This window comes from Oryctolagus cuniculus, chromosome 3 (genome assembly GCF_051225735.1).
Source record: "Oryctolagus cuniculus isolate XC-2025 breed Fujian yellow rabbit chromosome 3, ASM5122573v1, whole genome shotgun sequence".
NCBI lineage: Eukaryota > Metazoa > Chordata > Mammalia > Lagomorpha > Leporidae > Oryctolagus > Oryctolagus cuniculus.
In genome coordinates this window covers 77,113,343-77,257,521 of record NC_142869.1, presented here as the reverse complement: position 1 = coordinate 77,257,521, position 144,179 = coordinate 77,113,343, and positions in this window count along the sequence as shown.

Genomic DNA, 144,179 nt, shown 5'->3' with positions numbered 1-144,179 from the left:
TCTGGGATATCTCCACACTGTCTTCTATAGTGGCTTTACCAGTTTACAATCCCATCAACAGTGGATTAGGGTACATTTTCCCCCACACTCTAATGAGCATTTGTTGTTTGTTGATTTCTGTATGAAATTAATTCTAATGGGAATGAGATTAAACCTTATTGTAGTTTTGATCTGCATATCTCTGAGGGCTAGTGATCCTGAGCATTTTTTCAAGTGTCTATTGGCCGTTTGGATTTTCTCTTTTGAAAAATGTATGATTAAGTTTTTTGCCCATTTCTTTTTTTAAACTTTTATTTAATGAATATAAATTTCCAAAGTACAGCTTATGGATTACAATGGCTTCCCCCCCATAACGTCCCTCCCACCCGCAACCCTCCCCTTTCCCACTCCCTCTCCCCTTCCATTCACATCAAGATTCATTTTCGATTCTCTTTATATACAGAAGATCAGTTTAGCATACATTAAGTAAAGATTTCAACAGTTTGCTCCCACACAGAAACATAAAGTGAAAAATACTGTTTGAGTACTAGTTATAGCATTAAATCACAATGTACAGCACACTAAGGACACAGATCCTACATGAGGAGTAAGTGCACAGTGACTCCGGTTGTTGACTTAACAAATTGACACTCTTGTTTATGGCCTCAGTAATCACCCTAGGCTCTTGTCATGAGCTGCCAAGGCTATGGAAGCCCCCTGAGTTCACCGACTCTGATCATATTTAGACAAGGCCATGGTCAAAGTGGAAGTTCTCTCCTCCCTTCAGAGAAAGGTACCTCCTTCTTTGATGACCCGTTCTTTCCACTGGGATCTCACTCGCGGAGAGCTTTCATTTAGGTTTTTTTTTTTTTTTTTTTTTTCCAGAGTGTCTTGGCTTTCCATGCCTGAAATACTCTCATGGACTTTTCAGCCAGATCCACATGCCTTAAGGGCTGATTCTGAGGCCAGAGTGCTGTTTAGGACATCTGCCATTCTGTGGGTCTGCTGTGTATCTCTCTTCCCATGTTGGATCGTTCTCTCCCTTTTTGATTCTATCAGCTAGTATTTGCAGACACTATTCTTGTTTATATGATCCCGTTGGTTCTTATTCCTATCATTATGATCAATTGTGAACAGAAATTGATCACTGGGACTAGTGAGATGGCATTGGTACATGCCACCTTGATGGGATTGAATTGGAATCCCCTGGTATGTTTCTAACTCTACTGTTTGAGGTAAGTCAGCTTGAGCATGTCCCAAATTGTACATCTCTTCCCTCTCTTATTCCCACTCTTATATTTATCAGCGATCACTTTTCAGTTAAGTTTCAGCACTTAAGAAGAATTGTGTATTGATGACAGTATTCAACCAAAAGTATTAAGTAGAACAAACAGAAAGAAAATACTAAGAGGGATAACATATTAAGTGGCTCATCAACAGTCAGGGTGAGGGCTGATCAAGTCACCATTTCTCATAGTGTTCACTTCACTTTAACAGGTTTCCTTTTTGTTGCTCAGTTAGTTGTCACCGATCAGGGAGAACATATGGTATTTGTCCCTTCGGGATTGGCTTATGAGAAACAGTGACTTGATCAGCTCTTGTCCTGACGGTTGATGTACAATGTAATACTTTATCCATTTTAGTATTTTTTGTTGTTGTTCTAGTACCATTGGTTGAACTCTGTAATTAACACACAATTATTCTTAGGTGTTTAAATTTTAACTGAAAAGTGATCCCTGTTAGGAATTTGGAAACATTATGCTGAGTGAAATAAGCCAATCTCAAAGGGACAAATACCATAAGTTCTTTGCCCATTTCTTACCAGGGTTGTTTGTTTTGTTGTTGTTGAGTTTCTTAATCTATTCACATATTTTGGTCATCAATTCTTATCAGTTGTCTACTTTGCTAATATTTTCTCCCATCCTATCATTTGTCTCTTCACCTGCTGAGTGTTTCTTTTGCAGTGCAGAAGCTTCTCAATTTGATGTAATCCGATTTCTAAATTTTGGCTTTGATTGCCCGTGTCTCTGGGATCTTTTCCAAGAACTCTTGGCCAAGCAAATGTCTTGCAGGGTTTCCCCAATGTTCTTTAATAATTTGATGGTGTCAGTTCATAGATTTAGATATTTAATCCATGTTGAGTGAATTTTTGTGTAAGCTATAAATTCGAGGTCTTGCTTCATACTTCTGCATGTAGAAATCTAGTTTTCCCAGCACCATTTGTTGAAGTAACTGTCCTTGCTCCAGAGATTGGTTTTAGCTCCTTGGTCACGTGTAAGTTGATTGTAAATATTTGGATTTATTTCTGCTGTTTCTATTCTGTTGTATTGGTTTATCCATCTATTTTTGTACCATACCAGGCTGTTTTGATTATAAACACCCTGTAGCATGTCTTGAAATCTGGTATTGTGATACCTGTAGCTTTGTTTTTGTTGAATAATATTTCTTTAGCTATTTGAGATCCTCTGTGTTTCCATAAGAATTTCAGCATCATTTTTTCTATATTTGAGAAGAATGTCCTTGGTATTTTCATTGGTGTGCATTGAATCTGCTTCTTTTTTATTTTAATTTTTTTTGACAGGCAGAGTGGACAGTGAGAGAGAGAGAGACAGAGAGAAAGGTCTTCCTTTGACGTTGGTTCACCCTCCAATGGCCGCCACGGCCAACGTGCTGTGGCTGGCGCACCGCGCTGATCCGAAGCCAGGAGCCAGGTGCTTCTCCTGGTCTCCCATGGGGTGCAGGGCCCAAGGACTTGGGCCATCCTCCACTGCACTCCCTGGCCACAGCAGAGATCTGGCCTGAAAGAGGGGCAACTGGGACAGAATCCGGAGCCCCAACCAGGACTAGAACCCGGTGTGCCGGCGCTGCAAGGCGGAGGATTAGCCTAGTGAGCCGTGGCGCTGGCCCCATTGAATCTGCTTTTGGTAGTATGGACATTTTGATGATATTGATTCTGTCAATCCATGAACATGGAAGATTTTTCCCTTTTTTGTATCTTCTATTTCTTTCTTTAATGTTTTGTAATTCTCATCGTAGAGATCTTTTACAGCCTTGGTTAAAGTTATTCCAAGGTATTTGATCTTTTGGTAGCTATTGTGAATGGGATTAATCTTAGAAAGTGTTTCTCAATGATGATGGTCCCCTCTGTTATGAGCCGCTATAGATCTATGGGTCACGGGCAGGTGTGCAGCGCCCCCACCTACTGGAGTCTGGCTCACTTCTCAATGCCGGTGGACAGGAAAGAGCTTCCCATAGGTAGGACTTTCCCTTGTTGGACAGCTTGTGTGGAGGGGGAAGTAATTCTGAATTCTTGTGGCCTTCACTGTTTGGGTTGGGGTTGGAGCAACACCTGCTATTGCTGGTAGCATGCATGGGAGGTGGGTGTGGCAGCCACCTGGCTGCATCAAAAGAAAAAAAAATGCAAGGGAGCAAAATGGTTTCTCCCATCTGGCTGCAGGTCTCTACAGGGTCAGGGGAGGGGGATGGAGAGAGGGAGGTGTGACAACTCCTTATTTGCTTATTTTTTTCCCTGCTTGAACTTCAAAAACTGTTCGCCAAGCTCTCCCTCGAGCTGCTATCTGCAGCTCCGTGGATCTGCGGATCCTCCACTCACCTGATCTGCCAGGGCTGGCATTTTAATCCCCTGGTCCAAGCCTCTGCTGGTTTTTTTTGTTTGTTTGATTGATTTTTTGTTTATGTTTTTTCTTATTTGCTCTTTCAGCGTGGGCCTGGACTGCCTCTGTTATTTTCACTGGGTTTCCCACTGCAACTTTCCCATAGCTTTATTTTAGGCATATATTTTTCCCCTTTTTAAATATTAATTTTGTCCCATGTGATTAGACCGTCCTGTTGTTATTCTCCTTCTTGGAACTCTTTTCTCCTCCACTTTCAATGCTGAATAAGTCACAGGTGTTCTCTGTGGAGGAGCAATAGGAGGGGAATGAGGTTTGGAGCCACAGGGTGGTGAGGCTCCAAGATTTCTGCCTTTTACTACACCCTCAACTACATGGAAGCTTTAATTTAAAATGAGCCTCAAAATATTTACTCTTAAAAGCCAAGAGCATTTAAATTTTTGAACTATATCTATATTTGTGATTTAAAATATTCATCATATGAAAATGATAGAAAAGTCATGCAATCTTGGACTGGCTTTATCCAGGATGAGTGAAAATCAAAGTAATTGAGAGGGTGTGAGCAAGCCATGAATGGGCCCAGATAGTAATGGGAGAAGAGAAAAAAATTGTTGCCTTGTCTCTCCTTGAGTCTTTCTTGCTCAGTTAACTGACTGCTGAATATGTTTGTCAGGATAGAACTCAGTGTTGTTTCAGGATGGTGTAGGTGTTTGAGGCTGCCCGTAGAGTGGAAGCAGCTCACAGAGGACAGCAGAGAACCTCAGTCTCCAGTCATTCCTGGTATTGTACTGTGCCATAACTTCCCCTGTAATATACTCAGACATTGAGTAACACTCTAGTCCTCCAGCAGTCTCATTTTTCTTAGCCAATTGGAAAATTATAGTGTGTAGTACTTACAGCTTTGAATGAGCATGAAGTGGGGTAAGCAATTAGCTACAGATGATGAGATGCAAGCAACATCTAGCATACAAAAAGAAATCCGAGCAAGAGGTGAATAGAAGAGTAAAGACTCAGAAAATTCCTGCTCTGTAAAATCATTTTACTAGTGGCAAGTAGTTGCCAGATTTCCACCATGCTTTGGGTGGGAAAGTATTAAACCAAAAATAAATAAAACTAGCCAAAGAGTGAACCCAGAGAACTGGGAAATTTAGGCATTTTCAAGTGATGGCCACCTCTCATAGAAAATAACTTAGGACAATTATTATCAAATAGATTAATAGGAACAGATTATAATAAATCACTTTCTAAACAAAATGTAGGTTAAGTAAAGTTTGATGCAGAGGCCCAACTGATACCTATGTTCCTTAACATGTACAAGGGTATTGCAAAAACTTCATGAGAAATTCAATTAGAAGATAAGGTTATTTTGGGGTAAAACTTTTGAAAACCTTGAACACGAGGAGTTTTCAAAAAGTTCATATAAATAAAATGATCATTTTGTTTTCTTTTCCATGAATTTTTTGAAATACCCTTGACTTCTGTCAGGCAGAAGAAAATGTAGGTGAAATCACTGAGTGTTGAGGTGATTGTTTATTTCTTCTAATGACTTCAGTGGTGTTTAGGCTGCTGTGTAATCTCCATGAGACTCGGGGATGCTAAGTGAAGCTAGTTTTCAAGTGTCACTCTTGGCAAGTGAGATATTCCTTTTATAAAAATATCTGCTGAGCTTTGACACTTAGACTGAAGTGTGTGTCCACATATCTGCTATAATGTGAATATGTCTTTGTTCATTCTGGCTCACAGATCCTTCAGTCAACAAAAGTGCTTTACAGATGAGCAATTCAAGACTGCAAAATCAAAGGTGATATGTAAAACTGTCTTTCTCCGAGGGCCACTGATCATCTTACCTTGAGGAACTGGTTAGCCAGATGTGGCTCTTTAGTTTTCAGATCTCCGTAGAACATTTCTGCATTGTCATCGTCATTTTCTGAGAACAACAGTATTTGTTTATCTCAGAACAGTCTGAGATAGCACCAAACTAGCATAGCATTTGCTACTGTGGTTGGTGATTTCTAGGCCAGCCATGGCTTTTCTCCATCTTGTGTCACTATGTATAAAGTAGGGCAGAGTGTAATTTCTTTTTGAGAATTTATGAAATTACACTGTGTGTGCAGATGTTGGCCATTATGATTTATTTATTTGCTTAAAGGCAGAGTTACAGAGAGACAGGAAGAGAGAGAGAGACAGAGACAGAGACAGAGACAGAAACAGAAACAGAAACAGAGACACAGAGAGGGAGAAACTTCCACATGTTGGTTCACTCCTCAACTGGCTGCAATGGCTGTGGCTGGTTCAAGCTGAAGCCAGAAGCCTGGAACTTCATCCAGGTCTCCCACGTGGGTGGCAATGGTCCAAGCACTTGGAGCATCTTCTACAACTTTCCCGTGCTTATTAGAAGGGAGCTGGATCATAAATGGAACAGCTGGGACCTGAAATGGTATGGGATGCCTAATAAAAATGCATGACAATGCCTACCCTATTAATATATTTTTAAACCATAACTTCCTCATTTATGTTCACATACTGTGCTGTCTTCTATTTCTCACAATAAAAGTATTTGCAAAGCTGATGTCTATTAAACATTCCAGTACTTTAGCATTTATGATTATGGCTAAAATAGTCACATGAAAGTAACACAGAATATGCTAAATTATTTTTCCCATACTTGATTAGGCCAAAATCATATTTGTGAACAGACATGCTTTCACATTTTTTCTGTGACATTTTTCTGGCAAGTTTCAAATCTTAAAGGAATTCAAAAGTTTGGAACATTTTAAAATAATGATGACTCTAGTTGGAAAGTAACTTCCTATATACACTGATTTGGCTTGGATATCTACTCCCTAAGCAACACAAGTCATCAAAGAAATAACTTACATTTTTGGACATAATTGTAAGGAAGAAGTTGTACCTCTGACTGGAGTACTCAATTTCTTGCACTGCATGTCAAAAGCTACCTCTCTTTAATTTAGAGGTGCCCTAGCCTAATCCAACAGGCCAAAAGCCCTAATTTATAATATGCTAGGAAATTTATCCTGTGTTACTCACACCCTCTCAAATCAGATCAAATGCTGTCACCAAATTGTGGTGGTGATTTTAGGCACAAGAAGCTGAAAGATCTTCATGCTTAATATTGAAAATGCAATTTTCCTTTGAAATATTAAGCTTATATTCTATTTTCTATTTACATATTTGAGTAAAAACTATGTACAAAGGAAAAGAAAGGTTCTAAAATGTCTTTCTTGAAACAATTAAATTAAAAGTTACTTAGGATTCAGTTGCAGATAAGACATCTTTGGAAGCACTTAGGAATTATGAGCAAATCTTTCCAGACAGGAAGATGTTCTGAAATATCAGAGTCTTTGCCTATATTTAAGAAATGGAGAATTCCTCTCTCTATCTGAGCTGCCTAAGGAGATGAAAGGAGGAGAGACAGGAATTATGTTCCAGCTGTTTGCCCAGTAGAAACCTCTAGAACTTAAGAACAGTACCTCTGGAGTCAGCATGGATTCATATCCCCACTCTACCATTTATTAGTTACTTAATTGTGATAAACTTCAACATCCTCACCAACATGGATCAGATAATATAATATGGTGAATTTATTGTAACCACCTTACAAATGTAGAGATTGAAAGATAACCAATTTTTTTTTTTTTTTTTTTTTGACAAGCAGAGTGGACAGTGAGAGAGAGAGAGAGACAGAGAGAAAGGTCTTCCTTTTGCCGTTGGTTCACCCTCCAATGGCTGCCGTGGCCGGCACCCCGCACTAATCTGAAGCCAGGAGCCAGGTACTTATCCTTGCACTAATCTGAAGCCAGGAGCCAGGTACTTATCCTGGTCTCCCATAGGGTGCAGGGCCCAAGGACTTGGGCCATCCTCCACTGCACTCCCTGGCCACAGCAGAGAGCTGGCCTGGAAGAGGGGCAACCGGGACAGAATCCGGTGCCCCGACCGGCACTAGGACCCGGTGTGCCGGCGCCGCAAGGCAGAGGATTAGCCTAGTGAGCCGTGGCGCCGGCAATAACCAAAATATTGATACCTTTATTATTAATCCCTACAAGAATATTTGCAGTAAACAAGGTGTCTTCTGTTACCCTACAACAAGCAAATGATGGCCATCTAGTAGAAACTGTGAAGGGCCATGTAGAAATTAAATAGTTTAATATATGAGCAAGCAAAATAGGTAAAGTTTCATAGAACTCCTAACAGTTAGAGATGTGTCCACAGCCAAGACTATTAGTTGGATACAGTAATAAGCAAAAAGAGCCAGACAGAAAGCTTAAAATTTCACTCATTTGCTGGATTTTCACTCATAATTATTGATCTCCTAATATAAAACCAAAATATTTAACTATAATGCTAGAAACTCATCAAGTTCTGGAAGTATAAATTAATCTCTGAATGCCATGTAGTACAGTAAAAAGACAATCACTGAAAGTAGATATGCATTCGGATTCCTCCTTTTTTCTATTCCTTTGCATGTGTTACTTAGTTTTTAAAGATTTATTTATTTTATTTGAAAGTCAGAGTAACACAGAGAGAGAAAGAGAGCCAGAGAGAGAGAGAAATAGAGGTCTTCCATCCGCTGGTTCAATCCCCAATAGGCCAGAACACCTGGAGCTGAGCCAATACAAAGTAGGAGCCAGGAGCATCTTCCAAGTCTTCCACGTGGGTGCAAGGGCCCAAGGACTTGAGCCATCTTCTACTGCTTTCCAAGTCTATAGCAGAGAGCCAGATCGGAAGCAGAGCAGCCAGAGATCAAACCAGCACCCAAATGAAATGCCACCACTGAAGGTGGCGGCTTTACCGGCTATTCCACAGCACCAGTCCTATATGTTGTTTGTGAGTATCAATTTTCTCATGTATCAAATAAAAAATTGAATATCCACATTGTTGAACTATTATAAAGATTGAATGAAATATTACATGAAAGCTCTGAACACAGTATGCAGTCATGGTAGAAGCTCAATAAATATTCCTCGTGGTTATTATGCATGATATTAATATTATTATGATTATATCATTGTTAAAAATTTAGACAAAAATCAACTCTACCACTATCAAGTATAAAATCTTAACAATTGAAACTACCAAATTCATTTCATTTTACTGACAGTACACCTGAGTGTATCCATTAGATGAATTTCTTGGAACACATACAATGTGCTTAGTAACTGATAGCAAATAAAATCAATTTGTCCCTGCTCTCATGTCACTTTGAATGTGGTGGGAAGATGAAAAATATGCAAAACACCAGGTACAATGGTGATGAGTGCTATTGTTGCAAATCTAGAGGTGAGATGCAGACACATAACTCAGACTTGCAAGGATAAGCTGAGTTGACTATTATAGTAAGAGTTACCCAAGCAAATGAAAGGGGTAGATAATTCTAGGAACAACGCTGAGAAGGCTTAGAAGCGACACAGATTATGATACATTGAACTAACAGAAAAAAGACAGCTGCATTAAGATTTACACAGTGTGGAAAAGTGAGTGAGAATAAACGAGGCTAGAGAGACATTTTATGCCTCATGATGCTAGGCTTTGCAATATTAAGGAGGTTGTACTCTACTTTCAGAGTAAGGCAAAAAGAATAGAACGAGTTTAATGTTCAGTTCTTTTTGTGGCAAAACTTGCTCAGAAGCACAATTCAAACATTCAGAGATGCTTACACAAAATTCAAAATTTGGTATCTCCTGCCATGTGATGGAGCAGCAACATGCATGCCAACAGAACTTGACATTTTGAGCCTTTCAGATCTATACAAGTCAATGTTTACTTAAAATTTTTCTTCTAACAATAAGCTGTGCCAGTGACTTTTCTAATAGGTTAATGGTACCTTCTGTCTCCTCAGTTGGAGTGTACCAGAAATAAGATGTTTTCTTTTGTGAGTTGGGCTATCAACTGAACAGGGATAGAATGTTCAATTGGAAACCACTCAGAATGGTGACATCAGGTTTGAGCCCAAACAAATGCTGACCCCTGCCTTGGTTCTAAAATGCTGCTTCCTTTCTCCACAGCCAATAAGGCCATATTTTTATTCTCTTCAGTAACCCGTGATAGATTTCAGTGCAGGAAAGTACTTCTGTGGCAAATTCTACAGGCAAGGAATTGAAGAAAATGGGAGGTCCTGTCCATTAACTCATTTTAAGCCTCGGATAAAATAAAACTATGGCTTTAGGCTGAAATAAAGAAATTGTACTAAAATCTTTCTGGATTTTTAACTTTTAAAAAGTCCCACTTTCTGCTGAGTCAGTTGAAAGGCTTTTTGCCCTTTGCTTTTTTTTGTTTGTTTGTTTTTGTATGTTTTTTTTCCTTATTATTCTAAAAAAAAAACCTGACCACTTCTATTTTAAGATAATCACTGGTTTTTACAGGGGGGATAACATCTATCTGACACATTTCTAACATCTTGACTAATTGATCAAAATATGGGACTTGAACTTCTGCTTTCTGAGATTTTAATCTTTTTAGGCCTTTTAAAGCATGTGTAACCATAAAATTTTCCAAGGGATACAATTCAAATCTTATAAAAATTTCTTTTTGTTTTGGTATTCACATTAATTAGCTTATATTTACTTGGCAAGCCTGTGGCTTTGGTGTCATGTTGTGATCATAAAGTGGTTACTTGGCACTTGGTTTTGTTTTTCAAATTCTCCTAAATTTACTTTTATACACATTAACCCTTTCATTTTTTAGAGAGATTTCCCATAACTTGTTCCAGTCAACCCATACTGGTAATTTGTTAAGAGTTACTTTCATTATTAATAATAAGAGATCCCTAAAGTGGCTTGCAATGTTACATTTAATTATCAATACCTGTAGTGTTTGAACTCTTCCCTTGCGGATGCAGGCTCCCTAACCAGAGATTTGCTCCTGGCACAGCAAAGGTGACTTTTTCTGTGATGCTTGGAGAAAGAAGGGTGGATGCTCTAGAACAACCTAGGGTTAGAAAAATAAGGGAGATGGTTTTTCTATTAATAATCCCTGCTTTGTGGTCCAGTGACCCTCAGCTGATACAAGTAGTCTTCGATTTCTTCAAGTCTATGTCTTCATAAGTGGCCTAGTTTTAAAGTTGGTGTCTTTATTTTCCTCCTGAATTTTTCTCTTTGAATTTATGCTATTAAAAATTGTTTTTTAACTTTTTAAAGTTGGACTTAATGAAAACAATAAATAGCGACTTCTCATCTGTTAAAACTTGATTGATTGAATACCATAAATAATGGTTTTACTTAGAAAGAGGAGAGGATAAACAAGAAACATAATTCTGACAGATAATACAAATTCAAGGGTATGCTGATAAAACGATAATGGCTAGATCTTTAACTTAGGGTAGTTGCCTCAGAGTTGCTCATAATCTTAGTATTTTTTCAATCAAGTTACAAAATCAATGTAGCACTTTCAAAAAATCACTTTCATTCTTCTTAATGAAAATCTGTGCTTTTTTTTTCCCCCTTGTTTCCTAAGAAATGCTGAAAACATGGAGTTGTTTCTTTCTAACTAACCTGGATGATTTTTAAATACATGAGGCATGTACTGACTTAGACACTCACAAAATAGAGTAAGAAATAAAAAAGATGAAAAGATGGGCGTTCCCTCACTCACAGCAAGGCAGGGAAAGAGAGACAGAGGAGAGTGCCCACACTGTTGCTATCAGCAACCACCATTCAGGAATAACCTTGAATGAAGTGTTTTACATATTACACTTCCAAATTGTCTTCTGAAATAGCTTACATGACAAGAAATAAAAAAGAAACTTAAAACTTGCTTATGTTTCATCTTCTTTTATCAGAAAGTGGAATTCACGTTGTTACCATAAGGTTCTTCATAGCTGTGTGAGCGTGTTCCTAAACTCATGTGTTCATTTGATGGGACTGTGTGTGTATATGTGGGAGGTAGCCTTTATGCCATCAAACCCACATTGTTGGAGGAGATGAATTGAAATTGTTTGCAAGTGAAGAAAAGGTGAATTTAGCGAAAATCAAGGAGAAAACAGATAGAACTTTTGATATTTGCTTTTGATCAAAGTGCCCTAAATTAGTAGTTATGAAACACATTTAGTTTACATTTTATAGTGTTGGTTTTTAGTTAAGAACAGCTGTTACTTCCTACACTTCATAATTTCTCTATATAAAATGAAATGGTTATGATTGTTTAAACTTTGAGAGTTACATAGTAGGAATATAAAACAGCTCCATGAGAAAAGACCACTAATGTCAAAAGCAGACTAGACTGGCCGACGCCATGGCTCAATAGGCTAATCCTCAGCCTGCAATGCCGGCACCCCGGGGTTCTAGTCCAGGTCGGGACACCGGATTCTGTCCGGGTTGCCCCTCTTCCATTCCAGCTCTCTGCTTTGGCCCGGGAGTGCAGCGGAGGATGGCCCTAGTCCTTGGGCCCTGCACCCGCAAGGGAGACCAGGAGAAACACCTGGCTCCTGGCTACGGATCACTGTGGTGTGCTGGCCACAGTGTGCCAGCCTCAGTGGCCATTGTGGGGTGAATCAACGGAAAAAGGAAGAACTTTCTCTCTGTCTCTCTCCCTCACTGTCCACTCTGCCTGTCAAAAAAAAAAAAAAAAAAAAAAAAAAAAAAAAAAAAAAAACCAGACTAGAACTTACAGTGAGGTCAGAGTATTCTGGAAACATGATTGTAAATAATCCCCTGAGGGCCTGATTATATGCTTTCTCTCGCATTACAAAGCTATGTTGTCAGATGTGTTTCTAAATCTAAAACACTTCTTCACCTTCTGATTCTCTCAGCTGGTCCTGGTGTTACCAATATTATTTTGATAAAATATTTCTGGTCTTCTTTTCTCTTCCAGGTCACTTAAGATAAGGCCATCTGCTACGTTCCTGTATTTGGGGTGACAAAGCCGTCCTCACCATTATCTATTGTCAAGGAGAGGAACCACCTGATTTTAATGTATTTCCCACTCTTGTTTTGAATTACCCAGGCTGGTTAGAGGGAAGGTTAGGAAGTACATTGTGAAATATTTAAAATTTAGAGAAGCCAATAGAACAGCTTAGAATGAAATTATTTATAGTCTCTTTTTTAGTCTCTTTTTTCATGTTTACAAACCAAATTCACAACCACTTTTCCAAAACCCTTGGAAACATATTTCAAAATGAAGATTTTGTTTCTTTCAATTTTTGAAATCAATATGGTATATTTACTATGTTAGGGAACACTCACAGTGGGTTCTGGGACAATACTCTCAAACAAATAATAGCTCAATAATCACATGAGACAGAATTAAGTCTGTAAGTGACCATACAATTGCTCTATTCAGGTTTTGTTGCCATGTAGCTTAGGAAAGCATTTTGGCCTTCAGTCCTAATTGAGTTCCAGATTGTGAATAATGGATGGTAGAATGACAACTGTTTTTTCTCTACATTTTTTTGAATACATGATTATTAAAAGTAAAGAAAACAAACAAACCAAAAACTTGGAGGCTTAATTCCTTAACATTTATTTGACTTGAGGTTATTTACTCAGAAAAAGCAAGTTTTTTTATGTCTTCAAATGGTTTCAACATTATGATGCAGGTGCTATAACACCTGTTTCTCACTTCTCTTAAATACAGGACTAATTGGAGAGACATAAACTTCAGGAGACAGGGCTGAAAAAACACTTAAACAATGCTACACCTTTTGAAATTGTAACACATTAGGGAAAAATGGGTGTAGAAACTCAGAAAGTAGCTCTTGCCACTGAAAGAGAAAAAGCCTGGACAGTTGTCTACATTGGTTATATTTGGTTTCTGCTCAAGACTGTAGGCCTCCTTGTATTGACAATCTGATGACTAACATTCTAAAGCCATATATCCTGTGATATGCTCATTGTTGTCCCTTCATTGCCTGTTTCCTTACATCTCTCATAGCCAGCACCCAAAATGGATCCACACGGTACTTTAGCACAAAATGGTAGCTGGGTAACATGTCGACTATTTTGCTTGCGAGTTTTTATATTTATTGACTTTACATGTGGTTAAAGTGTCTTATTTAAGAAAAATATATCGTTGACAATAACAGAGTAATTACACAGTCATTGCTTCAATCTGGCCATATAAATCATTGTGATTTAACCTACAGTAGTAATAAAAATAAATGATATTGTTTTTGGTTCATTACTGCTGATCTAATAAAATGTAATGAATTAAGAAATTTCCTGAGTGAAACAGTCTCATAAAAATAACAATTTACTAATGGTGCTGTAGCACTCTGTGTGAATGAATAAAGAAAAATTAGCATTTTAATAAAAATCTATCTTTAAGAAATGCTCTTCCCCACTTTTTTTACCCCCTTTCTTATAGTCCAAATGTAGGTTTTAATTGTTTCCATAGAGATTATTACCAGGAACTGTGATCTCAAAATGATTACTTGTTTATCTGAAAATTTTAGCAAAAATTCCAGGAACCCCTGAGTTTCTGGGTAGCTTATAAGAATTTAAGGAGAAAGACATATTCCACCTTCTGGGAATACGTATACCAAGAACTCAAGCTCTCTAATAAGGCAACACTTATTTAGAAGGGGAACAGCACTCCTCCCTTTGGGTATACTACGGAAGGGCCACTCCAGCTTTCTCTTATTGGGGGCTGATTATCAACCTTGCTCCTTTCCTCTCTCTCTCAGGCTCTCTCCTGGTTAAACTTCCCTCACCTTTTGCACGTGCACCCACAGTCACAGCAAGAACACATAGTCTGTTCCTTCTCACACCAGAAATGAAGAAACAGTTTAAAATGTGTATTTCTATATAGCTTTTATTTGAAAAATAATTATCTGAATTCCACTCAGTATAATGTTTCTAATCAAATTATTGTCTTCTTTTATAAAAGATTGATCTTTTTATATGACTATAAAAGTGATGCAGGTTAATAGAAGAAGAAAGGAAGCATCACTCAAAATCACACTACTTTGAAATAATTGCTCCTAATATTTGGAATATTTTACACTCTTTTATACCACATATGCAGATGTGCAGAAAATACTGCTTCTACTGCTTTCTTTTCCTTTCTTTTTTTCCCAGAAATTATTTATAATCATGCTTCCATTATGACTCTTGGTCATCATCATACAAGATTGACAGACAGAAAAACTTACCTTGGTTCTTTCTCAGTAGCCTTATTTCCCCTAGAGTTTTGTCATGATTCCTGAATCACAACCAGACTGAAGACAAGAATTCTTCTGGTTATTCAGTAATTGATTCATCCAGGATACTGCCAGAGGGTGTTCAGAGATGACTATTGGTGTGATCCATGAAAGTCATTAAAAGTGAGAGATAAAATGATAAATGCATTTAAAATCACTTATTTTGGGCCTGGTGTTGTGGCACAGCAGGTTAATTGCCGCCTATGACCCTATGACACTGATATCCCATATGAGCACTGGTTCAAATTCCACCTGCTCCACTTCCTAACCAGTTCCCTTCTAATGTGCCTGAGGAAGCAAAGGAAGATGGCCCACATATACCCAAATGGAGTTCCAAGCTCCTGTGTTTGGCCTGGTGGAACCATGGCCATAGCAGCCATTTGAGGAGGGAAACAGCAGATGGATGATCTCTTTCTCTTTCTGTATCTCTCTGTAAATTTGCCTTTCTTTTTTTTTGTTTTTTGAAAGTTTTTACATTTTTATTAATATAAAGAGAACAGATTTTATGCATTGGATAGGCACAGTTCCAAGAAGAAAACCACACTTCCTTCACTATCCTGCTCCCCACCAACACTTTCTCTCCTACCCGTTTCTTCACCAGTTTTTACAAAGCCATAATTTTAGACCACTCCATATCCACAGGCTTAAATGGCTATTAATCAAAATATTTAACAAGCAAAAAGTAGGAAGACCACAGTTCCACAGGAAAATAAACAAGGACTAAAATTTATAGCCATATCCTAAAATGACCATTTAATTCAGGAGAAAAAAATTTAAAACAGAGATAAATGTTCACCCAATTCTGGAAACTAATTTACCTAAACAGAAATGTAACATAACATAAGGAACTTTTATTTTATAAACCAAATAAGTTGAATCAATGTATTAAAATCAAAGCAAACAGACAGAAATTTCCACAAGCAAAATTAGAATCTCAAGAAATACAACATCCCAAACTTTTTTTTACATTTCTTAAAATTTTATTTAAGGTAAACAAATTTCACGCATTTTATATGTGTGTGTATATATATATATACACACACATTTAGGAATATAATGATATTTCCTGCCCTCCATTAACTCCCACCCATGCTCCTAACCTTCTACATCCTCCCTCTCATATTTCCACTATTAATTTTTACAAAGATCTATTTTAAGTTTACTTTATACCCAGAAGATTAATTCTACACTAAGGAAAGAGTTGAACAAATAGCATGAAGACAATAGCACTGCTGCTCAACAAGAGACAAGAACGGTAAACAAACATCAACTATCAAAATGTCAGTTTCTATCCAGTACATTACATTTTGGATACTCTATTACTTACCACAACTCAGGGAAAACATATGATATCTGTCTTTTGGGGACTGGCTTATTTCACTAACAATAATGGTTTCCAGTTGTATCCACTTTTTTGTAAAAGATAAGGTTTCATTTTTTTTTATCGCTGAGTAGTATTCCATAGTGTATACATACCATAATTTTTTTATCTAGTCATCAGTTGATGGACATAAGGCTTAATCCCATATATTAGCTATTGTGAATTGAGTTGCATTGAACATAGGAGTACAGATAGTTCTTTCATAAGCTGATTTCATTTTTCTTTGCATAAATTCCTGGGTCATATGGTAGATCTATTTTCAGCTTTCTAAGGTATTTCTATACTCTCTTCCAGTATGTCTTCTTTTTGTTGATTTCTGTCTGAGAGCCCTTCTAACTGGGGTGAGGTGAAACTTTATTGTGGTTTGGATTAGCATTTCCCTGATGGATAGTGATCCTGAGCATTTTTTCATATGTGTGTTGGCCATTTGAATTTCCTCTCTTGAAAAATGCCTGTTCAGGTCCTGTGCCAATTTCTTAACTGTATTGTTTGTTTGGTTGTTGTTGAGTTTCTTGAGCTCTTTATTGATTCTAGATATCAATCCTTTATCAGTTGCATAGTTTACAAATATTTGTTTCCTTAGCTTTGTTGTCTCTTCACTTTGCTAAATGTTTTCTTTGCAGTGCATAAGTTTCTGAGTTTGATGTTATCCCATTTGTTAATTTTTTTAACTTTTATTTTGTAAATATAAATTTCCAAGGTACAGTTTATGGATTACAACGTCTCCCCCCCCATAACTTCCCTTCCACTAGCACCCCTCCCATCTCCTGCTCCCTCTCCCATTCCATTCACATCAAGATTCATTTTCAATTATCTTTATATACAGAAGATCAATTTAGTATATATTAAGTAAAGATTTCATCAGTTTGCACCCACACAGAAACACAAAGTATAAAATACAGTTTCAGTACTAGTTATAGCATTACTTCACATTGGACAACACATTAAGGACAGATCCCACATGAGAAGTAAGTACACAGTGACTCCTTTTGTTGACTTAACAATTCCACACTCTTGTTTATGATGTCAGTAATCTCCCTAGGCTCTAGTCATGTGTTGCCAAGGCTATGGAAGCCTTTTGAGTTCACCGACTTTGATCTTATTCCGACAGGGTCATAGCCAAAGCAGAAGTTCTCTCCTCCCTTCAGAGAAAGGTACCTCCTTCTTTGATGGCCCTGTTTTTTCCACTGGGATCTCACTCGCAGAGATCTTCCATTTAGTTTTTTTTTTTTTTTTCCCAGAGTGTCTTGGCTTTCCATGCCTAAAATACTCTCATGGGCTCTTCAGCCAGATCCGAATGCCTTAAGGGCTGATTCTGAGGCCTGAGTGCCGTTTATAACATCTGCCATTCTATGAGTCTGCTGTGTATCCTGCTTCCCATGTTGGATCATTCTGTGCTTCTGAAGTCTTTTCCAAGAAGTCTTTACCTATGCCAAAGTCTTATAGAGTTTTCCCTAATGTTCTCTATTAATTTGATCATATTGGGTCATAGATTTAGGCCCTTGATTCATTTTGAGTGGATTTTTGATGAGGTGTAAGGTAGGGGTCTACTACATAAGTAGATCCAAATTTCCCAGCACCCTTTGTTGAAGCAACTGTGCTTTCTCCCAGGATTAATTTTAGCTCCTTTGTCAAAGATAAGTTGGTTGTAGATGTGTGGATTAATTTCTGGAGTGTCTATTCTGTTCCATTGATTTATATGTCTGTTTTATTTGCCAGTGCCAGGCTGTTTTGATTATAACTTCCTTGTTGTTTATCTTGAAATATGATGTTATGATACCTCCAGCTTTGTTTTTGTTGTATAAAATTGCTTTAGCTTTTCAGCATCTCTTGTGGTTCTAAATGAATTTTTTTCTAGATCTGAGAAAAATGTCATTGGTATAATGATTGGGATAACACTGAATCTGTAAATTGCTTTCTACAATATGGAAATTTTGATATTAATTCTCCCAATCCATGAACATGGAAGATTTTTCCACTTTTTATGTCTTCTTTCTATAATGTTTTGTAATTTTAACCTTAGAGATCTTTGGCATCCTTAGTTATATTTATTCAAATGTATTTAATTCTATTTGTAGCTATTGTGAATGGGATTGATTCTAGAATTTCTTTCTCAGCCATGGGTTGTCTGTGTATACAAGTCTACCCATTTTTGTGTTATTTTTATATCCATCTGCTTTAAAAAACTCTCTGATGAGTTCCAACAGTCTCTTGGTAGAGTCTTGATTCCCCTATAAATAGGATCATGTCATTTGCAAATAGTAGCGGTTTTGCTTCCTCCTTTCCAATTTGTATCCACTTGATTTGTTTTTCTTGCCTAAGGGCTCTGGCAAACTTTTGGGACTATATTGCATACCAATAGTGAGAGTGCACATCTATGTCTTGTTCTGATATTTAGTGGGGATGCTTTCAACTCTTCCCCAATCAATAAGATGCTGGCTGTGGATTTATCATTGATTGTGTTGAGAAATGTTCCTTCTATACCAAATTTGCTTAAAGTTTACATCATGAAAGAATGTGGTATTTCATAAAATGCTTCCTCTGCATGTACTGAAAAATCATATGTCTATTGTTTCAATTTGTTAATGTGAAGTATCACCTTTACTGTTTTCTGAATGCTGAACCACCCCTGCATACCAGGGATAAATCCCACTTGGTCTGGGTGAATGATTTTTCTGATGTGTTGTTGGATTTGATTAGCTAGTATTTTATTGAAGCTTTTTACATTTATGTTCACCAGGAATATTGGTCTATAGTTCTCTTTCTCCATTGTATATTTTTCTAGTTTAGGAATTAGGGTGGTGCTTGTTAGGGTGGTGCTTGTTTCATATAAGGAGTTTGGGAAGATTCCCCCCGCCCCCACTTTGTATTGTTTGAATAGAGAATAGCTTGAAAATAATTGGAATTAGTTCTTTTTTAAATGTCTGGTAGAATTCAGCAGTGAAGCTATCCAGTCCTGGGCTTTTCTTTGTTGGAAGTCTTTATTATTGATTCAATCTGGGTCTTGGTTATTGGTCTGTTTAGGTTTTTGATGTCTTCATGACTCAATTTTTGTAGATTGTATGTGTCTAGGAATTTATCCATTTCTTTTGGATTTTCTTATTTGTTGGCACACAGCTCTTTGTAATAATTTGTGGTGGTTCTTTTTATTTCTGTGGTATCCATTGTTACATTGCATTTTCCATCTCTGATTCAATTGATTTGGTCTTCTCCTCCTTTTCCTTTTTTCCTTTTTGGTTAGTTAGGCCAATTTTATTTATTTATTTTTTAAAAAAACAGCACTTTATTTGACTGATCCCTTATATTGGCTTTTTCTGTTTGTTTGTTGAAATTTTATTCATTTCTTCTCTAATTTTAATTGTTTCTTTCCTCCTGTTTATTTAGGATTTGGTTTATTGTTCTTCTTGGTTCTTGAGAAACATTGATAGCTCATTATTTGGTACCTTTCCAATTTCTTGATGTAGGCACCAACTGCTATAAAATTTCTCTTAACACTGATTTTTCTAGATTCCATTAGTTTGATATGTTATGTTTCCATCTTCATTCATTTCCAGAAATTTTTTGATCTCTCTTTTGATTGCTTCTATGACCCATTGTTCATTCAGGAGCATGTCGTTCAGTCTCCATGTGTTTGCATATGTTCTAGAAATAATTCTTGGGTTATTGATTTCCAGCTTCATTCCACTGGGGTCAGAGAAGATGCACAGTATGATTTTGATATTTTTGAATTTGCTGAATTGCTTCATGGCCAAGCATATGGTCTATCCTAGAGAAAGTTTTATGCACTGATGAGAAGAATGTGTATTCTGCAACAGTGGAGTGAAGAGTTCATTATGTGTCAGTTAGGTCCATTTGTTCCATAGAGTTGATTGCTCTCTTGTTTCTTTTTTGCTTTCTATTAGCAAGCTTGGGATATCTTTTTCCATCCTTTCTTTTCCAGTTGTTGGTGAGGTGTGTTTCTTGTAGGCGGCTAATAGATGGGACTTGTTTTTAATCCATTCAGCCAATCTATATCTTTTACCTGGAGAGTTGAGTCTGTTTACATTCAAGGTGACTATTGATAAGTAATGGCTTGGCTGGCCCTGCCGTTTTTCCATAAATATGCCTATTGTTTACTTTGGATTTCCTTTGTACTTTTACTGGCAGATTTTCTATCTTCACATTCTTACATAATGATGACTATATTTCTGTATTTCTGTGTGTAGCACATCCTTAAGCACCTTTTGTAAGGCTGAATGAGTAGTGACAAATTTATTCAAAAATGAGAGCTTTTCAGGACAGAGTATTCTGGGTTGACAGTTTTTTTCTCTTAATACTTGAACTATGTCTCTCCATTATTTCCTAGACAGTAGAGTTTCTGATAAGAAGTCAGCTGTGAGTCTAATTGGAGATAATTCTGGAAGTAATCTGTTGTTTCTGGTATGCATATTTAAAATCTTTTCATTATGTCTACTGAAGAAAGTTTGACTACAGTGTGTCATGGTGAAGATCTTTTCTGGTCATATCTATTAGGAGTTCTATGTGCTTCATTTACTTGGACATCTCTTTCTTTCTCCAAATTGGGAAAATTTTCTGCAATTATTTCAGTAAATAAGCCTTCTAATCCATTCCCTATTTCCACACTTTGGGTAAACTCCTAGTACCCATATGTTATATCATTTGATAGCGTCTCATAAATCTCCAAAACTGTTTTTAATTTTTCTAGTTTCTTCCTTTTTTTTTTTTTTTTTTGTCTGGTGACTGAAAAATTTCCAAAGATTTGTTCTTACTTAGATATTCTTCTTGTGCCTCAACAGGTGTTTTGTTAAGGCTTTCCATCACATTTTTTATTTATTGGATTCTTCATTTCTAATATTTTATTTTAATTTCTATTTAAAATCTCAGTCTCATGGAAAAAATTTCATTCATGTCATGTATTCATTTCTTTAATTCATGTATTTGCTCCTCCTTGCTTCTGAGTAATCCTTTGATTAATGTTTTGAATTCCATTTCAAATACTTCATCAATCTTTTAATTTTATATTCTAATATTGAAGTGTTGTGTTTCTTTGGGGAAGGGTCTTGTTGTCTTCCTTAATCTTGTTTCTTAAATGTATGCATTTATTTTTATGCATTTGTGGAGATATTTGTTGGTTTTCTCTTCTGAAGGCTTTTATCTTTGAATAATGCCTCTCTGTCTTAGTGGAATGTCTGCTCTTTCAGTGAATTCCCAGAGGTGTGTATCCAGGGTAACACCCAAGTTTGGTGTCGTTTATCTCCTCATGTTAATAGAAGTGGGGTATATTTACCTCTCTTGGTGAATCACACCATCACCTCCTCTCTTCCAATATGAGCAATGCCCAGGTGTTGGCCCTCAGTTTATGCAGCACTCAACCATGCACAAAGGACCTGTGTAGTCCACAGTGTGAGCTTGGTTCCCACTGCAATGACCCACCACAGGCGATCAGGGAGCTCTGAGCAAGGGGAGTAACCAACAGTGATTGTCCAATGATTCAGCTGCACCCTGTCCCCTCTCATCCAGTCACAGAATTCCCAAAGTCTCAGCACTCAGGGCTTCCATAGTCACAGGCTGCAGAGGATCCACTCTGCCCTGGTAGCCTGTGCCATCCACAGACAGGCTGAGATGTTCCTAGAACCAGCTGCCTGTGGGTGCTCCACCTAGACCATTTGAGTCCTGCATCCCTGAAGCCTGTGATATATTGAGAGGCTGGGGCACCTCACGTTGTATGTGAATGCCCAGCCCCCTGTCAGTCTTCCAAGCTAGACTTAAAGTCAGTGAGGAGCACAGATTTTTCCCTCTGATAAAATTCCCAAATCTTACGTGTGCACACTATCCGTCAGGTGCAGCGCTATTCATTTCACAATCATGCTGGGCACATGCAAGTGTCTCTGCAGCCAGTGCTAATGTCGAAATGGTTCTTTCGCCCCACCCGTTTCTGGGTTTGTGCAAAGAGCTGCTGTGTTTGCCTTTGCTCACAAGATAGTGAGACTTCTTGCTATTTGTTCTCGTGCTGCTATGGTTGCCACTGCTGACAAGATAATGACTATCCCTACCAGTAGCTGGGTATGCATGCAACACCTGCACTGGTACTACCTACTTATGTCCAAAATGGTGCCTGCTCAACAAGTTGCTGGGCACCATTGTAGGGGAGATGAGGAGAGAGAGACATGCTCCTTTTCTTTTTCTCTGGGTGAGTGGGCACCCTGTTCCCCTTAGGGCTCTGGGCTGTACTCAAAGACAGTATAGTCTGCTAGGCTCTCCCTCTGTCTATAGCATCAGTAGCAGAGGCTGCTGCAGTCTGATCTCACCTTGCTCTCCAAATCTGGTGCTTTCTCTGGCTCAGGACTGCTGGTTCCTTTGTTGTGATTGTGCTCACTGCTGCATGTCTGCACATTCCACACGGCATCCCCCCTCCTTCCACAGAATCTCCACTGCAGTTTTCCCACCAAATATCCCCTGAGAATGCACTTTCTCCACTATTTTATTTTATCTTACTTTTTACAATTTTTGCCTAACCTAGAGCAGACCACCCTCTCACTATTCTGCCATCTTGGAATCCCAAAGCTAATTTTGCATGTGGTACATGGTGTATTAACTAGATCAACTCAGTCTTTGGTGTATGTTATCCTGGTATTGTTGGTTGAAAGGACAGTTGAAGACATGGGATTATCCTAACAGCTTTATCAAAAATACTTAAAAGTAAATATAAGGATGTATTATTGGACTATCACTCCTTTTTTAGCAAAAACCTATTTAAGGGGACTATCACTTCTATTTCAGTGATTTGTATGTCTCTGTCCTTGTGCCAGACACAAAGCTGACTGTCTTGATTTTTGTAACATGGCAATTTTTGAATTTAGGAAGATGAATATATTAAGTTTGTTCTTCTTTAGAATATTTTAGATCCCTTCTGCATGAATTTTAGCATCAGTTTACCAGCATTTTGGGATTTGGTTAAAAATCTCAGTCTTGGGGATGGAGCTGTGGCGTAGCAGGTGAAGCTACTGCTTGCAGTGCCAGCATCCCATGCGGGTACCAGTTAGAGACCCGGCTGTTCCATTTCCAATCTAACTCTCTACTATGGCCTGGAAAGCAGTGGAGGATGGCCCAAATCCTTGGCCCCTGTACCCACATGAGAGAACTGGAGACTCCTGGCTCTTGGCTTCGGATCAGCACAGCTCCGGCCGTTGTGGCCAGTTTGGGAGTGGGCCAGCGGATGGAAGATCTCTCTCTCTCTGCCTCTCCTTCTCCCTGTGTGTAACTCTGGCTTTCAAGTAAATAATTAAATCTTAAAAAAAAAAAAAGAATTTAATTGAGTCTCTAACTCAATTTAGGGAAAGTCACCTCTTAAAAACATTAATTCCTTCCCATCTGTGAATATGGGCAGTTTTCATTCATCTGAATCCTTAATTTTCTCAATAATATTCTGATGTAGATTCTGGCCTTTATTTGTTAAATTTATGTCTAATAACATTATTTCTTTGCTATTTTAAATGGTATTTTTTTAATTTTCAGAACATTGTTTTGTATAGAAATAGAATTATTGTACTTTTTTTCTTGTATGTTACATCTTGCTAAACATATTCATAACTTCTACGAGTCTTATAGTAGATGTATCAGAATATTGCATATAAAAGTTAATTTCATATGCAAACAAACATCATTTTACATATGTTTCCTTTTTTTCTTTTCTATTTCTTTTCTTTACCTAAATACTGTGGCTGCAACCAACTGTGCAATGTTACATGAAGGATTTTCTTGCTTTTTCATGATCTTTGGAAACTTTCACCAACAATTATGATGAGGCCTGTGTGTTTTCACAGATGTCCTTTATGTAGTTAACACATAGATTAACTCACTTTCTTTAAAATTTCCAATGGTTTCCAGCACATTAGTGTTACCTAACAGGAAAATTCCTTAATAGTATATTAACTATAAATATTATTATATAGTTTGCTAAACATAATATTATATTTCCTTGACTTAATCTCCAGCCATATCTTAGCACAAGTTCTTTATCCACAAGGATTCAATCACGCCATATTCCTTCCATCTCTTGAATCAAAAATGTTTGTCCTAGCCATAGAGATTTTGGCACTAAAATATTCTTTTAAAATCTCACCTCTAAGGAGTGAGAATTTAATGTAGAAGTTAAAACACCCTTGTCACACATTAGGCTACCTTGGTTCAATTCCTGGCTCCAGTGCTTGTCTGCAGCTTCCTGCTAATGCAAATCATGGGAAGCAACAGTGATGGCTCAAGTAATTGTTTTCCTAATGCCCACATGAAAGATATGGCTGATATTCTTCTCTCTTGGCTCCAGACCCAGACTTGCACAGGGCCATTGCAATCAACTGAGGCATGAGCAGCCAGACTGATACTGCCTGTCTGTCTCATTCTCTGTCATTCTACTTCTTTTCTCTTTGAAAAGCCTTCTTTCCTTTCAAGTCTCTGTTTATGTTATTTTCCCAGAAAGAATAAACTCAACTACTCTGTCCTAAAAAGGTCACTCTTGCCGGTGCCGCGGCTCACTAGGCTAATCCTCCACCTTGCGGCGCCGGCACACCAGGTTCTAGACCCGGTCGGGATGCCGGATTCTGTCCCAGTTGCCCCTCTTCCAGGCCAGCTCTCTGCTGGGGCCAGGGAGTGCAGTGGAGGATGGCCCAAGTGCTTGGGCCCTGCACCCCATGGGAGACCAGGATAAGTACCTGGCTCCTGCCATCGGATCAGCGCAGTGCGCTGGCCGCAGCGCATTGGCCGCGGCAGCCATTGGAGGGTGAACCAACGGCAAAGGAAGACCTTTCTCTCTGTCTCTCTCTCTCACTGTCCACTCTGCCTGTTCAAAAAAAAAAAAAAAAAAGTCACTCTTTCACTATCACTCAGTTTACTCCTTGTACTTACTATTGTCAATCATTTTAAATTCTTGCCAGAATTTCTAAGTTATATAAACTTCTTAAGATTAGAGACATAAATTCTTTGTTGTTCTTTGCTGTATCTTGTTTGCTGTTTGCTCATTGCCTATCACAGAGGAAACACTCACTACAAATTGTGTCAATGAATGAATGAATGAACTCGCCATTTAAAACTTGATCATCTGAGTATATTACAAAATAAACTGTTATGGCTCTAACTAACCCTTAAAAGGTGCTTTCCTGTGTTAGTATCCTGCCTTGTGACATCCAGTTAACTTTCTCTTTCATTCAATAGGTTTTCAGCTCATCTCGTCCTTGTGGGTTCTTGCTCTATTTTAATAAGAAGTTTTATGATAATTGATTTGGATAGTGAATCCTGAAAATAAAAAACTTTACAGCAAAGAATTTTCTTTTTGACAGTGAGAGCAATGTATGCTTTCTCTGACTTTACATGAAAATGTTAATAGTTTCATAAATTCATCTTTTGAATCTGATTAATTATTTTAGGATTTGCATAGATATATGCCCTTCCAACTCCTCTCCACTTTTCCCCCATGCATTGTTTATTGTTTCTGTTTTACCCACTCTCAAATGAATGCAGACATATATCTAGATCCAGTGTTTAGCATAAAACAACATGTTGTATGTGTCACTCGCCCACTCGTGGAGGAACGACACCAGACCCTGCACTGTTCTTTTTCCCCGGCCCTTCCCGGGTTTGCTGCCACTTCCTCCCTGCCTCCACGGAGGGGCGGCACCCCCGCCATTTCTCCTGCTTCTGTGGAGGAGCGGCACACCGCCGGCCAGCTCTCTCAGGGGTTCCTCAGATGTTCCTGCTGCATGTTGTCTCTCTCCTCCTTTATGGTCCTCTTCCACCAATCCCAACTCTGCTGGCATTCTCTCCTCACGTGGTGAGCATGCTGCTCTCCTCCAATCAGGGGCAAGAACAGCTCCTGCAGCTTGTTAGTCGAATTGGTGAGGCAGCTGTGTGGAAGTTGTTTACTCTCTCTCAGCGCCATATGGTGGGAGATCAGATGCACAGAGTTAGTCTTAGCAGTTCCAGTAATTTAGTCTAGTCTCGGTTGCTCCCCACAGTATGTATAACACACTTTCCCTCAAGTTTAACATACTCCACCATCAGATCTAGGTATAGTCAGTACTTGGAAGTATATGACTCCTACTTTCCCAACTTCTTTCTCAATATTTTTCTTTGGTGGAGATTATCATGATGTGGCGTGAACTTCTACACACTCATTTCCCCGCACTATATACAGATGGAGTACATATTGAATTACAATCCTTAGTATGTATTGTATTTTCAAGGCTCATTTTTTTTATCTTCCCAGCATTTCCTGTAGATAGTACATCTGCTGGAATACAGACTACATGAACTGTAGCTGCTTTAAAATAATTCTAGCACCTTTATAGTTGTTTTGGTTGGCATTGACCTTCTGTGTCTGAACTAGGAAATAGAGTATGAGGAGAGAGATGAAAGGTGTTTCAAAAACTTTCAAGAAAGCAGGATTGTTTCTTTTCTCATAGGAAGAATAAGATACCAGTAGTTTGTTTCAGTACAGTGTCAACCGCCACAAAGGTACCAAAAATCTCATCCAGATTTTGGTAACAGGATAGCAGTTAACTATAGTTTTTAAGATTGTTAGGTATTTTCTAGTTTTCTTATTTGAGATGTTTTCGTGGGCTACATCCAGGCTGTCAGCCAGAACATTTCATTTTAAATTAAACTTCCATTCATCACCTTGTAAGCTGATATTTAATCACTTAGAGATATCAAATTTTATTTTCTCTGTATTAGTGTTCTATTTTCTAAACATTATAGGCTTCTAAGAAATATTTAAAACTTAAAATATATCAAAACATGTAGTAACTAGAAAGGGAGCAGAAACAGCTATAAAACTTACATGTTTTAAGTTTATAATTTATGCTAGGAAGAGTATTTCATGATTATATTGTTTTATTCTTATTCACCATGGAGTTAGATGTTATCCCTGTATCACAATGAAGAAAATAAGACTCACAGGAGTAGGTAATTTGTTCAAAGTCACACAACTATGTATTAATTCAAATTTGACCTGGGTATACTATGACTAGTAGAAAATTTATTAAATGTCTATCAATTCTTAATTCAGCCATTAGTTCTAGTGTATAAGTGCATTGTTGAACAGAAAATGAAACAATTTTTTCTTTATTATTTATTTGCTTTTTTCTTTAATTTAATTTTTAAGTTTTTTTAAACTTTTACTTAATAAATATACATTTCCAAAATCCAACTTTTGGATTATAACAGTTTTTCCCCCCATAACCACCCTCCCACCTGCAAACCATTGCATCTCCTACTCCCTCTCTCATCACATTCTTCACTAAGATTCATTTTTAATTATGTTTATATATAGATCAACTCTATACTAAGATTTCAATAGTTTGCACCCACACAGACACACAAAGTATAAAGTACTGTTTGAATACTAGTTTTACCTTTAATTCGCATAGTAAAACACATTAAGGAAAGAGATCATACATGGGGAGTAATGCACAGTGACTCCCATTGTTGATTTAACAACTGACACTCTCATTTGCTTTTATTTAGTGAGGTTTTAAAAAGCTTTGAGATAGAGGCATATATCAAATAAATAAGTACAATTTTACACTCCAACTGAAAAAGAATGCTGATAATATCCGTGAAGTTACATAAGAACCCTGCTGCATCCACAGCTTATGAAATTTATTGCTCTTATTTCTTGTATTACCATTGAGTTTCTTGGCCATGGAGTGGACAGTTAATTATCTGATTGTTAAAACACCTAGGTACTCAAGGTGCTCACAAATCTAATAGGAGAATCACTTCCTGACCTTCACCGTGAGGAAAAGTATGTTTATAATGTCAAGAACCCTGGCTTCCTTGGGGCTTTCCCTCGAAAAAAGTAGTTTTTGAAAGCTTTGGAAGAGGCAGGCCTTATACTTCAAGAATGAGGGAGACTGGAGAAACCTGAACACATGCACTAGGGGCAGGTATACAGAAAGTCAGAAAAAGTAGTGTAGGCAGTAGTGGAAGAACTCACTGTGAAACAATTTAAAAAATAAACTTTGGCTAGAATGGCACTGATAAGCTTGAGATTAAAACGAGTGAAGTGAGTCCTGCTAATGGAGAGCTTTGATGGCAATAGGAGTTTATCTTTGGTCCAGAGGGCAGTGGATACCACTCTTAAACTTAATAAATAAGCTGTTTCCCAGGCAATGTGTGGCTATGTAGGATTACTCTGTGACACTTTCTCCCCCTGGAATGTTAGCAGCCAGCAGAAGAGAGAAGAAACAAACAGGCAACTAAGTTCAATGAGGAGAGGAAAGCAGTCCAGTTTCATGTCATTGATTTCTACAGTTTGTTCACCTGTTTGTCGAGGGTCGTTTCATTTACTTGCTATTCCTTTTTTCCTGCTGCTCAGCACTTCTCTCAAGCACTGCTTAGTTATTGACTGAGTGTGACACTTTCTATGTGAGTTAGACAACTGGGGGAGAAGGGTTTTGTAGTGAAGGACAGTAGGCACCATTTAGTAAGTTATTCTACTCGCGCATAAAAAAATTCATTGACCAGAAAGGGTTAATGCCCCTCCAAATGGCTTAACTTAATCCGCAAGTGCAATCGGCTCATTTGAAGGATCTGGCCCATTGAATGCATGTTAGTGGAGAAGCTGATACACCTCTTCACCAAGTCTGGTGCAGGGAGGTTAAACCCAAGGGCATAAAATAGATCAGTAGCAGAGTTAGGAGGAAAATCTCAGCCTTCTGAACTCCCTTAAAGTGCTCACTTCACTTAAATGGGTTTCTTTTTTTAATGAGGTTGTGCTGGAAAATATAAGAGGAGAGCAAAATAAAATTAATACATTTTAAAAGTATTTTCTGATAGTTTTTTCTGACCCATTGGAGGAAGAAATCTGGAAACAGATGAAATTGACTTCAAACAGAAGTCAGATAAAATTTTTATAACTGCTTAAAATGCTGCAAAGTAGCCGAAAAGCCAACCAACTCTGTTTTGGGATTGTGTGTGGAATGCATATAGGTCTTGTAGTATTAAAACACACATTTTTCCTTTGATCAACTCAAGATAATATTAAAGTCAACTTACTTTAGAATTACATACAAAACCCACATATTGCGAAGACATATGGAAAGTGGAAATTTAAAAAATAAAAATAGCATTTTTCAGGAAGAAAACTAAAAATTAAAAAGTTGTACGTTTTATATGCCAGATGGGTAGTACAGCGGAGATGCTAGAAGATCAAGGTTGGGAATTAAAGGTCTGAATTTGTTTTCCTACTTTGTTAGGTGTAGTAGTGGTGATCAAAGTTACTTCTTTCAAGCTTCAAATTCCTTATTTGGAAAACAGGTAGTTATTTAATCATATCTATTGAGAACGAAATGAGATCATGCATGTAAATTACTTAAGACAGTGCCAGGTGTACAGGGCTAAATCACGATTGTGATGAACAGAGGACAAGTGTAGACTTGAGGAGATAGTTTGTAGTCTTTGTGTGTAATTTTTATTGGCAAAAGGTAAAGAGAAATATAATCACAAATGTTATTATTCAGAACTAGGGAAAATCCAACAGAATTTTTAAAAATAGAAAGCAAGGCAGAATAGAAGTATTCAAGAACTGATGGAACAAACTAAGAGAGTATTACTTAGATTCTAAAAAACAACAAATATCTATCCGTGTCAAAGATATTTTTAAAATGGGCATCTTAAATTATTACATATTACTTATGTCCTAGTAAATCTGTCCTGTATTAGATCTCAGATGCTAAAATTATGTAGTTGAAGTGTCAGCAATGTGGTATAAACTGGAAAAGGAGAGTTTTAGGAGACGTTATTGAGGAAAAATTGTCTCTGTAGGCAATATTAGTTGAAGATTAATGAATATGATTAGTAAAAATATAAAACCAAAAGATAATTGAGGCCAAACATAGCATTTTATTCAAAAGGACTGCTGGATCCAGATTCTCTATTTAGATAATGTAGTTTCATTCAAGACATTTTCCCACTTACCAATTGTGAATTCCATTGTGCTAACTTTGGGTCTGGCCCTGGACTATCCAGACATTTTGTTTTTAGATGTTTATTTGTTTATTTTCATTTCATTTGAAAAGCACAGAGACAAAAGAGAAGAGTGATCTTTCATCTGCTTGCTTACTCTCCAAATGTCTTAAATACCTGGGGCTGGGCCAGGGAGAAGCCAAAAAACCAGAACTCTGTCTGGATCTCCCATGTAGGTGAAAGGAACACAAGTACTTGCCCTTCACCTGTTGCCTCCCACAGCGTGCATTCTCGGGAAACTGGGTTGGTATAGGACACAGGCATCTGAAGCAGCATCCTAACCAATGTGCCAAATGTCCATATGGTACCCAAATTTTTGACCAACAACCTCTTGCCTTTATCTGTGAGGACCAATGAAACCCTAGAAAAAATTGTGTGTTCATGTCTGCATTTCTTTGGGAGGAAGATACATTTGCTTATTAGACACTTGAGGGTACATGTGACATCAAAAAAGTTAAAAACCATTAGCTATTTGGGTCTTTTATATTTGTTCCACTTTTTCCATCACCAGGTTTTGCTTTGCACTCTAAATGCCTTCTGTTCTTTCCCCTATGGTCAGGCCTATTTTAGACACCATCACTGTGCTAACTTGATTTTCCTAATTCTGATTTCTAGTCTTATCCATAACCTTAGCAAGACAGTCAGGTGCTGACAGGATTTTTCTTTTCTGATATTTTACTGCATAGCTTCTGTAGCTGCATGGACAATAGGCTCACAGGATAAGGATAGAAACAAAGGAAGGGTTTTCCTCACTTCAGGGAGTTAAAAAATAGATGCAAAAAGACAAAAGAAGAGGACTGAACTGCAGTGAATTACATCCTATGTGATACTGATGTTGAACTATTTATGAGTGTATGTCATAAATCCCTTATTTTTCATGACAAGGAAGATATAGTTAGATGATAGAGTACACTCCCCGTAACACCTACAATAATGCTATTTATATTGGGAATATGAAAATTTTGAAGGGATTAATGAGGATATTCCTCCTCTCTACTTTTTTCCCCCATTTTCTTGACTTTATCTTCCTAAACCAATTCTTATTATTAACACTGATATGAATAATCATGTCATCTGTACTAATGTTTGTTTTCTCTTCTAATATCATCAACTTTTCTTTTGACAACTCCTGAATTATTCTTACTTGGCATTTATTGTAATGTTGTCAATTGGAAAGTCACTTTTCTAGGCTCTGCTTCTCAAAGAAGTAGTCGGAGAACTTAACAGTCTAGTGGTCAGCAGCACTGGGTTGCCAGCTTTCAATAAGAAAAGACAGGGCAAGAGTTATGGCTCAATCGTTTAAGCTGCCACATGTGATGCAGGCATCCCAAATGGGAGTGTCAGTTCCAGTCCAAGCTGTTCAGCTTCCAGTCCAGCTCCCTTCTAATGCATGGGAAAGCAGCAGATGACGACCCAAATACTTGGGCCTCTGCCACACACAAAGGAGATCCAAATGGACTTTCAAGCTTCTGGCTTCAGCCTGGCCCAGTCCAGGACATGACACCCATTTAGGGAATGAAGTACCAGAAAGAAGGTCTTTCTGTCTCTCTTTCTCTGTTGCTCTGTCTTTCACATAAATAAAATAAATCGTCAAAAAATAATGGAGTTGGGGGACTTACTGTTAGTTCTTCACATTTGAAAGTAAAAGAAGCCTTTAGACAGTGGTTTTCAACTAGGGGTGATTCTACATTTCCATTCATATCCCAGACAAGTGGTTATGGTTGGACACATTTGGGTGTCAAAACTGATTGGAATGCAGCTGGTAACCAGTGGGAAGAGCTCCAGTGCACAGAATAGCCCCCTACAGAAAAAATTATCCAGCCCCAAACGTCATTATGCTGAGGTCGATACACTCTGCCCCAAAGTGCCATCCTGTCTCACTCACTGCACCCTTTGTTCTCTCTCCCAGGAGAAGTGGAGCAGCTTATTTGGTTTGCATGTATAAACCAGACATGCTTGCTGCAGCCTGTCCTTTTGCTTTTCTGTCTGGAAACCGACAACCTACAGAGAAGGTGGGTTCCCACCTGCTGTCCATCATGTGATAAAGTTGGTAGAGCATGCTGCACTCCTAGTACTGCAGACTGCGGGAATTTTGTTTGTTGTCTGTTTGGTGGTAATGGGAAAGGGGGTGACTTCAATTCAGAGGAGCCTTAGCAAGCCTATTAGGACTTATCTAAGCTATGTCCTTCACTATTGCTTTTATCAGTAATAAAGCTGACATTTTGATCTCTAACTGTCTGACTCCTGTATCATTCTCTGTAAATTGGTTCTGATCTCAGGTTGGGAACAGTGGTGTTATTTTTGACCCCCTAAAACCCAAAATCTGTTCCTGTCTGATGGTTCAGGATCTTAATAGCTTACCTCCAGGAATTTTGGCCTTTTATGTTAGAGTATCTCACTCAGACAGAGTGCCAAAATATAATGCTAACTAATTAATATAAGAGTCACACATTATGACCAAAATGATCAAAACAGGACACTAGACATCAATTTCACACCTTCTTTTTTCAACAGAACATTTTTAATTTTAATAGATAATATAAAAATTTATTATGAATATGTGCCTATGGGATTTTTGAAATGGCAGTTAGAAGATATAAATAGTTAAAAGGTATAAAAACCCTTAGATAACTTTAAGTATTTTATAACCATCTCCATGAATTTTCTTCACTGGTGATAAACTGACCAACTGTGTTCACTTTTGAGTATTAAGAAGTGAGGCAAAAGAAAACAGAGGTTGTAGCTAACAGAAGAGAGGAGGGGAGTTAATATTAATTAATTAATAGCACACTGTTGTCCTAATTCAGAGTCTACCAAGCATTGTCACAAAGTAATGAGATCAGTTTTCTGAAGCCACACACAGAATTAGCTCCCTGGTTTTTGTCAAACCCCGGTGTGAGACAAGTATATTGCTCTCATGGCATTGCAGAGGGCAATGTTATTTTATGGCATGTGAAAAGGAAGGGTGCTGAAGAAGGCAATATCAAACACCATGCAACTTTCCTGAAACATGCTCTATTTGTGTATTGTAATGCATTTGTGTATTAGCACAACTAAGATATATTTTGAGCCTACACTACACATGCTGTAAATTTTTCAGGGATTTCTGTGCTTTGCGTCATTACGAAGGGACCTGGACATTCAGAGGGTTAAGCTTCACAAGTCTCTTCGACAAAGTCAGAGAAGAGGAAACATCATTTAGTTGCTTTTAACCCTTTCTCCCAAATGAGGTACATGTCATTCTAGCCTAAGCAAGTCAAAAACTACAAGCAGCTCCAAAGGGATGGTACTCTCACCACTCACCATGTTCCCAGAAGGAGAGAAGAACTGGAGTGCTGTGAACAGCTCTACTGACCACTACATGCGTAATTACTAAAATCTCAGGGTAAATATTTACATATATTTACCATTAATGAATGTGATAACTTATCAAATGCCTTGAATGACCATAATAATACCATAATAATCAGGATATCAAAATACTTTAGGCAGGATTCTGTCATCTTATTTTCAGATAATGTGGTGTCAAATTTTTAGTGTTCAAGACTGTTTAAGACCTCTAAAACCATAGTGATTCCTTTCGCTGCTCATGCACTAACATAGTGGCCAGTGTCATTCAGGAAGACCCACAGCACTAGAACCACAGATTCTCACAGGTGTTTAGCTGGAGTGCTGTACTGTTCACATGGCATTTTCCTAAGGATGGCTTAAAGGCACATGCAAAAATACTTCTTGCTACATTTTTGAGCTTGTGTCATTATTTTCAGTGTAACAGATTTAGAGTGGATACTATGGGACATGGTACCTGCTGTGCAGGGAAAAGAGATTTTTCTATCAAATTTGTTGAAAAATTGTATGGCTAAGTTAAATTTCCAAGTCAAGTTTAGGAATTCTGAATACATTAAAAAATTCATAAGGGATTTGGGGTCTATTTTGGACTGCACATCTTTTGCACACCTCTCTGAACCTTTCAGAACCTCATCTCTTTTCTCATTAAGTAAGAAGAAGGGGTAAAATATGTTGCCCTTATTTTCTTTATTTTCATAATTCTCTAATGTGCTTGTCTTTGAGGTAGCATTTTGGGCAGTGTAAAGGCTTCAGATGAGGGAGTATTGATTAATATACTAAGAGTAAAATGAGGAAGCAAAGGATATATAAGTGGAAAAGAAGAAAAGAAGAACCAAAGAGCAAAAAAATGGCCTTGCAAGCCAATGGAAGTTATGACACAGTGTAAAAGCGAATATAGACTCTAAAATAGGTAACAACAACATTTCATGAACGCTGTCCAGTCCTAACATTAGGTAGGGAACTCAATTTTCCAAACACCCTTTGAGAATGGAAAGTTTATGATGGTTTTAATGTAATGTTCTAAATCATAACTTTTTGCCATTAAGCAAATGTTCCATGATAATGTGGTGACTTTATACCTCTCTTTCAATCTTCTAAATTGAGAATTCCTGAATATCTCTACATCCATTTTTCTATCAATTCTTTAGAGGTAGCAAACACTGAATAGAAAAGTCCTTGCTTTGTTCTTTAACAGGGATAATAGAAGCATTGGAAGCAACGGGATCAGGGGAATTAGAGGAAATGCTCATTAAAACAAATTTAAAAGGTCTAATGATTAAAATATTGATTAATTAGCCAAACATTGATTAGCAGTCACACTTTATCAACTACAAAGTTTCTAATTACTGCACCATTATTCCATAGATTGACCCGTTCTTTCCTGTCACTTACGATGAAGAACAATTTTTATTAAGTGGGTTTTGGATTTTTGACCTGTAAAATTTTAATAGGGAGTGCAAAGTGGGTGTCATGTGTGGTTTGGCATTTCATTCACCAAGGGACACATAGTTACTGTCTCTACTTAACCAGAAGCACCAGAGTGCAGGAGGGACACGAACACTCAAGGATGAAACTCACATTTTCCCAATGAAGAGAAATAAAACAAAGCCACATGTTCATCTACTGAATGGTGGAAAAGGAAAATCTTTGCCCCTCTGGGCGTTTGGCATAGAATGGCTGGGAAGGAGGCTCTCAATCTCCTTTTATCAGCTGCAGTTTCTTCAGAGACAGAGAAATATGAATAATATAAAAAAGGCTGTGCAATTTGAGAGATGCTTAAGCCATATGTAGAAGGCCACTGCTTGTACATCTGGTACTGGCCATGAAGACATCAGGGCAGAGATCTGGGAATTAATGATGGACAGAAAGTGAAGGAGAGCAATGGCAAACTGTATCTGGTATCTCTCAGTGTCTCCAACTAGAACATTGCCAGGGACCCACAGTGGAGATTGTGTCCTTCTCCATGAAACCATCCATCCGCATGAGCCAGGAGGCAGAGAGGCTGACAGGAGGTTCTGTGGAAGCTGCAGTCATCACTGCCTCAGCTACTTGCCCCACATCAGTAAGGTGGGTCTGTACGTAAGGACAAAGCATAGAAACAGCCACAAACATTCAGAGTGTACAAATCATTTCTCCCTTACTTCTACCCTCTACATCAGCCATGGAAGTTCCTTCTGCTCCCAACCTTAACCTATCATCAACAGGAAAGGCAGTTCTGAGATATAAAATCGAGCTTGACTAAGATATCATAATACAGAGCTATAACTTAAGCAAAAAGACTCTAAGCTGAAGTACCAAAAATACCAAGCTTTGTGCCTCTAGGGATGTATCTACAAGACCAGGCATCAGGACCTGGCTGCCACTTAGAATTAGGTCCACCACCAAACCAACAGTATTGTACTTTGTCTAGCAATCCTGTTTTGCAGATGTCAGGCAGGAAAAGAGAAACCATAAATGATTCATACCAGGCCAATGATAATGCCCCATTTTTAATATTTCAGCTGGGAAATTTCTGGACATCTTGCAAAGGAAGATCTTGTTGATCTCCATAACTGTCTGCTTAAGTCTGCTGAGGCAGTGCTTGTACCCTAATTCACCAAAAGAAAAGGCCAGTATACCACCTAGGGTTACAATCTCAATATAACTGTCTGGAAATGCTGCTCCAGGTTTACTCCTGATGAGATCAGCTCTGAGGCCAGCAAGCAGATTTACAGCAGGAACAAAAATGAGCAGGGGGCATACCTTTTTGATCATCCATATGCTTGACAGGCAAAATGTGCTTACGACCTTATTGCCAAATAAGTAACAGCACGTAAGCTCCTTGCGGTCAGAGGAAAATGACATCCTGAAGACAATTCAGAGCAGAGCATTGGGCTGACAAGATCCACAGTAATTGTCTGAAAAGAGCCAGGATTCTGGAGCTTGTCCTCAGTGCTCTGCAGGGAAGGGATTCATATAGGCTTCGCTATTGGGTTGCACGGAGGGGGCTGTGTTTCTGAAACAGCTAGCTTATTCAGAAGCAATTGAAAGGAGAACTGGCATTGTGCCCAGAATAGGAATACCCCACCTGCTTCTTCATATTAGGAGGCCAGCAATGAAGAGAACACATACCGCAAGGCCCTAAGCTGAGCGAACATGCCGTGGTCTGAAGAGTTCCTGGCACGCCTTCATGCTGCGTATCCAAACATGGAGTAGCACCTAGCAAAGGAGGTCTTTTTGCCAGTAGCTGTTTCACTGTCTTCGTGTCACTTAAAAGATATATTGTGTTCAGTAGTAATCCAAGCCTAAAAATACAAATTGAAAAGAAGTGCTTAGGAAATTGGTTACTCAAGTTAGATTCTTTTTGAAGTTACCTGGACACTTCAGACAAAGTTGCTTCTGATTCTGAGTAAGATTTCCTATACCCCTGACCACTTACATTCACATTTATGGCAGTGATTCTGTAGCAAGACGTGTTAGCAAATGTCTACTTTGTACTGTACTGTGAATCTGAATGTTAGTAGATAAGCACTCATACCACTATCTTACAGTGTAGAGTCAGAGTGAATCTCCTTTTTCCAGTGAAAAAATGGGAAGAATGTCTGAGAAGTAACATAGAATGCAAAATTTGAGGCAGGTAGAATAGTTAACTGAATTAGGAAAGAGACCAAAAAAAAAAAAAAAACACCCTATTTTGATAACAATAAAATAACATGTTGTGTTATTAAAATGTTCATCTCATTTTACTGTTGAGTTTTATTATCTTAAGAAATTTGTAAGAACTCTTTGTCTATTAAGTAATAAACCTTGCTTTGTAACATTTGTCATAATGATCTCTAGTTTCTCATGCAATATGATGATGACCTCAAACATTGATTTTAGTTTTGATTCTTTGTGCAACTTTTATGTTTAGAAATGGGTACTATTCAAATAAGAATCTCCCTACTTATAGAAAGAAGCACATGGGAGAGGCAAGGAAGGAAGGGAGAGAGAGAGACAAAGATAAAGGGAATGCATCACCACCCTCATGGCAACATATACTGTGGTTTCTCCACAAAAGATTTAAAGAAATTCTCTAAAGTGCGCACTGTTTTTGAAAATCATCTCAGTTTTTTATCATTCTAAAACTTTTAAAGATACACCGAATATTTATGAAGCCAACAAAGCAACACACTAGCTTCAATATAATATACTTTGAATTTAATAATTTTGCTAATACTTTAGGAGTTGTTTTTGTTTTATTTCAATTATAAATATTTTTCTTCTTCATGCATAGCCAGTCGAAATTATATCATTTAAGCAAGGTGGATAATTTTCTACTTTATACAGTATTGAGTGCTGTAAATCTATCCTGAGATCACTTATATATTAAAGCATCTTCATCTTTATGGTTGCCTTTTAATCATTTACATGCTTCAATTTTTAAAAATATTTTTAAAAGCTTTTAATTAGTTTTTAAATGATTCATTATGGTTTGTAGATACAATTTTAAGAATATAATGATACTCCCTCCTCCCTACCTCGCTCCCCCTTTTTCCTTCCAACCCTCCTTCTGCCTTTCTTTCTGTAGTTGTTGAGATAACATATTTTAAATTTACATTATGGTAAAAAAGGCTTACTACTGCACTGAATAAGAAGCTGAACAAGCCAAAAGTAAAAAAATTGTAGTTTAGTGGGAATATAGACAACAACTGCAAGCAATAATTGAATGGAAAAAATGACCATTTCACCAATACAGTACATTTTAAAGTAATCACAGATCATTAAAACTATAGTAGTATAACATTCTTAAGCATTGGTAAAACAGAAGTATGGAACAAAGTTTCACAAAACTATATTTGTAACAATACTGATACAAATAATACCTAAAATTTTTGAACGACTCATACAAAGTAAATGTCAAAATTGATTAGTTTTCCAAATATTCAATTTTATTGGTGGGCTTATTTGAATATGCAGTTAATTACATGCTTCCTCCATTAATTATTATATCATTCATGTAATATATAGATATATGATAGGAAAGTATAAAATAGATAACTGCATTTATGGCTTATTTATGAGGGACTTCAGAACATTCACAGAAAATGAAATTAAGAGGCAAATTTATTTTGCTGCATACAATAAATTCATGCAGTTTTTTCTTAATTCATATTTCCCACGAACCTATTTTAGATCTCTTGTATTTTTAACCTTTCTACATTAATCAAAGATAGAATAGCTATAAATTTCAGTTTATCAATGCTTCTACTTTAACCCACAAATCTCATTATATAATGTGATGCACATAAAGGTACACTGCACAGATCCTCCTTCAAGGAAGTACCTTCTATCAAGCTGTGGGGAAAACTGTCAGCCAACTATCTTCAGCTGTCAACTCCTTTCAAGTGTCTGCCTCATCTACAAAAAGCCCTTTCGCTCAAGGATTAACTTTCCTGGGTAGTCACTCAAGTGACTGAAGAAGGTGAAAATGTGAGTATCTAGGCATTTGAGTTCAGAACGAGAGTATCTAGTCATTTGAGTTCAACGCCAAAACCCCATTTCTTCCTCCCAATGCAAGATTCCACCACAATAACTGTTTCCTCTGCCCTATCCCACTTAATAATAACTTATGTTGTTCCCTAAGAAAAATATTTTGCATCCCAAACTGTCTCTTCCCTGTTCCTGAAAGACTTTACTAGTGACAGTTCTTACTGGGAGTGATCTGAGAAAGCACATTATATGGTGCTGGTTTGGGATAGGGCTCCACCCATCACTGGTGGAGGTGGAGCAGCCTCCAGCATAAACTGATGGTCCAGTTGTTAAAACTTCCACTGGTGAAAGAGAATGCACTGAAGCACATAATGTGTCAGATATTTAATATCTAGAAAGAAAATACAAATAATAGAGCAGGATGGCTACTCCTAAGCCCATTATACTTTCTCAGAGAATGGAAAGCTAGGGTGACAGTGGAGGTGGTAGGAATGTAAAAGTCAGAGTAACTCAGTGATGGCTTAAAGAAGTTCTGATCTCCAGACCAAGAGAAAGAAGGCTGAGAAGTTCAGGACATACTAGTCCAAGTGGCTGAACTTCAAATACAGTTAGCTCCCCAACCACTGCAAGTCTGTTATGAAATCCTGACTCCATAGTATTAGAGATAAGAATATCGAGGGCCAGCGCCATGGCTCACTTGGCTAATCCTCTGCCTGCGGCGCCGGCACACCGGGTTCTAGTCCCGGTTGCTCCTCTTCCAGTACAGCTCTCTGCTGTGGTCCAGGAAGGCAGTGGAGGATGGCCCAAGTGCTTGGGCCCTGCACCCGCATGAGAGACCGGGAGGAAGCACCTGGCTCCTGGCTTCGGATCAGCGCAGTGACATCTGTGGTGGCCATTAGGGGAGTGAACCAATAGAAGGAAGACCTTTCTCTCTGTCTCTCTGTCTCTCTGTCTCTCTCTCTCACTAACTCTGCTTGTCAAAAAAAAAAAAAAAAAAAAAAAAAAAAAAAAGAATATCAGGATAGTGCCCAAACACAAATTCTTGTGTCCAAGATTCTTAAAACTTTCAATTTGCAGGAATGGTATACCTCCCTCTATGAAGAGATTAAAACAACTCCTGCACTGGAAGACAATGCAGAGGCCTATCCTCTGAAAAGAACACTATCCCTTTAAGGAAGTGCTGCACTTCTCTAGGATATTGGGCTTAAAAATAAAATTAGGTCTGTTTGAGACTCTGGTACTAATGAGAGGGGGATACGGTGACATTCTAGAAGTGCCACAAGGCCCAGTTTGCCTGTTTTGGCATAAACTGGGAGAGTATGTGACAGACTAGATCATTTACCTTTTGAACACTCTGCGTAAAGAAGTATTGATTCAACTGTTGCAAGGAATTGTCTGTTGTAGGCATACACACATGCACCTACCAAGATCTCATTTTGCAGAATTTCTATGAACAGTGTTCAGTCTCAAGTCCTTGGGGTCTCCCTGATTGTCTTGCCCCATATCATTCCCTTTCTAGGGCATCCTATACTGCTGACTAAGAGAGGCCAAGGTATAAACGCTGATAATTCCATCCCAACATAAAACACATTGTTGGGCAACTCTTGCTCTAAATTTCCCTGTTCGATTGGTTTATTAGTTTCCCAGGGCCATCATATTAAAATACCACAAAATGGTTCCATGAAACAGAAGAAATATATTCTATCAAAGTTCAGGAGTCTAGAAGTCCAAAATCAGAGTGTCTATAAGGTTGATTTTTGGGGGGAGTGCTGAAGAAATGTTTCTTACATGTCTGCCTCTTAGCTTCTGATAGCCTTAAGTATCCCTGGGTTTGTAGAAGCACCATTTCAATATTCCATATTCACCTGTCATTCTCCCCATTGTTCTGTGCCTTCCTATAGCTGTCTTCATATTAGGACATCAGCATTATTGGATCAGACTCCTACTCCAATTCAGTATTATCTCATTTTAACTATTTACATCTTCAAAACAACATTTTTTTCCAAATAAAATCACATCCACAGGTACTGGAATTTAGGACTTCAACATACCTTTTTTTGCATATAGAAGACAAAAGTTCAGTGCACAAAGTTGGATAAAGTTTGGTTTTATTTGCATACAGTTAGATCTCTTCCTCTACCCAATGTTGCCTACGTCTCATCTTATCTTCGGAAGATTTGATTCTAATAGGCATCTTATACCTAGAAGATCTCCTCTTTTGCTTTGAAAGTACCCAATCAGTAAATTAATATACACATTATCAATGTTTTGTGTATATTTTATTGCTGCTATGACCTTTTCAGGGGTCTCATTTAGTTTAATTTATTTCTATGCCAATATTTTATCTTATAGCTCTGATTCTTGGCATCTAGAATCATTCATCATTTCCCCACTCTATTATTCTCCAAAACATGTTGGTGTGATTTTTAACCTATTATTTGCAGACATGTTTTAAATAGCAGCTTATTGCACTGAATCTATAAATTGCTTTTGGTAATATGAACATTTTGATATTAATTGTTCCAATCCATGAACATGGAAGCCTTTTCCATTTTTTATGGAAACCAAAGTCAAAATTGACATATGGGATGACATCAAGCTGAGAAGTTTCTGTGCTGCAAAAGAAACACTCAGCAAAGTAAAGACCTGACTGATAGAACGGGAGAAAATATTTTCATGCTATGAAACTGATAAAGGAATAATATACAGAATATATAAAAAGCTCAAGAAACTCAACAACAAAACAAACAATACAGTTAAGAAATGGGCAAAGAACTTGAACCGGTATTTTTCAAGGCAGGAAATTCAAATGGCCAATAAACGCATGAAAAATGCTGAAGATCACTAGCCATCAGGGAAATGAATATCAAAACCACAATGAGGTTTCACCTCACCCCAGTTAGAATGGCTCCCGTACAGAAAAAAAAAAAAAAAAAAAAAGCTGTTGAAGGTGTGTGAAAAAAGGTACCCTAATCCTCTGTTAGTCTGAATGTAAACTAGTACAGCCATTGTGGAAGACAGTATGGAGATATATCAGAAAGCTGAAAAAAATCTACCATATAACCCATAATATTTTCTGGATTTGAGATGAATGTCATTGGCATTTTGATTGGGATCACATTAAATCTTTAAAGTGCTTTCTTTAAAATGGACATTTCAATGCTATTTATTCTTCCAACTCACTAAAATTGGATAGCTTTCTATTTTGTATGTCTCCTTCTCTTTCTTTGTTGTATTGTAATTTTAATTATGGAGATTTCACCTCCTTTGTTAAATTTATCCCAAGGTATTTAAGTTGTTTACCTATTATGAATGGGATGATCTTAGACGTTCTTTCTTAGCCATGGCATTGTCTGTGTATACAAAGGCTATTGATTTTTGTGTACTAACTTTATATCCTATCACTTTATTAAAATTTTTGTAGTTTCAATAGTCTCTTAGTTGAATCTTTTGAATCCCCTAGGTATAGAATCATGTCATCTGCAAATAGGGATAGTTTGACTTCCTCCTTTTCAATTTGTATCCTTTACTTTCTTTTTCTTGCCCAGTGGTCCTGGCGAAAATTTCCAGAGCTATATTGAATAGCAATAGTGAGAGTGGACATCGTTATCTGGTTCTGGATCTTGGTGTAAGTGATTTCCCTATTCAATAAAATGCTTGTGGGTTTTATAAATTGCCTTGATATGTTGAGGAATGCTCCTTCTATACCATTTGCTTAAGGTTTTTATCATGAACAGATGTTGTATTTTATCAAATGCTTTCTCTGTATCTCTTGAGATAATCACATGAGTTTTGTTCTTCAGTTTGTTAATGTGATATATCACATTTATCGATTTGGTATATTGAACCATCCCTGCACACCAAAGACAAATTCCACTTGGTCCTGATGAATGATCTTTCTGATGTGCTGTTGGATTCAATTAGCTAGTATTTTATTGAGGATTTTCACATCCATGTTCATCACAGATATTGGTCTATAGTTTTCTTTCTCTGTTGTGTCTTTTTCTGGTTTAGGAATTAAGTGATACTGGCTTCATAGTAGAACTTTGGTAGGATTCCCTCCATTTCAAGTGTTTTTAATAGTTTGAGAAGTGTTGGAATTTGTTCTTCTTTAAAGGTCTGGTAGAATTCAGCAGTGAAGCCATCCAGTATTGAACTTTGCTTTTTTGGGAGGGCTTTTATTACTGATTCAGTCTCCATCTTGATTATTCATCTGTTTAGGTATTCAACATCTTCATACCTCAATTTTTGTAGATTTTATGCATCAAGGAATCGATTCATTTTTTCAGTTTCTCCAGTTTGTTAGCATAAAGCTGTTTATGATGAATTTTTATTTCTCTGATATCTGTTGTTCTATCTCCTTTTTCACCTTTTCAACTCTCATTTTACTCATTTAGGTGTTCTCTCTCTCTTTCTTGGTTAGTTGGGCTTATGGTGTATCAATTTTGTTTATTTTTTCAAAAAATCAGCACTTCATTTCAATGATCTTTTGTATAGTTTCTGTTTGAAATTTTAATTATTTCTTTCCTCCTTGGGTTTGGTTTAATGTTATTTTTCTTGATCCTTAAGATGAATTAAAAGTTCATTTGTTGGATTCCTTTTAAATTTCTTGATGTAGGAACTAATTTTTTCAAAAGATTTATTTATTTATTTGAAAGTCAGAGTTACACACAGAGAGAAGGAGGCATATAGAGAGTGGTATTCCTTCCATCTACTGGTTCACTCCCCAAATGAGTGAGACAGCCAGAGCTGGGCTGATCTGAAGCCAGAAGCTTCTTCCAGGTCTCCCACACAGGTGCAGGGGCCCAAGAACTTGGACCATCTTCAACTGCTTTCCCTGGCCATAACAAAGAGCTGGATCAGAAATGGAGCAGCCAAGTCTTGAACTGGTGCCCATATGGGATTCTGGCATCACAGGTGGCAGCTTAACCTGCTACACCACAGTGCCGGCCAAAGGAGCTAATTGTTATAAACATTCCTCTTAAGACTGCTGTATTCCATAAGTTTTGACATGTTATATTTTCAACTTCATTCATTTCCATGCATTTTTATATTCCTTTTGATTTCTTCTATCATCCACTATTTACTCAGGAGAGTGTTGTTCAGTCTCCGTGTGATTGCATATTTCCTAGATTTTCTTGAGTTGTTAATTTCCAACTTCATTCCTTTATGATCAGAATGGATACTTGATGTATTTTAAATTTTTTTTGTATTTGCTGTGAAAAGCTTTCTGGCCTAGCATATGGGCTATCCTAGAGAAAGTTAGCACTGATGAAAATAATATGTATTCTTCAGTTGTGGGATTAAATGTTCTGTAGATATCAATTGGGTGTATTTTGTCAATAGTGTCTATTGTTTATGTTGTTTCTTGTGGATTTTTCTCTTTAGCTGATCTGTCAATTGATGAAAGTTGAATTCCCCATTACTATTGTATTGGAGCTTATGTATCTGTTTAGGTCCATTAACATTTGTTTTAGATAGTCAGTCACCTTGGCATTGGGTGCATACACATTCATTATAGTTGTATCTGCTGTTGAATTTATCCCTTAATCGTTAAATGCCCTTCTTTCTCTCTTAACGGTTTTCATGTTAAAGTCTATTGTGTCTGATTTTAGGATGGCTACACCTGCTCTTTTTTGCTTTTCATTAGCATGAAATATCTTTTTCCATCTTTTTGCTTTCATTAAGTATGTATCTTATGGTAAGGTGTGTTTCTTGTAAGCAGCAAACAAATGGGTCTTTTTTTAATATATTCAGAGTTCGTGTCTTTCAATTGGAGAATTTAAGCTATTTATATTCAAGGTACTATTGATAAGTAATGACTTGGTCCTACAGTTTTTCCATAAATATTCCTATTCTTTACTCTGGATTTCCTTTGTACTTTTACTGGGAGATTTTTCTGCCTTCACATTCTTTCATAATGATGATTATCTTTCAATGTTTCTGTGTGTAGCATCTCCTTAAGAATCATTTGTAATGTTGAGCAAGTGGAGGCAAATTCTCTCAATTTCTGTTTGTTATGGAAGGTCTTTATTTAACCTTCATTCATAAGTGAGAATTTTGCAGGGTACAAACCCAGTATTCTGGGTTGACAGCTTTTTTCTTTTGAGACTTGGACTATGACTCTTAATTCTCTTTTTGGCTGTAGAGATTCTGATGAGAAGTCAGCTTTGAGTGTAACTGGAGAGCCTCTGAAAATAATCTCATGCTTCTCTTATACACACATTAGGATCTTTTCTATATGTTTTATTATTGAAATTTGACTACAATGGATCATGATAAAAGTCTTTTCTAGTCATGTCTATTAGGAGTTCTATTTGTCTCATGTACTTGGATGTCTCTTTCTTTCTTCAAATTAGGGATATTTTCTGTAATTACTTCACTGTTTAGGCCTTCTAATCTGTTGTCTCATTTCATACCTTCAGAAACTCTAAGACCCGTATGTTGGGTTGTTTGATAGTATCCCATATCTCTCCAATGTGTTTCTAATTTTTCTAATTTTTTTTGGTCTAGCAGATATTTCTAAAAATTTATCTTCTAGCTCAGATATTCTTTCTTCTGCCCCACCAAATCTGCTGTTAAGGCTTTCCATTGTATTTTTATTTGACATATTAAATTCTTTATTTCTGATGTTTCAGTTTAATCTCTCTTCAAAAACTCTGTCTCTTGGGAATTTTTTTTCCCTGGTCATTTATGTATCTCTTTAAATCATGAATCCTTTTCATTGCTTATGAGTAATCCTATGATCAATCTTTTGACTTTCTTTTCTGGCATTTCATCAATCTCTTCATCTTCACATTCTAATATTGAAGTGCTGTTGTATTCCTTTGGGGGAATCTTGTTGTCTTCCTTACTCTGTTTCTTGAATCTCTGCATTTATTTTTAGGCATTTGTGGAAACTCTTGTTGTTTTCTCCTCTGATGTATTTTATTTTTGAACTATGTCTCTGTGGCAAAGTGGAGTGTCTGCTCTTACAGTGAATACCCAGAGCAGTGTGCTAGTTGTGGCCAGATAGCTCTGGTTAGTGCTCCATGGTGGGGTAGGTATCCAGGGTGACACCCACATTAGGCATGGTAGACCCCTATTGTCAGCAGTAGGGAGGGTATGCTCAACTTTGTTAGTGTAACTGCACCCTCACCTCCTCCCTTCCAAGGTGATCAATGCCCACATCTAGCCTACAGTGGGTACAACATTCAGGCATGCTATCACATAAACCACAAAGGATCTCTACAGTTCTCAGTGTGAGCACAGATCCCATGGAAATGACCCACCCCAGGTAGTCAGGGAGCTCTGAGTCTCTGTGCTGGACACAGTGATTGCCTAGATCCCATCTATCCCCTGCACCTACCATCTAGTCACAGAGTTCCCATAGTTTCAGCACACAAGGCTCCTACAGTCACCGAGTGCAGAGGATCTGCTCTTCTTGCTAGCCTGTTCTGTCCATGGAAAGAGCAGGGATGTTCCCAGAGCCTGCTGCCTGTAAGTGCTCTGCCTAGTTTGTTTGAGCCCTGAAGCCTGTGATAGGTTGAGATGCTGGGGGCACCTCACAATCCTATGTGGATGCCCAGCCCCTTGTCAACTTTCCCTGCCAAACCCAAAATCAGTTGGCAGTGTGGATTTTTCCCTATCAAAATCCTTGGATCATATGCACTCACTTGAGTTGTTGCAGCCACTACTGGTGTTTAAATGCCAGCTTCTCCAGCTGATTGCTGGGTGCCCTTGTGGTAGGGAGAAAGAAATGTGCTTTTTTTTTTTTTTTTTTTTTTTTTTGCTAGATCGAGAAGATACCCTGCTGCCACCTCCCCACCCACCCACCTACCCTGCTGGTTAGGGCTCCAGGCCAGAATTAAAGACAGTGTGGTCCACAAGGCTCCTTGTAGCAATATTTCCAGTGCCACAGACTGCTGCAGTTTACTCTCACCTCACTCCCAAAGCTGGCATATCTTTCAGCTCTCAGCTGTAGGGATTGTGTGTTGTGTCCACACTTGTTGCTGCATAGCTACACCTTCCAGGCTGATCCACAGTGTCCCTCTTCTTTCTATAGTATTTTCACTGCCAATTTCTCTCTAACTCTCTTCTAGGAATACACTTCTTCCACCTTTTTTCTGCTATTTTTCCATATTCAGTCATCTTAGAATCCCTCTTTTTCTATTTTCTTAAATAATTTGCTCTGCCTGATGTTGATGCTTTCTTTAATTACTTTTTGATTTTTTGTGTTCTAGGCTAGGCAACTTTGATGTTCATTGTTGCAACTTACGAGTAGAAATGCACTTCTTTTCATAATCATTGGTATATTTTGGATTTTAATTTCCTCTTGAAGTAATTTTTATTTGCAATAAAATTGTTTTTTTTTCACTTAGAATTTAGCATTTACCAGCGAAAAAATTAATATTATATTTTTAGAAATAGTTTAAAGATTTATTTATTTAATAATTTGAAAGGCACAGTTACAGAGAGGGGGAGACTGGGGAGAAACACACAGAGCGAGTTCTTCCATCCATTAATTCACTTCTCAAATGGCCAGAACACCTGAAGATGGGCCAGTCTGAAGCCAGGGGCCAGGAACTTCATTGGTGTCTCTACATGGGTGACAGGGACCGAAGTACTTGAGCCATCTCCACTGCCTTCCCAGGCACATTGGCAAGGAGGTGGATCAGAGTGGAGCATGCGAGATATGAACCTGCACCCATGTGTATGCCATCATTGCAGAGGGCAGCTCTACCCATTATACAACAATGCCAGTTTCATGTTATCTTTTTAATATTTTAAATTGTATTACATTTGTGTGTATACAATTACTATAATTCTTTGATGTGCATTTTACATCTTTTATGTTTGTAAGTTTTCATTTCTGTATAACAATAGCTTATTTTTACTCTTTCATGATTGTTAATTTCTAAATTTTTCATATTTTCTGCTGTGTTATACTCCTTACAAAAGTTTTAATTAAAGTATTCTGTTTGATGTTGTCAATGTATAATAATTTAGTATTTTATTATTATGTATTTATTTGAAAGGCAGAGTTACGGGGATAGCAAGATGGAGAGACAGAGAGATATTCTAGCTGCTGGTTCACTCCCAAATGGACACAAAGACCAGGGGTAGGCCAGGACAAAGCCTGGAACCAGGAGCTTCTTCTGGATCACCTACAGGGTTGCAGGGTCCCAGCGACTTGGGCTATCTTCTACTGCCTTCCCAGGTGCATTATCAGGGAGCTGGACCAGATGTGGAGCAGCCAGGACCCTAACCAACACCTATATGGGATGATGGCATTGCAGGCCATGGCTTAACCCACTGTGCCACAATGCTGGCCCCAATTTAGTATATTTTAATTTTTCAAAATTAAGTAGTGCTAAGGTCATAGAACGTGGTATATATATTTTTTATTTTATTTTTAACTTTTATTTAATGAATATAAATTTCCAAAGTACAGCTTATGGATTACAATGGCTTCCCCCCCCATAACGTCCCTCCCACCCGCAACCCTCCCCTTTCCCACTCCCTCTCCCCTTCCATTCACATCAAGATTCATTTTCAATTGTCTTTATATACAGAAGATCAGTTTAGCATACATTAAGTAAAGATTCCAACAGTTTGCTCCCACACAGAAACATAAAGTGAAAAATACTGTTTGAGTATTAGTTATAGCATTAAATCACAATGCACAGCACACTAAGGACAAAGATCCTACATGAGGAGTAAGTGCACAGTGACTCCTGTTGTTGACTTAACAAACTGACACTCTTGTTTATGGCCTCAGTAATCACCCTAGGCTCTTGTCATGAGCTGCCAAGGCTATGGAAGCCCCCTGAGTTCACCGACTCTGATCATACTTAGACAAGGCCATGGTCAAAGTGGAAGTTCTCTCCTCCCTTCAGAGAAAGGTACCTCCTTCTTTGATGACCCATTCTTTCCACTGGGATCTCACTCGCGGAGAGCTTTCATTTAGGTTTTTTTTTTTTCCCCCCCAGAGTGTCTTGGCTTTCCATGCCTGAAATACTCTCATGGGCTTTTCAGCTGGATCCGCATGCCTTAAGGGCTGATTCTGAGGCCAGAGTGCTGTTTAGGACATCTGCCATTCTATGGGTCTGCTGTGTATCTCACTTCCCATGTTGGATCATTCTCTCCCTTTTTGATTCTATCAGCTAGTATTTGCAGACACTATTCTTGTTTACATGATCCCTTTGGTTCTTAGTCCTATTATTATGATCAATTGTGAACAGAAATTGATCACTGGGACTAGTGAGATGGCATTGGTACATGCCACCTTGATGGGATTGAATTGGAATCCCCTGGTATGTTTCTAACTCTACCGTTTGAGGTAAGTCAGCTTGAGCATGTCCCGAATTGCACATCTCTTCCCTCTCTTATTCCCACTCTTATATTTAACAGTGATCACTTTTCAGTTAAGTTTCAGCACTTAAGAAGAATTGTGTATTGATTACAGTATTCAACCAAAAGTATTAAGTAGAACAAACAAACAAAAAAATACTAAGAGGGATAACATATTAAGTTGCTCATCAACAGTCAGGGTGAGGGCTGATCAAGTCACCGTTTCTCATAGTGTTCATTTCACTTTAACAGGTTTCCTTTTTGGTGCTCATTTAGTTGTCACCTATCAGGGAGAACATATGGTATTTGTCCCTTTGGGATTGGCTTATTTCACTCAGCATAATGTTTTCCAAATTCCTAACAGGGATCACTTTTCAGTTAAAATTTAAACACCTAAGAATAATTGTGTGTTAATTCCAGAGTTCAACCAATGGTACTAGAACAAAAAAAATCTCGCTCGTGAAAATGAAATATTAAGGAAGAATCAAAATGAAACACAGAATCTAGAACAGGAAACTGTGATAGTGACGAGAAATCATAATGAAGTGAAGAATTCAATAGATCAAATGAAAAACACACTAGAGAGCCTTAAAAACAGAATGCGTGGTATATATTTTTTAGAATCATTTTTTTTGATCAATGATTGTATCCTTGAACAGAATGTATAATTTCTGTTTAGTGCTAGAAAGAGTAACGATATAGATATCAGGACCTGCATTGAGGCACAGAGGGTCAAACCACCACTTGTGATGTTGACATCAAATACTAGAGAGCTGAGTCCTGGCTGCTTTGCTTCCCATCCAGTTTCTTTCTAAGGTGCTTATAAAAGCTGCAGCTGATTGCCCAACTACTTCAGCCCCTGCTACTCATGTGGGAGACCTGGATCGATTTCTTGTCTCCTGGCTTCAGCCCAGCCCTGGCTGCTGTATTCCTTTGGGGAATGAAACAGTGGATGGAATATAAGGTTCTCCATGTGTCTTCCTCCCTCTCTCTGTTGTTCTGATTATCAAATAAATAAATAACTCTTTATTAAAAGATAGCTAGAGATAGAGATAAGCACATGGGTACATTTATCCTGAGGGCTTGCTATGGATAATTTGTAAATCATTCACTTTTTTGTTTAATATCTTTATAGATTGAATTTTTTATATCTCTGTAATTCACTTCATTCTTCTTTATAGTTATTTCTAGATCACATCATTAGTTATATATAAATTCATGATTTCTCTTCCTGAAGGTGGACTTGGCCTCCTTACTGTCATCTTTTGACCCTAATAATGTGTTAGCTTTGATTCCTATTTTGCTGATATTGATATTGCCTTATCAACTTTCTTTGGGTTATTCCATTGCTGATGTATCATTTTCTTTCCAATTGTATTATTAAATTGGATTTTTCGAATTGCAGAGCAGGTATTTGGCACAACGGTTGAGATGTAGTTTGGAAGCTCATATCCCATGTCAGAGAACTTGATTTTGCATTCCAACTCCACTCCTGATTTCACTTTCCTGCTCAAGTGCACCCTGGGTGGCAGCAATGATTACTCAGGTAGTGGGTTTTTCTCTCTTATCCACATGGTTCTCTGGGGAGGAACCAATAGATGGGAATTCTCTCTGTCTCTCTTTCTCTTTCAAATCAATGAATCAATAAATTCTTTTCTTGATTAACCAATATGAGAGTTTCAGATTTCTAATTAGTGAATTTGAGCTATTTATATTTATATATATATATTTATATTTATATATCCCTCTGCGCCACAGCACCAGTCCCCTAATGTCTATATTCTTACATTTTTGGGTCCTTCCAGTTTCTCTTCAGTTTTTGAAAGAAGAGATTGATCTACTGATCTACTCTCTTAAAAACTAACCATTCCTTTTATATTATTTTAGTAATTTCTCTTAAATTTCTAACTCATATATAAAAGATGCTGTGTTTGAACTGTCACAGAAAGGTGACTTAGAATGCTTTGTTACTACAATGTCTCTGGATGACTATATATTTTAGAAGAAAGTCTAATTTGTATTTTTGTGGAATATCTCACCTCTATTGAATCAATGCTGTAAATAAATAAATAAAAGTCCATGTTCTCATGAAATCAATCAGTCATATGTTAAGGAAATTTAATGAAGTTAAATCACCTGTTTAAATAAATTGAAAAAAAAATTAGAATCAATCTTCCGTATTCTGAACTTGAAGTGATTTTATTTGACTATATAGATTATTCAGGATAAGGTATTGAAATGGTATTCTGTATATGTCCATAATGGATAGATTGTTTATGCCATTTTTCTTTTTAATTGTTTGTTGAAACCTAGCTGACCTGAAACTTGAATGAGCTTCTGAAAGACACAGATGGATCTGTATACCTTCATCTGATCGGGCAATTATGGAGAGGTGTTTTCACACTCAATTCTTAGTGAAAAAATTCTTACATCCCCTGTGACAGAAGGCTCTGGTTCTCATTGATGTATTTTATGACCAATTCATCTTCCCACACCCATTACTGACACCCCTTATTTACCATTCACCATACCATTTGAAAATATGGAAAGCATGAAACACTTCTAGGGTCACTTTCAGCACCAAACAAAATTGTTTCAGTAAATATTTTTAAGATCATTCCTTACATAACTTTTAAAGCTTCTTTTAAAACTTAAAATTAATCCACAATAATCAATAAAAATGTAATTAAATATATTAAAATGTAAAATGGGAGTTTGTTATTGTCAAATTAGCCTTAGAATTTAAGATTGCTTTGTGTTTGAGATCAGACTTAGTGAGCTATATAAAAATGTTTGAAAAACTTGGAAAAAGATCTATATTTTTCAAATTACATTTAACATCTAATTATTCCAAATGGAACAGATTATAAAATTATTATAAAACAAAATGTATTTTTCTAGTAGATAAAATATATCTTACATTAGGAAATAAACTCTTACATACAAATTAATACATCTCATTACAAGTAGCAAAAATCTAACCCACATCTTGACTTAAGAAATAAGAGCAATTTATTTTAGGGATACCACGATCTTCATAAAGCAAATACAAACTAACAACTGCATCCAGGGACACAAGTAGCATTAGAATTCTCTTTATGTTTGGCTAGTATTCTTCTTTGGACATCTCATTTATTCTATGTCTTGTAGAATAGCCATCATTGCTGTTGAGTAGAGGACATAGCAGTTAACTTCTCATGAATTGTATGCACTATAGTGTCAAATTCCCAGATAGAAACTGCTTTTGCAGACATTTCTCTTATGAAATACTGAGAAAGTCTAATGGATTCAACCTAAGTAAGGCACCTAAAATTAGGCAGTTGTTTGTAGCCAAGGTAGAGTAATTATAGAAGGCACTGTGATTTTTCCTTTTTAAGTTAGGAACCCTTTCCTGAACCTGTGGTCATTAGTGGTGTGGCATAATACTTCATAGTCACTTCCATTATACTCAGTTAATAGAAAAGAGTAGGTTGGGCAAGATTTCAAAGTAATGGGGGTACTTTCCTAAGAAAACAGGTTGGTAGTTATGATGGGTCAAAAAATCAATTCAGGAGCAAGTGTTGTGGTGCAGTGAGAAAGCACTGCACACGATGTTGGCATCCTACATTGGAGTACTGATTTGATTCCCAGCTGCTTTGTCTCTGACCTGGGAAGAGCAGCAGAGAATGGCCCAAGTACTTGGGTCCCTGTTACCTACATGTTAGACCTAGATGGAGTCCATTGGCTACTGGTTTCTGCTTGGGTCAGCTCTGGTTGTTAGGGCATTTGAGTAATGAACCACTGGATGGGCAATCTTTCTCTCCTTCTCTGTCTCTGCCTCTCTTTATGACATTTTGCCTTCAATTAAATAAAATAAATACATTTTAAGCCAATTTAGTAGTGACCATACACACAAACACTAAACAAATATATTCTTCTTATGAACTAGTAAGGAAATGCAGACATTATTCTTGCTTAACTTGTAAAAAGTTATACCTTCATTTTTTAAAAATTTTATTTAAGGTATACAAGTTTCACGTATATACAGATTGAGGGACATAGTGATACTTCCCAGTCCGCTCTCCCTCCCGTGCATGCTCCATCCGTCCTCCCTCCTCTCTCTCCTATTCCCACTCTTAACTTTTACAAAGATCTATTTTCAGTTTACTTAATACTTGTAAGCTTAATGCTGTGCTAAGTAAAGAGTTCAACAAATAGTATGAAGAAAAAAAAAACCACTGTTCCCCAGCAGAAGAGACAAGTGTTATAAACAATCCTCAGATCTCAAAATGTCCACTACAATCCAATACATTACATTTTAGGCACCCCGTTAGTTACCCCAGATCAGAGAAAACATATGATATCCGTCTTTTGGGGACTGGGTTATTTCACTGAGTATAATGGTTTCCAGTTGCATCTATTTGGTTGCAAAAGACAGGATTTCAGTATCATTACACATTCAACTCTTTGAAGGTAACATTTATTGACCCCAATATTACTGATAAGATTTCAATTCAAATGTACAATTATTATCTTCACAAGAAGTATTTATTCTCTCTCTCTCTTACTCTCTCTCTCTCTCTCTCAACAAATTGATGTGACTGCCAACATTGTCCATTGAATTTGTTAGGATATTTTGTTGCAGGCAATAGACAACCCCATTTATCCTGGTTTAAGTAACAAAATGGAATATAGTGAAATCTCACTTTAACTTTTTAAATGGACATTTATAGCATATAAATGAACTGGACTCAATGGGGGAGAGTATATTGAACTGGGAGGTGGAAGTATATAATGAGTTTTCCATCTCAAGTTGCAAAGAGTGAATGTGAAGCTCAGTGATAAATCTGAGTAATGAAGGCTGTAAGGAAAGAAGAAAAATGCAAATACGTGGTAAAAATGCACACCTTAACTTCCTTCTGACTCTGTCTCGTGCTTGAAGAAAATGGTGAGAAATTCATTAATATCCATCATCAGACAAGTTCAGCTTTCTGAACCTAAGCCAGATTCTCAGTGTTGAGCCTGCATCCTTGTGTCACATGTTCTCTTTTGCATCAACAATTCCCAGATAATGCAACAAAGAAGCATACTGAGTACTAGGGAAATGGTTTGCATTCTTGGGGTCTGCCTGAATTGTTTTAGAATCACCGGCACCTGTGGTATAGTCTACTGAGGACAGTGAACAACATTTGAAGTGAATGTGGCAAACTGTTATAAAAATTATAGCATAAAAATATTTTTAAGAAATAATAGTGGATTGATAAAAAGAGAAATTAATACTTACCAAGTCCTGACAGAGTAAATTGTTTAAAAATTGACAATTTGTCGGTTATTACAGTGACCCTAATGATGATAATGTGTGTCTGAGAAATTGATTAATATTATCAATACATAGGGAAATATTACTTCATCTCCTTAGCTTTTCCTTAGATTAAAAATATGTAGAAATACTCTTTCACGCACGATCATTCTTCCACCAGAGGGTCTTTGGATGGAAATTTGGGTGGAAAGGGGCCTTATAGGCTTCACTATACCCTGCATTTGCCCCAGTCTTTAAGTCCCTAATATGCCTGTGCAACTAATGGCAGACAATGAAAATTAGGATCAAGTGTTCTCTGGCACCAGATTTGCACTTTGAATGACCAGGAAGATGGCAATGTCAATTTTGTTTCCTTTTACAACTACGTGAAGAGAGGAGGAAAACAAAATTACGAGGAATTGAGAAGGGGTGACACAGAGCCTCTTATACTTTCCAAAATAAGTCCAGCAGTCCTCAACATTAGAAATATTCACAAGTGTCCAGAACAAAATCACGCTTCCCAACATCAATGAAAGGAGTCGTGAAGGAATTGTACTTTGCCATTTAACGGAATACAACTGAGTGATTCCAGGTGCTGATTTGTAAACGAACAACAGAAAAAAAAGCTCTTTGTTGCTTTACAAACCTGAAGTGGTGTGATTCCTCTGGGAATCCTGAACAAGCAAATATTTTTGTTAGACATGGCAGTATTTTCCAAGCATGTGCTATTATCGTTGGTTTCAGTGTAAATCCAGAGAAGACTTTTTTTGTTTGTTTTTGTTTTGTTTTGTATTGTTTTAACTTAGGCTGCAAAGGGCTTGGCTGAGCATCCCATCTGGGGTATAGGAATTGGGCCCATTAATATGAGAATTACATACAAATCCTTCAACATGTAGATGGGAGAATAAACTTCATACTCTGCATATGCAGCAGTTATATTAATATGATGGATTTTTAATGCTCTATAGGATCCATTACTATGTTTTGGGCCAATAGTCCATGAATTTGAAGGATTTATACAATGGACCATAACAGCTCCTTAGGAATGATTATATCCCTTCAGATGAAAAAATGTCTTTTTAAAACCTTCCTATTAACCTGTTTGCTCCATAGACCATAATCCTTTGAAGGTTAAATTATATACATAGCAAGATGGGCCAAATCACCTCATTTTGTGTTTTAAAATGTATTTATGGTGAGAAAGCTCTCCAAAATGGGAGAATAGAAATTGTACTCAAGAGTACCATCAAATCAAGGTGATATTTAAATGTGAGCAACAGGCACTACTTGCAATTTCTGCTAAGGAAAGAAATCTTCATAATCTAGAAATAATGCTTGCTCTTTTGTATCATTTCCATTCACAATAATCTTACAATAGCTCAAACAATAGAATACAATCTGAATAGCCAAATACTAAGACACAACACATTTCAAAACTTAGGCACAAAAGATCATGATACAGGCACAAGCTACAAATTAAAGGAAAAATATTGCTAAAATATTTTATAATAACTATGTGTCTTCTATGATAGGAAAATTACTATATAGGAAAAATTAGATCATGTGAATTTTGAATTATTGATATAATCTTACTGTTTTCAAAAATACTGATGTACCTAAGCTCTTGTTGAATATATACATAAGTGTTTAACGTATTTCAAATAATGTATTTAAAAGGTATGATAACTGCCTCAGATAATAGGGGTCTTCTGGTAGCAGAGTTAGTTTACACCTAAAATCAACTATAGAAAGGAGTTGCTGTGAGACTGCCTGATGACCAAGCATTATTATTGTCCCCTCAGGCTGGATTACACATCAGGACCACTATTTAGAATAAATCCTTATATAGAGAGATGCTGCCACTTCAACACTGAGTATTGATGAAATATAAATATTTTATGAATATAGGTAAAGATGATCAATTTTAAAATTGTGAGGAACAATTGAGAACAGTTCAATGAAGAGAAAAAATTATTTGGTTTTTGGTCAGATACTTTGGAGAATGTTTTTCCATTTTGCTTAAATCTGTTCCCTTTTCTTTGAATTCCTATTAGCAATATTTATTATTTTCACATAATTTTTTAGAAAAGTATATTGAAGTGTTTGAAGAAAATGATGATATAAAACCTAAAGAGGAATAGAAATTAAGCATTTATGCTCTCTCCTCAAATCCTCTTCTCTTTAGAAAATACACAAACTCAAGTAGTAACCAGAAAGAAGGAACTACACAATAGAAAATGACTAGCAAAATCACACCATTTAGTTAAGAAATCTGTTTTCATAATTCAAATGAACTGGTCTTGTAAACCACATTGAATCCCTATCAGCATGCAGAATGTGGTAGTAACAAATGCTTCCTATCTCATTCTATTCAGATAGAGATCTGTAAATGGATTTAATTATAATATGGATTCCTTCTAATCTGTATGCTCTGCCAGCTCATTTGTGAGCCTATGCATTATTAAAAGTGTTGTGATAATTAGGAAAACACATTTTTAAAGCAATTCTTACCTAAATATAAACAAATGGCTTTGTTTTGAATTTCTAGGCTACATTTCCCATCAATGTTGCAGAGATTAAAACAGAAAAAGATCAAAATAATGCGTTTCCTTCCATATTCCAGATTTGGCATGAAAGAGGCCTATTTTTAGTCAGGGAGGTTCTCTGATTTAGCAATAAATGAGAAAGATGAGATAACTTGCTGTTGGAAAGCGTTCTAAGACTATTGATTGCCTTATGACTTCATTTTGAGCAAGTGCCCAATAAACCAGCTTATTATTAGTTGGTTTCATGATGAGGGAGGAGGGCGAGGCTCCTTTTTTAAAGATAGGCTTACTTTTGTAAAACAGATTTATTTTATTTGTTTGAAAGATAAAGTGGTAGAGAAAGAGGGAGAGACAGAGAGAGAAATATCTTCCATCTTCTGGATCACTTCACAAATGGTTATAAGAACCAGCGCTGGGCCAGGCTCAAACCAGGATCCAGGAACTTCATCCTGATCTCCCTTGTGGGTGGCAGGGACCCAAGTGCTTGGCCCATCTTCTACTGCTTTCCCAGGTGCATTAGCAAGAAACTAGGTGGGAATCAAGACAGCCAGAACTCCACCCAGCTCCTGAAATGGGATACCAGTATCACAAGTAGCAGCTTAACGGAAAATACCCTTAACAGTTTGTCTCACCATCTATCTCTGCTTTGCCCTAAGGAACACACTGAAAGTATGGATAGGCAAAGTCACATAGGTAAAATTCTTTGTATCCAAAGCTGTAGTTGTGATTGCTATGTAGAGACTGAGGAGAAAGCATGATGCTTCCACAGGCAATCAGCAGTAATTCCTTTTTCCTCCCTTGCTTTGGAAGCCTATGACTAGTATCATCCAAAAGCAAGGGTAAAATCATATTGTCTTTTATTCAAATCTGCTTCATGATAGTGGAATGATGTTCTCATTTCCTCTCCAAAATGATCATCTATGTGGTTAGAGAAAAGATTTTAAAAAAATAACCAACTGTGAATATCGACGAAGGAAAGGCCAATGATCAAAAATTCCTGAATATAAAATGCTGTCTTCTCGCATTCGACTTGACACCGCATGCAGTGACAGCTTCTTCTGAAGGGATTGTAATTCATTTTATTCCTTTGTAATTTACTAATGGTAACAATTTGGATAGAATAAAATTCTGAAAGATACTACTAGTGGAAAACTTTTGTGTACTTCTTGTTACAAATTTTTTCATTATTTTAATTCTAAGATTCAACTTGGCTCAAGGAACATGATGTTGCTCTTAATACCTGAAAGCCTTTAATTTGTATTCTAGACATTCATGTTTGTGACATAATTTGAGTTTGTATACCGGTCTAGCATATGGGTTGTGTAAAGCAGTGGAATAGGTAACATACTCCTATTAGGGAGAGAGTTAATCTTCCTTTCTTATCTTTTTACAGACAAAAACATGCATTGGCCATGCTACTAAGCATTAAGCAAACCTAGTGCTGCCCTTGATGGGAGAAAGAATACCAGGTTCATTAATATTGTAAATAATATAATCAATTGGGAATATAATGTGTCAACCACACATTAAAAGCTTTTGCTTTTAAAACCTCTTGCAGCAATTACCCAATTGGTATTTATAAATTACAATCACACATGCAGATCAAGGAAACTCACTAGAGCAATTACCTATGCATGAATGATTTCACCTTTCAGGACATGAGTAGAAGTAAGACATCAAATGAAACTGGTTTATCTTTCCCTGTGCTGTGGAGATTGAGAGCTAGTCATGCCTGAAAACTGGCATCAGTGGTCCAGGTTAAGGTCATGTGCCAATCACAACAATTTACAATAAAACAAAGTAAGATAAGTAGAAAAATACTGGAAGGAATAGAGGAAAATTGGGAAACCTACCAGATGAAAAGATAATACCATTTCTCTTCAAGGCAGTCAGAAAGGAATTAGCCCAGAAAACTCTTAAGCAGGAAACAAAATGTCTAACTGCGTTTTTCAGAAATAGTTTGCAGAAATCAGTGCATCAGATTGCTGCCAAATCAGAGTCTGAAGACACTGTGTATACACTCCAAGAAAGAAGAACTCCCACTATTCCACAGAAGAGGGATATGCCAAACATCTTTAAGGTTTCAAGCACAGTTTTGTTCCTATTAAAGATCAATTGTACAAACTTTCTTCCTTTGGGGTCGAGGGTAGTTGGTTTCATAATGAGGGAGAAGAGGTAGGGTAGAGATATTCAAACTGGACAAGACCTGCCCACTTGCAAAATTCAAATTATCTGAGAGCCTTCCATTGGTATAATTGCAAGTCATTGTAATAAAGCTTAAATGGTTTTAAAATGCATAACAATGTTGAAGCTGCAAGCCACCCAATAATTATCTCAAGAAGCCATGCATCTGGGTCGTAATGTGTTTTTGAAAGCTAAGTGTCATGGTTCTAATTCCCTACATAGTCCTACTTTTGCTCCATTGTCTGTGTGCTATTTCTGGCTTGATTTCCAGGTAATTTCTATAAGCAGAAGCATAGTGAACTAAAATAGATTATAAAGTAAATTAAGACAATATAATGGCTCCTTTGGGTCTAAAAAATGATGAACCAATTGACTTTGACACAGTTCTTCTGCTCAATCAGTCCTTGCTATAGCCATAGTAGGCTCCTCCAAACTTGAGAAACTGAGGACATCCTTAAAAATTTGTTTTGCTTTTGCTCTTTTCTTCTGCTTTATTTGTTCTTCCTTCAATTCTTAATGGCTTATTTAGGGATCCCACTCATATTCTACCCGTATTCTATCTCCTGTCCTACTGCAATTGCCTTTCACTCCATCCTCTTGCTCCTCAAACAACCATCACCCTTTTTGAGTATACCCTACTTATTCATTTGTATACTATAATATATGACTTATGAGATGGAACTATCTTCCTTGTTCTCTGATTTCATCCCTAGGATATAACATGTTGATGACATACAACACATAAATAGTGAATGAATGAATTCATTTATCATTTCTACATAGAAAGGCTCTAGAAACAAAGTATTAATTCAGTGGTTGCTTTTCTTCCTGTTTATAGTTCCAGAATCTTAGAACCATTGTAGTTCCTTGAACATTCTAACTGAAATGAATTACATAAATTTCTAATTTGTGGGCAGTATAGCATTTAACACTAGTTATAAAAGCAATTATCTGGAAGAAAACAATGTGAGATACAAATTATTGTACTGTATAATATACTTAGCTGGTTTTGACCCAAGATACTCAAAATCAAAACCCCACTGAAATCCTTCCTAATCAGAGATGTGCCTTCTTCTCAATCTCATAAAAACTTCTCAATGTGTTTATTTATTTGCACAAAATCTGTATTGAATAGAATTTTACCTTCAAATTTTATGAGCGTGGGTCATAACCCTAATGTTACTTAAAGCTGTGCCTTTAGGAAGATGTATTTAAAAAATAATTACTTATGAATAGTGCTTATATTTCAGAATTTTGAAAGTGTAATCAGGGTAAAAAGCTACTACCTTGTGTTACAACTCTGAATATGAAATTTCTGAAATCCACCTTGCATTAAAAATGAATTAACTGTGTGATTATTAATTGTGCATATTCCAATCCCTTTGTGCTGTACTGCATGTTTCTTGAATCTCATTTGAATCCTTTGGCTAAGTAATGTGTCAAGGGGGGTACGAGCCTGAATGCCTGAGTTATTTAAAAGGCAGGACAGCACTTCCAGATTAGAATACCAATGAGTGGGGTTAAAAAGGCTCTACTGTAGTTGGAGGGCAGCTCTCAGTCTGAAAAGTACCTGAAAAGGACCTCTATGGACTAATTTTCAGAATCACATTGTAATGTGGGCTCATGTCAATCATCAGAACAGACAGCTTCATCCCATGATATAAACTAGTTATACATTCAAGAGCTGCCAGAGGATCTTCATTAAAAAGGGACTTAGCATTAAAGGAAGAAGGTTGTTTTATTATAATACTTCAAACACAGTTTTTTGTTTTATATGTTCTCAGAGTTCTTTTTTGTTCTTTGCTACAATATCAAAAAAGTACCCCAGAAGAAGGAAAACATTAAATATTCCATTTTTTAATAGGAATCAAGGAAGCTTTCTGGTTTAAGGCATTAAAATCATATACATTTTTCCTAAATTTATTCATGGCTTTGAATAACAAAAAGAAATCTCTAGATGTAATAGGAGGATGTTTTTAATCTTTTGTGGGAAGGGATTTGCAGAGCCAACTACTCACAGTAAAATATCTACTGGCAAAGTATATCAGTGAGAGCTTTATACATATAAATTTGTATAAAACCTTTGGGCTCTCCACAAGCTTCCAGATACCAGTTAGATATTACAATTGATGTCATTAAAATTTAATAGAATTGTGTTAAGGAAAAATAGGAACAATATCCTTGTAAGTAAATCATTGACAAAGTAATCTAGTATTTAAAGAAAACTTAACAGGGGTTTAATAAAATAGATGGATGTATCTTTTTTTACCTATACTCAACAATGTCATTTGAGCCTTAATTTAAATATACTCATGCTATAAAAGTCAGGTAACCTCTTCAAAATATCCACTGTATATACTTATTTATTCTAAATCATCTCATTTCAATCAAAAAAGTCAATCACTTGATAAATGGAATTAAAACAACTAGATGAGGGTATTTCATAAAGTTTATGGGAAATATAAATAAAAGATTAGTTTATTTTGGTGCATAATAGTTTTGTAATCCATACATGCATGCATGCATGTGATCTATGAACTTTAAAAAAAACCTCACTGTTAAATCATATCTTCAGAGAATTTGTTAATATACTTAGAAAATCAAAAAGACTCCAGTTAAAGACTGTTTGAATTAATAAGTTCAGTAAAGTTGCAGAATACAAAATATATTTGCAAAATTAAATTGCATTTCTATACACAATGAACTATCTGAAAGGGAAATTAAAAAATAATCTGATTGGCATCAAAAAGGGTTGAATACTTATATATATATATTTGACCAAGGTAATGAAAGCCTTGTACAGTGAAAATTATAAACCATCAATTAAAGAAATAGGAGAAGACATAAATAAATGGAAATATTTTTGTGTTTATGAATCAGGAAACTTAGTATCATTAAAATAGCCATAACATCCAAAGCAATAGATAGATTCAATCAGTATCTGTCAAAAGTCCATCAACATTCTTCACAGATACAGGAAAAATTCCTAATGTTCATATGTAACCATGAAAAACACCAAGTAACCAAAGCAATCTTGAGAAAGAAGAAAATAAAGCTGACAACATTATGTTTTCTCACTTCAAATTATACTAGAAAGGTACAGTGATTAAAACAGTATGGTTCAAGCACAAAGGCAAACACAGAGACGAATGCAGCAGAATAGAGAGCCCAGAAAGACATCCATGCTTATACAGTCTGGTCTTTAACAAGGCTGTAAAGAGCACATGATCAATAAAGGATAGTATCTACAAGAATGGTATTGTAAAAACTGAATACCTAAATAAAAAATAAAATGTTACCCTTAGCTTATACCACACATAGAATACAATAGTCAAACTGTTGACATCTTTACTTAATGTATGCTAAACTGATCTTCTGTATATAAAGAGAATTGAAAATGAATCTTGATGTGAATGGAAGGGGAGAGGGAGTGGGAAAGGGGAGGGTTGCGGGTGGGAGGGGCGTTGTGGAGGGGAAGCCATTGTAATCCATAAGCTGTACTTTGGAAATTTATATTCATTAAATAAAAGTTAAAAAAAGAAAGAAAAAAGACAGCATCCCCCCAAAAAATAGTCAAAGGTGTTGAGTATACATTTATCCAAAGAAGATATACAAATGTCCAGCAAAATATGAAAAGGTGCTCAATATCACTAACTGTGGAAAAGTAAAAGGAAGCCACAAAGACACATTACTTCCAATCTGTTAGGACATCTACTATCAAAAACATAGAGATAACAAGTGTTGGAAGGATATGGAGAAATTGGAACCTTTATGCTCCTGGTAGGAATGTAAAGTGGTGCATTTCTGATGGAAAACAATATATGTTTCCTCAAAAAACTAAAACAGAACTTCCATATACTTTTGGGTACTATCTTAACAAATTAAATATTATCTCAAAAAGATAGCGGCACTCCCATGTTTACTGCAGTATTATTCACAACAGCCAAGATATGAAAACAACCTAAATGCCCACCAAGGGACGAATGGCTGAAGATAATGTAGGTGCTGGCACTGTGGCCCAGCGGGTTAAAGCCCTGGCCTGAAGCACCAGCATCCATCCCATATGGGCGCCAGTTCTAATCCTAGCTGCTCCTCTTCTGATCCAGCTCTCTGCTATGGGTTGGGAAAGCAGTAGAGGATGGCCCAAGTCCTTGGGCCCCTGCACCTATGTGGGAGACCCTGAGGAAGCTCCTGACTCCTGGCTTCGGATCGACACAACTCTGGCTGTTGTGGCCATCTGGGGAGTGAACCAGCTGTTGGAAGACCTCTCTCTTTGTCTCTACCTCTCTCTGTAACTCTTTCAAATAAATAAAATGAATCTTTAAAAAAAAAAAAGAAAATTCAAATGTAGAATATGCAGCCAATAGAATATCATTCAGCCTTAGTAAAGAAGAAAATCATCCCATATATGATAATATGAATAAACCTGGAGGACATTTTGATAAAATAAGCCAGACATAAAGAGATAAATATGATACAATTTCCCTTGTACGAAGCATCTAAACTAATCATACTCACAGAAGCAGAGGGTAACATGATGGTTGCCAGGGGTTGGGGAGAAGAGAAATGGGGATTGTTGCTCAATGGATATAAAATTTCAGTTATGCGAGAAAAACTAGTTCCAGCGATCTTCTGTACAACTGTGGCCCATAGTTTACAGTACCGTATTGTACATACATACTCTTTTTAGGAGGGTAGATTTCATGTTAACTGCTCTTACTACAATGAAAACAAATCAATGATGAAAACAATTACAGTCTCCTATAAATAAGATAGTGGTATAATAGACTGTAAAAAAAACACTGTTCTGTGTAATGTAATTCACTTTCAATGAAAAGGATTCAACATTATGAATAATTTTCTCTCTTAAAACTAAAATTGCCAATCACAGAACACAGAACTCAAATTAGTCTCATTATTTAAAAGGGTTCCTGAGAGAAGTATGTGTATTTATTTATAGATAACTCATTATACTTCACACTTTGAAACCTTTCCATGTGACAGAATCATGCTATATAGGACAGAATCATGCTATATATTTCCAGTGTTTCTCCTCAGGAATCTATTTGGAAGCAGAATTGTTAAAATCAGTTGTGAAAGCCAGGACATGTCCTGGTGGGGAAGTACTACCATCAGGAGGAATAGGGCTTCATTAAAGGTCTTCTGATGCTCAAAGACCAAGTGTCCATGATAAAAGAGCATGTCTGAAACCTCTGTCTTCACTTTGCTTCTCCTATGGAATGAATTTGATGTATGATTACCCATTTATTCCCATCACCCTCTTATAAACAGTCTCTGGAATTCATCCTTTCTTTTTTTTTTTCTTTTTTTTTTACTTTTATTTAATGAATATAAATTTCCAAAGTACAGCTTATAGATTACAATGGCTTCCCCCGATAACGTCCCTCCCACTCGCAACCCTCCCCTTTCCCACTCCCTCTCCCCTTCCATTCACATCAAGATTCATTTTCGATTCTCTTTATATACAGAAGATCAGTTTAGCAAACATTAAGTAAAGATTTCAACAGTTTGCTCCCACACAGAAACATAAAGTGAAAAATACTGTTTGAGTACTAGTTATAGCACTAAATCTCAATGTACAGCACACTAAGGACAAAGATCTTACATGAGGAGTAAGTGCACAGTGACTCCTGCTGTTGACTTAACAAATTGACACTCTTGTTTATGGCCTCAGTAATCACCCTAGGCTCTTGTCATGAGCTGCCAAGGCTATGGAAGCCCCCTGAGTTCACTGACTCTGATCATACTTAGACAAGGCCATGGTCAAAGTGGATGTTCTCTCCTCCCTTCAGAGAAAGGTACCTCCTTCTTTGATGACCCATTCTTTCCACTGGTAGTCACTCGCGGAGATCTTTCATTTAGGTTTTTTTTTCCCCCCAGAGTGTCTTGGCTTCCCATGCCTGAAATACTCTCATGGGATTTTCAGCCAGATCCGCATGCCTTAAGGGCTGATTATGAGGCCAGATTGCTGTTTAGGACATCTGCCATTCTATGAGTCTGCTGTATATCTCACTTTCCATGTTGGATCATACTCTCCCTTTTTGATTCTATCAGCTTGTATTTGCAGACACTAGTCTTGTTTATGTGATCCCTTTGGTTCTTAGTCCTATCATTATGATCAATTGTGAACAGAAATTGATCACTGGGACTAGTGAGATGGCATTGGTACATGCCACCTTGATGGGATTGAATTGGAATCCCCTGGTATGTTTCTAACTCTACCGTTTGAGGTAAGTCAGCTTGAGCATGTCCCGAATTGCACATCTCTTCCCTCTCTTATTCCCACTCTTATATTTAACAGTGATCACTTTTCAGTTAAGTTTCAGCACTTAAGAAGAATTGTGTATTGATTACAGTATTCAACCAAAAGTATTAAGTAGAACAAACACAAAAAATACTAAGAGGGATAACATATTAAGTTGCTCATCAACAGTCAGGGTGAGGGCTGATCAAGTCACCGTTTCTCATAGTGTTCATTTCACTTTAACAGGTTTCCTTTTATCATCCTTTCAACACTTAACTATTTACAGCACTGAGTGTTGCCGGTGCTAATTTGAGCAGCTCATAATGTAAAATCTCATAAAACAAATTTTTGTCTGATCCCTGTGTTTCTATGGAGAGATGTAAGATATAAGGGGAATAAAAGAAAAAATTTCCTTTTCATAGTTTCCCAATTTGTAACTTTGCATCATTGAGTACCTTGATGTTTCATCTGTACCTATCATATCTGATAAATGATAGAAATTCCATAAAATATTTTACCAAATAAATAAAATATTACACAGATATTATCATCTGGTGCCTGAGTACAATTTTGACAGTAAGTTGGTAAAAAATACTAAAAAATATAGCTACATATAAGCCTTATATACAAAACTATATATATAAATTGTAAAAAATATAGCCACACATATATATATAGCTACATTGAACTGTCCATAAATATACAGCTTCTTATTTCTAAATGCAGGATGAAAGAATATTAGTTAATTGAATTCTATTGCTAATTCGAAATAGTTCAAGACCCAAATCATCAAAAAGATTAAATATCCTTCTTAAGTTAAATGTTTGGGATTCAGCAGACGTTGCGGCCCAATAGGCTAATCTTCCACCTAGCGGCGCCGGCACACCGGGTTCTAGTCCCGGTCGGGGCACCGGATTCTGTCCCGGTTGCCCCTCTTCCAGGCCAGCTCTCTGCTGTGGCCCGGGAGTGCAGTGGAGGATGGCCCAAGTGCTTGAGCCCTGCACCACATGGGAGACCAGGAGAAGCACCTGGCTCCTGCCTTCGGATCAGCGCGATGCGCCAGCCGCAGTGTGCCAGCCGTGGCAGTCATTGGAGGGTGAACCAACGGCAAAAGGAAGACCTTTCTCTCTGTCTCTTTCTCTCACTATCCACTCTGCCTGTCAAAAAAATAAATAAATAAAAAACATTGGGATTCAAAGTTAAGATATGTGATTTCCTAATTAAATTTGATTCTAATTTATGAAAAAAAGAAAATGTTTATTATATACATATTATAGATAAATTTTTCACTTCATGAGAATGCACTTTATGAGTTTTAACATTAATTGTCATTAGAGTTAAGAATACTGTTTTGATGAAATAATCACACTGATATGAAATAGATTGTTTTCTTAAATTTATAAGCATTCTCCTAAATCCTAATATAATTAAATAATTTTAAAATAACAATTAACATGGTTTATTGATGTATTTTATATTTACTTTTGGTTAATTTCCCCTATGCATATTTCAAAAAAAAGAGTTGAAAACATTGTAAATTTTATTATTTGATTCTATTCTATATGCTAGCACTATATGCTGTGCTTCAAAACTGTTTAACCCTGACACACAAATCTAGTTTCAAAACATCTGTTGTCATTCAAGGGTATTTCTTGAAGGGAATGGTATTACCATTATCAATTCAGCTATTCGTAAATCAGACACTTTTTTTAACTTTTATTTAGTAAACATAAATTTCCAAAGTACAGTTTATGGATTACAATGGCTCCCCCCCCCATAACTTCCCTCCCACTCGCACCCCTTCCATCTCCTGCTCTCTCTCCCATTCCATTCACATCAAGATTCATTTTCAATTATCTTTATATACAGAAGATCAATTCAGTATATATTTAAGTAAAGATTTCATGAGTTTGCTCAACACAGAAACACAAAGTGTAAAATACTGTTTGAGTACTAGTTATAGCATTACTTCACATTGGACAACACATTAAGGACAGATCCCACATGAGAAGTAAGTACACAGTGACTCCTTTTGTTGACTTAACAATTCCACATTCTTGTTTATGATGTCAGTAATCTCCCTAGGCTCTAGTTATGAGTTGCCAAGTCTATGGAAGCCTTTTGAGTTCGCCAACTTCAATCTTATTCAGACAGGGTCATAGTCAAAGTGGAAGTTCTCTCCTCCCTTCAGAGAAAGGTACCTCCTTCTTTGATGGCCCTGTTCTTTCCACTGGGATCTCACACACAGAGATCTTTCATTTAGTTTTTTTTTTTTTTTTTCCCCAGAGTGTCTTAGCTTTCCATGCCTAAAATACTCTCATGGGCTCTTCAGCCAGTTCTGAATGCCTTAAGGGGTGATTCTGAGGCCAGAGTGCTATTTAGGACATCTGCCATTCTATGAGTCTGCTGTGTATCTCACTTCCCATGTTGGATCATTCTCTCCCTTTTTGATTCTATCAGTATTAGCAGACCCTATTCTTGTTTGTGTGATCCCTTTGACTCTTAGACCTATCAGTGTGATCAGTTGTGAACTGAAATTGATCACTTGGACTAGTGAGATGGTATTGGTACATGCCACCTTGATGGGACTGTATTGGAATCCCCTGGCACATTTCTAACTCCACCATTTGAGGCAAGTCTGATTGAGCATGTCCCAAATTGTACATCTCCTCCCTCTCTTATTCCCACTTTTATATTTAACAGGGATCACTTTTCAGTTAAAATTTAAACACCTAAGAATAATTGTGTGTTAATTACAGAGTTCAACCAATAGTACTAGAACAAAAAAAAATGCTAAAATGGATAAAGTATTACATAGTACATCAACAGTCAGGACAACGGCTGATCAAGTCACTGTTTCTCATAGTGTCCATTTCACTTCAACAGGTTTCAGACACGTTTAATATATAGTTCAAAGACCATTAACTTTAGCATAAGAAAGGAATAAATAAAAATTCACAAATCTTGAGAATATATGCCTAAAATACCAATATCTTGATACTGCAAGCCCAATTTTAGTTTTATTTATCTTTGTTAAGAGGCCAACGGGCTTGCAGAAGTTATACAAATGTGTTGAAATACATATTTGGATAAGTGAAAATGAAAATTCCTTCTGGAGCAAGAAAGATCCTGAATGCTTTTATTTCACATTATATATATATATATATATATATATATATACACACACATTATATATATATAAGATTTGTGTTTTACTTAAATACGTATAACATATGTGATATATGTTTGTACATTTTATAAATTTCTTTCATGTTATATATTTCTTAATGCCTGTCTTCTGAAGCAATCTCTTGATATTTAATAAAGAAGTTGGACTGATTTGGAAAAAATTGCATTCTTCCTATAAGGAATGATATATATACACATTCACACATACACATACACATTTATTTTAAGGAAAATCTTTGTACACATTTTTAAAAGAATACATATAAATGTTAGTATGTATTGTTGACAACTATAATTTTATAATTAAATAAAGATAATATATTCCATTGCAATGGTTGTTAAAAATAGTAGTATTGTTCATAAATTAAAATGTGGAACCCAAAATAAAATAAAACACATTGAAATTTATTCAGGTATGTCCTTGTGTGCATACTGTAAAAATGTTACCAACAACTTCAGTGTCACAAATTAAATAGAAAGGGAAAAATGAGGACAGAAGTAGGGAGAGAGAGCTAGACATTGAAGCAAAGAAACATAAACATTGCTGACCCAATCTGACAATACTTTACTGAGCTTTAGGAAGCTTTAGATGATAGCATTCAAAAAAGGCTTCCATGTAGCAGCAGTAAAGACACCATCAACAGCCACTTCAGACGTTTCAGATAGAGCTTCCCTCTGAGGATGGAAAGAAGTGATAAGTGGAAAGCTGCTGTAAGCATCAGGACTTAGAAAGATTTCTCTACTTCATATATTGATGGCCAAGTTGAAAGAATGTGCAGCAAGGTGAGATTCTTAGCGGTGAAACAAAAAAACTAAGGCAAGGCAGTCAATAAAAAACCAGGTAGCAGTGCGGATGCAGGGTTAGAAACCTTGAAGTTAAATGGCATTTTGCAATTCATTGTGAAAGAGAGAGAGAAAACAAAAAACATTGAGATGGAACAAGAGGAATCTCAAAAGAATTCTCCATTTACAAATATGTCTACAGATCTGACTATTTCATCACAGCCTCCAGATGAAAAGAAAATGCTGTTTAATCTTCTATAGACAATATTTGGCATCTGTGTATTGAAAACAAAGTTGAATACAGTTAACTGATGCTTAAAATTTAAACATCTGGTATAGAGTCAATTTTTCCTTCAGTCAGAAAATAGTATTCTCATATAATACTAATGAAGTTCTTCTTAAATTTCTGTTTACATATAACTTTTTGAAAACTAGCAGTAGATGAAGTGAAATGAAAGTGAATTTCATGTTCCTGGAATCTCTCATTGTTCTGAAATAAACTGTGATTTATACATTTATTTATGGAGTTGTATGTATATATTTAAAATTTACAATAATATCAACACACACTGCTTAAAAATACATGTCAGTACTACTTATGTTTGAAGAGGCTGGATTTTCAATTTTCTTTTTTTGTGAGGTACCCAAATTTGCTTTGTGTTTTGATTATTTTGGAGACTTTATTATCCTGTCAGTGAAATTGATCATTCTAATCCAATATGGACTGAAGAAACTAACATTCCCTTTTTTATTTCATTGCAGAAAGATTGTCATGCTCTATATCCTTTTTAACAGTAAAACAATAAAATATATATCTCAAATATAGACCTCAATTAGAACAATGCACTTTGAGCAGAATAGTCTTCAAATTATGGCATTATGATTCCCCATAATTCCACTGGGACAGGGTTGCTATTTAAAGAAACTCTGTGGTTTGAGAAATGACGGTATGACAAAGAAATGTACACAATCCTGAAGGGAACCAAAAGGACAGATGCTGCAGGCTATCTGAGCTTCAGTTAAATATGAGAACCAAGGGGCATGAACTTAAGCTAGAGAATAGCCTAGCACTAAAAAGTGCTTCAAACTCTTTTGCAATTGCCCTTTGCGGAATAAACAGCCCAGGAAAATATAACAAGCAACATACACAGCAAGAAGGTGGACAAGTGGCCCCGGACAGTGCAATGGGCAATTTAATGAATAGAAAATCCTCAGTATTCTTTTTTCAGATTAAGCAACATATGTCAATGCTTCTGAAATTGTCATTTTCATTAGGGAAAATATTGTATAAATGTTTTGGGGGCCTTCAAAACATACTATTAAAGGCCAAATATTTCATATACTTAAATTTGTGGCTAAGAACTACCTTTGATAAATTATCAAGAAATTAAAAAATATTTCTATCAAGGTAAAATGTTTTTACACAGATAAAACTTCTCAGTTATATTTAAAATTATAGGTTTTAGTCCTAAAATTTAATGCATCTATTAAAAATGAAGTTCCATTTTTTAATGTGTGGCCTATCACTCAATCCCTTTTCTTTTTAACAGGTTTCCATAGAAGATAGAGTACATCAGAAATCACAACTCTCCTCATTTTGAAAACTTAAACATAGAAATGCAAAGTATTTTATTTATAGTTTTGTAATCAGAACAGCCATATTCCCAATCGATCATTTTTTGCTTTTATTGAATATGAGGGTTTATTGCACTGTCTCACACTGAGATGACATGCAATAATTTTTTGCTGATACTGTATTATAGAAAGCCACAGATAAGATGAAGATGCACAAAGACATATATACACAAATGTATACACAAACTGACCATTAAAAAGTGCAGCAACAATTACAAAGTAGGATTAGTAAGTTTTGGGCCACTTTTCAAAAATATTTAGACTTTCCTTTAACCAATTAACCAAATGCTCTTTTTGATGGTTCAACACCAACCCACTTTGCACTTTGAAGTTTATGGGAGTAGATTTTGTGTCAATGCCTACCTATTATTATATGACAGACCTAGCTGTTTCTCTGGAGAGAATGCACGTCTTTCTTCTTGATACACCGAGTTCCTCTCACATCGTAATTTCCTACTTAAAGGTATTCCATAATGGAGGAATACGTTTTCAGCAGATAGGCAATCATGTACTGACAAGAAAATTCTAACTCAGAAAACTCAAATATGAATGATGAAGATAAGGTTTGCACAAATGAGGAAATGAATATTGAACTCCTCACTCTTTTACTAATGCTTTGCCTACAGTCATGGACAAAGATATGTTATTCATGACTGTTTTGGGGACCAAAACATATCTTCTGATGCAAATGAACAAGTGTTTGTGGGCAGGTTCTCCCTGGCCTCTCATTAGTTGTCAAGAGTGACCTTAAGGTTTTTAACCTCAAGGACAGAGTCTTTCATTTACATAGTTTTGTTCCCATCTCTGTCCTAATAGAGTTCGCCTTGTTTGACTAACCAGCCCAGCTTGCCTGCCTGGGAGTATAGTTGAGTGAGGAAAAAAGCCTAATTAAGTGAGTCTACACATTTTAACATGTCTGGAAAACGGTAGAGTTAATGGCTGCAAACCATTTTTGATACTTCAGTCAAGGAATTTTTTTTTTTTAAATAAAATGTGCCTATGGGAAGGAGGAAAAGGAGGAGACCTGTGAATTCAACCCCTCATATCCTTTTGCGGTAGCTGTTAAGCCAGTGCCTCAGTGAGGAAGGAGAAAGGATAATGGGGCCAGTAATTGGCAGGGCCGTCCAGCTACACCTCTCCTCTCTCCCACCATTTGGCCCTGCCCAATTTATCTCTTCCATGGCCCCTTGATGCCTCGTCTCTTCACCAAACTTTTAAAAAGTTGCCCCCTGTATCTGGTGGCTTGTTATGTAGGGATTTTTCATCAAAGCTTCCACCTGAATGTTCTTCCACTTGTTAAACCAATATTAAAACAAGAAAGAATCCCTAGTTTAAAGAATCCGTGTTGCTAGTCCCCCAGCTGGATGGCCACTGCCCATGGTAAGTGGTGAGGGAAAAGTATAATTAAAACTTAACTTTCAAGTGGATCTCCTAGTTTAGACCCGGGAAGAAGCTCTTTTCACCATGTGAACTTTCAGATGGCTGTTCTGAACAAAATAGGTGCTGATTCCTTTTATGTGAAACCCTTAAGATAAATTTAACATGGTCCTTTGCAGTTTAATTTATCATAAATTCTAGCACCATTTATCACTAATGCAAAATGATGAAGAAATGGCTCTATTAAATCTGAATAACTACTGAATTAAAAAGCTGTTAAATGAGTTGAAGCACACAGTACTGTTAACAATATGTGGAAGTGTGTTTGGCTGGGATAAATTACTTTCACAGTCATCATTTGAAGAGTCTACCTTTGGAGAAATATGTTGAAAATTTCACATCTTGATTCTCTGACTAAATCCACATACACTACTAATGTACTTTTAAATTGACTTCACAGTGAATGTGAAAAAAATGCTTGGTCTATAATTCTTAGGTATCAAAATAAAATTCCTCTATTTAAAAACTAAGGGGGGAAGACTTTAAAATAGGCATATAAAGTACAATAACACATTCAAATTAAGATATATTGTATTTTCCCACTTTTAGTCTGTGTAACTATTCAGAAATTGCTTTGCCATATTTTCATGTAACTTAGCATGCTCATTTTCCAAAAACCACTCTCCCAAGACAAATACTCCTTCATAGTCTAGGCACAGTACATTTAAAAATATTAATAAGGATTCAGCTCAGACATCTAATGGGTTGATTTTATTCTAAGAAAATCATTGGCAATTATAAGCAGAATTATTGTTGAAAGAAAGGCAGATTATCTGTGTTTATTTATACCTTGAAATCCTTAACACAAAGACTCATAAAGGCAGGACATTTATGCACCTTGCAATAAAATGTTTGAATTTTGTGAAGCCTAAACTTTTACCAAACACATTCCTCCCATCTGCAGTAACAGAGCACAATTCCAAGTGCATTGCCTTGCAGTGTCTTAGCAGAGAGTGACTGTGCTCTTAATCCTTACCCTCATGAGGGTACTCTGTAGTGTCTTTAATTATCACCCTGGTATTGTCATTAGAAACAAAGACTTTTCAATAATAGTGTCCTATTGCATGTTTGGAGATATTTCAGTGTGAAATCTTTAATAAAGGGGATTTGTGAATGAACTTAATTAGCCCTGTTAAAAACATCCAGCAGATAGCAATCTCATGTCCACGGAGAGGGCTGTGCCATAGTGTGGGGGCAGTCTCCTTGGGGAGACTCATTCTCTGTGAAAAGCAAAGGGACAATTGCTAAAGGAAACGCAAGCTTTGGTCATATGTTTACCAAACACAATATCTCGTTTATAGAAAGCAGTTTATTCAAGACAACCAGATTATGTTGTTTTATTGGACTTTAAAAAAAAACAGTCAATAGACATGATACTAATTTAAACACACACACACACACACAAATGCACAGTTTTTAATTCTAAGGTGCACACTTTCCTTTGTCTTGTTTCTCTCTTTTTTGGAAACTATACAACCATGTAGAATAGAGAACAAATATCAAAAATTTCTATTTATATGACATTAGTTCCTATCTTCTCTCATTCCCCCCTCCCTCTTGTCATGATTCCCTCTTCATCTTCCCATCCACCCTAGGGTAGGAGTTGATAGTCTCTAGGTTATAACTTGGAGTAGAGAGAGACAGAGATAAGGAGAGATAGCAGAAATTGGAAGATGGACTGGTGGGAATGAAGTACTTATCTTCTGAAGGAAAAGGATGGTAAGTAATTCTTTAATGGCAAAAGGAGACTTTGGGTAGGCTTTGGTGATGGTTGCTTGTGGGATATTTCGGAACTTTGAATCTAGTACCTAAATAATTTTCTCCTCTCCAGTTTAGTTTCCTATGGAAGTGATTTCTGATTGGATGTAGCCTTTAATTAATTCAATAAGCTAAGAAACAGGACAGGCCCCATGACAGGAAGCTGTTGAGCTGGCTACTAAGTTTAAAGTGGTTTGCTGGTGCTTTTGTTTTCTTAGATTTCTATTATTGTTTCCTGTCATGGTTTAATAGATAAAAATAAGCATGGATTATGGGGTAGAAATCTACCCAGGATTAAGAACTATATTTGAGGCCAGTGCCACGGCTCACTAGGCTAATGCTCCACCTGCAGTGCCAGCACACTGGGTTCTAGTCCCGGTTGGGGCACTGGTTTTGTCCCAGTTGCTCCTCTTCCAGTCCAGCTCTCTGCTATGGCCCGGGAAGGCAATGGAGGATGGCCCAAGTGCTTGGGCCCTGCACCTGCATGGAAGACCAGGAGGAAGTACCTGGCTCCTGGCTTCAGATCGGCGCAGCGCGCCAGCCGTAGCGGCCATTTGGGGGGGGTGGACCAATGGAATGAGGACCTTTCTCTCTGTCTCTCTCTGTCACTGTCTAACTCTGCCTGTTACAAAAAAAAAAAAAAAAAAAAAAAAAAAAAAAAAAAAAAAAACAAAAAAAAAACTATATTTGAGGACAGGCATTTGGAGCACTAATTAAGTTGCCCTTTGGGACACTTGCATCCCGTATCGGAGTGTCTTGTTCAACTTTCTGCTCCTTTGCTTTCAATCCAACTTCTTGCTAACGCACATGAGCAGAGACAGAAAATTATGGCTCAATTAATTCGATCCCTGACATTAACAGAAGACCAGGATTGACTTTTTGCCTCCTGATTTCAGCCTAGACCAGCCTGGCTATCGTGCGTCTTTCAGGAGTGAACCAGCAGATGGAACATTTCTATCTGTTTTTTTTTTTTTTCTCTGTATCTCTGCCTGTCAAACAAAATGAAAATAAATAAATAAAATTCAAAAAGAAAAACTATGCATTTGGCAAGAGTCTTCTTATTCTGTGATGCTGAGTGTGATTGTGTAAGATAAAGAATAGTTAATACTGGGGAACATAACTGAGAGGCAGCATCTAAACCAGAAACCTGGAAATCATCTATTGTTTCTTTTTGGTAATCCTCCTAGTGATAGGAAAAATTCTAAAGATAACTCCCCAAGCCTCCTGTCTCCTGGTAATTCAGGCAAACACACATTGAACTTGGAACTTCTGTAAAGGAGTGTTGATAGAATTCAGGTTGCTAATCAGCTGATCTTAAAACAGGGAGCCATCTTGAATTATCCAATCTGAGCCGACGTAAACACAGGAATCCTCATAAACAGAGAGCAAAGCAGAAGTGTCCGTCAGAGAGAGGGGACATTGTGAGAAGAACCTGAAGCATCATTGTTGGTGCCGACATGTAGAATGGGAGGGAAGCTACTATGAGCTAAGGAGGTTCCCAGAGGACAGCCAGCAAGCAAGTGGGGATCGTAGTCCTAGAACTACTGAGAACTGAATTCAGTGAGCAGTTCACAGTAGCCTGGAAAGAATTCTCTTGGTGCCTCTAGCTCCAGCTGAGCTAACACCTTTATTTTCCTTGTGAAACCCAGCAAAGCCATAGGACTTCCAGCTGCCTATTGTAAGTTGTCGCTCCCCCTCTTCGTGGAGGAGCAACACTAAACCCTGCCTAGGCTTCATATCTGAGTCACGGCACCATTATGTCGTTCCCCGTCTTCGTGGAGGAACGACACAGGACCCTGCGCTGTTCTTTCGTCTGCTCGGCCCTCCCCGGGTTTGCTGCTGGTTCTTCCCGGGTTGGCTACCGACCCTTCCACCTCCGTGGAAGGGCGGTTCCCCCTGCCACATTCCCCACTTCCGCAGGGGAGCGGCACTCCGCCGGCTGGCTCTCTTGGGGGCTGCACAGGTGTTCGCCTTAGATGTTCCCCTTAGATGTTCCTGGTGCATGCCATCTCTCTCCTCCTTTATAGTCCTCCTCTGCCAATCCCAACTCGGCTGCCCACACGCCGAGTACGCTGCTCTCCTCCAATCAGGAGCAAGTCCTACAGTTTATTGGCTGAACTGGAGGCAGCTGTGTAGAAGCTGTTTTCTCCTCTCCCAGCGCCATATTGTGGGAGAGCAGATGCATAGAATAAGTCTTAATTCCAGTAACTTAGTCTAGTCCGAGTTGCTCCCCACAGATCCCCCTTTCTTTTTATTTTTTGGCGTTGATACGCACCTGTCTTCGGTGTCCCGCGGCACACACTCTGCTCTACTTGCTAGAGTTGCCACAGGTTCTTACAAGTCCTATCAATCAGGCAAACCGAATCCGGGTCCTCTCTTCGCCATGTTGTGAGGAGGTTTTTAGGCGCTGATGCGTGCCTGTCTTCGGTGACCTGCGGCTCATACTCTGGTCGAGCCGCCTGCTGGTGCTTACCGCCTTACTAATCAGGCAGACCGAATCCAAGCCTTCTCATTGCCATATTGTGGGGAGGCCTATTGGTGTTGATTCGTGCCTATCTTCGGTGACCTGCAGTGCATAAGCTGCTAGCCGCCCGCAGGTGCTCATCGCCTCACTAATCAGGCAGACCGAATCCAAGCTCTCTCATTGCTGTGTTGTGGGGAGGCCTTTCTATTTCTCTATTTCTCTACCTCCGGGCATTCCTATTTCTCCCATTTTACTTCTATCTTCCAGCATTCCTATTTCTCTCATTTTACTTCTAAACTTCTGTTTCTCTTATCCCTGCGGCTTCCCGGCGCCCGCCCCGAGGCTGCTTCTCGGCGGCTTCCCAGCTCTGAGCCGCTTCAGCCCGCGCCTCTCTCATCTGCGTGGCTTCCCGGCTTCGCGCCTGCACCACGGCCTCGCACCAGCCCAGCGTTCCCTATCTACTTGTGCCCCGCACGCTCTCTCTGCGCGCGGCAGCCTCCGCGAGTCACACAGCGTAGCTTACGTCTCCGCCACTAGCATTCAATCTAAGTTCCCCGGGCTAACCTGGAGAATTCAACCCAGCTCACGTTTCCGCCCCACGATTTGGCTTCCCGTCCTTTGCTCCCCGGGCTAATCAGACGGATCCCAACCGGGCTTACGTTTCCGCTTCTGGTTTTAACTTTTCGCCCCTTATTCCCGGGCTAACTTGAGAATCCCAAAGTGGCTTTCGTCTCCGCCTCGGCCTGCCCCCCGCGGCTTCAATTTCCCTAACATTTTTCTCTACCCGGTATGCTTCCCCAAGCTTTCTTCCAACAATATTCCTCCCTCATTTCTCCAGGCCTCTCCCCACAGTCCGTATCCAAATCTGTTTGTTCTAACTTTCACTTTCGCTCTCGACCTTAGAGATTTCTCCCAGCTTCCCCCCGTAGTCCGTATCCGAGTCTATGCCTAGGCTTTCAATAGCTTTTTCCGGCACCTTTTTCGTCCGGCTTTTCCCTAGGCTGTTTGCTAGTCTCTCTCTCCGAAATTTTCCCATTTCTTCCCGTTTTTTCCCTCCTAGGTTTCCTATCCGTCCTAAGTTTCCTATCCGAGTAACGGCACCATTATGTCGCTCCCCCTCTTCGTGGAGGAGCAACACTAAACCCTGCCTAGGCTTCATATCCGAGTCACGGCACCATTATGTCGCTCCCCGTCTTCGTGGAGGAACGACACAGGACCCTGCGCTGTTCTTTCGTCTGCTCGGCCCTCCCCGGGTTTGCTGCTGGTTCTTCCCGGGTTGGCTACCGACCCTTCCACCTCCGTGGAAGGGCGGTTCCCCCTGCCACATTCCCCACTTCCGCGGGGGAGCGGCACTCCGCCGGCCGGCTCTCTCGGGGGCTGCACAGGTGTTCCTTCAGATAGATGTTCCCCTTAGATGTTCCTGGTGCATGCCGTCTCTCTCCTCCTTTATAGTCCTCCTCTGCCAATCCTAACTCGGCTACCCACACGCCGAGTACGCTGCTCTCCTCCAATCAGGAGCAAGTCCTACAGTTTATTGGCTGAACTGGAGGCAGCTGTGTAGAAGCTGTTTTCTCCTCTCCCAGCGCCATATTGTGGGAGAGCAGATGCATAGAATAAGTCCTAATTCCAGTAACTCAGTCCAGTCCGGGTTGCTCCCCACAGTAAGTGTTGCTCCAGATGCTAGATTATGGTAGTTTATCATTGCACCAATAAAAGCTAGTACACACCTCCATCTAACCTGACATTAAGTCCTATTTATCCAAGCTCCTTAATTTCTGGACTGTCTCCTTTCTTCTCCATGTTCATTTCCTTATACCATTCAACCCTCATCATGCCTTTGCCACATTATAAAAATAATCTTAACAGGTTTCCTCTTTTTGTCTTCTTTTATCTTCAACCTGTTCACCCTTAGAGCTTTAGAATTCATCTTTTTGAAACACAAATCTATGGCTTTTATAACAAGATGGTTGATTTGCTGTACACTATTATTTCTTCACCCCTCAAAAACCAATTAAAATAAAATAAAATAAATAAATAGTGTTTGTTTATTTTAAAATTAACATAATACTATAGATAAATAGCAAAGAAATAACTCTATGATATAGAGAAAGAAAATGCAAAGCAAACATGTGTGAATTTTTAAAATTCCACACATTTCTAGGAAGTGGAAAGCAGATCAGATAGATGACTGGTGTTGCATAAAGCAGGCCAAGCAAGATTGCTGCTTAGATTCATGCAGCGAAGTTATCGCAGGCAAAGAGTAAAACCATAAGTTCTAAAGAAACGTGGGATGTGAAAGGGCACAGTAAAATTGAGGATGGAAATGAGCAAGGGGTTGGAATCAAGAGGTCTAATAGAAAGTCAATGAACATAACAACTGAATTCCCACATCCTCCCTTACCTCTGCACATAGAACTTCATTAGCCAGGAAAAAAAAAAAAAGAAAAACTGAAAATAATAAGAGTAAGGCAGATGTCTTACTTAAATAAAGTAAACAGCATATTTGGCTGTTACAGAAGCTGATACAGACCTGGAGAGCACAGTGCACAGGTGTTTCCATTCCAAAGTGCAGCAAATGTATCCTTTGTGATGAATGATTTGTTGACAATCCCCTGTGTCATGATGTCTGCCAGTAGACTTCCCTCAGAAGGTTTTCTCATTTCATTTTTTTAAAAAAATTATTAACATGGGGCCAGCACTGTGGCGCAGTAGGTTAATCCTCCACCTCCAGTGCTGGCATCCCATGTGGGCGCCAGTTCTAGTCATCACTGCTCTTCTTCTAATGCAGCTCTCTGCTGTGGCCTGGGAAAGCAGTAGAGGATGGCCCAAGTCCTTGGGCCCCTGCACCCACAAGGGAGACCTAGAAGAAGTTCCTGGCTGCTGGCTTTGGATCCGCGCAGCTCTGACCGTTATGGCCATTTGGAGAGTGAACTAGCAGATAGAAGACCTTTCTGTCTGTCTCTCCCTCTCACTGTCTGTAACTCTACCTCTCAAATAAATAAATAAAATATTTTAAAAATTATTAAGGTAAACATAACAGATTTCAAGTAATTCATAGGTACAATTCTCAAAACCTAATACTTCCCTCAACCACTCCTTCCTCCTTCCTTTGTTTTCTTTTAATTTTTGTGATAATGTACTTTAACTTACTTTATAATGACAGGAATAATGTTACACTAAATATAATGTTCAACAAATAAAAGATTGAAGGTCACTGTTCTACAGTTGTATACACAAGGTCTTGAAACAGTACTCAAATAATAAGATGTCAATTTCACTCTCATACATGTATTATGGTATTTTTGTGCTCCATATATTACCTACTACAAATCATAGAAAACACATATTTGTCTTTTTGGATCTGACTAATTTCACTAAGCATAATGGTCTCCAGTTTTATCTATTTGGTTATAAATATAAGTTTTCATTTTCTTTATGGCTGAGTAGTATTCCATTGTGTATATACACTACATGTTCTTTGTCTAGTCATCATTTGATGCCAACTGGATTAATCCCATATATTACATATTTTTAATTGAAATGCATTAAACATGGGGGTACATGGGATAGCATTGTGGGAATAGTGGATAAAGCTGTCACCTGTGATGCCAGCATCCTATATGGATTCTCCACTTTCAATTCATCTCGCTACTAAACGCTGGAAGAAGCAGTAGAGAATGGCCCAAGTGTTTGGGGCCCTGACACCCACATGGGAGACTCAGATGAAACTACTGGCTTGTGCCTTCAGCCTGGCTGAGACAAGACCATTGTAGCCATAGAGGTAATGAGCTAGTGGATGGAAGATTCCCAGTCTCTGTAACTCTGACTTTCAAATAATAAATAAATCTTTTAAAAAAATAAATAAACTCGGTGGTACAAATAATTCTTTTATATATTGCTTTCATTTAGTTTGAGCTTATTCTCAGGAGTGGGATGGCTGGGCAAAATGGTGACTCTGTTTTCAGATTTCTGAGTAATCTCAATACTGTCTTCCCTAATGGTTGTACTAGTTTATATTCCCACCAGCAGGATACTTTTTTCTCCATATCCTTGTCAGTATTAGCTTTTTTTAATTTTTAGTTTATAGCCATTCTAACTGGGATGAAGTGAACTTCATTGTGGCTTTGATTTGCATTTCCCTGGCGGCTGATGATCCTGAGCATTTTTTAATGTGTCTGTTGGCCATTCGAATTTCCTATTTTGAAAAATGCCCATTCAAGTCCTTTCCCTATTTGTTAACTAGATTATTTGTTTTGTTGATGTTGAGTTGCTTGAGCTCTTTATAGATTCTGGATATTAAGCCTTTATCAGTTTCATAGCATGAAAATATTTTCTTCATTCTTTAGGTTGGCTCTTCACTTTGCTTAGCATTTCCTTTTCAGTGCAGAGGCTGAAATCCCATTTGTCAATTTTGGTTTTGATTGCCTGTACTTCTGAGGTCTTTTCCAAGAAATTTTTGCCTATGCCAATGTCTGGCAGAGTTTCTCCAATGCTCTCCTCTAATAACATTTTTTAAAGAATTATTTTATTTTATTTGAAAGACAGAGAGAGAGGAAGAGCCAGAGAAAGAGAGAGAGAGGTCTTCCATTCCACTGGCTCACTTCCCAAATGACCACAATGACCAGAGGTGTACTGATCCGAAGATACATACTAGTTGAGGATTTTTGCATCTACGTTTATCAGGAATATTGATCTATCATTCTGTTTCTTTATTGTACCTTTTTTGTTTTTGAAATTAAGATGACACTTTTCTCCTAGAAGGAATTTTGGAGGATTTCCTCGCTAAATCATTTTGAATAGTTTAAGAAGAATTAGGATTCTTTTTGCTCTAAAAGTTTGGTAGAATTCAGCAGTTAAGTCATCCAGTACTGGGCTTTTCTTTGTTTGTAGGGTCTTTATTACAGATTCAATGAATGTCCAACTTTTTTATTGTTCTATTTTGGTTTTCTATGTCTGTATGCCTCAATTTTTGTAAATTATGTGTGTTCAGAAATCTATTCATATCTTCTAGATTTTCCAATTCATTGGCATGTAGCTGTTTGTAGTAATACCTAATGATTCTTTTTATTTCTTTGGTATCAGGATAACATCTATATTTTCTTTTTTTAAGATTTTATTTTTATTTATTTGAAAGACAGAGTTACAGAGAGAGGTAGAGACAGAGAGAAAAGTCTTCCATCCACTGGTTCACTGCCCAGATGGCCACAAAAGCCAGTGCTTTACTGATCCAAAGCCAGGAGCCAGGAGCCTACTCCAGGTCCCACATGTGGGTGCAGGGGACCAAAACTTGGGCCATCCTCTGCTATCCCAGGCCATAGCAAAGAGCTAGAACGGAAGAGGAGCAGCCAAGTCTAGAACCCATACCCATTTGGAATGCCAGTGCTTCAGGACAGGACTTTAACCCGCTGTACCACAGCGCTGGCCCCAACATCTACATTTTCATAGTTGGTTTTATTAATTAGGGTCTTCTTTTTCTATATATTTTGTTTTGTTTTGTTTTTTGGGCCATTGGCTCACCAATTTTGCTTATTTTTTCAAAAGACCAGCTCTTCATTTCACTGATTCTTTGTGTGTTTTTAATTTCAATTTTGTTTATTTCCTCTATAATTTTTTTTTTTTTTTTTTTTTTTGACAGGCAGAGTGGACAGTGAGAGAGAGAGACAGAGAGAGAAAGGTCTTCCTTTTGCCGCTGGTTCACCCTCCAATGGCCGCCGCTGCAGCCGGCGCACCGCGCTGATCCTGGCAGGAGCCAGGAGCCAGGTGCTTTTCCTGGTCTCCCATGGGGTGCAGGGCCCAAGCACCTGGGCCATCCTCCACTGCACTCCCTGGCCATAGCAGAGAGCTGGCCTGGAAGAGGGGCAACCGGGACAGAATCCGGCGCCCCGACCGGGACTAGAACCCGGTGTGCCGGCGCCGCAAGGTGGAGGATTAGCCTATTGAGCCACGGCGCCGGCTTCCCTCTATAATTTTTATCATTTCTTCCCTCCTACCAAATTTTGATTTGGTTTGCTCTTGTTTTTCTAGGTCTTTGAGATGTATTCTTTTTTAAATTATTATTTTATTTTATTTTATTTTGACAGGCAGAGTGGACAGTGAGAGAGAGAAAGAGAGACAGAGAGAAAGGTCTTCCTTTTGCCATTGATTCACCCTCCAATGGCCGCTGTGGCAGGCATGCTGGGGCCAGCGCATCGTGCTGATCCAAAGGCAGGAGCCAGGTGCTTCTCCTGGTCTCCCATGCGGGTACAGGACCCAAGCACCTGGGCCATCCTCCACTGCACTCCCAGGCCACAGCAGAGAGCTGGCCTGGAAGAGGGGCAACCGGGACAGAATCCGGCGCCCCGACTGGGACTAGAACCTGGTGTGCTGGCGCCACAGGTGGAGGATTAGCCTATTGAGCCATGGCACTGGCCTCAAAATATAGTTCTTAATCCTGGCCGAGATGTATTCTTAGATCGATACCTTTCCAATTTGCTGAGGTAAGCACTAAATTCTGTGAACTTCATTCAACACTGCTTTTGCTATATTCCATAAATTTGGTATGTTGCGTTGTCAGCTTCATTTATTTCTAGAATTTATTTATTTGTTTTTTGATTTCTTCTATGACCCAATGTTCCTTTAAGATTATGTTATTCAGACTCTATGTGTTTTCATATTTTATAGAGTTTCTTATTTTGTTAATGTCTAGCTTCATTCCATTGCTGTCAGAAAAGATATGTAATATGATTTGGATTTTTTTGAATTTCTTCTGTCCTAGAGAAAGTTCCATGCACTAATAAAAGAATGTGTATTCTGTAACTGTGGGATAAAATGTTCTATAGATATCAATTATCTAATTGATATCTAATATCTAATTGATTATCTAATTTTGGACAACAACGTAGATCGACTCTGTTGTTTCTTTGCTGATTTTTTTTGTCTAGTTGATATGTCCATTGATGGAAGTGGGGTGTCAATGTCCTCTATTATTATTGTGTTGAAGCATATGTCTCTCTTTAGGTCCATTAACATTTGTTTTAAAATAGCTAATTGCCCTAGCATTGAGCACATATATATTTACTACAGCCACTTTTTCCTGTTGAATTGATCCCTTCATCACTATATGATGACCTTGATTGTCTATTTTAACAGTTTTTGTCTTCAAGACTATTTTGTCTGATATTAGGCTGGCAACCCCAGCTTGTTTCTGAATCTCATTTGCATAGACTATCTTTTTTCATCCTTTCACTTTCAGCTGGGTGTATCTTTGTTGGTGAGGTGTGTTTCTTGTAGGTAGTATATAGATAGGTCTTATATTTTAATCCATTCAGTCAGTCTGTATCTCTTAATTGGAGAGTTTAATCAATTTACATTCGAGGTTATTATTGATGAATAACGACTTGGCTCTGCCATTTTTCCAAAACCATATCTTAAAATTTTATTTATTCAGCAGGGGAATGGAAAATTATAGAGAGAATCTCCATTCACTGGTTCACTCCAGAAGTGCCTGCCAAAGCTACGGCCTTAACTGGGACCTAGGAACTCAATACAGGTGTGCCATGTGTGAAAGAAACACAACTACTTGAGCCATCGACACTGCCATCAATGATCTACATTAGCAGGGATGTGAGGTCAAGATCTGGAGCTGGGTATCAAACATAGGTTCTCAGACATGGGATTTAGACTTGTTAGATAATGTTTTAACCACTAGGCTAAATGCCTACCCCTCGTGTAATTATTAAATATGAAAAATCTAAGAATCACAAAACATTTGTGTGTAAGGTGCAAGAAAAATTCACATGAAGCAAAGAAAATATATATCAGATTTTACTTTATGCTGTAAATAGGATAATCAAAGATTTAGGAAGTTATTACAACATTACAATAAGAACATGATGGGCGCCAGTATTGTTGCACAATGGATTAAGGTGCCACTCAGGACACCAGCATCCTTTATCAGAATGCAGCGTTACATGTCAGCTGCTCTGCTTTTGATCAAGCTCCAGGCTAATGTTCTAGGGATAGCAGAAGAAGATGGCTCAAGTATTTGAGATTCTGACATGCTCAAGGGAGACCCCAGTAGAGTTCCTGGCCCCTTGCTTCAGCCTGGCCCATCTCTGGTTGATGTGGCCATTTGGGGAATAAGTCAGCAGATAGACGATATCTCTGTTTCTATGTTTGCCTCTCTCTTTCTCCCCAACTTCCCTCTCACTCTCTCCTTAACCCTCTCATTCTGTCACTCTGCCATTCAAAATTAACAAATATTTAGAAAAAAAAGAATATAATGCTACAAAAGGAAGGAGTCATAGAAGACAAGGAAGAGACTTCAGGGACTAAAATTTAATTAATGAAATGAAAAAAAAATCTCATAGAAGGTTTTGGATAAAATATTAATGATCAGAAAGTTAAACAATGTAAATGTAAAAATATTTTAAAAGTAGAAAGGATTAATCTATGAATTATATAACCTTGCCATTAGGAATTCCACAGATTAATCACAGCAAAAATGAGAAGTAATTAATAATTACCAAAAAATTTCCCAGAGTCAAAGACACAAATTTGTAGGTCATAAAGTTCCAATAAGTGTTCAGTACAACTAATGCAAAATAGTCAGAGCTAAACATATTACCATGATTTTTTATTGCAGAGTAAAAAGTGTTCAAAAACCTGAAGAAAAAAATAAACATCTTAATGGGAATCAAGTTTGTAGAATTACCATCTTCAATAATGTATATTAAGAGAATGAAAACAAAATCTCTGTTCTGCGTGAAAATAAATTAACTTTAGATTTCTATAACCAAATAAATTATAATTTGTGTGTGAGGGTAGAAATAAATACAGTTTCAGACATAAAAGCATTCACATACCCATGCTTCTGAAGTATTTAAGAGGCATTCTATCTAAAGAATGCTAAAAAATATAAACATAATACAGTCTTCAGAAAATAGTGGATCTTAAGTAGGAAAGCAATAAGAAGAAATTCCAGGATGTGAAGATATCTAATCCTTGAGAGAATTATGCCCAAATGGGAGATGAGGAGAGTATTTTCTGAAGGAAAAGAGTAAGGGAATTTCAGAGATTTATATTATCAATCTTTTGGAAAGCCTTTGATGTGTATGAAAAAGCACTTAAATATGCCAAAAATGCATGAAAAAGGAAGAATTAAAAAACTCAAAGAGAGAAGTTCATTTTAATAAAGTCTATAGATTAGCTGATAATAATTTGTGAATGTTAATTTATTAGTTTTGATCATGTTTTATGGACATGTATATGTTGAATATGGTACAAGCTAAGTAAAAGGTATATAAAACTTTCTACATAACTATTGTAATTTTTTCTATATATAAAATTAATTCAAAACAAAAATTTTATTAATACACTGTGAAGAATGAAAGTGGTAGAAAAACAGCAAAAGGTAATTATTAACTTTCTTGTGTGACTTTTGTTTTGTCTGTGTCAACAACTGTATCACTTGGGTGAAATGCTGACAAGTAGATGGCCAAAATGTCAAATATCAAAACCTTTCACTGAGGTTCCTTCCAGAATTATTTCAAAAAATGTCCCATTGCTTGGAACTGTTATCAGGCAATGTATTTACAGAAAAATTCAACAGCTGGGAAATACGTATTAAAATGGTGAGGGTGCACGAAGAGAAGGATGTTAATGTTGATTAGAATGATTGTAGCAAAATCAATGGCAATCTACTGAAGCTACTAATTATAACTCCTAAAGAATTCCTACATCCACCAAGGTTAATCACACTTAATGCGTGCACACATTTCAGGAGCAGGTGTTAGCTGAATTGGTTGAGCCATCACTAGTGATACCCATACTTCATATCAGAGTATCTGGGTTGGAGTCCTGACTCTGTTGTCAAGTCCACCTTACTACTACTGTGCACTCTTGGAGGCAGTAGTGATTCCTCAAACAACTGAGTTCACATCACCAACATGGCAGATGTGGGCTATGCTCCTGGCTCCTGGATTCTGACTTGGCCCAACCCAGCCATTGTGGACATTTACTAAGTGAATCAATGAGGGTTTTCTCTCTCTTTTTCTGTCAGTCTCTCTGTGCATTTATCTCTGCCTCTTGAACAAATTTAAATTAAAAAGGTATAACTTATTTCTAGTGGGGAATGTACATAGATAGTGTAAATCTAACATTTAAATCAAACAAAAAGCAATATAAGACTATCTAAAGGGGCTGCCATTGTGACACAGTGAGTTTAGCTGCCTCCTGTAGCATGTACACATCATAGAATACGATTCATCCATTAAACAGGATAAAATACTGTCATATGCATCAACATCTGTGAATTTATAAGAAGATTATAGTAGTTATGAGAGGCTGGGTGTAGACAGAGAAGTGGGAAATTGGGAGAGGCTAGTCAATGGGCCCAATGGTATAGTTAGATAGGAGGAACAAATTCTGCTATTACAGGAGAAAAATAGACAACAGTGTATTGTGTGTTTCAAAAAAACTAAAAGAGAGGATTTTTTAATGTTCTCTCTATAAAAAATGATAAATGAGGTTATATATGCTAATTACTCTAATTTGATCATTACACAATGTATACATATATTGAAACATCATATTACATCCCCAAAATGTGTATAGTTATGTGTCAATCAACAATTTTAAAAAAAGTCTAAAAACCCTGCGTGGATGTTCCAGCATCGTCCACAATCACCTCTTTGAGATTCTAATGCTCATCATGCCAGAGACACAGAGGAGGATTCACAGTCCTACCCTACAGGACTTTGCTGTTGTCATTCCACAGCAGCGCATTAATTCAGAAAGACGGTGGGAAGTAGAATTAAATGATTAGCTTATTTTGCTGAAAACATTTTTGAAATTTGGGCATATTTTTCTCACAATATGCATTTTCCTATAAATTTTAATGTACTCCCATATAGGTAAAATGAGAATTAAAAAAAGGGGGGGGGCTTCCCTGCCATGGATGCTCACTACATTTGTTTGAAAACTATTTCATTCTTTCTTCCTTTTAGTCTAATCATTTAGAGTTGAGTATATTATTAAATCTTCTCTTAAAATAATTGGTCTTAATCAAAAAATATTTTATATGCAGCATATTGAAGATGCAACCAACTCACTATTCTGTGACTAATTGATAAAGGATTTTTCAGGGAAGGCAGAGAAGGATCCTGTACTTTCTAAGTCATCAGTTTTAAAGATGCTGTATATAACCTGAATATAAATTAGAACTCTAGAGGTTTTGTAACTTTTAAAGCATAAAAACATAAAACCATAATTTGGGGAGGGGATATTTTTATTTATTTAGTATCTCCTTTTTTTCTTTAAAATTTTTTAAACTTTATTTTTTAAAGTTTTGAGACAAGATATCTTTCACTTACATTATAGTCAAAGACTTTTTGTGCCACTGAATACGGAGTTCAACCAGTAAGAAATAAAAGATTGTAGTTCAGCAGGAATATAGCAAGGGCTATAAACAAAAATCAAATGAAAAAATGTCTAGTTCACTCAAATACAATGAATTTTAAAATAGTCACAGATCATCAAAATGATAGTAGCATATCATCCTCAACAATTTGTTTGACAAATATTTAAAACAATCTTCAACAATATATTTACAGGAAAATTGTCACAGAGACATCATAAGCATTGTTCAGTTTTGTTTTTTGATTTTTTTATTTTTTCATTAATTATTTGCTTATATATTATTATCATGTATTTCATATATACAATTTTTTGTTGAACTCTTTATTTAGTGGAATATTAAACCTTTGACTATAATGTAGATTAAAAATATGCTATTTCAAATGTAAAATAATAAAAAGTTAAAAATAGGCAAATGGTAATCATATATACAGTTTTAAGAACATAATGATACTTCATACCCACCTCCCCTCCTTAATTTCCTTTTTTTCTTTTAATTTTTGAGATGATATATTTTAATTTACTTTATAATCACAAGCTTAAGGTTCTACTAAATAAAGAATTCTGCAGTGTTAAGTAGAAAGATCACTATTCCTCTGGAGTATAGACAAGGTTATAAACAATAATCAAATATCAAGATGTCAATTTCACTCATATACATTGCATTCTTTTAAACTCATATGTTAGCTACCACAAATCAGAGAAAACATGATATTTGGTACTGGCTGATTTCACTAAGCATAATAGTCTTCAACTTAATCCATTTTGTTGCAAAAGAGGATTTCATTTTTTTTTTTAATGATTGAGTAGTATTCCATCATGTATATATCCTTTTTCTTTATCCAGTCATCAGTTCATGAATATCTGGGTTGATTCCATGTCTTAGCTATTGTGAGTTGAGCTGATATAAATATGGGGGTGATGATAACACTTTAATATGCTGATTTCATTTCCTTTGGGAAAATTCCCTGGATTGGAATTTCTGGGTCATTTGGTAGGTCTACTTTCAGTTTTCTGAGGAATTTCCATAATGGTTTTACCAATTTACATTCCTGCCAACATTGTATTTGGGTAACTTTTTCCCCACATCCTTACCAACATTTGTAATTTTTTGATTTTTGGATAAAAGCCATTCTAACTGGGATAAGGTAAAACATCACTGTGTTTTTGTTTGCACTTCCCTGGGCTAGCAATCCTGAGAATTCACTGACCATTTACAAATGGTTTGTTGGCCATGTGTGTTTCCTCCTTTGAAAATGTCTGTTCCTGTCTTCTGCCCATTTACTTATTAACTGGATTATTTATTTTGTTGTTGAGTTTCTTGAGTTCCTTATATAGTTTGGATACTAATCCTTTGTCAGATGCATAGTATGTAAATATTTTCTCTCATTCTTTGACAGCCTCATCACTTTTTTTTTTTTTTAGTGTTTCCTTTGATATGAAGAAGTTTCTTAGCTTGATGTAATCCCATTTGTCCATTTTCTTTTTATTACCTGTGTTTCTGGGGTCTTATCCAAGAAGTCTTTGCCTAGGTCAAAGTCTTGCAGTGTTTTCTTTATGTTTTCTTTTAATAATTTGATGGTTTCAGATTTTAGGTTTAGATCTTTGATCCACTATGAGTAGATTTTTATATAGGGTGTAAGGTATGGATCTTGTTTCATATTTCTGCCTTAAAAGATCCATTTTTACTAACCCCATTTGTTGAAGAGACTGTCTTTTCTTCAAGGAGTGATTTTAGCTCATTTGTCAAACATTAGTTGGCTGTAGATTCATGTATTAATTTTTGGAGTTTCTATTCTGTTCTTTGATCCCCATATCTATGTTTGGGCCAGTACCAGGCTGTTTTTATTACAACTACCTTGATGTATGTCTTAAAATCTGGTATTGTGATGGTGACAGCTTTATTTTTATTGTTTAAGATTGTTTTAAGTATTCAGAGTCTCTGGTGTTTCCATATATATTTTATGGTCATTTTTTTCTAGATTCAAGAACAATGCTCTTGATGTTTTGATTGCAATTGCCTTGAATCAGTAAATTGTTTTTGGTAATATTGTCATTTTGATTATATTAATTCTTTGAATCCATGGACATGGAAGATTTTCCATTTTTGGTGTCTTCTATTTCTTTACTTAATGTTTTATAATTTTCACTTTAGAAATCTTTCATGTGTCCTTGGTTAAATTTATCTCAAGTATTTAATTTTTTGTAGGTATTGTGAATGAGATTGATCTTTTAAGTTCTTTCTTAGGCATGGCATTGTTTGTATCTACAAATGTTATTGATTTTTCTGTGTTGATGTTATATCCTGCAACTTTGTTAAACTCTCCTATGAGTTCTAATAGTCTAGCAGAGTCTTTTTGTTCTCTAACATGTAGGATCATAAAATCTGTGAACAGGAAAAGTTTGACTTTCTCATTCCCCATTTGTATCTAAGTGAGAACATGCAAAACCATAATCTTTTTCTCAGGATATTAAATGCTTATGAAAAATAAAATTGATATAACATGTATAATATATCCCATGTTATGCATATATAAAGCAGTGTATTCAATGTCTTCATTTTATTGATTAATGTTGCATATTTTGATTTGCCTCCATAAGAAAGTAGATAATGTAACCAGTAAGCATTTTAAAGAATTTTCAACATTTAGAATAAACTTATAGACAATATTCTGAAGATTTAATTATGATTTTGCTTAATAATCTCACTAATCCCTCTCACTAATATGCAAGAATAATTAACGTTGGAATTAACAAATTAACATTGTATATGTTTTTGGATGAGTGATAGTGAAGCTGGCACCTATTTCTACTAAGATATTAGATTAAGAAGAAAATAGTCTTTGAAAATTTATTTTCCTCATAAAATGATGTAATTGCCAAAAGAAATATTTTTCATGTTATAGAAAGGTGGCTGAGAAATTATTCATGATTAATCTTGATTTTTCAACATGTTATAGTCTATTATTAGTCTTTCTGAAAAAGCCATTCAGAAAGCACTTTTTCTGAGCGTAGAGACTCAACGTATATAATGAAGATTAACGCACAAGACAGCTTGAAATTAGGCTTCAGTTCTTCAAACTGAGTATTGGCATATTGGACAAGTGACCAAGGAGTGCAAATCTCTAAATGGTTACAAGTAAGCTTAAAATTAATTTCCCATTAAGATAAATGGGAGTTTTTAAGCATGACACCTGGGTTAATGCTATGGTTTTGTAGTTCTGCAGATTCAAACAAGAATGCTGGCAGCAGCTCCATCGGAGGAGGTGCTTATGAAGACAGTCAAGGGAAATGTACTGACTTCCATGGAAATGTTAAGTTCCTTTTGTTAATACTATGGGAATATTATAAAATCACTCATAAAAACATTATTTCTAACATTATTTGTTATTTACCTTGATGTTAATCAAAAGACTAAGAAACAATTTTGTTGTTCTTTTAAGGGAGAATCATCTTAGCCGGCGCCGTGGCTCAATAGGCTAATCCTCCACCTTGCGGCGCCGGCACACCGGGTTCTAGTCCCGGTTGGGGCGCCGGATTCTGTCCCGGTTGCCCCTCTTCCAGGCCAGCTCTCTGCTATGGCCAGGGAGTGCAGTGGAGGATGGCCCAGGTGCTTGGGCCCTGCACCCCATGGGAGACCAGGAAAAGCACCTGGCTCCTGGCTCCTGCCAGGATCAGCGCGGTGCGCCGGCTGCAGCGGCGGCCATTGGAGGGTGAACCAACGGCAAAGGAAGACCTTTCTCTCTCTGTCTCTCTCTCTCACTGTCCACTCTGCCTGTCAAAAAAAAAAAAAAAAAAAAAAAAAAAAAAAAGGGAGAATCATCTCTAATCCTTAAGATTTATTTTTATTTGAAATTATCATATTTCAAAATCATTTTGAAGAAATATATTGAAATTACATTTTGCTCTAAGTTAAATAATAAACAATATAGGGAACTGAGAGGAAAGAAGGAAGAGCAGTTAAATGCAATGATGTAGGAATATATCAATGATGTAATTTGAATAAATTTTAATTCTGAGTTCCCTGGAAGCAAGGGCAAAAGGGGAAGTATATTGATTACAGACACCACAAAAGGGGAAGTACATTGATTACAGAAGCCACCATTAAAAAAATTATTTTTAAAATTTGGAGAGGGTGGCAGATATTGCGGCACTGCTCACGATGAACACATCCCATATTGAGGTGCCTGGATTTGAGTCCCAGTCCTGTTCCCAATCCAGCTTCCTGCTACTGTGCAACCTGGGAGGTAGTAAGTGATGGCTACCCATGAGAGACTCATGAAATTACAGGCTCCTGATTTCAACATGACCCAGCCTGGGCTTTTGCATCATTGGGAACATGAAACAGCATATTGAAGATTGATCCTGCCATCTCTTGCTCACTTGCTCTCTCTCCCTCTGCACTGTCTGTTGCTCTTCCAAAGAAATGAAAATAAATTTTGGAAAAATTGAATTGAATGAAACAGTTTATAAAAATCATTTTTCTAGCATTAAACTCTAAAGTAAATTTCTTTAGGTTGAGATCTCACAAGGTGACAGTGACATTGACATTTTAAATGTTTATTATTTTAATCCACTAGGTAGTAGTTTTCAAACGAAACTTATGGCAAATGTAGAAACAATTTTTTAATCTACTGTTTTCTTATTAAGAACTCCAGTAAAATCAAGAGAAGACATTAAAGTGCAACAAAGTAAAACTGATTTTGAAGGCCAGGGTTGTAATATAAAGGGTTAAGCTGCTGCTTTCAATGTCAGAATCTCATATGGACGCTGGACCAGGCTGCTCCACTTCCTATCTAGCTCCCTGCAAATGGCCTGGGAAAGCAGTAGGGGATGGATCAAGTTCTTGGGCCCCTGCATCCAGTGGTAGACTTGAAAGACTCTCCTGGCTCCTGGCTTTGCTCTGTCTCAGCCCTGACCATTGCAGCCATCTGGGAAGGGAACAGTAGATGGAAGATCTCTCTCTTTCTCTGTCTTTCCTAGTCTTTCTCTGTAACTCTGAATTTCAAGTAAAGGAAATAAATCTCTAAAAAAAACTGATTTTATAGACTTAAATAGCATACTACTTATATTTAGTTTTAATATTTTATTTTTTATTTTTTATTTATTTATTTATTTATTTATTTTTGACAGGCAGAGTGGACAGTGAGAGAGAGACAGAGACAAAGGTCTTCCTTTGCCGTTGGTTCACCCTCCAGTGGCTGGCGCGCTGCGGCGGGCGCACCACACTGATCTGATAGCAGGAGCCAGGTGCTTCACCTGATCTCCCATGGGGTGCAGGGCCCAAGCACTTGGGCCATCCTCCACTTCACTCCTGGGCCACAGCAGAGAGCTGGCCTGGAAGAGGGGCAACCGGGACAGAATCCAGCGCCCTGACCGGGACTAGAACCTGGTGTGCCAGCGCTGCAAGGCGGAGGATTAGCCTAGTGAGCCACGGCGCCGGCCAAGTTTTAATATTTAATTTAGGAAATTGATTATGCAAGAATAGCAAATGATAAACAGTAAATATATGTTTCATTTTCATTTTATTATTATAACTACTGAATTTGGTATTGTGGAGCCTCTAGTGATGTACCATAGCATTAAAATTGTGTAATGGTCTCCCTCTAAACCCATTTTGAAGCCTGCCTGGTATTCAAGGCATCATTGATGCTGTGGGACTTAAAAGTGAACACAGAGTTTACTACCTTGTTCAATTCGCATGGTACCTATCACTGTAGCTGACAACAAATGCCAAAATTGTTTTCAGGCTAGCAGAAGTCAAAATCACAGGAGAAAGAATATGCCAGCACTGTTCTCCACCCTGTATTTCACACCTCTCCCTCTCACAGATGCTCCACCTTCTCCTGGTCTTGCTTGAACTGGAGAGGGTAAGGAGAAGATATATGGCATGAAATTTAAGGGCAGTTGGGTTCACGGTTTTAACTACTCTTCTCTGGTTTCTATTGTTTCATTCTTCATCACCTTGAACATCCAGTTTGTGACTAGAACTTCTTATACATTCTGTGTACATCTGTTCAGAGATTAGCCTTTTTTCCGAATTCCATCTCCAAATGAACCTTACATCCTGACTGTACACTGAAATCTTCAAGGATACTTGACACTTTTGTGAGATAGCCAAATTATCTCATAAAATTCCTGACACATTTTTCCACTGATCAGAGAGATTAAACTAAATGAGTTTCGGGAATTTAATGATGAGGCACCAGAAGCTCAGAGCTTCACTGGAGAAATGCAATGCATAAAAATAATATTTGGGCCGGAATTGTGGCATAGAGGGTTAAGCTGTCACCTACAATGTTGGCATCCCATACAGTGTCGGTTCATGTCCCGACTTCTCCATTTCCAATCTTGCTTTCTGCTATGCTGCTGGGAAAACAGCAGCAGATGACTCAAGTACTTGGGCCCCTGAACCCATGTGGTAGACCTAGAAGACTTCAGCCTGGCCCATCTCCGGCCATTACAACCATTTGGGGAGATAACTAGTGGATCTTTCTGTATCTCTATCTCTCGCTCTCTCTTTCTCTATAACTTTGCCTTTCAAATAAGTAAATATTTTTTAAAAATAGTAATTTAATGGAATACAAGGTCACACAATTGAAGTTTAATATGTTGAGGATTCATGTTGTAAGAAACATTTAAGTTGAGTTGAAAGTTTTTTTATGAAGTGTTGACACCTATCAAAGGTAGACTTCACAGAACTTCACATGAAATCAAAAATGTTCCATATTCACTTGAAGCTTTTAAGATAGAAGTTTAAAATTTTGAAATGAAAAACCATACTATGCTAAATTGATAATAATATCAGTGAAAAACCATACTATGCTAAATGATAATGCAAATGTATTAAAATTATCACAATTGGATAGAATTCTTGTTACTATATAGCTGTGAAAAATCATGCAGAGCATGTAACTTTTTTATTGGCTTGGAATTTAGCCAATACTCTTATTTTTAAATTTTTATGACTGTGTTGTAACCCTCCCAGTAATGCCCATAGAACTTTCAATTTCTTTTCTGTATCAACAGGAACATTCTATGTGTAAAATTAGGAGACATAAACTTGGTGATCTGCATGATCAATGAAAAATTGCCTTCAGATGATTTCATTATATCTTTATTTTGCTATTACTAAAGAGACTAGGGAAGAGTGTAATTCGGGTAAATCTTAAATTAAGGTTTATTCTTAGAGAATATAATGTTTTACTTCTATCTGCTATTGAACACATATTTTTGAATATATATTAATATATGTGATATTCAGAACTAAAAAATTATGCACCCTCAGAATCTGGAAATAATGAGAATGGAGCCATGAGAATTATGCAATCTTTATCTCATTTGCAGAAATAATTCCCAAGCAATGGTTTATTTAGTAACAAGCACATGAGGTTGGAAAAGATCTAAGGAAGTCGGGCATTAATGGTGAATATTTATGAAGCCCCTCTAATTTGCCAAAACATGTGTCATGTGCTGAAATACAAAGATGCATATGATTCAGCCATTGTCTTCTTTCAATACTTGCTAATGGGGAAATAGGCAAACAAGATAAATGATGCTAAATGTTATGTTAAAATTTATTCTTTACAAAATCATAGAGATGCAAGTACTTCTCCTGCAAGAATGTTCCCAGACCTTTCAAGAACAGCGACAGCCTTTCTGCATCTAAGGGACGGCAGGAAAGGGTGGTCAGGGTAGTGTCGGTCCATCGTCTCCTTTGGAAATGGATTGTCACACCAACTCTGCTCACTTGCAGGTTAGTTGTCTTTGTATTTCCTGTGGATCATTTTCTTTTTCAACAGGGAAGTTGATATAATGATTTAATTCATATCACATTTTCATGTTGGAGATGATAAATACAATAGTTGTCCACAAAGAGAAGTGATTTGGCAGCAATATACAAAAGATCATGATCTTCAAATTATGTTACTTGTTTGAATTACTGAGAAGACAATGGTAATAAATGAAGGTCTTAGGATGAGGCTTAAATGCCATCTTAAAGATTGAAGAATTAAATATATAATCTAGCTTGTTATTTTGGCCCACAGATACCAATATTGGGTTAATTAAAAAATTATTTTAAGCTTTTTCTATTGTAAATAGGATACCAAATTAGATTAATAGTGCAAAACCAACTAACTAGTTTACTGTAAAACCACCACTTACAAAGAATTTATTTTAGAACTTTGGAAAACAAATATTTGCAATGAGACATTCTCAAGGCCCACTAAAAATTTGCACTGGTTATATGAGCATGTTGAACTCCTTTCTCCAGTTCACAATCTCTGTATCTCAAGTTCCCTAACCTAGAAGAAGGCCACAGCTGTTTCTGATCATCACAGGGACAATTGGGAATCATTTCCTCCTGTTCTCAATTTCTTTGCAGTATTCCACTACCAATCATTGAAAGTTCATAGCTTGATTTATCACTCATTTTACAGCAAATACCCTCGATAAGGCATTCCAAGTTGGTGACTTTGTCAAACATATTGACTAGTTCCAGTAGAATAAAACAACTGAAACGAAATCATATTCTCCTCTTTAATGACAACTATTTACTATATTTTTATTACTCTTTAATTCAACAAAAATATGGGTTTTATGTGAAAACTTTATAGATTAGAGTATTTCTTTCCTTAGTCGAAGCAGATATTGTATTTTCTCCATCTTAAGAAAATATATTCATTTATGACTGAAATTATCAGAATGTTTTCAAGTGTTGTTTAATATACAGTGAAAGATCCTAGCTCCCTAAATATAAGCTCTTTGAAGACAGGAACTATGTGCTAGAACCAGCACCACCTAGCCCAGATGTTTACGCATAGTCAATGCAAAAACAAATATTTAATTATGATGATAACAAAAATGAAATTAAGATTATTATGAATGATTCCTTCTTTTAAGAACCATAGAAGGCAATGAAACAAGTCCAGATGTGTTTATTATGAGCAAAATTGGGTCATTAATCTAAAGATCTCCAACCAATAATATTAATTAAGTTTCTAAACATCTTGCTAAAGTATAATTACCCACATTTTATAGAGTAGGGAAAGAGACAGATGGCAATAATGTCTGGGGCCCCAGTCAGACACTTTCATTACACTGTAATAAAATGGAAATCAAGCATCCTAAGTGGAAGGAAAAGTCGACATCAGCTCTTTCGCCTTGCTTCTCATGTTAGCTGTATGAATATCCCTGGTAACAGACATTTTCTCAAGATTACCTTTTTCCCCCTTCCTAATAGGGTAATACAGCGATTAAAAGCCTGATCTGAGTCAATCAGATTTAGACTCAGATTCTTATTCTACTTAGCAGATCTAAGACCAGAGCAAGTCACTTTAACTTCCTGTACTTCAATTCCTTTATCTATAAAATAGGGGAATTAATAACTGATATTACATAAAAAACCTTTGGGACATGGTACCTGATCAAGAATGATAGCTCATAGTAGCAAAAGCACAACAGATCTGTTTGCTTTGTGAGATTGTATTTTTATGTCTAGAACTTTAATTCTCCAGATGCCCTGAATGATCTCTGATGCTGAATAAAAGGGAACAAGGTTCTCAGTTTCTGGGGTTCCATTTTTCTCCATTATAATTTTTTTTTTGACAGGCAGAGTGGACAATGAGAGAGAGTGACAGAGAGAAAGGTCTTCCTTTGCCGTTGGTTCACCCTCCAATGGCCGCCGCGGCCGGCGCGCTGCGCTGATCTGAAGGCAGGAGCCAGTTGCTTCTCCTGGTCTCCCATGCGGGTGCAGGGCCCAAGCACTTGGGCCATCCTCCACTGCACTCCCTGGCCACAGCAGAGAGCTGGCCTGGAACAGGGGCAACCGGGACAGAATCCAGAGCCCCGACCGGGACTAGAACCCGGTGTGCTGGCGCCACAAGGCGGAGGATTAGCCTAGTGAGCCATGGCGCCGGCCCTATTATAAAATGTTAATTTAGATAATCTCTGTGGTAACATCTCTGAATATTCTCATGTGCTCAGGATACTCTCCACCACCCTAGTCTCAGTTCCATGGTTGCTGTTATATTAATGCTTCATATCACTAATATGAATACTAGTCAACATTTATTGAATACCTACACTCTATCAGACACTGGTTTAGATGTTTTATATATCTTCTCTCATTTAATCCTAATAATCACTTTATTTCATGAACCAGAGGTTCAAGAATGTTACATAACTTGCCCGAACTCACACAGGTAACAGTCCCATGTCAAAATAAACTAAGTCTTTATAATTCTTAATGTCATTGCACTTTTCTAATAAATTCTAATTTATTATTTATAATCAAATTATTTCTGTTTTAACTTCTTCCTTAACTTAAAAAAATCTATTTTCTTTATTCAAAAGCAAGAGAGACAGAAAATGAGATCTCCCATCTGCTGGTTCACTCCCCAAATGCCTGCAACAGCTGAGACTGGGGCCAGGCCAAAACTGGAAGTCTGAAACTGTCTGAATCTCTCACAAGGCTGGAACCCATGTACGTGACCCATTACCTGCTCCTGGTCAGGGTGTGCTATTAACAGGAAGCTGGAATCAGGAGTGGATCCAGCACTCACACCTGACACTCTGATATGGGATGAGAGTATTTCAAGCAGTATTTTAACTGCTGCATCAAACATTCTTCCGTATTTTAACTTCGGATCAGCAAATATGACTCATCTCAGAATTCAGGAGCATTGTTTTACCTCATAGTACCAACTATCAAGATGGTTTTTAAATATTACCTCTCAAATCCTTCCTAACCATAAAATCTGATTGCAGACTAGTACTGAGGTCTTATAAGCAAAGACTATGTGTACCAAAGATGAAAATATATTAACAATTTCACATAATGAAGGAACTCCAGCCCATCCTTCTTAAGTTAGACTCATCATTGTTTTTTTTTTTTAATTTATTTATTTATCTGAAAGTCAGAATTACACAGATAGAAAAGGAGAGGCAGAGAGAGAGAGAGAGAGAGAGAGAGAGAGAGAGGTCTTCCATCCATTGGCTCACTCCCTAACTGAACTCAACAGCTGGAACTGTGCCAATCTGAAGCCAGGAGCCTCCTCTGGGTCTCCCACATGGGTGCGGGAGCCCAAGAAATTGGGCCATCTTCTACTGCTTTCCCAGGCCATAGCAGAGAGCTGGATCAGAAGTGGAGCAGCTGGGACTTGAACTGGCATCCATATGGGATGCCGGCACTGCTTTACCCACATTGCCACAGCACCAGCCCCTCTATCATTGTTTTTAAAACAGAGAAACAGAGAAATCATACGGAAATATGTCCTATTTTGTTCAAAATTTAAAAATACTGCCTCTCAGGCTGGCGCCATGGCTCAATAGGCTAATCCTCCACCTTGCGGCGCCGGCACACCGGGTTCTAGTCCCGGTTGGGGCGCCGGATTCTGTCCCGGTTGCCCCTCTTCCAGGCCAGCTCTCTGCTATGGCCAGGGAGTGCAGTGGAGGATGGCCCAGGTGCTTGGGCCCTGCACCCCATGGGAGACCAGGAAAAGCACCTGGATCCTGGCTCCTGCCATCGGATCAGCCCGGTGCGCCGGCTGCAGCGGCGGCCATTGGAGGGTGAACCAACGGCAAAAGGAAGACCTTTCTCTCTCTGTCTCTCTCTCACTGTCCACTCTGCCTGTCAAAAATAAAAAAAAATTAAAAAAAAAATACTGCCTCTCTATACTTTCATTTTTGTGGCAACCCAATTTTTGAATTGTTAGTAGCAAGATAGCAAAGTCTTTACATTTCCTCCAAACCCTTGTGTTTATACTTCCTTTTACCATTTATAAATTTATTTCTCTTAACTTCAAGGGGTGCACTCCTCTCTGTAGAGCTCAATTACTTTTTAGCCATCTTCCTTGCAATGGTTAATGCACACTAAAATGCTCTGACTAGCTTCCTAGGCAATAGCCTCAGTGGCCAACTTCTAATTGATGATTTCTTTTTCTTCATCATAGCCAACATTCTATTGGACTTTTTAATCACAGCAAAACATTAAATTTGACTTTTATCAGAATCTTATTAACTCTCCAATAACACTATGAGCCATGAACCTTATAAATTTGGTCTGAATTATTTTTCTCTCCTAGCTCTATCTTGGATTTCTCCATATTGAAATATTTGAATGTTCTTATAAGACTGTCCTGAAATTTGTATCCATTGACTTGATTGATTTTACCTATTAAAAAGTCTTTGTCATTGGATCATTTTAAATCACTCAATAAGGTCATTTCTTGGTCTTAAATATCATCAAAAGTGGCCGGTGCTGTGGCGCGGCCGGTTAACGCCCTGGCCTGAAGCACCGGCATCCCAAACAGGCGCCAGTTCTAGTCCAGGCTGCCTCTCTTCTGATCCAGCTCTCTGATATGGCCTGGGAAAGCAATAGAAGATGACCCAAGTCCTTGGGCCCCTGCACCTGCATGGGAGACCTGGAAGAAGCTCCTGGCTCCTGGATTCGGATTGGCACAGCTCTGACCATTGCGGCCAATTGGGGAGTGAACCAGCGGATGGAAGACCTCTCTCTCTCTCTCTCTCTGCCTCTATCTCTCTGTGTAAATAAATAAATCTTTAAAAAGAATCATCAAAAATCCCTCATTAACTTTCAAAAGGCTTTTAAATTCCCAAACACAGGATGCTTTGGAAAGCAGAGACAAGCTGTGACAGAGGCCAAGTTTATAGCCTGTCTGTTTCATTTTTGTTTACATACAAATGGAATTTGGAAAAGAACAGCTTTAGTAACTATGAAACAATTCCCAAACTCCAGTCTGGTCCAGGAGCTGGAGATCATAATATTATTAAAGGTTTATGAATCAGCTTGGACTTTTCTCCACACTGCCCTCTACTTACCCTCTGCCCTTTACTTCTGGGCAAAGATAAATTATACTTTTCACATAACATTTTAGTATTTGTAATAGCAACAATATTGTCACAAAATATTAAATCATAGTAGTGAGGGTTATTTCAATGTTTGGCCCTACACAGCTTATTAGCCAGGAAAAAAAGAGAAGCAAACACTCATTTATAAATTAATTTGAAATAATTAATATTTTTCATTTTTAAAGCTCTTTCCATTTCATAAAATATTTTCAAAAAATAATCTGGGTTCAGAGCCCAGACAGACAAAGATTGAAAGCTGGCTCAGGGCCTAGAGCCTATGTGGTCCTCAGCAAACCATTTAACATGTTTGCATTTCCTTCTCTAAAAATTGACTCCAGTGATAACTGCACCTATCTCAAAGAGGTGACGTGAGTGAAGAAGATCAAATGAGTTCATGTTTTTAACATGTTTAAGACAGTGTCTGGTATGTAGAAGCATTATGAAATCATTTAAGAAAACTAAAGGAATCATACTTTTATTCACACTTCAAAGCAGATGTTAGCATTACCTTTCCAGAGGCAAGAATCTGTAACTTACGGAAATATAGGACTTGTCCAAGGTCACATGGCTCCTCAAGATTATAACAGACTTAAATCCAGTGATTCTGCTCCAAATTGAGCTCCCTCCTTTTCTTCCCAGACATTAAATTTTGTAAATTAAATCTCCAGATTATGTATATCCAATCATATATGTATACATTATGGAGCCAGTAATTGTGACACACGGAGTTTCTGTATAATGAGATGCCTTCATCTAGCAACCCTTCATAAGCATTTTAAAAGTGAAAGATCACACAGTCAATGCATTATAGACCTCACATACGGCTTCTGAACCACTTTATCAGCAACGCTGAAAAAATTCTTGGACAGGATCTCCTCTAATGACAGCCTAGAAGACAGTATTATTATAGCTGTAGCTTTTATGGTTTGGAAGAAAATGAAGACTGGCTACTGAAGAGCATTCTGCAATAGTGCAGAATAACTTCCACACATCAACAGTCCACTGTTCACTGCTCCATTCACTGCAGCACAGCCCTAACAAGCATGATTGCTCTTGTCCCATTCACAAACATTAATTTCACTTTGTGCCAAGCACTGTGTTAAGGTTCAGAAAAGAGGAAAGACACATCCTATTTTCAAAATGCTCACAGAACAGTGATAGAGATACATTAATACTTATGGAATTATAACAGACATCATTTCTAGATTAAGAGAGATATGTGCCAAGTACCAAACTGTTTGACAGTCATTAACTCAGGACATGAATGGAAAGAGGAGTAAAGGAAAACTACTATTTTACACTTCGTGCACTTTTTGAGAAACATCATGTGTTACTTTTGTAATTTTAACCCTTCTATAGATATACTGATTGGCTTATTTGTAAGGCAGAGTAACAGAGAGAGAGGAAAATTTTCACCTACTGTTTTTCATCTGCTCCTCCTCCTAAGCAATTGGACCATAATCCACTGCCTCTTAGGTACTTTAACAGAGGCCTGGATCAGAATGGAATAAACCAGATTTGCCCTGGCACTCCAGTAAAAAATGCAGGTATTGTAAGCAGTGGCTTAACCATCTATGCCACAATAGCTTCCCCTAACTGTAGCATTTTTTAAATGCAAAAGTGAAAATTAAAATAGGACCTAATGCAAGAAAAAGAAACCTGCAGAAAGGAGTAGAGAATGAGGGAGGACTGTATGAAGAAGTATGCATAAAGAATGAGCATAATAGTAGCAGAGAAGTGTCTAACTCTGTTTATGTACACTGGGAATAATAGAGTACTCATAGAAAGTTTTACGAAGGATGTGATTCCCATGTACTTAAGGTTTATAAGAATTTTAGTTGCTTACCAGGCAGATGCTAGATGGAGTTATTTCAGCCATTGGGAAATGCACGTGCAAAGTTGCTGAGGTATGAAGCCAGGTACAATGGACAGGGAGTGGCCACAGTTTTCTCATTAGCAAGATAATAAAATGTAATGGAGTCTCTGGTTGTGAGAAATTAATCTGCAGAAGTAGGCAGCACCCAAATCCTTGTGAATTCTGTATAGTTTGTTAGGAATTGTACTCCTTGTGTTAGAAAGAATTTTAAGCAGAGAACTATCATTGTCAATTTCTGTTTTAGACTGATCACATTTTAGATGACTTCCTAGATACAATTCATCATCCTTTTAACTGGTAGACATAGTTCTGTTACTACAGATAGACCCAACAGCAAAACAGACAAAATCCAATAATATACTGAAGCCAGCTCATAGTAGCTTGCAAGAGTTCATTTTTATGTTTTCCAGAGTGTTGCAAGTGAGCTACTAAAATTTAGCATAACATGAGCACGACAGGAGCATTTATACTGCAGAAAGTGTCCTGTGCAACCAATCAGGGCTTCCCACTACCCAGAGAGCTGACTGTTCTAGTTCTACCAGCACAACACTGGAGATCCCAGATCTTATTTTCCTTGTATTTGATATAAATATGTAAATTGCCTTTATTACATGTATGCAAAACACAAATATTATATGTTTTATTAAAAAGTCATGTGAGGGAAAATAGTACAGTCTACAGTTGATTAGGTGAAGTATTGTGTTGGAAGATGAAGGCATAAGCCTGTGTGTGCAGGGCCCTGAGGGGTGTGTGTCCTTGGTGTAATGCGACCCAAGGACAGTAAGCAGAGAGCACAGCTCGCTCAGAGTGATGAGAGGAGACGACACTTGGGATGGATTGGTACAGAGGAAAGGACCAGGATGAGAATGGGAAGCAGCCCTTCTTGAATGGTCTTTGCCTCTTATGCTACATGAAATGGGGAGTTACTAGAATGTTTCAACCAAAGGATGACATGGACAGACCATCCACAACAAATGTCATGTGATGCTTCTATTCAGTGTCTAGGTTTGCTACATTGTGATTTCATTTTCATTTGTCTCAAGAAAGATTTTGCATTCCTCTTTAATTTCTTCAGTGATCTGTTGGTCATTCAAAAGCAGGTTGTTAAATCTCCATGTATTTATAAATTTTCTATTGTTACTCATTGATTTATAGTTTTATTCTCTTTTGGTTTGAGAAGATACATGGTATGATTTCATTTTTTAATGATTCATTTCCCCATTTTTTGTTTGTTTATTTGTTTTTAATTTATTTGAAAATCAGAGTTACATAGAGAGAGAAGGAAAGGCGGAGAGAGAGAGAGGTCTTCCGTTCACTGGTTCACTCCCCAATTGGCCGCAACGGCTGCAGCTGTGCCAATCTGAAGTCAGAAGCCAGGAGCTTCTTCCAGGTCTCCCACACTGCTGCAGGGGCCCAAAGAAATGGTCCATCTTCCTCTGATTTTCCAGGCCATACCAGAGCGCTGGATTGGAACTGGAGCAGCTGGGACTCCAACTGGAGCCCATATGGGATGCTGACACTGCTGGTGGTTGCTTCACCCACTATGACACAGCGCCGGACCCTCAATTTTTTAAATTTACTGAGACACAGAGCTGGTGTTGTGGTGCAGTGGGTCAAGCTGCCTCTTGAAACACCAACATCCCATATGGGAGTTGGTTTGAGTCCTGACTACTCTACTTCTGATCCAATTTCCTGATAATGCACTTGGGAAAAGCAGAGAAAGATGGCCCAAGTGCTTGGGCCCCTGCCACACACATGGGAGACCTGGATGGAGTTCCAGGATCCTGGCTTCAGCTTGGCCCAGCCTCACCATTGCAGCTAGTTGTAGAATGAACCAATAAATGGAAGATATCTCTCTCTCTCTCTCTCTCTCTCTCTCTGTCTGTCTCTCCAATTCTACCTTTCAAATAAATAAAAATTACATCATTCAAAATGACTTAGACTTGACTTGTAGTAGTCTAATGTATTGTTTATCCTAGAAAATGTTCTATGTGCTGATGAAAAGAATCTAAATATGTTGATGAAATGTTCCATAGACAACTGTTAGGTCCATTTGCTCAATTGTGTTGTTCAACTCTGTTGTAGCTTTTTTGATTTCCTATCTAGTTGTGTGCCTTTCCAGATAATACCTAAAATTTTCAAAACTACATAATACCCTTTACCTGGATATAGCTTTTGTTTGATGATATTAACAAATTTGCCCCTAAAATTACTTAAAACCCCTGACTTGCTTATGCATTGCTAATCCTCATCACCCCAGAAGGATACCAATGGTAACCCAGCTAGTGAAGAATGAGATCCACAGAGCTCACCAGGCAAGCAACTTTCCCCTTTCTCTGATGTTACCAGAGAAATCTGTACCTGCAGCCTGGAGAAGCCAAAACTTTACACACACTTACCTATTCCAAAGTCCAGTGAAACTTTTCCTGACTAACTGGAAGAGGAAGCCAATCATTTCCCCCTTTTCACAATGTGAAACCTATTAATATTAAGCCAATAATATTAAGCCTTTAATATTATGCTATATTTCACAATATAAAACTCATTAATATTAAGCCATGAAGGCAGCAGAAAGTCTATATTATAGGTTTTCCTTGTATACCCGCTCTCAGCAAATTGCAATGATATAAGCCTTTATTTATACACATTGATCTTTTAAGTGGTAAATTCCTAAGAGATTACATGCTATGTTTCACTGATTTTGATAACTACATAAAATTGTCATTAGCAGGGAACAATTTAATAAATATTATGATGTTAATGGTGCTAACAGTGATTGAGTAAATGTCACAAATAAATAGTGACAAATTCTTTTTATTAAAGAGGCAGGGACAGAACAAGAGACAGCAACACAGACACACATGCACACACACACATGCACATGAATACATAAACAAAGACAGAGAGAGAGAGACAGAGAGAAAGAGAGACACTATGCACTGGTTTGCTACTTAAACGCCACCAATGATCAAGATTAGATCATGTTGAAGCTGGTACTGGAAGCACAGTCCATCTTTCCCACATTCTCTACAGGCATGCACCACTCAAAGCATCACCTGCTGCTTCCCAAGGTGCACATGAGCAGAAAGCTTTGTTTGGAAGCTGGAGCCAGGAATCAAACTCATGCACGCTAATGTGGGATACAAGCATCCTTACCAGTGCCTTAATTGTTAGGCTAAGTACTCACTTCTGGCAATTAATTTTAAGCCTGGTAAGTTGATGACTTTGTTTTTCATTTTCGCCTAAAACTGAGCTGAGGCAATGTTAGAAATCATGGTGAAAATGAACATAGAGAGGCAGGGGTCGTGTTGCAATGGTTTGTGCCACTGCCTGGGACACCTGCATCCTGTATTGGAGTGCAGTTTGCATCTGAGCAGTTCTGCTCTGATGCAGCCACCTGCTAATGCATCCTGGGAAGCAGCAGATGGTGGCTCAAGTACTTGGGTCAGTCACCTACATGAGCCACCTGGATGTAGTTCCAGTCTCCTGGCCTCAACCAGGACTCTCCCTAGCTGTTGCACTCATTTGGGTTAGTAAACCAACAGGTGAAGTATCTCTCTGTCTCTCTACCTTTCAAATAAATTGTTAAGAGTTAAAAATGAAAATGCAATACAAGAGTAAATGCTACAGAATTTCCTAAATCTTTGATTACACAACAAAGTTCTATACAGGCCATGTTTTAAAATAAAGGTATTTCTCAAAGATCTCACCTATGTATACCACTATGTTTAGCAGTTAAATTATGAAAATGTTTTAATGACCATTCAGTTATGAAAACAACTTTGATAACAATAGGGTGTTTCCCTGTGGATATATTTTTTTTCATCTCATTTCTGAGAATGCATGGGTGAGCTGAAAACATTGGAGTAATTTTATTTCAGTCAATGATGCATTATTAGCAAACTGAATTTTCATTATTTATCATCTACTTCATGGTCCCTCCAGTGTGAATACAAGTTGAGTGATTACAATGTATGTGAAGTGTATTTCCAAGTTACAAATAGTGTGATGATGTTCTCTTTGTATTCTGAATGATTTAATAAATAGATGAAACAGTTGACAAATGCGATTTGGGAACTTCTTCAGGTGTAGATTATTGATAGCACACATCAATTGAATGAATATATGCCACTCTCTCTTCACTCTGTTTCAATTCTTGGATAGGTGTAGCAGCGATCAATACAATAAGAGTCAGCACTTTTCCATCAAATTTGTAGAAAAATGTTGTACTTACTTGTCTAATATAGAAAATGTATAATGCAAGAGAATACCCATAGCAGTTACTCTGTAGATGTAACAAGCTTTGTTTGGAACATTAATATTTAAAATATAATTGCTAATTATACTTCCTTGCATTGATGTAATAGGATGATGTCTATTCAAGAGTCTTCTAAATTTGTTTGAATAAAATAAAGCAAAGCAGAAAAGTGAATGGCTTAATGCATCTGTATAAAGTACTTCTTCAAAATAATTTATTGCATTCAAGCAGTGACTGAGCTGGTTAATTAATATGGAGAAAAAATTAGAAAACTGTGACAAAACATCTTATCATATGAGAAAGACTATTTTGCTAAGGACAGGATTTAAGAAGAATTTAATAACTGTCAAAGCTCACTGAAAACAAATTAATTTCATAAAATTTTATACAAAGAATCAGCTACTTGTAACCTACATTTATTAAACAGAATTCTTGCTATCTCAAAATTTTTTCTTTTCTGTAGATTTTTGAAGAGGCAAAAGCTAAAATACATAAAAAATGAGCCCAGACGTCAAACAATTGTAAAACCATGCTATTATCTAGTTATACTTTCTGTATCTAAACAGTTATGGCCTTGTAACAGTTAAAATTCATCCATTTAATATCACTAATTATTTTTCCTCTGCAGCTTTGATGGGTTAGTTATAGCCTGGAATAAAAAACACTGTGGTAAGGACAACTGTACAGCAAGGTTAAGTGCCTTCTTGTCTTCAGTACCAATAATTACCTTTAAACAAAAAAAGGCTGTTTTCAGATTTGACAGTTAATTTACTAATGAGTATGTGGACCCAATTTATAATAAAGTAATATTGACCAGAAATAATCCTGCATTGGTACTCATCTGAATTATTTTATTGTTCATGTCCCCTATTAAATAAATTGGAGAGGATTAATTTTGCAAGATGGGATTGTCAGAGACGGCTGCATAAACTAGATGCATGTCAGCACTAAATTTAATTATTGATCACAATACAATAGTGCTGAGTGTTCCAATCCCCAAACAGCTTCCAGTAACTATCAGCAGATTCCAAATATAGAGACTGAAGTAAAAATTTGATTGCAGATGACTACAGTTTTAATAAATAAATATTTCTTCAGCACTAAATAAAAAATTAATTTTACAGTTCTGTTTAGATCATTCATTGAACTATGGATGAAAAGAATGGTGAATGAAGGTGACTCCTTTCAAGACGCAAATTTTATTTTAGTCTTTTAATGGTCTCTGTGTCCATGGGATTACTTCATCCTTTCATGCTGGTAAAGAAATACAACTTGTAAATTGAAGGCTTGTTAGAACATACATTCACGTTGTTCAAAAATATAAAGTGCATCTAACTGACTTTGATTCATACCTAGAATTTGGAAGACATATTGTCGACTAATGTAATAATAGAAGCAAGTGTTTGGCTATAACTTGAATTGTGATCATTTGAGATTAGTTGAAAATTCAGAAATTTTATCTGTTAACTGGTTAAAAATATGAAATAAATAAGGATATTAAATTGAAATTGAGTCTGTGTACATGAACTGGTTGGATAATTGACTAATCATGGTGGCATTAACTTTCATTTTAACATAAAGCAAAATCTTCCTGAAGCTTGGAAATCAAGCAGATTTACAGGTGCTCTTCCTAGGGTTATAACTAGAATCAATGAGTGTGTATCTCTACATAATATAAGATCTAAATTAGATGGCAAGCTCTGCTGCCATGAAAATAGATGTGATCTTAGTTTCAATGCTACTCTCTATGGAAATCCAGATAGTGCATGCAATATTTTCTTATACAGCCATAAAAGTTTTATTTCAAAGAAAAAAGAGAGAGATTACTATTTCTATTGTACTTTGTATGATTTGAAATACTCATGCTATGGTTAGTGTTCAAATAAAAACATAAAAATATTTAATACTACAGGAGGTATGAAAATATTTAATAGCATGTGAGATATGCTGTGAAAATAAAAGTCATTTTGTTTTAAATAAGAAAAAAGCATCAAAATTGCCCTACTAAATAAATCTTTAAATGGAAAAAGGCTTATTGCTTTTATTCAGAAATAGCATATCAAAATCCATGTAAATGTTGATTAGATCATTTTGACTCATCCAACTCATTTCTGATTGATAGAAAAATTTGGAAATTAATATACTGCTTTAATTTTGATAAGAATTGGTAAGGGAGAACATTATTATTATTCTAATAAATTTTTCACATGTATCTTGACAATTTTTCAATTTCCTCTGACCTTTTGAACAATAGTTTTACAGATAATTCTTTACTCTAAAATTCATCAGTTTGGTTTGAAGTAGAATTTATTCTTCTCTGTTTTGCATTTCAATCCAGTAATTCACTTTTTGTATTACTGCAGTAAATTACCAAATTAAAAATAAAAGGCTTAGATCCATCTCAGGACTTATTTATTTGACAGCATTGTATATTAATGTTCAGGCTTCAGGGCCAAGTATTTGGCAGATCAATCAGACACTAATCCAACAATTTACCTCATTTCTGAGTCCCAACTTATTTATCTGTGAAATAATAGTTTAACTTTGGATGTGTGTCATTAAAACTTAAAGATTCATTTTACAAAGATTCAGTTAGTGGCTCAACGTCATTATTTCACTTGCATTCACTCTCAACAGAGTAGATGATGTGCCCTACATTTCATACCATAGTATATACTGTACATTTTGCTTATACACCTCCATATCACAGAGTGGTTTGGAGAAAGTGAAGGACTTTAAAAACATTAAGTAATATTAAATTAATCAAGTACAAAAAGTTGTTTTGCTTCAGAAATTCACAATTAACCAAAAGACTTTTTTGAAATAAGGTAGGCCCACTTACTCTTTTTTTATTTTATTTTATTTTTATTTTTTGACAGGCAGAGTGGACAGTGAGAGAGAGACAGAGACAAAGGTCTTCCTTTGCCGTTGGTTCACCCTCCAATGGCCGCCGCAGCCGGCATGCTGCGGCCAGCGCACCCAGCTGATCCGATGACAGGAGCCAGGTACTTATCCTGGTCTCCCATGGGGTGCAGGGCCCAAGCACCTGGGCCATCCTCCACTGCGCTCCCTGGCCACAGCAGAGAGCTGGCCTGGAAGAGGGGCAACCGGGACAGAATCCAGCACCCCAACCCGGACTAGAACCCGGTGTCCAGCGCCGCAAGGAGGAAGATTAGCCTAGTGAGCCATGGCGCTGGCCCACCACTTACTCTTAAGTAATAAAAAATCCAAATTAAATTGGCTTACAAAACAGAGGATATTGATTGACTGATGTAACTAAGAAGAACAGAGGAAATGATCTGTAATACAGTATAGTAAAGGATCTAAGTCCATTTACCTGCCAGACACTCAGATTGACCCGTTTCTGTAGGTTAGCGTCACATCAAGCTGTCTTCCTTTATGATTGCAAGATATTTGCTTCCTTGTCCAAATCTAAGACAATGGTTCAGGGTGTACAAGTGAACCTTGCAGGTCAGGGCTGACTCACTGATTGTTTTCTTGTGGCCCTTGAGCTAAAAGTGGTTCTTATATTAAAAAAAAAAAAAATGATTAATTTTATTTACTTAAGAGACAGAGAAAAACAGGGAGCTCCCATTTTCTGATTCATTCCTCAAATGCCAGCATCATCTAGGCCTTGTCCTGGACAAAGCCAGGAGCCCAAAACTCAGTCCAGGTCTTCTACTTTGGTGGCAGGGCTCTAACTACTTGACTCGTCCATTAACTGCTGCCTCCCAGAGTGTGCAACTGCAATAAAGCCCAAGCACTCCAATGTGCGTTGTGGATGTCTTAAATAGTGTCTTATCTGCAGGACGAAATGCCTACCCATACAATTTTAAAAGGTTGCTAACAAATCCCAAGAAGAAGAATATTTGTGGAACATGAAAACTATATGTAATTTGCATTTCCAATGTTCATAAATAAAGATTTCTCAGAACACGGCCATCCTCATTCATATTTTTACATAAGATCTGTGGCTTCTTTCAAAGTAGAGTAACAGATGGAACTGAGTAATTGCAGCATGGATGTATCATGTCCTCAATGGTAGAACAAATCCTCTGAGTTCAACTTTGAGGAACAATCATAAAGTAATGTCATTCCATGGGAGTGTCACACACTGATCTCTTAAGCCTTGGTTTCTGCGTCATAACAACCAGTGAATTAAAGAGAATAGAATTACTTTCATTAATCTATCTTTGCTATCCAATATGGAAGCCATTAGTAATTTGTGACCATTAAGCAAGTGTGGCTGAATATTTTTTCATTTTAATTAACTTTTAATTGAAAAACTGATATTGAATTAAGTATATTTTGAGTGTATTTGCACCAGCCTGAGTGTGAGAACTCATATTCAACTAAACATTATAAAAGATAAACACAGATAAAGTATTTCAGATGACAATATGGAATAAAAATAGAGGTCAGGTTTAAGCATAAAATACATACTAGGGTTTGACGTCTTAGTTTGTAAAATAGCTTTATGTTGGTTACATATATCGGTTACAAATAATTTTTATATTGGTTAAATGTTGAAGTAATAACATTTGGGATTTACTGGGCTTAATAAAGGGCATAAATTTTATTTGTTTCTTTTTATATTTCAAATAAGATTACTGAACATTTGCGTACTCTTTCTTGCTCATGCTCTCACTTGCTTTTGCTCTCTCTTTTTCTCTCTCTGTCTCTCTCTCTCACACACACACACAACAACAACAACAACTCTAGCTTCAATTGATCAATTTCCAATGTCACCCAAAGGAAGACCGCTGCGTTTTCTCTTGACAGAAAGGGGCTCAGCTGCCAGGTAGGCAATAAGACCATATATATGGCAAAAGTAGCTTAAATCAAGAAAGCACTTAAAATGAGTATTTTCATGTGATAATGAAAGACATTACTCCAAATTATCCCCAAACTGGTTGGAAACACATAAACACATATTGAGCAAAGAAAAATGGTGATCTATAAAATTTAAAGTTGAAAGTAAGGAATTGTTTTCTATTTTACAAATTAAATACTGTACACATATTTGGTAGGGCACAGAAGACATTGTTACAGAGTCTCTAAAATACACTAATTTTTAAAATATTTATTTAATTATTATTTGAAAGGTAAAGCTACAGAGAAAGAGGGAAACACAAAAAGAGAGATTTTCCATCTGCTGGTTCACTCTTCAAATGCCCACAATGGCCTGAGCTGGACTGGTCTGAGAACAGGATCCAGGAGCTTCCACCGGGTCTCCCACATGGGTGCAGGGACCCAAACACTTGAACCATCTTCAGTTACTTTCCCAGACCATTAGCATGGATCTGGATTGAACAGGAGCAACCAGGACTCAAACTGGCACCCATGTAGGATGCCAGTGCTGCAGCCAGTAGCTTTACCCACTATGCCACAATGCTGGCCCCAATACACTGATATTAAAAAGACAAAAAAAAATTGCCCCTAATAAAGCAGTTAAGAAAGAGGAACATGTTTCAGGACGGGATGGTTTCACTGCTTCTTCAGTTACTCAAGCCCCTATAATTTATCTGCACAATGTAGATATCCTGCAGCTACTAGCACAAGTGAACACCAGCTCCAATTGTCACCTCTCTGTATCCTACTCCACTGAAACCACACTACCCCAGGATGCTATCAGTCAATGACTGTGCACTTCAGTAGTTCCAATGTCAACTCTTTGTACAGAACACAGGTCTAACAGAAAACTTTAGAAAGAAGAGTGTCTGAGAGCCTCACTGAAGCTTCTTGTCATTTGCAACAGCATGGGTGGAACTGGAAGTCAATATGATAAATTAAACAAGTCAGGCACAGAAACACAAGTATCACATGAACTCACTCATATGTGGAATCTGACCCTGACATGATGCTTAGCCTAGTGATTAAGAAGCTAGTTAAGACGCCAACATCCCACAATGCAGTATCAGGACTCGGTTCCTGGCTGTGGGTCCTGATCCAGGTTTCTGCTAATGTGGACCCTGGGAGACAGCAGTGATGGCTAAAATAGTCGATCTCCTGCTGCCCTTGTAGGGGATCTCAAAGGTGTTCCCCTCTTCCACCTTCAACCAAGTCCAGTCGTGACTCTCATGGACATTCAGGGAGTGAACAAGCACATAGGGCCTCCCTTTGTGTGTCTATTTGTCTCTTTGCCTCGCAAATAGATAAATAAACAGATTTTTACAAGTTGGTACCATAGAATTTAAAAGTATAACAGGGATTTAGAGGCATAGGGCAGTGGTGGGGAAGTGAGGGATGGGTAAAGTTTGACTAATGAGTACTGAGATATAGTGATAAGTATAAGAAGTTCCAGGGGGGCCTGCACTGTGGTGTAGCAGGTAAAGCCCACCGCCTGCAACACCGGCATCCTGTATGGGCATTGGTCCATGTCCTGATTGCTTCACTTCTGATTCTGCTTTCTGCTAATGGCCTAAGAAAAGCAGTGGAAGATGTCACAAGTGTTTGGGCTGCTGCCAGCCATGTGGGAGACCCAGAAGAAGATCCTTGCTCCTGGCTTTGGCCTGGCCCAGGCCTGCCATTGCGGCCATTTGGGGAGTGAACCAGCAGGTGGAATATCTCTCTTTCTCTCTGTGTGTGTTTCTCCCTCTCTCTCTCTGTAACTCTGACTTTCAAGTAAATAAATACATGAATATTTAAAAATACTCTTGTATTCTATTGATCAGTAGGCTGACTATAGATATTGATAATGTACTATATATTACTCTATAAAAATAGAATAAAAGGTATAGAATGTTTGCACTATAAAGAAAGGTTAAATGTTTGAGAAGAATATATTCACCCTGAGCCGGCGCCGTGGCTCAATAGGCTAATCCTCCACCTTGCGGCGCCGGCACACCGGGTTCTAGTCCCGGTTGGGGCGCCGGATTCTGTCCCGGTTGCCCCTCTTCCAGGCCAGCTCTCTGCTATGGCCAGGGAGTGCAGTGGAGGATGGCCCAGGTGCTTGGGCCCATGGGAGACCAGGAAAAGCACCTGGATCCTGGCTCCTGCCATCGGATCAGCGCGGTGCGCCGGCTGCAGCGGCGGCCATTGGAGGGTGAACCAACGGCAAAGGAAGACCTTTCTCTCTCTGTCTCTCTCTCTCACTGTCCACTCTGTCTGTCAAAAAAAAAAAAAAAAAAAAAGAATATATTCACCCTTGGACATCCCTCAATGTAAACATGTATTGAAACTTCCTATAATCCTTCACATTTGTCATAATACAGCATATTTTAAAATATTTAAGTGTTTGGTAGATTACACACCAGTTTTCTTCTGGTAGTCATAAACAAAGCACACTAGTCCTTTCGTAGACTCAATCATTATATTGTATTTTATGTGAATATCTTGAAAACAATCTCAAAATTTTTTGACAGAAAAAGGCATTTGGATATTGAATAAAGCCAGTTGAAAATTTTAATTTAAAAAAACTATCTTGATATTTCAGTTAATGAAGTTCACAATATTATTTCTAGAGTCAATTGAAAATACATAAGCTTCCAGATAGATTGTGTTTACAACTGTTTCTTTTTGCTCCTCTAAGCTTAAGAGAAGAACTTACTACTCTTGCTGAACACTTTTACATACCTTCTTGCTTCCAGGTATAATAAACTGCCCATTCAATTGAATAACCTGATCAAAAATACTGTGTGGGTGATATGATTCTGCAAACCCTCTGAGTGATACAACATACATACCCACTCATTTTTAGATTTTAAAATATGAGTAGAGGCAGACAGTTAGCCCAGCAATTAAAAAGCTGATTAAAGTATGCGTGTCACACATCTTGGCTCCAGTCCTTGACTCCAGCTTCCTCTAAAAGCAGATTTTGGGAAGCAGAAATGGTGGCCCAAATAATTGGGTTCTTGCCACCTACATGGAGACCCAGATTTAGTTTCAGCCCTAGTTGTTGGAGACATTTGGTGAGTGAACCAGTGAAAGCTCTGTCTGTCTTGATCTCTGTATCTCTGCTTCTTCAAATAAGTAATAATAATAATTTTAAAAATAAGAGTAAAATATCAATAAGGAAGCAGTAAAGAACTTCATTGCAGTCAGACACTCTCTTAAGTGCATCTTGAGAAGCTGGCTCCGTGGTGCAGTGGGTTAATACTCCATCTGCTGTGCCGGCATCCCATATGGGCGCCGGTCCTAGTCCTGGCTGTTCCTCTTCCAGTCCAGCTCTCTGCTGTGGCCCGGGAAGGCAGTGCTTGGGCCCCTGCACCCACGTGGGAGATCTAGAGGATCAACTCCTGACTCCTGGCCATTGTGGCTATTTGGGGAGTGAACCAACGGAAGAAAGACCTTTCTCTCTGTCTCTTCCTCTCACTGTCTCTAACTCTACCTCTCAAATAAATAAAATCTTAAAAAAAAAAAAAAAACTGCATCCTGGTAGTCTCTTCACCCCAGTTCTTCCTGGTTTGATCTCCTGGAGGTTAATCTCTAATCTCTACAATTAGCACCTCACCGATTCTCTTCCTTTCCATTCTCAGCCAATGAGGCTCTGGCAAAAAAATAGAAGGATAACTGGAAAGAGAGCTCAGGGTGTTTCTACCCACATTCTCTTTCTTTGCAGGCTTAAGGATGGTGGTGACTGAGTTCTTCTCCTGAAGGTCACAGTTTTTCTGATTTCCAGTTCACAAGGTTTTGGTAACTGTAGCTCCTCTCTACTGTGTCATGTCCTGGAGTGACAATGACTCCCTACTGCTGCAATGAAGTAACTCCTTAGTCCTTCCTTAGCATTGCAAACAATGCATTCATCACAATTTCACTCAAGATTTCTAACTGATACAGTCACAAAATAATCGCCAAACATGGAAATGTCAATCAAAATTCCAAATGTGACAACAGAATATGGATGAAAATATTGTCTCCCAAAACTAATTCATAGATTTATAAACAATTCTAATGGGCAGCCAAGTTTTGATAGTTTCTAATTTTACAGAATGATTCTAGGATACATCAAAAAGTCTTAGAACATATAAGAAAATTTTGAAAAATAATGTTAACAAAGAATACTAAAATAATATTAACACTAATAGAGAACTCACCTTGGGAAGTATTAAAACCATGACACCAAAAATAAAAAAAATTTAAAAAAAAAGCTGGCGCCGCAGCTCAATAGGCTAATCCTCCATCTGCGGCGCTGGCACCCCGGGTTCTAGTCCCGGTCAGGGCGCCGGATTCTGTCCCGGTTGCTCCTGTTCTTGTCCAGCTCTCTGCTGTGGCCAGGGAGTGCAGTGGAGGATGGCCCAGGTGCTTGGGCCCTGCACCCCATGGGAGACCAGGAGAGGTGCCTGGCTCCTGGCTTCGGATCTGCGCGGTGCCACTGCGGCCATTGTGGGCTGAACCAACGAAAAAAAGGAAGACCTTTCTCTCTGCCTCTCTCTCACTGTCCAAAAAACAAACAAACAAAAAAAAAAAAAACCACAAAACTGACACCACACTAATAAAAAGAATAGATTCCATCAAAAACTGAAAGATGGGGAGTGAAGGTTTATCCTAGTTATGAGGGCACCCATATTCCAAATCAGAGTATCTGGGTTTGTTTCCTGGCTCAGGATCCTGGCTCCAGCTACCTGAAAATGCTGACATTAGGAGGCAGCAGGAATGCCTTAAGGAAATGAGTTCCTGCCATCCACATGGGAGACATACAATGCAACCCCAGACCCTGGATTTATCTGATCAAACAATAGTCTTTATAGATATTTGGACAAAAAAACATAAGTTGAGATATTGCCTTTCCAACCCCATCTCTCTTGTTCTATTTTTATTGTATTTGTCTCTACCCACCAACTCCTATCTATAGAACCAAAACAAAATAAAAAAACTATCAGATGAGCAATGGAAGAAAAACAATCAAGCAATAAATTGTTGCTATAGGAAATAATTTTAAATAGATTAGAGATGGGTTCACATCCAAGAAATTAACTATCATAAGATAATTTTTTAGTCTTTTTCTCCCTTGAACACTTAAAGCTAAATACATTGCAGAAAAAAAAACCTAAATGAAATCATTCAAAAGATGAAAGAATAAATGCAAAATGATGACATCATACATTTAAAATCCAGTAATTTTTGTAACTGCTGACTCCTAAAAAGAACTAATGAAGAAATAAAAGATGTGCAATTAACTGGAAAATATTTTAATGACTATTTGCATACAAAGATTTAAATTATTAATATGAAAATCAGTAGAGGAGTGAGCATCTGAAACAATGCTTTATTCGTTACTTGATATGCATGTGTCCCATGATGGATTGCCTGGATTCCAGTCCCGACAGCTCCATTCATGACTCCAGTTTCCTAATAATGTGCCCCCTGGAAAGCCATAGGTGGTAACTTTAGTAGTTGGGTCTTTGACAATCGCATTGGAGACCTAGCTGGACTTTTTGGCTTCTGTCTTTAACTTAGCCCATTCCCTACTATTGCAGTAATTTGGGGAGTGAACCAGCAGATGAGGGATCCTTCTCTGTCTCTCTGTGATTCTTTCTCTCTCTCTCCTTTCCAAATAAAATGAATAAATACAGTAAATAAGTGTTTGACAAGAAAAATTTGCATTAAAGAGAAAGAAAAGTTTAAATAGGAAAATGTAAAACGATGTACACAAAAATTAGTACAGTACAAATGAGAAAATATGTAAACCTGAAAAGTGATTAAGTTCACCAGTGATCTGGGAGGAGGACAATAATATTGAAAATGCTACTTACTACCCATCATATTATGGTGGCGAAACTTAAATGCCTCTGGAAGCTGAATAAAGTGTTAACACCTTTATAGAAATGTTTGGTAATTAGAATCAAGGCATTAAAAAGCATTCCAACCTTTCAACACAGTGTTCCAAACTGGGTAGTTTGTTAAGGAATTATTTAGTGCTGGGTAGATTAGTTAATTTAACTTTTTGCTCCTAAGAGTGAATAGAGGGGGAATGCCAAACTATATGGATATGGTTAAATAAAGCATGAATTATTCATGATAGAATAATACATAGCCACAAAAAATACTGCAGCAAAACTTAGTGTCACGTAAAATATCTAAAGCATTATTAAGCTTACAGAAAATAAGCTGCTGTGAATTTCATCATAGCATGACTCATAGTTATTGATGTAAACACACACACACACACACACACACACAAGGACACTTACAAATGTTCATGGAAAATATAATTAAAAGACAAGAATATTTTGGTGCCTAAAACACTTTGAAATTCATGTATTTGAGGAGTCTTCAAAAAGTTCATGAAATATATATTATGAAAAAACTATGAAGGATTGAATTTTTTTTTGCATCAAAATAATTTTCAATTCCATTTCTGTTTTTAATTTTTTTAAAGATTTATTTATTGGGGTCAGAGCTGTAGCATAGCTGGTAAAGCTGCCACCTGCACTGCCAGCATCCCATATGGGTGCCACTTCAACTCCTGGCCACTCCACTTCAGATCCAGCTCTCTGCTATGGCCTTGGAAAGCAGTAGTAGATGGCTCAAGTGCTTGGGTCCCTGCACCCCTGTGGTGCCAGAAGAAGCTCCTGGCTACTGGCTTCGGATTAGCACAGCTCTGGTCTTTGTGGCCATCTGTGGAGTGAACCAGCAGATGGAAGACCTCTCTTTCTCTCTCTCTCTGCCTTTAACTCTCTGTAACTCTGCCTTTTAAATATATAAATAAATCTCTTCTTTTTGAAAGGCAGAGTTACAGAGATAGAGAGAGAGAGAGAGAGGGAGAGAGAGAGAGATTTTTAATACGCTGGTTCACACCCCAAATGGCCACAATGACCAAGACTAGATTGGACCAAAGCAAGGATCCAAAAGCTTCCCCTGGGTCTCCCATGTGAGTGAGTCTCCCATGTGCTTGAGCCATCTTCTACCGCTTTCCCAGATCACTAGCAGGAAGCTGAATTGGAAGTGAAGTCTTTTGGTTCTCCTAAATATAGGATTATGTCATCTGCAAACAGGGATAATTTGACTTCCTCCCTTCAAATTTGTAGCCCTTTGCCTTCTTTTTCTTACCTAATTATCCTGGCTAAAACTTCCCAGAACTATATGGAATAGCAATGGTGAAAGTGGGCATTCTTGTCAGATTCTGGATTTTAGTGGAAATGCTTCCAACTTTTCTCCATTCAATAAGATGCTGGTCATGGGTTTGTCATATATTGGCTTGATTGTGCTGATGAATGTTCCTTCTATATCCGACTTGAGATTTTTAACATGAAAGCGTATTGTATTTTATCAAATGCTTTATCTGATTCTATTGAAATATAAAATCTTATTTTTCTTAGAATATCTTTGAAATTATTTAAAGCAAATAGCAATACTCATAAACTACAATAAAATTCTTCTATGTTTATTTTATATCTATGTTGTTATTGCAAACAAATTATATTCAAGTCATATTACCTTTCATATGTGTAAGCTAATCTCTGAAAACATTAATGGTGAAGAGATTTCAATATATTGAGTCTCTTCTATAAAAAATATGATGTGTTAGAACTGGTATTATAATACTACAGATTGATTGCATTTATTTTATCTAGTTCTCTTAAGATGATTTTCAGCATTAATCAACATAAAAATGAATGTCTGTTTCAACTTTCCTTTTAATTTGTTCTGCTTCAGAAATTTCTGCTCTATCAAATATTCCTCATCTTTTCTTTGGAAAAATAAAACATGTTTTCACCCTTTGTATTACTTATACCTACTTACATTTGTCCATAATATATTTTGATATTACTTTATTAATTGCTATGTAATCACATTATTAACATCAAGAAAATTTAAACTGCCTTATTTGATTCAATCATGCTGAGGAACTAAGTAAAATTCCGACATTTGTCAGGCATATTTCCTGAATACAACTACTCTGAAACTTCTAGTATTTTTAAGAATAAAATCCATACAGCAATTCTTGCCTTAACTGACAATCAGACTTCAGATCACCACAATCAGCTTCAACAAAACCACAAGTGCAAAATAAGGCAACAAAATGCTTCTGACCATCAAAGAAAATAGTTGTCACAAAGATCTTGTGTTATAGGTTAGTCATGGAATTATCCTCAGAACAGAACAAATTGATTTAGTGTGTATGTTTGAGTAAAGTAAACAGTAAAGGGTAAATGGTACAAATCCAAAAGAGTCTCCGGGTGGATTAGAGAAAAACATTTCTCAAAAAGAATCTTGTGGAATAGTGGGAGGCCCAAAGGTAGTTATTCATCCATCCATTTATTTCACATGTATGTGTTGTGTATTAAATGTTAGGCACTATTCTAAATGTTAAGGATATAATAGAAAAATTTAAAAAAAGCTCCTTGTCTCAAGGGTCTTACATTCCACTTAGGAGAGGCATGTGTAGATAGATGTATAAAAATGAAAATGCAGTATGTATATCGGCTTCTGATGATTAACAGAAAATAATTTGCATGCTCTTTGCAAAGAATGTCAGGAGAGAGTATCATAATATGATATTTGAGTTCAAGGTAGTGAGGTAACAAGGTGTGAGTATAGAAGGAAATAGCACTGGGATTCAAAAAACCTGAAGCAAACATAAGACTTGCACATACTACGTTTGAGGATTAGCAAGAAAGCCAGTGTGGCTGCATCACAATAGGAGACAGATACCTAACAGGAAATAAGATTACTGATGAAACAAATGTCCAGATTACACAGCACTTTGTGGGCTAAACTAAGAGTGTTGGATGTTTTTATTCAACTCAGCAGGAAACCATTGGCAAGTGGAAAAATAGCTGTACATGTGTTTTAATGCAGACTCTGGTTTCTATGTTGGCTCTGTTCTCTCAAAGGAGATTGATAGAAGTGTGGAGATTAGCTCAGAGGCTATTTGCTGGGGTACAAGGAGTAAAAGGTACCACATTTTGCATCATGATGGTAACAGTGGTAGCAGTGAGAAATCTGGTCAGATTTTCCAAGGTTATGTTCACAGGATTGCTCAAGGAGAGCGTGTGAATTCAACTGAGAATATTAAACATGTTCCCAACATTTTAGGCAAGAGCAACTAGAAGAATATTCATTTCCTGACGGTTATATTCTTAGAACTATATCTATAAACTTCATTAAATCTGTTAGCTTTATATTAATATCATAACAAAAACTTCTTAAGAAATCAAAAGAAAGAAGTAAGCTATTTTCTGTGGAAAAATCAGGAATTTGTTTCAAGGAATCTACATTTAGAGATATTAGAGGTATTTTTAAGTCTTCAAGCAAAGATGATGAGTACACAGTTCATATGCAAGATTAGAAACAGAGTTTGTGATATAATATTTAAATCTACAGGACACATAAAATCATCTAGGGAATCAACAAACAGAGATGAAGGACAGTGTAAGAATGCAAAGAGGAAGTAGAACCAGTAATGGAGAATTAGTGGGAGTTATCCATGTGATGTGAAGAAAATAAAAACATGATGAGGGTTCAGAGGCAAAGAAAAGGGGTTTCTTTCAAGGAGAAGGGAATGATCAACTAACTCTCACACAAGATCAAAGTTCTAGTAAGATGAAAGCATAGAATAGTTCCTGGAATCTAGCAACTTCTAGATCATTGATGGCCTCAAGGTTTGCGGTCAAAGAGAGTTTTAATGGAGAATAGGCTATGAGACCTGTGGCTCATGGATTTCCATATATGGAAGAAAAGGACAACTAAAGCCAACAGGGATATAGAAATTTAATGGAAGGGACCTGAAATGTTATTGTTGACTATGGTGTCTGTGCAGTACCTAAAAATTAACTTTGGTGTGGAATGGAAGCTTGGCAGAATAGTTAAGTCACCAGTTGAGATATCTGTACTCCATATCCAAATGCCTACGTTGGAGTTCAGGTTCTGCAACAGATTCCAGCTTCCTGCTAATACATATTCTGGGACAGAGTAGATGAAGGAGAGTGGCTCAAATAGTTGAGTCCCTGCTCTTCATATTGGAGACCGAGACTGAGTTGTCAGCTCCTGGCTTTGTCCTGGCCAGACCTGGCTCTTGAGCTTATTTGGGGAGTGAACCAGTAGAAAGGGAATGAAGACAGTAGTTGTCTGTTTGTCTCTGTGTCATTCAAATAAAATAAACGAATACAAATATTGAAGTAACCTAGGGAAATCATCAAGATGTTTATCCCAAAGAAAATATTTCATATATTAAGTTGAGGGGAAATAGAGAACTTTGTGGAATTAGGATAAATGGACTGAGCTCCAGAGCAAGGACTCTTTTACACCACATACACACACACACACATGAAAGAGAGAGATAGAGAAAGAGAGAAAGAGAGAGAGAGATTTTCCAAATCAGCTGAGGAAAAGAAGGCACTGTCAATGTTTATAAGAGAGGAGAGGATCATTGAAACATTATCAGTGTCTATTGCAACTACAACAATATTTTTATGTGACTAATGTCTTATTTTCTATTAATTAAATATCAATAATATTTTCAAAACAAGAGACTTCTCATTTTTTATATTTCTTGGAGTGCTAGGAAAGGGGAACATGCCAACTGACAATATTCTATGAAAGTGATCACCTGAGATAATCCATGTATAAATGCACTGATTCAGGTGTTACATATCTAAAACGAAGATTACTGTTTTAACAAATGTGTTTGTCTGGTTTCCCTAGTAACTAAGAGTGCCAGATGACAGAAGGAAGCAGCAGAGAACAGAGTATGATCCAAAAAATACAGCAGTATTGGTCCTTTATATATCAGGTGCAACCTGTTCTTACTAACTCATACGTTGCTAAATTCTGAATTGGTTTCTGTGAAGTACAATGATTAATGCTTATTGTAATGGGCTTGAGTCATCACGAAATGGGTACATTAATTCAAGCTTATTCTCTTATCTAAAGCAAATAATACAATTGTGAAAAGATGATTATCAAGAGTCGGTAAAATAAAAGGCTTGAGAGATTAGCTTCAGTTATTTGAGACCTTGGTTATTTTCCAGAAAGAGTTGTCTGATGCCAGATATAGGAAGCATTAAATAAAACAGTCACATGACAATAAATCATTAGAAAACTTTTTGTTAAGTAATAGTATTATTAATAAATTATTAATTTTTTCAAAAAAACTATTGATGATAAATTCACTCTTCTTAGCAATAAGAAGGGATAAAAGTAGTACCTACTCTCTACCTTTTAGGAGTTCACAATCTAGCAATAAAGAGCCTACGTCATCCAAATTTCACAATGATTTTTTAGGACCACTTGTTAAGTAGTTATTCATGTGGTAATAATCAAGATAGTATTGGGAGAAAGGAATGAATGTAGATTTTTCAAATGATAAAATGCTGGAAACTAATTTGTAGAAGAGAAACCTAAAATTTACATAGATAATGGAATAACATTTCTGATTTCTATAGTTGTTTTCCAAACCAAATCTATTAGGCAACTGCAGTGTAATGCTGAGTACACTGAATACAGATATTACATTGAAATGGTCTTCCTATTCCAGAACTGAACTTCTAAGGCTCTTTATATGAGTTCTTAAAATTTGTACAATTTGTATTGAATTTGAAGTAAAACCTGTGATTACTACAAGAATCCGCCAGACAAAAGCTGAATTTTAACTGCCTTTTCAATATTTCTACTGAATTGTCCTGTCTTTAAACTTCCAAATAGCAAATCAATGTTTATGTATTCATAAGGGAATCACAATAATTAAATGTTCATAAACACCATACACTCAGTACAGCTGAATCACAACTCTAATTTCTGACCCTATTCTCAAATTTAAAAATCCTGTTGGCCCCAATTTCCCCTATCAAATAATTTATTTATCATAATCTCTCAAACAAGCATGAATTCAGCACTCCTGCTGAATTTCCAAGCCTTTAAAGCCACAATCTGGTCAATTCTCTGCTTTGTTACTGTTTATAGTGCCTTTTTCCTTCAGATTGTTTTATGTTCTTGCAGTTCTTTAAATTATCATCCACTATAGTCAAAATGATCTAATATGTGACCATCATTCTTGAATACCTAGTAACCCCACTGTCTACAAGCTCCTTAGCATGACATCCAAGGACTCAAACACCTGGCCCTTTCTAGCATCTCACAGCTGATATATCATCTTCCTCATTTAACTCTTCATGCCCCAGTAGTAATAAATTGTTGGTAGTTTTCTGCCATACATTGCTCTTGAATGCTTTGCATTCTCAGTTCCCAGTTTTGTGATCAGAACTGGTTTTTATGCAACCTTTAGAGCTTGTCACAGTCTCTGTTTCCTTCAGGAGTTCTTGTTTGAATTATCCATCTGTTCTCTCTGTATTCTTGTACCCAGGCTGAACACATTTCTATCTTAATACCTAGAGTTTTTAATTGAAAGCCTGTTTTTCTGCCTGTTTCTACAACCAGACCACACAGAAATTGAGAATAAAGGATGTGTCCTGGATAGCATTGCTCCAGACCATTTTCACAGAAGATATTTCATTTTCAACATAATGAATGCTTGCTATGTTATAATAAATAAGCATGCAAGTTCATTTATAGTCTGCCTCCTACTTTTTCTTGAAATGTATTTTCACCATCAAACTCCCTCCTATTCCCCAATAGCCTTTTCATTTGTTCAACATTTGTTCTAAACTTCTTTTGACCTTGCTCCCTCTCTCTACACTCACTGATTCTATTTTCACGGTTGAGGTGTTTAGAGTATACACTTGGTATGTCTATGTAAGGAAGCTTCCTTTGGCCTATGATTGCTGTAGGTAAGCTACTCAGAGACATATTAGCTGTTCTTCAAGGATCTGCCCAAAATATTATCCTTTCCTGTTCCAAATTCACTTTCCTTGCTGTAAAGGTTAGAAGAATATCTAATGAAGCTTTTGCTTTGCTTTTCAGTGTCCTCACATGTCTAGTGTGGAGTAATACTGAACATGCCTTTCTGCAGTTGGAAGCACCCAAATCAGATCCTTTCCTGTGAAGGGCAATTAGGAAGAAGAGAGGGTGTGCATGGACATGGGAAGAATTGAGGAGACAATGACTGAAGAGAAAGTCCACTAAAAAACTGATAATGGTTCTTTTGGAGGTGGGTCCAGGGGCACAACAATTCCATGCAGGAGTGGGGGGGCGGGGAGTAGGAAGATGATACCTGTTTTCTTTTTTGGCCAACAAATCTCATACTTCGGCATTTAGGTGTGCATGCAGTTTCTCCAACTTTGGTTAAATTCTGGCAATAATGCAATCCATTGTGTCTGAATCCTATTCTTGAAACAATATCAACTATATTGTCATTTCTGCTTTTTTTCCAGAGAATATGGGAATAAAGCTCATTAAAGAAGAATTGAAACATTCTAAAGTAGCAAATAGTCTCTTAACAGAAATTGTGAAAGTTGTTTGCCCATGGCAATAAAACACTGATGCCTGCAGTAGCTTAGTTGAGCCTGTGTTTAGCAAGGGTCCTACTCCTTCTACAGTGCACCCCAAACATGACATACTAACTCTGAGTTTGTGGTCATTCGGGACTGCTTTACATGAAATTTCGTTCTTTCCAACAAACTGTCATTGCTATAGTCATTTGTCTATAGGGTCCCATAGGCGATGATATTTCCCTGTATAACTGCTGATTTCAAGGAAACGAAAGTCTTTTCTCTGAGTGTCCATCAAGCTTCCTGTTCGCAAGGAGCCATAAAAAATGGGATCTTTCAGCTCCCAAGTAGCAGAAATTCTTCACACTATGTTATTGTTTCAGCAGCTCAAGCAAGGGCTTTTATCCTTTGTCTGTTCCTTATTTCTCAAAGAACAGAAATAGAACTGCCAAAATGCCACAAGGGAAGTGATTCTCATTGTCAGGTCAAACTGTAGTCCCATTAATAATGCTGGTAGAAGTAAGAAATATCATACAATTATACTGATGATTGTTCTTGTTAGAATTTCACTCTCTCTATTTGAAATAGCCAATTGTTTTTTCTTAGTGTGAGTTTTAGTTTATTGTTGCTTTCTGATTATTAAGGAAACTTGGAGGAAACTGTGTGCTTTACTCCTATTTAGGATTCTCCTTAGATAATTGATCTCAGTGACAGGTAAATGTACTTGTTAATTAGAAATATATTTTGAGCAATTCATTGGTTCAGTTTAAGGTCTAATGTATATTTTCCTAACTGGCTTATTCTTTTAAGTTCTGATTTAACAAGATGCCTACATTGTCAGCATAGAAAAAATACAGTAAAATAAGTCAAACTTCTTGCTTATCCTTCTTATGTCCTGGCAAAAGGGTCAGCAGGACTTTTTTTTTTTTTTTGTAAAGGGTCAGGCATTAATATTTTAGCCTTTTTGAGCTATACAATCTCTCTGGCAACTGCACTACCGTGTAAAAGTAAAAGCAGACTAGATGACATCTATATGAATGGATGAGTTTATGCCACACTACAATGTCATTAGCAAAACAGATCAAAGGCTGAACTCCTGACCCAGAGGAATTATTTTATTGGTGATCAGAGAACATAGTTATTGTGGGATGGAAAAAACTAGGGTGTTATTTGCTTGGGCAATCAAGACCCCACGAAAGCTCTGTTACTGACAGGTAAGTTAGGATTCATTTTAATTTTGATTGCAAAGTATAAATGTAGGCTTCAGAAAGTTCATGAGAAAGGCCCATTGTCCTTTAACACCATTTTCCAGGAACTTTTTGAGTGCCCCTCCCCTCGTGTTTATTACTTCTATCAAACAGAAACTGCAAAGTCAAATGACTCAAATTACATGGAAATCTCTTTCCCAAATGTCATGAGATCAATTATGTCCTCTAACCTCAAGCCCAGGAATATATATTAATATCTTAATCCTCTAAACCAGTTGATGAAATCTTCTTTAGAAACAGATTTTTTTGCAGATGTAATTATTGAAGATGATGTCATACTGGAGTAAGAAGAGTCCTTAATCCAATAAGACCGATGACTGTATAAAGAGAGGGAAGACAATGTGAGACACAGGGAACACTGTGTGAAAAGGAAGGGTGATTCTGGAGCGATACATCTACAAGCTAAGCAATGCCATGGGATTACCAGAAGTCAGAAGTGTAGGGAAGGATCCTGTCTTTGAGGCTTTAGAGGGAAGATGGTCCAATGAGCACCTTGCCTCTAAACCATGAAACAATAGTGAATTTCTGTTATCTTAAACAACTGGTTTGCGTGGCACTTTAACTCTAAAACTGATAAATAAATGCACTCAGTGAGAGTTTAGTGGTAAGGCTGGAAGAAGACCATCAGGACTCAGGACTCTCACCTGGGACTTCCAAACATCTTGGATCACAGACCCTTTTAGCTAAAGTCTCATGAATATCTTATCTGATAATATTTTAATGCATAAAATAAAATAAATAGAACTATAAAGAAAATAAACTTATATTAAAATATAACTATCAGAACATTAGAAAACAAATTTATGGTATAGTAATACATATGCTTCTCTATCAATAATTAAGTATCAAGATTAAGCAGATGATTTAATAACTACTAGAATTTCTCTATGAGGACAATTAGAAACAATATTTTGATTGATGTTAACCTTAATGTTGTATGAAAATATGCACATAAAGATAGACTTTTACAGTTCAAAACCTCTCAGATATTGCTAGATTACAATGATTTTGCCTACATTCATAATTGAAAGAAGTGCTGATTTTTCTTTCTTTCTTTCTTTTTATTTTTATTTACTTATTTATTTTTTGACAGGCAGAGTGGACAGTGAGAGAGAGAGAGACAGACAGAGAGAAAGATCTTCCTTTTCCGTTGGTTCACCTCCAGTGGCCGCTGCAAGGAGCCAGGTGCCTCTCCTGGTCTCCCATGCAGGTGCACCATCCTCCACTGCCCTCCCAGGCCACAGCAGAGAGCGGGACAGGAAGAGGAGCAACCAGGACTAGAACCGGTGTGCAGGCACTGCAGGAGGAGGATTAGCCTATTGAGCCACGGCGCCTGCTTTTTTTTTTTTTTTTTTTTTTTTTTTTTTTTTTTTTTTTTGGACAGGCAGATTTAGACAGTGAGAGAGAGAGAGACAGAGAAAAAGGTCTTCCTTTCTGTTAGTTCACCCTCCAAATGGCCGCTACGGCCGGTGCACTGTGCTGATCTGAAGCCAAGAGCCAGGTGCTTCCTCCTGGTTTCCCATGTGGGTGGAGGGCCCAAGCACTTGGGTCATCCTCTACTGCCTTCCCGGGCCACAGCAGAGAGCTGGACTGGAAGAGGAGCAATGGGAACAGAATCCGGCTCCCCAACTGGGACTAGAACCTCGGGGTGCCATCGCCGCAGGCAGAGGATTAGCCAAGTGAGCCGTGGCACTGGCTGAAGTGCTGATTTTTCAATTAGAGACTAGTCCCACTCCAAATTTGGCATCACCTTGAATTCTATTCATAGACCTGTAGTTTCTTGAACCTCAAGTTAAGAACCTCTGAAGAGAGATTCTTACAGGAGCAAAGTGAACCATTAATTCTGCATTCTAGCCCAAGAAAAGCAGGAGTGAGGGTAGTCTCAGATGAGGGACTTTGTTTTAATTATGTGTCCCAGATGTTGCATAAATTACTTCCACATCAATTCAGAATGAAGTTAGTGAAAGAACTAAAATGTGTTGAATAGAAGGCTAAAAATCTGGTGGGTTATTATACAGCTTGTGCTCATGTAACGCCTAACTATTATGAGGACAATTAATAAGGGAAAACATAGTAATGAATTTTGGCAATGTTTAGCAGTCTCTATAAACTTATTTCCCCAGCATAGGCTTATTTCTTGAAAATGGGAAAGTTTTTAAATGCATTTTAATTTTTTTAATTTAATAAACTGTGAAGGAATAATCAGGAGAGAGACATAATGGACAATTATACTGGTTTCTTTAGGTTTTGTGTGTTTTTTGTTGTTGTTTGCTTTGTTTTAAAGATTTATTTTATTCCATTTTATTTTATTTTATTTTATTTTGAAGGCAGAGTTACAGAGAGAGAGAGGGAGAGACAGAGAGAAAGAGAGCTCAGTCTTCCATTCACTGGTTTACTCCAGGAGCCTCCTTGGGTCTCCCACATAAGTGCAGGAGCCCAAGGACTTGAATTCTATTCTTCTGCTTTCCCAAGTGCATTAACAGGGAGCTGTATCTGAAGTAGAGCAGCTGGAACTCGAACTGGTGCCCAGATGAAACCTAGCATTTCAGGTGGCAGCTTAACCTATTATGCTACAACACCAGCCCTTAAGATTTATTTTTTAACCATATTAGCCATTTTGCAACAAAGTTATAGGATATAGAAAGGGTGTTCTTATTTTCATAAAAATTTCCACGAAATTTTATGGTTTTTTCTTATTCTTTTTTTTTTTTTTTTTTTTTTTTTTGGACAAGCAGAGTGGACAGTGAGAGAGAGACAGAGAGAAAGGTCTTCCTTTGCCGTTGGTTCACCCTCCAATGGCCGCTGTGGCTGGTGCGCTGCGGCCAGCGCACCGCGCTGATCCAAAGCCAGGAGCCAGGTGCTTCTCCTGGTCTCCCACGTGGGTGCAGGGCCCAAGCACTTGAGCCATCCTCCACTGCACTCCCGGGCCACAGCAGAGAGCTGGACTGGAAGAGGAGCAACCGGGACTAGAACTCGGTGTGCCAGCGCCGCAGGCGGAGGATTAGCCTAGTGAGCTGTGGCGCCTGCCTTTCTTATTCTTACTCTACATTACACGGATGAAATCAACCTCTGCTGTGAAGATTGTACCAGCGGCACTCAGAAATCACATCCACCTGTCCTCAGTAACTGAACAAGGAGCTTCCTTAGGATTTTGACCGTGATAAAAATACTCTCAATTGTCATGAGTAAGGTGTGTAATGTGGTCTTGCAGTCATGTTCAGAGAATCTGTCAACAAAAGCAGTGTTAAGCAAAACCTGGAACTTAAGAATCATTTCTGTTGACATCAGGACTCCCTGGATCCATCCATGTCTAATGCATATTTGTTGCCCAGTTACTTAAGCAGTAAATGTCCCTTCAGGTTAAATAGATAAAGGCTATATTTGCATTTAATATAAAGCCTCTGTCTCAAACACATCAAGGTTTTTCATTACATTTTAAAACATTTGGATTAACATGGATATTTGGAAAGTATTTACCATAAGTACCACGTGTACAATCTCATGATACTGACATACTCTTTTCCAATGTATTTCTTTACAATTTAATTACAGCTCTTTTTACTTGATTTAAGCAAATTAACATACCTCCTAGTTCTACTTTTGTAATGCAATAAGAGCAGAGTCAACATCAACATAAATTTATTCACATGATTATACAGTAGCTCTCTAAATTCTAAATTTGATAATATGTCATCAGACTGTATTGAAGAATATCATAGGAAATAGCCATAAGAAATGGTTTAATTCATGCCTCGTAAAATGTGATTGTGGACAATATCCTCTAAGTCAGACAGGCCTGCTTAATGGAGACCCAGAAGTTTATCTTTGCTATCAGAATCTCTGTGTTGTCAAGACAACTAGAATATTTTTATATTATGCATATCATGAATTATATAACTCATATTTTTTCTTGTAAGTTACTAGGAAGTTTAAAACCAGTGCGTGTCCCATCTCCACTATGATAACAACTGTATCCTCACTTGGCCTATCAACCTCACCCACAGATTCAATATTTTCTTTATCATTTTTTTCCTCTTTGGTTCAATTTAGTCAACTTTTAATGTTCTTTTATACTTTGTTGCATAGATCTTTACATATGGCTTTACATTCTTCTTTTTAAACTAAGTTAAAGATGAATAAATATTCTTTTACTACATTAATAATAATAATGTATTGAAATCATATCATTAACATAACTGAAATTATTTGTGATAAGATATCACTACATAAATTTTCTTTATTAATTTATAGCTTTGTATTTTGGATTCTCTATTGCAAACAAACTACTATGTTTCATCATAAATTTTTCACAGCAATGTGAAAGGATGCAAAAGAATTTTGGATATTAAATGTTGAAAAGGATTTAATGAAGGTTTGAAAGCTTGATTATGTTACATGGACATAATGCCTAAAACAATATAATGAGCTTTCACTTAATAGAGGATGAAAAATTTGTAGACAAGGGCATTAGACATGAAAGCCCACATCAATGCCAAACAGGACAATCATTCAGAATATTATAGTAAATTTTTCTGTTTAGCATCTAGGTTGTTAAGCACACAATTATTTTGCTGATATTTCTATTTATTTTTCACTTATGTCACTAAGTAAGATAGATCTAATACAACTACAAAAAGGATATTTTTAATTTCATAGCGTCTATATTAGGTTCATGGGAAAATGGAATTAAGAGATAAAATGAAAGAATCTAAAATTAATGCATAGCTTTTCTAAAATATATATTTCACTGAAATTTTGGAAGACTCTGTATATTGTTTCCAGTAGGATTATAATTTTTTGGATATTCCACCTACATTAACAACAAAACTGAGAGCAATGTTAGCATTCATAAGAGGCAAAAAAAATTTTGTACAGCCTCAACATCAGTTTAATAGTTAAAACAATGCTGGTACCAAAATAAATTAAAATACGTTGTACAAATGAACTTACAAAAGATGTAATTGACTAAATATTTAACTTTTTCTTATTTTCAAGCAAGTTTATGGGAAATACAATTAATTTAGAACTGTCTTTCCTTGGAGCAAAGAAAAGATACATGACATAAACAAGAAAATCCTTGTCATGTTCCTCTATTCCAAGTCACTGATCTTAACTAATGGGCAAAAATATCTTTTTGCTTAGCTACTTGAAAGCAATAGCACTGCAATGTGCTATTCTGAATGCCATTTTGCATGCACATATTATAGCAGTTAGTACACCACAGGTACTATATACACACACACACATATGTATACATATATATACATGTATATATACATGCATATATGTGTGTGTGTATATATATATAAGAATATCTACCCTTCTGAGATAAAAGACATCCTACAAAAATTCCATCTTTTATTGACTCAATAGCTGTTAACTAAGCACTTCCTATGAATAAGACACCATTACCAAATGCAAGTGAACATCCTGTTATCAGGAGATTTAGATTCTTTGTGGCAAAGCACAGTAGAAATAATTTTAAGGTAGGGCTATGAGAAAGAAAACTCTTAGTTATAGTATGTGACTGGAGGAAACAAGGAAACCAAATAAAATAAAGATTAAACTTAAAATCCAAGAACAATTTATGATGAGAAAAAGAGGCAATATCAAATATTTACAGAAATAGCTTGAAAATATGAAAAGCCTAAGTATATTTTGTGTAATCTGCTTCAGATTCTTGTATTAATCTTGGAACTCACACATAATCAAAAATAGTCAATAATTACATAACATCCAGGAAAAGATGATATACTTTATGTCAGTAGCAATGAATAGAATGTTATGAATAGTCTGTCAGTATTAATTATAAGAATAATAAAACATTGAACCAAGGAATATGTTATTACTCACTCTTTCATTTTAAGAGCAAACTTTATATATGATTTAAATTGAAATAATTTCCAGATATTTAACAAAATTCAATATATGTATTTTCCTCCTCTGGCAATATTTCCCTATAAATCCATATACAGATCCAGACAATTTTAAATGTCTTCAAAATACAAAATGCAATATTGATGCCCTCAAATTACCAGTAACAAGTACACTAATCAGCAGTAAAAATAAGTCAATCTTGTTCTCACCAAACCATGTTCCCAGTTTCAGAAGCAGTAAGAATTTAATCATTGGGTTATTTCAATGAAATTGAAAAGAAGTAATGAAATCATTCTACTTCTTCATAATTCAGTAATATAATGCATACCAGAAGAACTAATCTCACATGCTTAAAGATACATTTTTATTTTTATTAAATGTACACTATATATTACCAGAGGGACAAGTTAAGCAGCTTTGATAGCTTTAAAACTAAAAGCCTGAATTAAGCAAGAAAGAAAAGCAAATTTCACTGTATAATATATTTCAATAGGATCAGTTAGCAAGTTTAAATTCCCCCTTCTCATTGTTCTTTCAAGTTACAAACAAGATCTAAAATCATAAAGTACAAGCAGGAAGAAAATTATTTTTGAATTCTTGGATGCCAGAGACAATATATACAATGGGTTATATGAAAAAATGACCTTTATCTGTCAAAGTAATCTGAATGTATTTCACACACACATTTTGAATAGTCTACAAGACAGCAAATTATGTGAGATAAAATTGTTCAAATAAAAGTTAAATGAGACAAAATGTCACTTGATTTAAAATGTAATGCTATAGCAATAAATTAATGCAATATAACCTGTTATAAAAATGCAGAAAGGGTTCTCTTTTATATTTCTTTCTGAGACCATTATTAAGAAGCATATAGTATCACTTGCTGTACCACAAGATACCCCAGTATCGTCATATACAAGACCTTCAGGTTTAACCTGACCTCCTCAGAATGGATATCCACACTCCGGTATGTTAGGAGACCTTTTTGATACCACTTTGATAATTCTTTGCAATCCTCCATTAGAAACAGAGAAAAGCCACTTCAAGAGTGTGCACTTACAGCTTACTGTTTACCTATACACTCATAAGATCAAAACCCCTGGTCTTACTGTTTTTGTTAACAAGGAGCAGTAAAAGTCTTCCCACATACTGAGTTTTGGTTTCCATTTTACAATCTGAGATGACAGACGGCACAAAAATGATGAGAAAACTGTGGGGAGGCTTCCAGAAGATTGATTCTCTCATCAGCTGATTCTTTTCTAGTTAGTCTTTTATTGACTACAAAGGTATAGCCAATGCAGAAAAGGAAAACCAGACTGCCCTGTTTAATCCTGAGGGCATTGGCAAAAGGTGATCACTTTTTGAGAAAACAGAGGCCTACAAGGAAATCAGCACTCTGTATGAGCCGTTAAGCTGATTTAAACACACAAGGGATGCCTGGGGTTGAGCGCAAGATCTCTGAGGTGTGAGATGAGAATGAAACCATTCCACAGACTAATATTACTGAGCTTTAGTAGCAGGTGGTACAGTTGATCAGTCAGGAACCTGTCATTTGGAGAATAGGCCAATATATCTGAGAGACATGAAAAATCCTTCATTTTTTCCCCTCCTTCTCACCAAGAGTAAAAATATTGCAACTTCAAACTTTTTGACAATTATCAACTACAGGTTGTCACAATTTAGGCACCTATAAGAAGTGAGCCAAACCAAAATATAAAGACATTTCTCTAATGTTTGCCTACGATTTCAAACTATAACTCAGGTGACTGAACTAGATATTTAATTCAGATTTAAGTCCATCTGGACTGAAACCTTTACATGCTGTCAGCATAATCTGCCATCCCAAGGACTCAGAAAATTCGGGTGGAATTTTCATAGTGTGAGAGAGAAGTAAGGATTCACAGTCCCCTTTGCATTTTGCTGATTTTATGGTTTGATGATCTATTTTCTTACCAGCATATTATTTCTAAAACAGTATTAGAGAGACATCTTAAACTTGGCAGTATCCACTTATATTATTCAAAATCAGAGAGCCATGGTAAATACTCAAGTATGTTGCTACCTTATATTTGCAGTGAACATAATCCTATTTTCACATTTATTATTTTCTACAGACAATTTAGCACCAATCAAAGACTGAGGGAACAAATTAAGTAAAAAGCATTAACACAAGCTATTATATGTTTTATAATATATTTTTACTACAACCAATTTGGCATTAATAAAACTTAAAATTTTATAAATAATAAGGATGTTGTTAAAATATTTTATCAGAACAAAAATAGTAATAATTTCGATTTACCCAAAAAGGCACAATGTCCTGAATTGGAAAAATATTTAGTTTGGCTTGACCTTCATTTACAATAGGCTAGCCATACAACTCCAAGACACACTAATTTTTAGTATTTGATATGCTTTTAATTTTATTATTTTTAAAATGTATTTATTTACTTATTTAAAGTCAGTGTTATACAGGGAGAGACAAACAGAGAGAATCTCTACCCACTAGCTCATCCCCAAATGGCCACAATAACCAACATGGGGCCAGGCCAAAGCCAGGAGCCAGGCGCTTCTTCTGGTCTCCCACTTGGGAGTAGTGGTTCAAGTTCTTGGGCCATCCTCTACTGTTTTTCCAGGCACATTAGCCAAGAGCTGGATCAGAAGTGCAGCAGCTGGGACTTGAATCAGAATCATATGGGATGCCAGCACCCAGAACATCACAATGCTAGCCTCTAAATGCTTTTAATTTTAAAATTTTCACTGGACATTCTTGGACAGTGCATACAATGAGTGATATACAAGCAATAGATTCAATCTTTCTGACTACCACAATAACATTTTATACTTCTCTAAGAGGAAGTTTCATAAAGTAAATTTGTGAAATTATTTACTTTGTCTCAAGTTTATTGCCAAAATGGAAGTAAATGTCAGTAAAGAATTTAAGAACTCAAGATAATTTTCTACAAATAATGTAATTACATCTACTGTCTATGACCCATGCATAAATGTAGGTCCTTAATGAAATTCACTGAATATCTTTACTTAAGTAATCTCAAAATTTATTATCAAACTGAACATTGTTGTAGTCAATATTTTGTGAGCATCCATCAGATGGCCTGTAACTTCTTCAATTTGAGAATACTCTTGTAGTCTCTCTCTTTCTCTCTCTTTCAAGGTTTACAACCAATAATCAAAGAGTTGAAATAAATTTGCTTCATCAACTCATCCATTCCTCTTTACTATAATCCTACCAAACATAAAGCCCTCAAAAATCCTGAATGACAAAAGAAATACTTTTGTAGAATGTAAGTTCTTCTTAGAATTTTAAGCTATTGCATTTTAAGGATTTTTTTACATTTATTTAAGATATACAAGTTTCATGTATTTCCTGTTTACCAACGTGGACGGCCACCTCTATGAACTTGATGGGCGAATGCCTTTCCCGGTGAACCACGGCGCCAGCTCAGAGGACTCCCTGCTGCAGGATGCTGCCAAGGTGTGCAGGGAATTCACTGAGCGCGAGCAAGGAGAGGTGCGCTTCTCCGCCGTGGCCCTGTGCAAGGCGGCCTAATACCCTGGGAGGCCTGCGCCACTGCCCCTGCCCGTCAGCGTGAAAGCCCATCCCTGCCCACAAGGTCCAGATGCTTTGGCACCCGGGAGACACGGCTCTCCTCCCTGGGTCCTGCTCCTCCCCCTACCACACCAGGCACTAGCGGAGCTCAGCTGTGGACGTGGCCGAGTTTGGTGTAAGCTTCAGGTGGTGAAGCATCCCTCCCTCCCCATCGTATGTCTTGTTCCTTAATATCTAATGCTTTACATGGCTGTCTGTGTCTGTAAAGTTCAGGCCTTGGATGAGGTTGAATTGTTTGTCCTTAAAAGGAATAAAACTTTTCTGCTGATAAATTTCTGCTGATAAAATTTCATGAATTTCATGAAATACATGAAAATTCATGTGTTTCAGATTTAGGGAGGATTTTTCTTTTTTCAGGATTTGCACAAGGCTGATGCTGTGGCAAAGTGGGTAAAGCTGCCATCTGCAGTGCTGGCATCCCAAATGAGTGCGGGTTCAAGTCCCAGCTACTCCTTTTTTTTTTTTTTTTACAGGCAGAGTGGACAGTGAGAGAGAGAGACACAGAGAAAGGTCTTCCTTTGACGTTGGTTCACCCTCCAATGGCCGCCGCGGCTGGCGCACCGCGCTGATCCGAAGGCAGGAGCCAGGTGCTTCTCCTGGTCTCCCATGGGGTGCAGGGCCCAAGCACTTGGGCCATCCTCCTCCACTGCACTCCCTGGCCACAGCAGAGAGCTGGCCTGGAAGAGAGGCAACCAGGACAGAATCTGGCGCCCCGGCCGGGACTAGAACCCCATGTGCCAGCGCCGCTAGGAAGAGGATTAACCTATTGAGCCGTGGCGCCGGCGCTACTCCTCTTTTGATCCAGCTCTCTGCTATAGCCTGCAAAAGCAGTGGAGGATGACTCAAGTTCTTGGGCCCCTGCACCGATTTGGGAGACCTGGAAGAAGCTCTTGGCTTCTGGCTTTGGATCTGCGCAGCACAGCTCCAGCTGTTGCAGCCATCTAGGGAGTGAAACAGTGAATGGAAAGCCTCTCTCTCTCTCTCTCTCTCTGTCTCTCTCTCTCTCTCTGCCTCTCTGTAACTCTGTCTTTCAAATAAATAAATCTTAAAAAAATGATTTGCACTATACTTCTTCCTCATTACTTTTTTTATCTCTTTAGTTTGAACATCAGTGCTGCATGAACTCAAATCAAGAAAGTATCTTTTTCTGACCACAATTTTCTGTCCTTACGCCTCTCCCACCCATCTTTTGATGTTGTTATCGTCTCTAATCCATTGATACAGATCTTCTGCAAAGATTATTAACCTTCATTTATTTTTCTGTAACTGATTAGCAATCATCAAGATCTGTTTTACATCATGATAGAAATGATGATTCCAAACGTTTTGATTGTCAGAAAATAGCCAAACAGCATGCATATACATATACCAAAATGATAGAACAACATCCACTGTGGCAAGCTCAAGGAGGTAGGATCAGTGATGGGGACTCAGGCACATTTTCCCAACATACACTGCTGTGCAGCATAGAAATCTATTGGGACCAGACCTCAGACTCCTGGTAAGGTTCATGGACCCTTTGGTTGAGGAACATTTAAATCACAAGGTCCAGGAAGCATCACCTGTGGGGACTAAGTTACTGGAATTAAGACTTATTCTATGCATCTGCTCTCCCACAATATGGCGCTGAAAGGGAGTAAACAACTTCTACGCAGCTGCCTCTCGCCAACTTGAGTGATGACCTGCAGGAGCTGATCCTGCTCCTGATTGGAGGAGAGCAGCGTACTCGGCTTGTGGGTAGCAGAGTTGGGATTGGTGGAAGAGGACTATAAAGGAGGAGAGAGACAACATGCACCAGGAACATCTAAGGGGAACATCCGGATAACATCTGAGCAGCCGCAGAGAGAGCCGGCCGGCGGTGTGCCGCTCCCCCGTGGAAGTGGGGAAAGTGGCAGGGGGAACCGCCCCTCCACGGAGGTGGAGGGGTCGGCAGCCAACCCGGGAAGGACCAGCAGCAAACCCAGGAAGGGCCAAGCAGACAAAAGAACAGCACAGGGTTTAGTGTCGTTCCTCCACGAAGAGGGGGAGCGACAATCACCATTCCTAAAAAACCTTAACTCTTACAACTCAGAGATTAAAAATCAAAACAAAATAGAAGCTCTTATAGATAATTTTCACATCCCAAATTTTACAGTCCCTGGGGTTCATGCTTTCTCCCACCCTGTGTGAATGGTACCACAAATCATCTAAGTTCCTATCCCTTCTCTGCAAGTTACTCCCACAATTCACTAAACTGTGCCTGATTTCAATATCAATTTTGTACTTAACAGCTCTTTTAATCAACCCAATTTAATTTCTATGCTATCTCCTATAATATTCATTACAAATGGTTCCTTATTCACAAATTGTCAATTTCTTTCAATATCTTTGCCAATAACTTTGCCACTATAAGTATATAATCTTACAAAATGAAGATCTTCATGGCCACCATTGAGATGTAGTGGTTAAAGATGCTGGCTGTGATGCCTCCATCCTATATGGGAAGTTCATGTCCCAGCTATTCCATTTCCAATCCAATTCCTTGCAAATGTCCTGGGAAAAGCAGTGAAAGAGAGTCCATGCACTTGGGCCCCTGCTACCCAAGTGGGAGACCTGAAAAAACTCCTGGCTCCCTGTTTCAGCCTGGCTCAGCCCTAGCCACTGTGGCCATCTAGGGGCACGAACCAGTAGATGGACTACTCCCCGCCTCTGTAACTCTTTCAAATAAATAAATAACCTTAAAAAATAAAAAAAAGTTAAGATGTTCAATGTTCCTATTTAGTCTAACAGTTTTTCCAAATTCATTCAAACATTCATTTTGTTTTTCTTATTTGTTTTCCTAATAGACTACAATTTTTTATCCTCTAGCTCTATATTCAATTAGATATTTCTGATATCTCTCATGCTTTCAATTTCTCATTTATACATTTTCTTCCATCCATAATCATGTTCCAATGAATCAAAATATAATGTATTAAAATATCTCTGATGGTCCCCTAGACATCATTGCTCCATATCAGCCAACTTCTCACAAAAATCATTATCTTTGCCCTCATTTTCTTTTACTTATCTACTCATCTCTTAATTCTTAATAACCAAAGTTATGCCATTGAAAATGCTGTCTCTGAGATATACAATGCTAGTAGTTACTAATGAGAATGGAATCTGTTAAGAACTTTACAAATCAAAGAACTCATTCTAATTAAATACATAAAAATCAACATTCTTCTTGCCTCTGATTTCCCCTGGCTTATGAGCTGAACCTCACATCAGAGAAATTCCACCATGTAAAAATTTTTTATAATGATCTAATAATATTTAGGCTGATCCATATTGAGTAAAGTTATTGAAAGAGTTAAAAAAGAAACTAAAGAGTGAAACTAACGCACTCAAGTGCTATAGTTTAAAAATTACTTGTATACATATAGGTATTTAGTCTCCTTTTCCTCTATGCTTATGGTGAGACATATGGATCTGCCTAAAGAACAAAATATATATGTATATATACATTCAACTATGTCTTTAAAAAGAAGCTTCCAATTGCATATTTTTTGTTTTGCATTAGGATTAATTAATTGTGTTTTGTGGGATTTGTCTCTAATAAGCTACCATTTTTACTTTCAGCTGTGCATATATTATGTATGAAGTGCATATTTTATGTAAATACACAACACAAAGAAAAATATGATTGTACAACTGATCACTTACTTTTGGGGGTGGGGTTAAAAGGCATTTTTACTTTTAAGAGAAATTATTTAGATTAAAGAAAAATATTTCTTCTCATTGCCAAACTTAAGAAGGAAATTCTTAGCAAATGTAAACATACAATGGAATTGATGGATAAAGTAATAATAGCCATGTCTATCTACAGCACCAAAAGATATAGTTCAATGTTTCCTTTTCAAATGAGAAAAAAAATAAGTATCAAGGACCAAATTTTGTTTATCAGTCTCAAAGATAGAAAGGAAAATTCGTATAAGAATACATAAATTATAAATGACATTTAAGAGATATCACATGTGAAAATGCCTTCAATGCACTATTTCCAATTTGCTCAGACAACTTGAAAGTAAAACATCAAGATAAGTGCTCGGAACTTCCCCCAGAATGGCCAAGCTTTAAAGAGAAACAGTATTTTCTGATTTAACTTATTACTATTGATTCACCAGGGAGAACTTGCATTCAAATGTGAATTTTTCAAAATAACACATCATACACTAAAAACATCAAAATACATCAAAACAATGTTTGAACAACTAAAAAGCAAAAATAGGAATAAAATCATCATAATTCACATGAAAATATATCTATTCCAATTTAAACTGGCATCTTAAAATAGGAACAATGTGCTCTTTTAATACACACTTGCTAAAAATCCCTTTAAAGTCAATCCTGAAAAATAAAAATGAGTTCATTACAATTTTCCACCCTATTGAGAGTTATAAACTTCTCATTTAAAGAGCACAATCATCTAACATGCCACACAAATGCAATTGCTCACTTTTCACATTGTCTTGCTTTTTAAGCTTCATCTCAGGGCACCTGACACTGAACCCTATGCCCATGCCTGGAAAGCTACCCACTGGTAGACTCTGCAGTAAGGCCCATGGGGGAGATTCTAGGGGAGTCCTAACTTTCAATAGTCTCACTAGCATTACTTAGCAGATGGCTCAAGGATCTCCAAGCTTTTATTCATATTTGCACATCTTTTGAAAAACCTGGGATATATACCAGTTTCAAGTTTAATATCTACAGTGTGAAACTAAATAAAATTTGAGACTCTTTTGAGTGATTTGCTGTATGAGCTGCAAATCTACCTTATTAGCTCATTCTATAATATTATGGTTCTTTTAGTTTTAAATGGGTTACTTCCATTTATTTACATTTGAGCTGAATTGATGTATCTTTTGCAGAATAATGCCTACATTATCTTTAAAAAAAGATACATAAGCTCATTAAAAGACTTTTAGCCATACAAAAAAATCTGATGAAGTTTAAGAAATGATTCTAAATCCAAATGCACACTTAGCTAGGAAGTTCAAATATAATAAGATTGAAAAAAAGGAAGCAGATAATTATGAACAAAAACTTATGGGTAGCTATCCAAATAGGACGAAATCAAAAGGGCAGAAATATAAGAAAAGTAAAATTTACACACATTGTTTGATAAAAGAAACAACAATGAGAATAGTGTTATGAACACACTAACATAAAATTAACTATATAGCTTAATATCAAACAATTAACAGAACTACAACTCTGATACTTGGCAATTTTAATACATTCCACAGAGAATGAGAGAAAGTAACCAGACAAAACTATATGCAGAGAAATCAAATATCTGAAAAACTAACGTTAAACTAGTTATATAGCATACTCTATGCTCATTGACCAAGATGCATATTTTTAATGAGCACATAAAAAATATTCACAAAAACAGATCATACATTTAGTCATAAAGGCAGCAGTAACAAATCTCAAATCTCTAGTCTACAATTCTTTAAAATTTTAATTTAATAACAAAAGTAATTTTAATTTCTTTATTTGGGAAATTAAATTTCACACTATTAAATTATCTTTGAGTTTTAAATAAAATGTTAAGGATAATCAAGAAATATTTTAGAACATAATGACCATGAAAACAACATATGTTAAAATATAGGATACATGGGGTTGGCTTTGCGGCTCACTTGGTTAATCCTCTGCCTGTGGCGCCAGCATCCCATATGGGCGCTGGGTTCTAGGCCCAGTTGCTCCTCTTCCAGTCCAACTCTCTGCTGTGGCCCAGGAGGGCAGTGGAGGATGGCCCAAGTGTTTGGGCTCCTGTACCCGCATGGGAGACCAGGAAGAAGCACCTGGCTCCTGGCTTCAGATCAGCACACCTCCAGCCATAGCGGCCATTTAGGGAGTGAACCAACAAAAGGAAGACCTTTCTCTGTGTCTCTCTCTCTCACTGTCTATAACTCTACCTGTCAAATAAAAAAAATATGTAGGATACAGGTTAAAGCTGTGTTTGGAGGGAAATTTAGAGGTTAAATATGTGTATCAGGACATAAGGATGATTAAATATAAACAAACTAAAAATTTGATGAAACAAACTGTAAAACAGTAATGCCGAAATAAATGAAGAAATAGTAAAACTAAAGGAATAAATAAATAAAATTGAGAACAAGACAGACAACAAAGAGAGAGTTAGTTTTATAAAATAATAATATGAAATAATTTATAAAGATTAATCAAGAAAAATGGAGGAAAGATATAAATAAACACAATGCAAACCAGTTACGGGAAATAAGATACAAAGGAGTTTTTAAAAATTGAAGTGTTAGGAAAACTACATTAAAAACTTGAAAGCCCATGTGAAATAGATATACTCCTAGAAAAACATAAAATGCCAAAATTGACTTAAAATATAAAGAACTGAATAGGCAACTAAATATTCCAGAAATATAAATTTTAGTAATTTCTTTCCTCCAAAAATCCAGTTCTAGATGATTATACATGTCAATTCTAAAAAGTTTTCAATGAATTGTTAATTTCTGTATCCTAAAATTTTGTTTGCTTGTTTATTTGAAGAAAATGAAAAAAGAGGTAAAAAGTAATCAGCTTATTTGTGGGAATATGGTAACACTAAGACAATGCAAATGAGCAAAGTCATATGGCCACTTCACAAAATAAACAAGCAAAACTCCTAAAGTGAACATTGAGGAACCTGCATTGTGGCGTAGCAGGTTAAGCCATGGACTGTGACACCATCATCTCAAAAAGGCATCAGTTCCAGTCCCTGCTACTCATTTCTTCCTTTTTTTTAAAGATTTTATTTATTTGAGAGGCAGATTACAGAGAGAGAGGGAGAAACAGAGAAAGAAGTCTTCCATCCACTGGTTCACTCCCCACATGGCCACAGCAGCTGGAGCTGGGCCTATCAGAAGCCAGAAGACAGGACCTTTCTCCTCCTATGTGAGTACAGGGCACAAGCACTTGGGCCAGATTCTACTGCTTTCCTATGCCATAAGCAGAGAGCTGGATGAGAACTGGAGCAGCCAGGACAGGAACCGACACCCACATGGGATGCCGGTGCCAGAGGCTCCAGCCCCGAAGTGGGAGATCTGGAAGAAACTCCTGGCTAATGGCTGCCTCTTGGCCCAGCCCTGGCATTGTGCCATTTGGGGAGTGAACCAGTGGATGGAGGATGTCTCTCTCTTGATCTCTCTCTCAGTCTTTCTTTGTAACTCTGCCTTTCAAATAAATAAATAAATAAATATTTTTTTAAAAAATAGGTGAATATTAAGTAATACAAAATTCAAGAAAAGATGACCTAAATAGAGTGTTTCCAGAAATGCACAAATGTTCCAACATCCAAAACTTGTCAGTAAAAAGCAAAATATATGATTTCCTCAGGTAATGATTCAAAAAATTTAGCAAACTAGGAAAAGCAGGAAGGGTTCTAAAAAGTAGATCAACATATGTGTTAGCACTTGGCTGCTACATAACATATAACCCCCAAACTTAGCAATTGAAAGCCACTAATATTTATTGTTTCATGGTTTTCATAAAACAAAAATGTGAATATAGGTTAGCTGGGTGAATCTGCCTCAGTCTCTCACAAGGCTGCTGTTGTGATGCAAGCCAGAGCTCTTTCTGTGTCACAGCTGGGGTTTCAGCTTCCAAACTCACTTGCACTTACATGGACAGGTCTTAGGACTGTGTCCAGGCTCACTCATCCAACTCTTTGTTGACCACGGGAGATCTACTTCCAGGCTCACTCCTGTGGCCTTCTCCAAGGACTGTCTTGATACAACAGCTGACTTTTCCCAGAGCAAACCAGAAAGTGCATCCAACACAAAAAGCAACATAGCTTTTCATACCGAAATCTAGAAATGATATTCCATCACTTTTGTGTATTTGGAATTATTGA